At 45.7% G+C, this 128190-nt stretch overlaps 1 protein-coding gene across 1 annotated transcript; it reads right to left on the bottom strand.

The window, feature by feature from the left end:
- Positions 1–36779: 36779 nt before the first annotated feature.
- Positions 36780–104837, bottom strand: ACP2 (acid phosphatase 2, lysosomal). Its single transcript, XM_063944638.1, has 11 exons — positions 104590–104837; positions 75578–75673; positions 57918–58004; positions 56813–56965; positions 56635–56733; positions 55488–55577; positions 53706–53838; positions 52709–52794; positions 50380–50486; positions 44132–44307; positions 36780–41237 (listed from the first exon to the last, which is right to left on the bottom strand). Exons 1-11 carry the CDS (start codon positions 104698–104700, stop codon positions 41101–41103), a joined length of 1275 nt encoding a protein of 424 aa, XP_063800708.1. The 5' UTR covers positions 104701–104837; the 3' UTR covers positions 36780–41100.
- Between the last annotated feature and the right edge of the window lie 23353 nt (positions 104838–128190).

Here is a 128190-nt window from a genome sequence, read left to right as displayed (position 1 = left end):
CAGCCAGGTCAAGTGAGTCTTAAGGTGCTCATACACCTAAAGATTTATCTTCCAATTTGGCTGGTTGGAACGAAAATCTGGTAATGGATGGGAGCAAATGACAGTTGACCATTTGAAATGATCAACTATAATTTGTTCCCATCCATGTCATTTTCTCTCATCCATTACCAGATTTTCGTTCCAACCAGCCAGATTGGAAGATAAATCTTTTGGTGTATGGGCAGCTTTAGTCTGAAGATCCAGACCCTGGGCCCAGCATACCTATAAAAAGGGGGTGTCATGCCTTTTTTAATATATTGTTAATGCGTTCCTCATCTAACTTTTTTTTTTTAACATGTTAAATCTTCTTTTTCAACAGATTTTTTTTGGTACTGTATATGCTTAGCACAAGTTTTAATGGGAGGCATTTAATATATGCTGTCTGTCGGGATCCCGGCACTCACCATACCGACACCGGAATCCCGACAGCCGGCATACCGACAACTATTCTCCCTCTTGGGGTGTCCACGACACCCATGGAGGGAGAATAAATAGTGCGTCAAGCGCAGCAAGGGCACATGGGGCTCTTTAGCGCTCACCCCGCTGCCTGCATGCCGGCGGTCGGGATCCCGGCGCCGGGGCCCCAAGCGCCGGCATAACATACTACACCTGTTTTAATATTGTTTATATATTATGTTCATCATATGCTGTGTTGACTTTGTTGTGAGATTTCACATACATATACTGATTATATGTTAATGTGTCTAGCTTTTATATTAGCCAGTAATTATAAAATATTGTCACTTTTTTTTTAAATCCAAGAATATAATTTGCAAAAGTTGACTACTAATTAAAGGATTATTTTTTCCTGCAATGTATAAGGATAAATCTAGCTCTACAAATGCCTTCAAATCTGATCCATCTATCATTACATTAAAAAAAAAAAACAACAACAGGAAAAGTTGCTTCAGAAAGGCACATGTTTTTCGTCTATGACATACAATATCTGTTTTAAGAGTAGATGAAGTCATTAAAATGTATTGCCTGTTATTTCTGCCATACAAATGTTGTATAACTTAATACAGGACAGAATTGAACCTTCAACAAGATCCATAGCAATACTGGGCTTTACTAAATTATTAGTTGTGTTACAATTTTTAGCCTCCGGTTAATTTCAATTTCAAACAACAGTAGCAGTGGATACATTTACCCAGGCTATATTTTCCAGAAAGTACTAAAAGCAATCCTTGAACACACTAAGGGACATTTACTAAGCAGTGATAAGAGTGAAGAAGTGAGCCAGTGGAGAAGTTGCCCATGGCAACCAATCAGCACTGAAGTAACATCTATAATTTGCATACTATAAAATGATACAGAGCTGCTGATTGGTTGATGGGGCAACTTCTCCACTTGCTCACTTCTCCGCTCTTATCACTGCTTAGTAAATGTCCCCCCAAAAGTTAAACACAAACTGTTATTAGTCAATGAACATGCAAGTCATTTGTGATGTTAATGGCTGTATACTGAACATTTCAGCAGCTTTGTCTGGGTCTACACATGACTCATATATTTTTTTTATTTTATTTTTTCAAAAATATGTTTATTGTTGATTCTGAAGCATAATACACAAAAAGTTCAGTTTTACCTTTTTTTAAAGAATAGTATGTCAATACAAAACAATGTTGAAGATATCACCTTGAAATTCCACATGTTGTGCTTGTGAACAATCAGCATATAGTTAAATAACCAGTAACGCTAAAAGGGCATTAAAAGTGAGACACCCCACCATATGGCAATATTAAATTGGTGGGATATTGTCCACCAACCTTGCAAATTCCATGACGTTGTGGAGAAGCATTTAGTAAGTAAATGTTCAGTTTGGACACGAAGTATTAAAACGTAGCTTTCCCAAAGCGAAAAAAAAAATTCTACTTGAGATTCATTGGCTAAGGACACCTGAATCCAGTCTATTCTAAATAGATAAAATAATTTGTCTTTAAATAATAAAAAATGGTGTTTCCGTCTGATTCCACATTTGTAGAAGAGCCTTTTTAGCTGCTGAGCTCAATATGAGTAATAATTTGCTACAACCTTGGGATGTCACAGAAGGTAGAATTTGTGAATACGTTGGATGTGTGCTAGAGGTAGAAGTACATGCCTCTGTGAGGAGAAAACGAGGAGGACGAATGTACTGTAGTTTCTTCTCATATGCTTTTATTAACGAAAAGACATGTAAGAGCAAATATTTAAAGAACAAAGATGAAGAATTCCAAAAGATTAGGATGTAGAATATACGTGGGCAGAGTTATTGAAAGAGTCCGTATAATTAATGATTGTCTGATATGGCTAGTGAATACTGAAAGAGTTTGTACGTAGGATAGTTAATTATCATGACTGAAGAACACTGAAGGAGTTTTGCAGAATGGATGATTATTAGATGTGGCTGAAGAACACTGAAGGGGTTTTGCAGAATGGATGATTATTAGACGTGGCAGAAGAGGACTGCAGGACTGCTGGGATATGCTCTATGGATAGGATTCCAGGAGACACTGTCCTAAGTGGCAGGCTGTGACCCGCGGGACCAGGGTAACCACTAGCAGTTGTGCAGCAAACGATAGCTGAGGTGACAATTCCGGCGAGCTGTAAATCCAAGGGAAACTGAAAGGCACACAGGTGGACCTGTGGGAGCGCAGAGCTAAGAAATCTGTACTGGGACAGAAACATAAAGCACTGGCAAGGTTTGAAACTGAGAGCTCAGCTTGTGATTGGCTGGAAGAGACCAGAGACCAAATCCTATTGGCATGCTATGAATTGGTCTCCAACATGGCGGTCCCCAGTACTGTAGACACGCCAGAGAAGGAGCTCTTGCTCGGGTAGCCTCCCTGCACAGTGCTCCAGAACATTGGATCTTACACAGGCTTCCTCCCTGCACAGTGCTCCAGTGGCAGCAGGCGGCACAGTCACCAGCTCCCTCTCAGCTGCAGCTCACCAGTGGCCCTCACAGACCTAGCCATCTGACAGAGAGCCCCCAGAGACCGTCAGCGGAGGTGAGTCCCCGGCAGAGCCGGATTAAGGGGGGAGCCCAGGGTACACATTACCCTGGGCCCCCCAAATTTAAGGGCCCCCATGCCTGCCGTGAAGCACTGGCAGTTTTGCATGTTTTTTTTTTTTTTTTATGAAGTTCAGCAAACTGTGTTTCAGAGACGGAGACAGCTTGTCTCCGTCTCTGCACCCTGCGGGACCACCCACAGGCACTACAGAGCTGCCGAGAACTCTCCTCACAGAGAGCTCTGATCAGCAGAGCTCTCTGTACTGGACACATGACTCACAGTGGGAGGAGCTGCTCAGCATGTGCAGCAGCAGCAGCTCCTGTGCTTAACTAACTCCGTCAGAATCTCCTTCTCTTCTCTTAATTGGTTAGTGGTGTGTGTGTGTGTGTGTGTGTGTGTGTGTGTGTGTGTGTGTGTGTGTGTGTGTGTGTGTGTGTGTGTGTGTGTGTGTGTTCTGTAGATATGCTGTTTGTTTGTTTGTAGGTATGTAATGTGTGTGTGTGTGTGTGTGTGTGTGTGTGTGTGTGTGTGTGTGTAGGTGTGTATGCATGCCGATTGAGTGTGTGTGTGTGTGTGTGTGTGTGTGTGTATGTACTGTATGTATGCTATGTGTGTTTATGTAGGTATGGTGTGTGTGTTTGTAGGTGTGTGTGTGTGTGTGTGTATGCATGCTGATTGTGTGTGTGTGTGTGTGTGTGTGTGTGTGTGTGTGTGTTTGTGTGTGTGTATATATACTGTATGCATGCTGTGTGTGTGTGTGTGTGTGTGTGTGTGTGTGTGTGTGTGTGTGTGTGTGTACTGTATGTGTGTGGATGTTTTGTGTGGATGTATGCTGTGTGGATGTAGGTATACTGTGTGTGTATGTTAACAGTTTTCTTCTTGTAGTACTATAGGGTTTAGGATTAGTTGATATACTTCATTTTGTGACAGGCAGATTATACAATCCTGTACTGTTGTAACCATCAGCTTGCCTATCCCTACACGCAAGCAGATCATGCCCCCACATCATACTATCACCACCTACTGTGTGACAGGTTTGCGGTGACCCTGTGCCTCGCAGACTAGCCACAACGTCCAATCCTCTGAGTCTAGCTGAGCACTACAGTGTGATATTGTTTTTCTACAATGTATACATACGCTAATTTTCTATTGAATAATATGTGCTATATGCTGTTACTGCCTCTACCAGCTTTCTGATTATACTTTTATCTATCCTATATATATATATATATATATATATATATATATACAGTGGCGGTTCTTGCCACGGGCAAGCGGTACTTTTGCCCGGAGCGCCGCCTTCCGAAGGGCGCCGGCGCCATCCGGAGGGCGCCACACCAGGGCAAGATCCGCCACTGTGCCCCCCGCAGTGCCCTGCTGTGCCCCCCCGCTTTGAAGGGAACCAGACGCGTAGCGTCTAGTTTCCCTTCATTGAGAGGACCTTAGTTGTGCGGTGCGCGATGACGTCATCGCGCACCGCACAGCAAAGGTCCTCTCCATGAAGGGAAACTAGACGCTACGGTCTAGTTTCCCTTCGTGTAGAGGACCTTTGCTGTGCGATGCGCGATGATGTCATCGCGCACCGCACAGCATAGTGGCACAGACACTAGGGGTCATAATTGACCTCTAGTGACTATGCTGTTCTATGGGAGAGACGTAATAACGTCTCTCCCATAGATCGAAGAGAAGAGAGAGGGGAGAAGAGCGGTGCCGCCGGCGGAGGGGGTCTGGATTAGGAACGGGGATGGTAAGTATTCTTTTTATTTATTTATTTATTTTCTTGCAGCGTCGTGACCACGCCCCCAATTGAAGCCACGCCCCCATATTTTGCCCGGGGCGCCACAGGTCTTAGAACCGGCCCTGTATATATATATATATATATATATATATACAGTCCATGTATTCCGGCTCTCCACCGAGGGAATTGCTGCACCGGGTGCCCTCGTAATAAATTCCATACACAACCAGCAAACGTAGCACTCCTGGTGACTTGTTAAATGAATCTCTCAGATGGGCAGTTTAGTAAAACAACGTTTCAATGCCGTTTTATTATTAAGGCATTTTCCTCAGGTTTTAAGTACATACAGAGCAGTCTTACCTTTAAAGGCTGCTAATCACCCTGTGAACCTGCCGTGTGTAGCCGGCGGGACGCCGCCCGCCCCGTCGGGCGCAGCTGTGGTGACGTCACCCTACGTCACTTCCCACATTAGTGCTCCCCATCACCATGACAACGTATACAAGACAGGCGGATTGCTATGGACATAAGCAAATGGAAATGCAGCAAACAAATGCGGGCAACATGAATTAATACTACCAGCATTCATCTATAAGTACAGTATATAATTGTGGATGGTAGATAATGCCATTATGCCTGCAATTAAACCCGGAACAGCACCTATACATAAATCATGGTGTTTATGATAATAAATTCCTATACAGAGAGAAACAATAATGTGTATCACCCATAAGTACTAGGGACATGTCGAAACAGCATACTTAATCAAAGTATGATGAGCAATAATATCACATAGGACTCAAAGGATGTAAATGTGGGCCCTCAATCTGGTGGCCCTACACTGTCCTCCTGTGTACCCCCAGAATAATACAAGTAGAACTATTGTACAGTAGCAAATGGCAGAAACACTCGTGGATTTGCAGGTAACAGCAGTTACAATCACATAAGGACAGATAATATTACCGGTAAGGTCAAACTACACTAGTGGACAATCAGACTAAGATTAATATACTGCTTATAGAAAACAGTTAAGCCCCTGGGACTCGTTGAGTCCCCTTGGGTGGACAGTACCCAGGCGGTAGACCCATCGTGCTTCCAGCCTTAGGAGTTTACCTCCCCGATCGCCACCCCTAATAGAGGCCGGTATGTGGTCGATCATGCGATATTTCAGCGTGATTAATGGATGTCTACTGAGGGCGAAGTGCCTTGCTACAGGCTGTTCGCTCGATCCCTTGGCAATAGCTAATTTGATTGCACAGGGGCATATAAGCTGGTATATGACAAATTTGGAGGAACATGTAAGCGTGTGATAGATATACATAGTCTTGCCAGATTGGGGTGTTGAAACGTGTCACCGGGTATCATAAACTGGCACGTAGTGCAAGTACAACGGATATATCCCTTTTTGTTGAACATGGGTTGGGGAGATGCATATTGGGAGACATCTGCTTTGACTAGGATGTCTCTGAGATTTTTATTACGTTTATAGCAAGACATCAATTTGGTATTTTGTAATCCCAATTCAGGATCACCCTGAATGATGGGCCACAGTTTTTTGGAGATCTGGTTGATCACTGTGCTGGCAGCGTGGTATTGAACCACCCAAGGAATCATCGAACTTCCTACATTGTGGATTTTAGAAGGGCCGACAGTGTCTCCCGCTCAACCCTCAATACCTTTTCTTTAGCAGCTGTAAGTAGATGCATAGGATAGCCCCGTTTGGCAAACTGCTCTATAATCTTGTCCATCTGAGCATTCGCTATGACAGGGTCAGAGGTAATCCGTCTGACTCTGAGAAGCTGGGAGAATGGCAACCCCCTCTTAAGTGGCTGAGGGTGAAAGATCTTATAATGCAACACATTGTTCTTATCAGTGGCCTTAGAATAGAGTGAGGTTGTTATCATACCCTGCTGGAGAGAAATGTGGACATCTAGATAGTTGATGGCGTGATCACTAATGGTATACGTAAGTTTAATGGGGTCCTGTCTTGAATACGTAGTCATGGTGATGGGGAGCACTAATGTGGGAAGTGACGTAGGGTGACGTCACCACAGCTGCGCCCGACGGGGCGGGCGGCGTCCCGCCGGCTAAACACGGCAGGTTCACAGGGTGATTAGCAGCCTTTAAAGGTAAGACTGCTCTGTATGTACTTAAAACCTGAGGAAAATGCCTTAATAATAAAACGGCATTGAAACGTTGTTTTACTAAACTGCCCATCTGAGAGATTAATTTAACAAGTCACCAGGAGTGCTACGTTTGCTGGTTGTGTATATATATATATATATATATATACGCACATACATGTAAGGAACATCCCCTTCCTATATACACTATATTTAGTCCTCTGGGGCCCCCCTTGTCTAAAGTATCCCGGGCCCCCTGAAGCCTTAATTCGGCCCTGGTCCCCGGTCCATTACACGGGATATCCGCCTACCCTAAGGTAGGATACCTAAAATGGCCCATTCCGGAGTAAAAGGTAAATAGTTGACTAAATTATCAAGTGCATATTTGTAAACCCGAAGCCAAAAGGGTCTGACTCTTACATGACTCATATTTAAGCAATTCATCAGTGTATAAAGATTTTGAAGAAATCAAAAGTACTGGTAATTGTTTGTTAGGGATGTTATGTTTTTACATTTCTTTTTCATCCACTAGAGGTCACTGGAGTACTCTTGGGATATGGACGGCTTCCACAGGAACAAGGCACTGAATAAATTAATTTTGAAACTACTCCTCCCCTCTATATCCCAGAGTACCTCAGTGTTTTTTCTGTGCTCGACGTAGAAACAAGGCTTTTGGAGCTTATCCACATTCATTTGGAATTTTTTCTAATTTTTTATTTTTCAACAATTTCCACATCCCTTCCCCCCTTCCAATAGGCGTGGGTCCGGGATAGTGGAAGCTGCTACTAGCAGCTGTGGGTGTCGGGCCTCTCTAAAAAGAGCTCCCTCACGACCACGTGCAGGACTGCCTGCAGGAAAGGCTGGACGGAGCTTAAAAGAAGAAGCCCCAGGGGCGTGGCTTGACTGAAGAAGAGGGCAGACGTGTCTCTGCTGGCCTCCTCTCTCCAGTGTCCTTTACCCACATATTTACAGTGCTCACCCCCGTAGTACTCTCTCTGGAGGCTCCCCTTCCCCACCTGTAGGTCTCCTCAGCCCGGCTGTGTCCGCCGAGGAGCAGTTTTTACTGCTCCCGCAGGTTGCGGCCTATACACTCCCGGAAGCCGAGGACTCGCGTACTCCCGGCGCCCGCGATTCGAGCTCCACAGCGGGGACGCGGCGCGGACCCCACACAAGCGCTCCCGACCACCCAGAAGCCTTCCCCTGACCCCCGGGGTGGACACCCCCTGGGGCAGCAGGTCGGGGAGACGCTTGGCAGCGGGGGACAGCGGTGGGCCTGCAGCCCGGGGAGACACGGCGGCCATCTTCATTCTTGCTGGAGGAGCTGGTCCTAAGGTAGAAGTGTGCCTGTATACCTGTGGGGGTCTCTGATTAGGGCTGCACCAGGACTGGTGGCCCTTTGGCACTGTTCTCCCCCTGTTCTTATTCTGGGGCCCCTGTTGAGGAATTTGTGCATTTGCTTCAGTGGGGAGAAATAGCCTTTTACTCAGCACCATTATCTTCTACTATAACTGCCCCATCTAGTGGCCTCTGGGTGTAATAGCATACATTTCTCATACACACTGTATATACTGTATATACACACTGTATATACACACTGCTGAATATACAATACATATTGCTCTGCAGACTTCATATGACCGCAGATATCCCGGCACCCACCGAGAAGATCGGCCCGATGTCCCCATGGTTGAATGACCTCGATACTCTAATGTGACCGCTCTGAGATACCTCCGCCTGCACCCGAATGCTCCTATGACATGATATGACAACTCAACCTTTCTGTTGATCCTTCCTCGATTGATATTCTAGACACCTCTTGCCTCCAGTTCATCTACCTTTATCGTTCAGCGTTGTAATGCCTCCCAAGAAATATAAGGCCGCTAAAACTGTTTCCCAGGTGGAGTTCTTTAAACCCTCGCCTCAGGCCACTAAAGCAAAGGATGCACGGGGTGGCGCCTCTAAGCCTGCTGTCCCTGTGCCCTCACCACTTAGAGATGCACCCGCCCCTGCCACTGCACGCGCCAGCTCCATTGACGACAATGCCTCGCTTACGGTGGGCACTATGAAGCATCTCTTAACACAATTTAAGGATGAAGTCGCGGCAGAATTTAGAGCGACTATGAAGGAATGCCAGAGATCTATTGACGTGATTGGTGGCCGCACCGATCACCTAGAAACAAAAATGGGTGAAGTGGTGTCGTCGCATGAACTGCTCCAAAATGAGGTCACGGCGCTCAGGGACAAACTCTCGGATATAGAGGACACATCGAGACGTAATAACATAAAGCTACGTGGTGTCCCGGAAGCTGTCGCTAATAGCGCTTTAAACGATTTTGCAGTTGACCTCTTCAGCAAACTCCTTCCTTCGTACCGCTCAGTGGACTTTCTAATCGACCGTATCCACAGGCTCCCTAAAGCCAGGAATTCTCCTGACGGTGTTCCCCGTGATGTCCTTATGAGGTTATATTATTTCCACGTGAAGAAGGCAATCTTGAAAGCTGCTAGACCCTCGGATGCTGAGTCGGAGGCTTTGGGCTCGCTTCGGATATTTGGAGACTTGTCCCCTGCTACTTTGGCGAAACAGCGCTCTCTTTACCCCATCACATCAGTGCTACGTACAGAGAACATTCTATACAGATGGGGATTTCCTACGAAGTTGCTTATTTCTCGAGAAGGTTCTACTGTTGTCATAACGAACGTCAAGGAGGGTAAAAAGATCCTAGCATCATGGAACTCTGCAAGCTCTTCTACGCAAACCTCTCCCGAGCGGGGCCTTCAGCGGGACTGGGCCTCATCGGCTGCAGAACTTTGAGTATTGTCTGATTTGCTACACTTGCATTGATTTTGGGTGGTATTCATGTGACCGTCGGTCAGCTGACCGACAGTCACATGACCTCATCCACGAGCCCGACGGCTCACTTTCCCGATGGTCGGCATGCCGACCAATAGGGACTATTTCCACTCGTGGGTGTCTACGACACCCATAGAGTGGGAATAGAACCCGTGGCGACCGCAGGTCGCCACCGAGCCCGCAGCGTGGCGAGCGCAGCGTGGCGAGCGCAGCAAGCCCGCAAGGGGCTTGCTGCACTCGCCCCTCCCCGCCGGGATCCCGGCGTCGGTAAGCTGACCGGCGGTCAGGAGACCGCCGGTCAGCCATACTACACCCATTGATTTCATGTTTTTCTAGTCGGTTTGTCATGTCGTATTTCCTACGCTGCACTAGTTCCTTGGCGATTGTTTGCTGAGGGTGTTTATGTGATATTTGAGTGCTGTTAGATTGTTTTTCAGTGTTGCCTCCTCACCGCCGGTTAACTGTTTACTGTCTGTCTCTGCTGCCCCGACTGCCGCCCACATTTCCCTGTTGGCTGGGAATTCTTCCTGAGTTCCCTTTAATCCCGGTGGCTGTCGGGTGACCAGAGATGAGGTGCGGAGGAACTACATTTAGTTTAATTTTGGTTCGGGTGCGGGTGGATTGACCACTACCCCCCACAGTTTTACTCTGAGTCGCCATGGTTAGGCGTCCAAATGTGCCCCCTCGAGGGGTTAATGTTCTGTTTCCTCTTCCTGTTATCCTCCATCTTTTTTGTCCTTTCTTTCCCTTCTCCTCTCCTTTTGTCCGGAAATGTTACACACACTTTCTACTTGCCAGTTGGTTGTTGATAGCTATGCAATTCCCGATAGTTTTACAATATGGTTAACATTGTTTCTATAAATGCAAAGGGTCTTAATTCCCCACATAAGAGGAGATTAGCACTTAATTATTTCCATAAACTTAAAGCTCAAATCATAGCCGTTCAGGAGACTCATTTTACTAAATCTGCCCCTCCAAGGTTTACTAATGGGAGATTTCCCCATTGTTATTTGTCTAACGGGCCAGCAAAGAAGGCAGGGGTGGCAATCTTGATATCTCAGCATTGCACGTTCTCCCTCACTTCACAATACTGCGACCCTGAGAGGAAAATTCTAATTCTGGTTGGTACTCTCGAAAATAAAGAGGTGACATTACTTTCTTGCTATGCCCCTAACACCAAGCAACTAGCATTTTGCAGGAAACTCTGCGCTAAAGTGCAGCAATTGGCCAAGGGCGCTTTACTCTTAATGGGGGACTTTAACTTGACCCTGGACCCTTTAGTTGATAACTCTGGCAAGCGGCCCCCGCTCTCCGGTCAGCTCCATAGGAACGCAAAGGGCTTTAGCCAGCTACTGGCGGAATATGATCTTTTAGACCTCTGGCGCGTTAAGCACCCAATGGACAGAGATTACACATTTTATTCCCCAGTTCATGCATCTTATTCTAGAATAGATCTAGCATTAGCAGATAAGTGGACTCTACAGTCCATCCGTAAAATCTCCATTCTCCCCATGTCCTGGTCGGATCACTCCCCACTATTCATCGAATGGGATATAAATAGTAGAAAGGTTACCCCAGCCCCCTGGCGTTTAGGTAAACTCAGTCTTCTTCAGCCGGAGACCACGCAGGCGATCCAAACCACCTTGGATTATTATCTTTCTGAGAACTCTCCTCAGGAGACATCTATCTTCACATTCTGGTGCGCCCTCAAAGCAGTAACACGAGGGACAGCGATCCAAACAGCGGCTAAACTTAAAAGGGCATATCGTAAAAAATTTGAACAAGCTGAGCTTACAGTCGCTTCCTTGGAGAGTTCCCACAAGGCTCATCCACACGATAAAGCCCTTCTAAAGTCATTGAAGGAAGCAAGGGAGGCGGTAAATGTTTTTTATTTAGCGGAAGTCCAACGCAACCTACATAGACTGAACCAAAAATTTTATGTTTATGGTAACCGGGCTGGTAGACTACTGGCGAGGAAGCTGAGGGGTAGGAAAGCCAAAGAAAAAATTCATATAGTCTACTCAGACAGGGGTAAGAGAGTCTACGATCCTGACAAAATTGCAAATGTTTTTGCATCCTACTACTCTAAATTATACAACTTGAGGGGGGATTCTTCTACTTTTCAACCTACAGGCATAGATGTTCAGAACTTTCTGAGCAACTTTCCTCTCCCCTCGCTGTCGGCGGAGTCTTGTAGCTCTCTTAATGCACCTTGGACTTTAGCCAAAGTCGAAAAGGCTATTGACTCCCTTCCAGCGGATAAGGCCCCGGGACCCGATGGTTATCCTTCTGGTTTCTATAAGTCCTTTAAGGAGAGTTTGGCCGGTGCTCTTGTCGGTGTTTAATGAAGCCTCAGAGGCTGGTCACTTCCCCAAAGAGATGCTGGAAGCTCAAATCATCACCATTCCCAAACCGGGGAAAAACCCTACCTCAGTTCAAAATTTTAGACCAATTGCTTTATTAAATACTGATCTAAAAATTTATGCCAAATTAATTGCTAACCGTATCAGCCCCCTTCTCCCTTCTCTTATCAACCCTGATCAAGTGGGCTTCGTCTTAAACCGTCAGGCCCCGGATAATACGCGTAGGGTGATTAATGTTATTGAGTATTCTGCCTGTAGAGGAGAACCCCTCCTAGTTTTGTCTCTGGACGCCGAGAAAAGGCGTTCGATAGATTGAATTGGGATTTTATGAGATTAACTCTGGACAAATTTGGCTTCTCTGGGAGGATCTTAGACTCTATACTGGCTCTCTATTCCGCACCCAGTGCGCGGGTCTTTGTTAACGGATGCCTTTCTTCATCCTTCAATATTTCTAATGGCACTCGTCAGGGCTGCCCACTATCTCCCCTTATTTTTGCATTGGCGATAGAACCCTTGGCTGCTTGCATTAGATCCCGGGACTCGATTAGTGCCCCTGTTATAGGGGGAATTTCTCACAAAATTAGCTTGTTTGCGGATGATATTCTGCTACGTCTTTCTGACCCTGAGGCTTCCTTGCCAGCTCTTCATGACGTCCTTCAAGGCTACTCGGCTGTTTCTTTTTATAAATTAAATACTAATAAAACTGAAGACCTCCCACTCAATATATCTCCAACTGTGGTCTCTAGGTTGAAGGATTCGTACAAATATGCCTGGAAGTCCTGCTCCTTGAGATATCTAGGGATTAACTTAACCAGAGAAGATAATTTGATTGAGTGTAATTAAGCCCCGTTATTAAAAGCGTTTACGGAGCTGACTGGGGAGTGGATGTTACAGGAGGTGTCCTGGCTGGGTAGAATTGCTGCTGCCAAGATGGTCTTATTGCCGAAATTAATGTACCTGTTTCGCGCCATACCAAGGCCCCTTCCCAAACTCCTCTGTAATAGATTTAATCAGGTCCTGATCAGATATGTGTGGGGAGGCTCTAGACCGAAAATTGCTAAAAAAAAATCTTATTCTGCCCAAACTGTCTGGTGGGGTAGCTTTCCCAGATATAGAAAAGTACCATGCTGCATGTCTGATAAGTCAGTCTAGTGACTGGTTTGATACCTCGAGTCGGAAACCTTGGGTTATTCTGGAAGCTTCTTGTCTGGACGCTGTTTCTCTCCCTGAATTGTTTTGGTTACCACTGTCTGCTCCTCGAAGTAGCTCAGGATCCTGCAATTCTATTAAAACGACCCTAGATTCATGGCATAAACTAGTACTCTCTTCGGGAGAGATTAATTTACCTGCCCCCTGCCTGTCTTTAACTGCTCTTATGTCATTGATTCCTAATGTTTCACTAGGGGATTGGATTCGAAAAGGGCTCTCCACTGTGGGCGATTTATTTGTGGGAGACGTCTTGATGTGCTTCTCTCAATTGCAGGAGAGATTTGGGATTCGGACTCAAGACTTTTTCAAATATCTACAGGTGAGAAGTTGGTTACACTCCCTTACTCCCTCACATATCCACAAACCTTCTCTTCCGGCTTATATTAAAAGCCGATTGGAGACGTCCTCGCATAAATATGGGATTACGTGGTGGTATCAATTTCAATTGACAAATGGCACTCAGACAAAATTAAAAGCTCAGACTTTATGGGAAAGAGATTTGAATAGGTCCTTTGTTGATGCAGATTGGGATAGTATATTTAGATCTTGTTTTAAAATCTCCAAATGTGTTAACCACTCCGAAATGTTCTACAAGCTTATACAGAGGGCCTACTTCACCCCTGATAGACAACACAGAATCTGGCCTTCACAATCTAAAACATGTTGGAGGAAATGCGGCTCCACGGGGGATATCTTCCATATATTCTGGGCATGCCCTCATATACAACCACTTTGGAGAGAGGTGTTAAATATGGCTAGCATGGTGTTAGGGCTCAGCATCCCCCTGGACCCAGCTTTAGCGCTATTTCATTTATACGTGGATCGCCCCTCCGTAGGAGACCGCTACATCTTGGGGCATATCTTGATAGCCACTAAAGCAGCTATAGCACAATTGTGGAAATCTGAGAATATTCCTACCTTAGCGCTTATTCAAAATAAGATTCACAAACATTTCATCTTCGAAACAGCGGAGGCTAATTATTCTTACTCGGCTAACTCTATCCACTTGAAATGGTTAGGATGGTCCGATTATAGGAGTAGAGAAGGTAGGCTAACAGTTTATAGCTCTCCAATTGATATGTCTGTGCTTTGCCCTACCTAGATTGAACTTTACAAGAATGCTGTGATATCAGATAGTTTCTATGTATATTGTATTTTAGTCTTTATTGCTTTTTTTTTTTTCTCTTTCTCATGTCTTTTCTCAGTGTTTTCTCCTTTACATGTATCTGATCGCCTAATGTAGCCAATTGTATATTCATCCGACTGTGCGTTGATTGTACTTTGTATATGGTAACCATTCCGGTCTTCCCCTGTGTTTCCCTTATCTCTTTTTTCTGTTCCCCATTTCTGTGTGTAAACTCTTCAATAAAAATGTAATGTTTAAAAAAAAAAAAAAAGAAGCCCCGTCATAGCCCTCACCACAAGGAGTCCAGGTATGTTGGGTTGGGGCGGTCAGCTCACGCTGCCGCCCCGCTGTGTGGGGATACTGTGATGCAGGGGTGTTAGGAGAGCCGCCCGCTGCCGCTTACAGTCCCCGCCGCCGTTACCTAGTTACCGCTCACTGAGCCGCGCGGCCACCTTCGGAGGTTTTACATGCATAGGCCGCTTCACGGCTCTATGCAGTGCGCTCCCCGGCTCCCGCTACCGCCTCCCGGCCTCTTCTCAGCCCACATGTAAGCCCGGCTCCGTGTACAGAGAGCACGGGGGTGGGGGGGTGGGGGAGGCACATAGCAGGGAAGGCAGTAGTATGCCCTTAGCAGCAGCAGCGCTGCAGGTTTTTTTTCAGTAGGCTATTAAGACTTGTTTATATCAGGACATATATGTGCAGTTTAGGGGGATAATCTGCATTTTGTGTTATACTGGAAACTTGGCATATTTAACCATGCTTCCTGTTTTTTTTTTTTCCCCCTGTCTGTTTCCAGAGTTCCTGTACTACATCTCTACTTCACTAAAGGGGGTGTTAGGGGGGAATTTGGGATCAGGTTTTCATATTGCTGGCGTGCACTGCACTTAGCCAAATATATATATATATATATATATATATAAGAACCTTAGTGCTATTTACATGCGGCTACATGGTCTTCAGTACACACGTTTGTGCGCTTTTACAAGTTTGATACGTTTGCGGCATCAGCATCTAGCTTTGGCCGCCTAGTGTTACAGGTGCCAAACAGCTCTCCCGCCCACGGGGGAAACTTTGGTACGTCCCAAAAGTACTCCAGTGACCCCTAGTGGATGAAAAAGAAAATAGGATTTTGGTACTTACCAGGTAAATCCTTTTCTTTGAATCCATAGGGGGCACTGGACGCCCACCCAGAGCAGTTTTACCTGGTTTGGGGTAAGTTCAGTAGATCTTATGGTAACACATTCTCACCGACTGGTTCAAATTATCAAGTTCTAATTGGTTATGGTGTCAACTGTTTAGATGTCAGTAATGTTGGGTCAACTTTATTGTTGTCTGTTATGTTATATGTAATTCTCCATTGTCAACCTCTCTATAGCTCCTGTTCGGCTCAGTAAAAAACACTGAGGTACTCTGGGATATGGAGGAGAGGAGTAGTTTCAAAATTAATTTATTCAGTGCCTTGTTCCTGTGGAAGCCGTCCATATCCCAAGAGTACTCCAGTGCCCCCTATGGATTCAAAGAAAAGGATTTACCTGGTAAGTACCAAAATCCTATTTTTTTTTTATATTGCCACATGATGCTCTATTGAAAAAAAGAATTTGGCATTTTAAAAAGTGGATTTAGTTGCTTAGATAAATCAGGAGGTGCTCTTCAATATAGTGCCCAAAAGTCTGTCAGATTTTCGTAGTATGTTGCATAATATATGCATAGCACCAAAAAATATAAATGGATGTTACAAACAAAATTTATCCTGAACCTGATGTTTACTCATGCAAGAGGATTAATTTTTTTGACTAATGAAATTAGAAATAAATGAATTCATTAATTTTGTAAGAGTTAATTGAAAACATCCTTTTTTATTGTGAAATACTGTTTTATTTTAAGTAATATGACCACTTTTTTTAAATTATTTTCATATATCTTTATATGCATAAAATGTTTTGCAGTATCTACTAAAAATGCATTTATTAAAAAAAAAAAAGAATATTGCTATCTTAAAGATGTGACATTCATTTGTTTTTATGATCATTCTTATTTTAATTCTGCCATACATAAATAAAGTTCATTTTACATTCAAACTGTTATGTTCTAAGTATTCCTAAAATAAAGAAACTCGGTAAAGAAATTCTGATACAATTTTATTTTTGGTATAATAATTTTTTATTGTGACATTGTCAAAGAATCACATAAGAAAACAGAACATCATACAACAGTGTAGACATCTGTAAGACTTTTAAACAGAGGTTATACGGTTATAACAAAAAAGTAAATGTCAACAACATTTTTTTACTTTTTGTGCGAAGAGCAGACAGAAGTAAGTATATAGGTAAGAAAAGGCCAGGGATGAAGGAAAGGAATGGGGAAAGGGATAAGGGAAGACTTAGAGGAGACAGTGACGTCACAAGGGGGGGGGGGGGGGAGGGGGTGCGGCCTGCTCCCGGTTGTCACCCGCCGAGAGGTGACACCAAAATGCCGGCTCCTGCACAGTGACAGGAGACGAGTGCTGCACTGTTATATTATGTGCAGCACTCGGCTCCTGCCACTGTGTAGGAGCCAGCACTGCTGAGACAGCAGTCCCCGGGAGTCAGCCCTCACCTCACCTCCCACACGCCCCAAGTGACAAAAAAAAACTGGTGTCGGGATGCAAAGCCCTGCCCCTACCCGCAAACCCCTGCCCCTTTTAGGTCCTTCAATGGACTAAAAACAGGTGCCACCCGTGAAGCCCCGTCCCTCTAATTGATCTCCGCCCATTCCGCAAAGCCCCACCCCCTTTTCCCCGCCGCCGCATCAGGTGTTAAGGAGGTGAGTGACGCCTCTGAGAGGAGATACATACTATTAAGCACCAGAGTCATATGTCTTCAGCAGCAAAGAAGACACCAAAGCATCTTCTGTGCAGGGTATGACAGATTTGGAGAGCACAACAAAGAATGTCAATACGGGTGTGTGAATTGTGCATAGCAATAAAAATCAAACAAACACAACATCACATCGTAAATGCATACATGGCATATATATATATATATATATATATATATATTAAAAAATATAGTAGTGTAATTAGCGCTGCTACCTGTTATACAAGTCTAATGTGTATTAACAATGTACAATAAATAAATCAGTACATTAACAAATCACTTCTTCAATTAAGATGGCTGCTGAAAAAAGTCCTCTAGATATGGACCCTATTTCAAAGTCCAAGTGCAAAAATGAAAAGTGTGGTAGTACCCAGCGCCTTCAGTGATACAGATTCTCCTAGTGTGGATGGTAAATCAATATGCGTATATTGATTTACCATCCACACTAGGAGAATCTGTATCACTGAAGGCGCTGGGTCCTTCCACTTTTTTATATGTATATATATATATATATATATATATATATATATATATATATATATATATGCAGACCGAATTGAGGCGGCACTCAGAGACTTAATAAATTGGTGAAGCAGGCATCCGAGCAGGGATGCTGTTTTTAATTGTGTTACGTTTCGGGGACGTATCCCCTTCCTCAGACAATAGTACAGTGCATCAAACAAATATATATACACAATGTGTAATTAGTGCAACTTACCCCCCTTCCCCCGCTCACAGCAGCGTGCATCGCGGTCCACCGGACTTCCCCGCTCGGCACATCCGGTTTCTGCGTCACCACAGTGCAGGAAGTGACGTACGTGGGCCGGCCGGTTGCCACGACGACGCGCCGCAAGCTGTGATACACAAATGTAAACAGATGTATAACATCTACATGTTACATACGTATAATGCATTTTTAAGAACAAAACATTGTGATGACAACTAAAACATGACATACATGCAAAACGCTAATACTAGCTCGAGTATGCCTCTCACATAAATAAATTATTAAACAAAGTGATAAAAAACATACATTATACTCCTATAGTGCCTGCACTGTATAATAGGAGCCTTTGACCTGTACTGTGAGTTTTATTTAAGAATTATTTTTGCTTAACAATTTAAATGTTGAATATTAAAAATTAAATATTAAATATTACAAGGACTTACACACGATTGCTGTTAAAGCTACCCTAGTTTTCACATTTTTTACTGGAGGATCATGAGTCACCAGACATGGATAAATCTCCTAAACATATCGTGTTGTTAACCATGACGGTCTATCGTTTTTTCAAAACATACTGCTTCAGCTAATAGGAGAGGCAGAGGCGCATACACACATAGACGCCCACAACGTGTCCATTTTTCAAGTACTTTTGCAAGTGAAAACGATGACCCTAGTGACAACAAAACGGGAAGCAGACATGGAACCCCTTTAGGGGTGGACACCCGGGCAGGTCCCACTGCTCGGGGCCGAGGTACACGAGACGTGGAGGCCAAACGCGGCGGCAGAACAGTGGGAAGACCGCCCAAAAACAGGAGAACTTAATCTTCAACCTGTCCTCATATGCACTTAGTATCCCGGAACAACAATTGCTGAATAAAGGTTTATCCTTTATACCTACGAACCATCCTGATAAATTCAAATGGAAGGTCGACACCTTTAAGCTTTCACGGTCATTAAAAATCAAAGAACATTTCTCCAAACAAATGGATTCCACATCTACCTTGTCTTTACCTCCCAGACTGGCAAAACTGGGAACACGATCAAAGTTTGATCCACAATCTACAAACGCTACCCTAAAAACTTTTCACCGTTTGATGGAAAATTCAATCAACACACCGGTGAGTTTGACCAGACACAATTTGTCCAGAGAAGAATCTTTTGCCTTGAGAGAACTACAAAACAAGCGGGACATAATCATAAGGGCAGCTGATAAGGGGGGGTCCATAGTGATTCAAGATACTACAGCCTATAGTGAGGAGTGTGAAAGATTACTAAGCGATACAACCACCTACAGAGCTTTGGATCACGATCCCACCACAACATTTAAACAGAAATTGGACGCCATATTGAAGCATGCTGTGAGTGAAGGATTTATCTCGCAAACAGTATGTGATAAACTAACTACCAAATGGCCAGGGGTGCCGTTGCTGTACACCTTACCGAAGATACATAAGGACGCACAGAGGCCCCCGGGGAGACCAATCATCTCTGCCCGAGAGTCTCTGTGTGAACCTGTTGCTATATATCTAGATTATTATCTGCAACCGTGTGTACAGGATATTTTCACATATCTCAAGGATTCTGGGATGCTGCTTGACAAATTGGCTGTGTTAGAACAGGTTCCCAGTGATGCGACGTTGGTCACCTTGGATGTCGCCAGCTTGTACACTTGCATTCCGCATCAAGCGGGACTGGCGGCAGTGGCACGTCTGATCACTGGCAACAAGCTATATGAAGGTCCTGACATTGACTTCTTTATAGAATTATTGGCATTTACTTTGGAGCATAATTTCTTTTTGTTCAATGGGTGTTTTTTTATACAACTGACTGGCTGCTCGATGGGCTCACCGGTAGCCCCATCCTTCGCCAATTGTTACATGTGGGAGGTTGAGAGGTGTTTGTTTTTTGAAAATACTGAAACGTCAGGGGCCATGTCTTTATATTACAGGTATATAGATGATCTCCTAATTATTTGGAATAAGGACCTAGCGTCGTTGATAGAGATCATTGATAAACAAAACCAGTCCAGTAGCCCCATTAAACTCACCCTCACGGCTAGCAAAAGTGAGGTTTGTTACCTCGATGTGCTTATCCAATTAAAGGATGGCAAGATAACCACCTCATTATACAAAAAACCCACTGACAGGAATACAATCCTTCATGCTGACAGTTTCCATCCCAAGTCCATTATACGCAGTCTGCCATATTCACAATTCATTAGGGTCTGTAGAAATAATTCTGACGTGGTCATGAGAGATTTACAATTAGGAGAAATGATTAACAACTTTTGTGACAGAGGTTATGCTAAAGCTGAATTATACAAGGCATGTGAGAAAGCTAAAGCTAATGTAGCCCAGAAATTAAAGAAGAAACACATAGACACAACTAGAGCTGTGACACCCTGGGTCAATGAATACAATACCAGCAGTCCTGTGACCGCAAAACGCGCAAAAGACCTATGGCAAATGGTCACTTCAGATCCGGATTTGAAATGCTTTCAAAATCACAGGCTAATGCCTTGCTACTCTCGCAGTAGAAACATCAAAGATATGGTGGTAAAGACCGATGTAACTGGCTTTTGTCAACCCAGGGCACAGAGCAATTTTCTAAGTAGAAAAAATGGGTGTTTCAAATACCTAGGGTGTACAACTTGCTCTTATATGCTCATTGGCGATACTATCCCGCACCCACAAACCGGCAAGCGATTTAAAATCAGGTGGCCACTTACATGCACCACAAGGTTCGTCATTTACGTCATAGTATGCCCTTGTGGGCTGTATTATGTCGGTAAAACAGAATGCCAGCTCAAAGTGAGACTGACACAACACAGGTCCACTATACGGGCGGCATTAATAGCTGGCATGAGTGACCAGCCTGTTGCCCGCCACTTTGTTCTTCAGCGACATAATCTAGCTAGCCTCAGATATAAGGCAATAGACCATGTCCCAGCCTCTTTAAGAGGAGGTGATAGGGGCAAAAAATTGCTCCAATTGGAATCCAAATGGATTTTTAAATTAGATTGTATGTCACCAAGGGGCCTTAATGAATCCTTAGGACTTATCAACTTTTTATAAGGGTTTTGAGGGGGGCCAGCTAATATCCACTGTGTTGAAAAAACGATAGACCGTCATGGTTAACAACACGATATGTTTAGGAGATTTATCCATGTCTGGTGACTCATGATCCTCCAGTAAAAAATGTGAAAACTAGGGTAGCTTTAACAGCAATCGTGTGTAAGTCCTTGTAATATTTAATATTTAATTTTTAATATTCAACATTTAAATTGTTAAGCAAAAATAATTCTTAAATAAAACTCACAGTACAGGTCAAAGGCTCCTATTATACAGTGCAGGCACTATAGGAGTATAATGTATGTTTTTTATCACTTTGTTTAATAATTTATTTATGTGAGAGGCATACTCGAGCTAGTATTAGCGTTTTGCATGTATGTCATGTTTTAGTTGTCATCACAATGTTTTGTTCTTAAAAATGCATTATACGTATGTAACATGTAGATGTTATACATCTGTTTACATTTGTGTATCACAGCTTGCGGCGCGTCGTCGTGGCAACCGGCCGGCCCACGTACGTCACTTCCTGCACTGTGGTGACGCAGAAACCGGATGTGCCGAGCGGGGAAGTCCGGTGGACCGCGATGCACGCTGCTGTGAGCGGGGGAAGGGGGGTAAGTTGCACTAATTACACATTGTGTATATATATTTGTTTGATGCACTGTACTATTGTCTGAGGAAGGGGATACGTCCCCGAAACGTAACACAATTAAAAACAGCATCCCTGCTCGGATGCCTGCTTCACCAATTTATTAAGTCTCTGAGTGCCGCCTCAATTCGGTCTGCATGTTTAGTGGGCTGGTCCCACAGGGAAGGCACCTCAGCAGGTTTTGGTATTCTGGAGTGCCGGAGCCGAGCTTCTGTATATATATATATATATATATATATATGTTAATTTAGAAGTGGTAAATGAGCCAACTCCACCTGGGTAATCTGACGTAATAGGAACCAAGTAGTGGATTCAAACATCTTCACAATATGCGACTGAGTCATATCAGACAGGGTCACAATATATGGATCCCATTTCTTATAAAACAGTTGAACCCCCTGATCGAGATCAAAAAAGGTATCCCTACGATCATAATAAAGTAAGTCCTGGAGAATAGCTTTAAGATCACTTAACAAGGTTGCAGTCTTATCTAACCATTTGCGAAGAATAGTCTTCTTTGCACTGTAACTATTAGGGTCAGGAGGGGAAGAAGGTCCATTATGTTAGAGTCAGTTTCCAGCAGGCAAAGTTGGCAAACAACAATGGAATGGGGTAGAATGTTAAATAGAAGTTGAAAGACTGGGTAATAAATTGTAAAATCTTATTCCAGAATCGATGGATCTTGGGGTAAGTCCACATGTTATGAATAAAAGCAGCGCGCGAGGAATTACATTTCGGGCAATGGCCACTTTCCTCTTTAAATTTGTGACACATAGGCCCTGTTAATACATTTATAATGTACCTCTTGTAACATAGAGGAGCCTACAGTTTTTAATATTTTGGTAATTGGCGCAATAATAATTTGAAGATCGGTGAGCTCAGGAATATCTCTGGCCCAATTTAAATATTTAGAATCCCACAATTTGCTCAGATCCCTTGTTAGTAAGTCCTGGTATAAAAGCCGGATCCGATATATGTTTGTGCGTAGACAGTGGAGAAGAGAATCAAGTTAATTTGTAGTAATGGAATTTAAAGCAAATGAGGAAGGTGGTTTAGAGGAAGCGTAGTGTCGTAACTGCACATACATATAAAATTGTGAGTTGGAAAGGTGAAAATTTTCACATAATTGTTGGAAGGAGAGTATATGGCCACAGGGGTCGAAGACATCGCATATAGCTCTGATCCCCTTATATGCCCAGTCTGAAAATTGTCGATTATGTAGTGATGGTAGGAATTCTGGGTTTCCCCAGATAGGGATATAGGGTGAGGTGGTGTAGTCTCTACCTAATCTCTTATTAATTGTTAACAAGCTGAGTAAGTATCTTTAAAGAAAGGATGGTTTCTTATATGAGGAGGGATAAGTTTTCTGCGAAGATGTAGTGAGGCTGCCGGGACGTAGGGCGAAAATAAGGCTTTATCAAAAGTGGTATTTGTAAAATGGTTATGATTTAGCAACCAGTGATATAACAAAAGAACGCTGCATATGAGAATGCTTGAATGTCAGGTTGGGCCATGCCACGAGGGCTTTTGGTTGGACAAAACGGAGTCGGGCGATCTTAGTTTTTTTCCGATTGCCATATAAATTTTATAAATGCCTTAGTGCATATTGCAATATCTGCTTTGGACATGGCAATTGGGAGCATTTGTATACAATAGGAGAGCTTAGGGAATACCACACTTTTAATCAATGCAATCCTGCCCAAAAGTGAGAGAGGTAGATGCGTCCAATTTTACAGTGGAATTAAGATAGATCGAATAATTGGGGAAAAGTTTAGGTCATATAGGTGTTGAATCTTAGCGGGAATATGTATTCCTAAGTATTTTAAGGAGTTGTGGGAGACACGAAATTGTGATACCGTAGGTAAAGAGAAGAGGGCATTGCAAGACTGAGACAACAAAAGAATTTTGGATTTCTGGATATTAATTCGGTATCCCACAAACGAACTAAATAATGTAATGAAATCTATAATGGCAGGGATGCACATAGCTGGGTCTGAGATGAATATCATCATATCGTCTGCAAAAGGTGAGTTTTAATTCTAAGGAGCCCAGCGTAATACCAGTAAATGCAGCGAAATGACCTAGAGCCACAGTTAATGGCTTTAATGCCAGCGCAAATAGCAGCGGGGATAGTGGACAGCCCTGTCTAGTTCCACGTTGTATAATAAATGGAGAGGACAAAAAGCCATTTGCAAGGATTTGTGAGGATGGTGAGGTGTACAGTGCGCGGATTAAGTCTATATATAAAGGAGGGAAACCGAACTTCCAAAAAGTGTCATAGAGGTGGTCCCAGGTCACCAGGTCAAAAGCTTTTTCAGGATCTAGTGACCCTACTGTCGTTTCTTCAGATGGATCTACCAAAAGCATTGGGTGTCACTGCTGAACTGGCTACATTTGAAATAGAAAGGGCGCATTGCCTTGGTCCTGTTCGTGACGGTCTGGAGTCTAGACTGCAAGCGATGATCTTTCGTTGCCTTAACTTTTATCAGAAAATGATTCTGTGGTCAGCAGTCCGTCAAATTGGTGGGATAAAATGGCGTGACTTCACCATGTTGATGTTCCAGGACTACTCTACTGAGGTTGTGTGCTACGGCACTTGCAGAAACGTTGAGATTTTGCAGAGTGTGAAGGGGGTGCTAAGAAGATTTCCGCATCCCACAGTGCACAAGACCACATAATATATAGCATTGTTAAGGCAGATATATAGGAAGGTAAAACGAGATGTAATGATGTTGAGCAACAGGAAGTCCGCAAAGTTGAGGCCTCACATACACACCAATCACATAGTTATTCCAAAACCATTAGAGTGAGAGAGCAAGCAAAGTCAAAGTAGAGTATACGAGGCACAGCTGGAGGTCTGTGCGGTGACACTAGGAGATTGGCCGATGAAGGACTGACCAGCAGGAACTCCGCGGAGTCAGGCGATGATGCCAGAAGATATGAAACGCCAAGCGTCGCCAACTTGGGGTACAAGATGTTAGTCACCTTTGCGGCAAAGGAAATAGACGTCTGAGACCCTGACCACAGTGGGGGGCAAGGGAGTTGGTGGTGGAACTCAGTGGCCTGTGGAGAGATAATGAGGACAGGCAGCGTTGTCTGGCTACATGTATTTTGATGCCGGCGTACAGCAGCTGTAATTAGTAAGGAGAGCCAAATAAAGCAGTGGTCGGTTGTGGGAGCTTCAGGGAGGGAGCAGTATTCGCAATGATTCAGGCAATGTGTATCTGAGTCTCCAGGGATCAGACACTGTCTCTAGCATCCGCAGGGCACAGGTGACACAAGGGACCTGGGTCAACTCAGTACAGAATTGCCGCAGTCTTTTTTGGTGCAGGTTTAAAACATCCAGAACAGTCACCATGCAAATATGCAGAGGGGGGAAGCAGCTATAAATGTAGAAGCAAGCAGACTCCCCAGGGGCCGCAGAAGCAAGATACAGTCAGCATGTATCACCTCTGCCTCCTATCCAGGCAGCCCCGCTGAGTTAAAAGGGGAAGTTCAAGTATTTAGAACAGGAGGTCTCCGGCAGCACATCTCTCTCTTACAGGTATCAGGCCACGCCCCCCAGTTTTTTTTTTTTAAATGTAATTTAAACATATATTTGCTACAGTTAACAATTATCTATATGTAATAATGTAGGATAATAATCATGTCATGGATACTTTACTCACTGTCATTTATGGGACTTCTATCATACTTATCGACTTTTTGTCTGCTCTCTCCAGGAGAGAGCAGCCAGGTCGGATCAGCAGGGGGCGGGGAAGGGTAGTGACGAGAAGAGTGGGCGGAGCATAGGCAGAACGGGGAGAGCGGAGGCGGGGTGTGGCTAATGTGTTGCGTCATTTAAGCCATGCCCCCTGCTGTATAATGCCACTATTAACGGCATTATACTGCAGGGGGCGTGGCTATGATGACGCAATTCAACAAGAATTGAGTCATCGACTGCCCGGACGCCCACTTTACTCATTAAGTGGGCGACCGGGCAGGGGGGAGCGCAGAAATCGGGAGACTTGCCTGCTTTTCTGGGGGTCGGGAGGGTCACCCGATTTTCGGGAGTCTCCCGGCCATTCCGGGAGAGTAGGCAAGTATGCTTCTATACTATCATATTCTATAATATTTTGGTGATGTGGTTATGCAGAATGAGAAAGGTAATGGTAATGAACCATTTCAACAACAACACTTACTGTTTTTACATTTCTTTAGAGTTTTTTTTATCATGATCACATTCCCCACATAACACAAGTTAAACACAATACAACCAAATGCACAATTACAAATGCATGCACAAATACTCCAAATTGTTGACCTTAAAGAACAACTCCTTTTCGGTTCCTCCACAGATAATATGTCACATAGTTTACTGTATGTACCTTTTCAGATTATTTAGGTATAGCAGATCCAGGCTAATAGTGGATGAAAACAATAATAAATAAATGTGTTTTATATATGCGCTTGCTGGGAGCTACTCTTCAAGTACAAAATCATTGCCGCTGTGCGATGCTTTTGTACTTGTGCGGCAGGGTGGGGCCTGACATGCGGAGCGGACTAGCCCTGTTCTGGGCGTCCGCCCGTATGTCAGGGAAGCTGATCGTAGATGTGCTAAATTTACCACATCTACGATCAGGTCTGAATTAGACCCAAAACCCTTTTCTTTGCATTTTATAACAGGTGGGTAAAGAATGTTATTTGACTGGACCAGTTCCGCACGTTTTCGTGGTGAGGCAGTTCCTGAAACTTATAACATGTACTAGTTAAAAGCCTGTCAAAATGACAGACACAGGGGCTGGATGATATGAAGAGGACGGTTGCTACTGACGCAGGAGCTGCCGGGTTTCTAGAAGTCCTGCTGCTGGGAGCCGGGGTTCTGTCATGGGTGTGTGTGTGTCAGGGATGTGCGGTGAGGTAAATGACTCAGGAGGCACTGGCTAGTACCAGAGACAGATTTACAAGCAATATATGAGCCCAAGAGTACATGTGGGCGTAATATACAGGTGCAGCAGTATATACCCTTGGCCACTTGTGGCTTCCAGCGCACATAACAGAGGTGAGGAGCAGACCAGTGGCGGATCTAGACTTAACTTTTAGGGGGGGTGCGGTTTAAGGATTATAACTATTCCCCTAATCATAGCTCCTCCCACTTAGAAATGCCCCTCCCGTTCACTTCTAAAATTTCCTGTTGTTGCCAGTACTAATAAAATGTTGCCAGTTAGTGGAGAGAACCCTGCGCACTGGTAATACAGACTGGCGAATCACCGTTCCTGCATGCATCTGCACATTCAAAGATCACACATGCACAATCATGCAGCCCAGATTTGGGCTACCAGTCCGCTTTCAGAGAGAAAAAAGTTAAATAAATTTATTTTAGCAGGAAAAAATGCTTTATATAAATACTAATTTCTTTTAATAGATCCTGTGATGGCATAAGTAATAGGACAACAATGGTACACATTATAGCACACGGTATGTTCCGAAATTCACATTATAGCACAAGGTATGAGCCAAAATGCACATTATAGCACACAGAATGAGCCGAAATTCACATTATAGCACACGGTATGAGCCAAAAATACACATTATAGCACACAGAATGAGCCAAAATTCACATTATAGCACATGGTATGAGCCAAAATTCACATTATGCCACACAGAATGAGCCAAAATTCATATTATAGCACAGGGAATGAGTCAAATGTCACATTATAGCACACGGTATGAGCCGAAATTCACATTATGCCACATGGAATGAGCCGAAATTCACATTATAGCACACAGTATGATCCGAAATTCACATTATAGCACACGGTATGAGCCAAATTTCACATTATAGCACACTGTATGAGCCGAAATTCACATTATGCCACATGGAACAGGAAAAGTGACAGTAGGGACATAGGGACAGGGAGAATATGAGCCGAAATTCACATTATGCCACATGGAATGAGCCGAAATTCATAGTATAGCACATGGTATGAGCCAAAATGAACATTATAGCACAAGGTATAAGCCAAAATTTCACATTATAGCACACAGAATGAGACGAAATTCACATTATAGCACACAGAATGAGACGAAATTCACATTGTAGCACACGGTATGAGCCAAATTTCACATTATAGCACACGGTATGAGCCGAAATTCACATTATGCCACACAGAATGAGCCGAAATTCACATTATAGCACACGGAATGAGCCAAATTTCACATTATAGCACACGGTATGAGCCGAAATTCACATTATGCCACATAGAATGAGCCGAAAGACCCATTATAGCACACGGTATGAGCCGAAATTCACATTACAGCACACAGAATGAGCCGAAATTCACATTATAGCACACGGAATGAGCCAAATTTCACATTATAGCACACGGTATGAGCCGAAATTCACATTATGCCACATGGAATGAGACGAAATTCACATTATACCACATGGAACAGGGAAAGTGACAGTAGGGACATAGGGACAGGGAGAGTGACAGAGTGAGGAACAGCAAGGGCATACAGTAGGGATTAGGGAAAGAGAAAAGCAGCAGGGTAAGATTACCTATTTAGCAGCGGCGGTGCTGAGGATGCTGTGGCCTGCTGTGCGATAGATAAGGAGGCTGTGGTTGGCATGGTGCGGAGGAAACAGAGGTGCAGAGAAGGACTGAGGGCGAAGGTGGGACACAGTTATTAAAGTTACAAATTCAGCCCGTGAGCACAAGGAGTTGATTGTGTTCTTTCTGCAGTTGTGAATGGGATTATCACCGTGCCCGATCCTCCCCTGCTGTGAAAATTGAGCCTGCCCCTGAGCAACGTCCTCAAATGCCTACTGCGCATGACAGTGTTTGTCATTGCACAGAGGCATGATGACACTGAGCCTGAGGAGGAGCGGAAAAGGCCAGGGAAGGGTAGCCGGGCGCGGAGAAGACAGTGAGTGACACACTGCTTGCCCTGGCCCCCCGCACCTTGCAAGTTGCTTTCAGACTCTCAGCTGCAGCGGCGGGGGAATGCCGGCGCCGAGATGGATGGTCAGAATGTATGGTGGTTACCCGGCCGTACAGTACTTCCGCCCGTTGCGGGTGGGAGAAAAGCAAAATTGGATGTGATTTCACTGCAAACTTATTCAGTAAAAGTACTTGTAGCTTACCCTGCATCTATATTTTCATGTAATGAGTGCCCTTCCCCGGACCTGCAGCCTGCGCGGCTCATACAGCTCATCTTCTATTCATTTATTTCAAATGTTTTTGTGTTTGTTTATTTATATTCCTGTTGTTTCATCAGGCAGAAGTACTGTACGGCCGGATGTGCTGACTGGCTGTGACCCGGCCCGGGGCGCCGGCTGTCCATCCCAGCGCTGGTATGTGTAGGGAGGACGGTCGCCCCTAATCGCCCCCCACAAAATCCGCCACTGGAGCACACTTGGCTTTTATAATATAGCATTGACATTTAAGTTGCTGAAGGAGAGTGATACCTCTCTGGGGAAATGCACTCTCCCTATTTCTGTAACCTAACAGCAAATGCAGTGAATTTGCACATGGGTCGGGTCTATTAATCTCTGTTGTATTGATGGCTATTTTTTGTAAACAAAATAAACATTATTAACTAACGGTATGCACAAAGCCAGGCTGGTGGAACCAACAGTCATGGACAGTGCTGTGTGAGTGCCTCAACAAGTACATTTTTGGCTAGGACAATCAATCATTGGTATTCTCTTGATGTTCTCTAGAAAGTTGAACATTTGGTTGTAAATATCTTTTGATATTTTCTATTTTATTTTCCAAGCTGATTGAAGAAGCAAACTTTAGGGGTAATTCAGACCTGATCGCTAGAATATGTTTTTTGCATCCCTGCGATCAGGTATTCGCTGCCTACAGGGGGAGGGTATGGTGTGTGTGCAGGTGTGCGATCGCATGTGTAGCAGAACTGCACAAACATCAGTTTGTGCAGTTTCTGCTCAGCCCAGGACTTACTCAGCCGCTGCGATGATCAGGGCCGGAGCCGACGTCAGAAATCCTCCCACAAAACGCCGGGTCCCTCTGCGTTTTTTTCTGGACACTACCTAGAAACGGTCAGTTGCCACCCACAAATGCCCTCTTCCTGTCAATATCCTTGCGATCACCGGTGCATTCATACTTTTCGCACCATCCCGGCGCTGATCGTCAATCCCCGTTGCTGCTGTCCGTCGCGACTGCGCATTGTGGTGCATACACATGTGCAGTTGAGACTTGATCGCAGCCTGTGAGAAAACGCACAGCAGCGATCAGGTTTGAATTGACCCATTTGTTTTAATACCTACAAAACTTTTAAAGAGCCTGCAAATAATTTTAAAGATGAAACACATTTTTAGAAATGATTTCCTAACTATCGAAAATGTTAGGAGCTTTATTTAAATAATTACTTAGAAATGCCCTTATACACTGCACTACATCACTACACTACATACCCCTACACACTGCATTACATCACTACCCTAAACTAAATGCCCCTATATACTGTACTACACTACAAACCATATATGCTACACTACGTCACTACACTACATCCCCCATCTGGGAGGCAAAGTGAAGGTTGATACTGCTATTTGGGAGAGGTATGGGTCATTAGGTCGACCACTATTGGTCAACATGCAGTAGGTCGACATGGTCAATAGGTTGACATGAGTTTTTTTACTGTTTTTGGTGACGTTTTCTTCGTAAAGTGATGGGGAACCCCAGTTAGTGCACAGTGTCCCCTCGCATGGCTCGTTTTGCTCGCCATGCTTCGGACAAGGTGCCTCGCTGCGCTCGGCACAAGTTACTGTTCCCAATTGTACTCCACGTGGATAGTAAAGTATGAAAAAGTAAAAAATACAAAAAACAATAGTTGTCGACCTAATGACCCATCCCATTTGGGAGCACAGTAGTAGTAATAACACACTTTTCTGTCAAACGAAAAGTGACAGTGCCACTCCCAGTCTCCACCCACACCCGGCCTCCAACACGCCACAACGCCGCCCATAACACACCCGCAACACTCCCTGATTTACGCCCATTTTTTATATGAATCACTGGAAATCAATTTTTTTTTATTAGTCATAGGGCGATCACAAAAGTCTCTTACAAGACATGTATTTTGTCAGATAAGATTCATAGGTTTGAAAAAAAGCCACAGCATGTCACCCAGCACAGCTATTAAAAAAAAAATGGATGAAAAAGGTATTACACAGTGTTAAATCCTGGTAGTTATTGCGGCATTGATAAAACGTGATTTTAATACCTTCCGGTAAATCCCTTTCTCGTAGTCCATAAGGGATACTGGGGTTCACTTAGTATGATGGGGTATAGATGGGGTCCAAAGGAGCTGGTGCACTTTAAATTTCTTCAACTGGGTGTGCTGGCTCCTCCCCTCTATGCCCCCTCCTACAGCCAGTATAGGTAAAACTGTTCCCAAAGGAGAATGGACATACTTGAGAGAAGGAACATAACAACGAGTGGTGAGATTCATACACCAGCCCACCAATAACATAAAATGACCAGCAATGGCTGGTAACAAACAGTAACAGCTGAACAGGTAAACTTTTTGCTAAGAAAAAACCTGCAGACAAGTCAACGCACTGAGGCGGGCGCCCAGTATCCCTTATGGACTACGAGAAAGGTATTTACCGGTAGGAATCAAAATCCAGTTTTCTTTAACATCCATAAGTGATACTGGGGTTCACATAGTACGATGGGGTTGCCCCAAAGCTTCAAGAATGGGTGGGAATGTTCGGAGATGTCTGCAGCACTGCCTGCCCAAACTGGGTATCCTCTTTGGCCAGGGTATCAAACTTGTAAAACTTCACAAAGGTGTTCTTCCCCAACCAGGTAGCAATCTCGGCATAGTTGCAAGGCCGAGACTCCATGGGCAGCCGCCCAGGAAGACCCCACTGATCTGGTAGAGTGGGCCTTCAGAGACTGCAGAACAGGTAAGGCTGCCGACACATAGGCCTGTTGGATAGTCAACTACAGCCAATGAGCAATGGACTACTTTGAAGCAGGACAACCCGTTTTCTGCGCATCATACAGCATGAATAAGGAATCAGTCTTTCGTATCCGAGCCGTCCTTTTCACATAAAACTTCAAGGCTCGCACAGCATCCAATGAATCTGGAGGAGCAGAAATGCCAGCACTAGAGCGGACAACAATTGATTGATTCAGGTGGAACGCAGAGACAATCTTCGTCAGGAACTTCTGCCTAGTCCTGAATTCCGCTCTGTCCTCATAAAAGATCAAGTATGGACTACACGAGAGGGCCCCCAATTCTGAGACATGCCTAGCAGAAGCCAGGGCCAGTAACATCACTGTCTTCCATGTGAGGTACTTTTCCTCTACCGTCATCAGAGGTTCAAACCAGGACAACTGTAGAAATTCCAACACCATATTCAAATCCCAAGGTGCCGTGGGCGGCACAAACGGAGGTTGTATGTGAAGTACCCCTTGCAAAAAGGTCTAAACTTCTGGAAACATTGCCAATTTCTTCTGAAAGAAGATTGAGAGAGCTGAAATCTGTCCCTAATGGAACCCAGGTGTAAGCCCTTATCCACATCCGCCTGCAGGAAATGTAAGAAACGTCCCAAGTGGAATTCAGCACGTGGGTACGTGCGTTCCTAGCACCAACAAACATATCTTCTCCAGATATGATGATAGTGTTTTGAAATCAAAGGTTTTCTGGCCTAAACCATGGTTGCAATAATCTTCTTGGAAAGGCCCTTGTGAGCTAGTATTTTTCGCTCAACTTCCAAGCCGTCAAACAAAGTCGCTGTAAGTCCAGGTAGACGAACAGTCCTTGTTGCAGAAGATCTTTTCTCATTGGCAGATGCCAAGGGTCCAGAAGATCCACGTACCTCCAAGGCCAATCAAAATTGCCTGGACTCCCTGATTTGCTTGAGTACCCTTGGGAGCAATGGAATCGGAGGAAACCGGTAGACCAGATTGAGGATCCACCCGTGTTGTGACAGAAGCTGAATAGTGCAGTCTATATTGAGCAATAGAAGCTCCTTGGATCTCGCCTTTATCAAGAGATCGTCCAGGTAAGGGACAACATTGACCCCCTGGACTCGGAGCCGGAACATCATTTCTGCCATTACCTTCGTGATGACCCTTGGAGCCGTGGACAGGCCAAAGGGTAGCGCCTCTAACTGACAGTGATCGTTCAGCAGGGCAAACCGCAGGTAAGCCTGCTGCAGGACCACCGACCTGAGAGGTTGTTGGTACCGCAGGGCAGTGCGCCTTGGCGAACGCAATCGCAGTACCCCGTACACCCCTAACATAAGCCTGAAGGTGGGAAGAGTGGTGAGTAGACCACTAGGGGGGTCCCCCGGCTCTTGGTGCGGCGCAATCGCAGGGGCAGCATACGGGACCCTCCCTGGGGGGACCCGCTATAGCCCCCGTGTACACTGGCAGCGGTGGTGAAAACTAGTATTCATGTGATGTTTTACACTTATTAGGAGGCTTTGCCAGTATAAAAATATCTACATAGCTTTGGCGGCATTACAGGGGGCGGAGCTTGCGTAGAGCGGGACCAGTGTCATTTTGTCGCTTTACTTACAGCTGCAGCAGCAAGGACACACAGCTCCTCCAGGATACACAGGTAACTGGTACATGGGTGTAAAACAGGGGGAGAGCTGCTATTGTACACAAATCTAGTGTCCTAAAGAGGACAAGTGATCCGGTTTCTACTGTGATATATATATATATATATAGCCTACAGATTTACTGAGTATGACAGGCTTGGGTGTGCTGTCCCTCTCTCACTCGGAGTCTCCTTCTCACATACAGTAAGGGCAGGCTTGCTATTGTCCCGTGTGTGTGTTTACTGTAAACATGGTCAAACACCAATTGTGCAGTATATGTCACACATATTCTCTCCCTATACAACTGGTTCCCTATCATGTGAACAATGCAGTCAGTCTTCACAAGTTAGCGAGGAGACTGGGGGGGGGGGGGACAGGAGCCATCCTGGCTCGGTGCCATAAAAACTATGATGGCAGATATGTCATCACGATTCACTGCAAATACTCAGAAGACAACAGCTGCAGCAGGCTGTCCGAGACCTGGCAGATGATAAACAAACCCCCCCCCCCTCCCTAGTTCAGCGACACTTAAACGTGGGCTGCCTGATTTACTCTCAGAATCTGAGGAAGAAATACAGGAGGAGGGGGAGGAATTAGAACCTAATACAGAGGATTCCACTTCTGCCCAGGGTATTAAGCCCCTCATTCTTGCTATCAGGGATGTATTAAAAATCCCTTTGGAAGATGCGGCAGTACCGCACTCGTTTTCCTAGCACTGAAAAAGCACAGTGTCACTTTCCCCGATTCTCCGGAATTAGATGACATATTTAAGCAAGCCTGGAAAAATACTGATAAAAAATATCAGGTTACAAAAAGGTTTTTACAAACTTTCCCATTTACACCTGAAGGTAGGAAAAATTGGGAAGTACCCCCAGCCGTAGACATATCAGTCTCCCACCTTTCAAAAAAGGTGGTACTTCCAGCTCCTGGCTCCTTTACACTAAAGGATCCTGGGGATAGGAAGAGAGAGACTACACTAAAGTCTATTTACACAGCGGCTGGCGTATCACAAAGACCTGTGCTTGCGGGTTGTTGGATGACACACGCCATCCATACATGGGCGTCTCAACTTCAAGAGGGCCTTGCGGGGGATATGCCCCTGGTCACTACGGTGACCCTCTTAAAACACACGCGTCCTGTGTGATTCACGCAAAGAAATCAGCGCAATTAATGCTAAGACTACTGCCATGGCAGGGTCAGCACGTACAGCTTTGTGGCTGCGTCAGTGGATAGCGGACGCAGATTCCAAGCACAGTGTGGAGTCTCTTCCTTTCTCAGGGGAGTGGCTATTTGGGGTTCAGTTGGATACGTGGATTTCTAAGGTTACTGCAGGAAAATCCACGTCTCTCCTCTCTGGGGCCCCGCCGGCTAGGCGTTCCTACCCGGCGCCCTCTACCCAGTCCTTTCGGACTACAAAGTTTAGATCAAGAGCCAGAGATGCCTCCAATGCAGCGAGCGGCACCAGAGGTCAGACAAGAAAACCAGCCACCGCAGGTTCTCAGGAACAGAGCACCAGTTCAGCTTCCACTAAGGCCTCAGCATGATGGTACCTCCCCACCCTGAGGGGATCTCGAGGTGGGAGCTCAACTGCGTCACTTCAGCCACATCTGGGAAGGCTCCTGCCAGGATACCTGGGTAAGGGACCACATTTCTCATGGCTACAAGCTGGAGTTCGACAGCGCTCCTCCCCAGCGATTTTTCAAATCAAACTTATCCGTTTTGGAGGATACACGAGTTACACTACAATAGGCCATCCTAAAGTTGGTCCAGTCCCAAGTCATTGTTCCTGTGCCACTACAACAACAACAGGGAAAGGGTTACTACTCCAACCTGGTTGTGGTACCGAAACCGGACGGTTCGCTAAGGCCCATTTTGAATCTAAAATCCTTGAACCCATATCTAAAAGGTTTTCAAGTTCAAGATGGAATCCTTGCGAGCAGTGATTGCGGGTCTGGAAGAATGGGAGTTCATGGTCTCGCTGGATATAAAGCAAGCTTATCTCCAGTTGTTAGACTGACGGCCCAAGCTCTCTTACTGAAAATATCGATAATTGTTAATATGTATTTAAAACCATCATTGTATTTCGTGAGGTCTATGAGCGAGACCAGATCACATCGCCATTGCTGATTTATAGCCGATACGCAAATCATGTTTCTTTTATAGGTTTTTCGCGCCGGTTAATGCAACGTATAGGCATCGTGATCTTGAAGCCATTTTTTTTATTTCCGCTTTAAACTTTCCTTTATTAGCCTTATAATATTTATCAATGCCGCAATAACTACCAGGATTTAACACTGTGTAATACCTTTTTTTCCATCCATTTTTTTCGAATAGCTGTGCTGCGTGATATACTGTGGCTTTTTTTCAGACCTATGAGTCTTCTCTGACAAAACACAGGTCTTGTAAGAGACTTTTGTGATCGCCCTATGACTAATGAAAAAAACTGATATCAAATGATGACGTTTATATTCAATTTATATAAAAAATTGTTATGGGCCGGTTTGTGGCGTGTTGGAGGCGGGGTGTGGGTCGAGACTGGGCATGGCACCCGTCACTTTTCGTTTGACAGAAAAGTGTGCTATTACTACTCACAGTGCCAATAATCAAAGTCTGTCTTTAAACTCACCACAAAGCTGCTGTGATTCCCTGTGTCCAGGGATAGTGATAATCGGTGAGAATTGGAGGTTGTAAAGCTCTAAGTTTCCACTGCCAGGTGGATGGCTGGCATAGGTAGCCTTTGATTTCTGTAATGTCAGTGACTGCACCTGTTAACAAGCAGATGCCTGGGGCAACGTGTCCTCTCAATGGTGTGTAGCCGGCAGTTTGTTATCAGTCGGTGCCGGGCAGGCAGATGGGAGCGTAGGCTGCTGGATGACACCATGCCGGCAGCCTGCTTCTATAGCTTGTACGGTGCACTACATGCTAGTCAAGGCACTGCATGGCAAACAGGAGAGTCCAAGACAGTAACCAGCATAGGATAGGTCCCAGGGACTAGAGCTCCCCCACACAGCATGAGAGCCAGCAGCGGGCAGACAGGTGGGTCAGAGACAATGCCCCAGGTGCCTTCTGCTGTGTCATCCGAGCAGCGCAGCACTGATGGTACCTGCTCATCTGTATCCCCTCTGCGCCCCCTCAAATACTGTGCCTGGGGCACATGCCCCATTAGCCCCTCCCTAGTTGCGGTCCTGGAATAGGATTGTGTACTGGATTAATTTGGAGTTTGTGCTTCATGATATTCAGTACTATGTTCAATTGAAATGATTGCAGAATACTCAGTCCAATATGTGAAGAATAGGAGCTTAGTCCATAACTGGATCAAATGATGTCCATATTAGGTGGCAAAAGTCAAGTGTCATAAATTAAAAGGGTATCGAAGACCCCATTTACAGCATATGGATAGGAGAGAGAAAATACACTGCGATGTCACCAGTAATCAACAACAAAGCCTAAAGTAACGAGGAGACACATTGAAGAGCTTTAAAATGGTTCTATTTTTATTTGATAAAAGTCCTATTCATCTCATTTGATGACATTTAACACAGATTTAGAAACATGAAAAAAAAATACATTAAAAAAAATGTTAAAATTATTGTGCAAAATAAAGTGTATAATAATCAACGGCTATAAAATCCTGTAGGCAAGAGGTAAAAAAAACTGCAATGGCTACTGGATATCAAGGTAGATCATTTGGTAACGGTATGAGAGTGCCCTGCGGCAGTCATAATGGATTACAGTGGCCATCCTTTGTTCACATGACCACTATGTAACATAGGGGGTCATTCCGAGTTGATCGCTCGCTAGCAGTTTTTAGCAGCCGTGCAAATGCTAAGCCGCTGCCCTCTGGGAGTGTATCTTAGCTTAGCAGAAGTACGAACGAATGCATCGCAGAACGGCTACAAAAAAATATTGTGCAGTTTCTGAGTAGCTTCAGACCTACTCAGCGCTTGCGATCACTTCAGACCATTCAGTTCCTGTTTTAATGTCACAAACACGCCCTGCGTTCGCCCAGCCACGCCTGCATTTTTTCGAGCACTCCCTGAAAACGGCCAGTTGACACCCAGAAACGCCCACTTCATGTCAATCACTCTGCGGCGGGCATTGCGACTGAAAAGCTTCGCTAGCCCTTGTGTGAAAATACATTGGCCGTTGTGAAAGTACGTTGCGCACTGTGTCGCATACGCATGCGCAGAAGTGCCGGTCTTTCACGTAATCGCTGTGCAGCGAACATTTTCAGCTAGCGATCAACTCGGAATGACCTCATGATTTCTTAGGCTGGGTACACATCAGGACAATGTGTTCCCGGCCGATCCAACATCCACAAGGACACTGCTTCGTGCCATGTGTACACAATGCATGATGCAGCGGTACTATGCCTTGGCAACGTACACAGTGTCTTCTGGTTGGCCGTGCATGATGCAGCGGTACTATGCCTTGGCAACGTACACAGTGTCTTCTGGTTGGCCGTGCAGAACAGCCAACCAGAATATATCATGTATGGCCTGAAGGAGCGTGCAATTGGCCATACACACTGTACGATCCGGCCGATAGGTCATTACTATTTGCCGGAAACTACACATCGTGCAGAGATCATTCAGGTGTGTACCCAGCCTTAGACACAGTAGTAGCTTGTTAAAAGATCTGTATTATACAAACAGTCACAGTAAGAAGAGGTGGAGAATACGGATAAATCTCATAATAGCGATCCCATCACCAACATACAGAGGAGGAAGCCAGTGAGAGCTAAACCAATATCTCACAGATTCCTCGGTCTGCCCACATAGTGGCAGCATTCACCAAGTGTAGTTGACTAATATACTTCCATTCGTGCTTAAAAATGAAGCATGACTCATTAAAACATGTACATACATATCTAGTTAGGAGCAAGGGTGTAGCTACCATAGGTGCAGGCAGTGCAGCTGCTATGGGGCCCAGAGCTAAGAGGGGCCCACCGTCCCTGTCAAAGTTACATGTGTTATATACATTTTTTGCCATTGGGTGGTACGTAGGGGTCCTTTCAAACTTTTTCCTTGGGGCCTGCAATATATCTAGGTATGCCCCAGGACCTGCTCATTGTAATGTGGTATAAAATGAACTGGAGGGCATTATAATGTTATATAATATGAACCGGGGCACTGTAATGAGGCACAGTATGAACGGGAAGCACTATATATCATAATGTGAATTGGGGGTACTGTGCGGCATAATGTGTACTGGCAGCTCTGAAATGTGACATAGGCTGAACTTAAGCACTACTGCGATTCATAAAAGAAACTAGGGCACTACTATGGGGCATAACATTAAATAAGGCTCAACTATGGTTCAGAAAATGAACTAGGGCACTATTATACGGCATAAAATGAACAACTGCTGCAGAGAAGTGTCTCTCTAGAAGCACTGGGATGGGTGCCCCAACTAAATGTTACTATGGGACCCACAAAGTTCTGGCTACGCCCCTGGTTAGGAGTTCCGTATTGCTTACACGGAGGGTGCGTTCATACAGACGGCGTGTTTGTCTTGAGATTGTGCAGAGTCTGTGCTATTTTATGACAGATCTAATCTGTAACCTGCTCTGGATATTCACATTATTTGGAGAAAAAAAAGCTGCGTTTCAAGATTCAAAGCAGAAACAAACCCCCAAAAAATCTCTGTACCCGGGAGATGAATCATTCTGAAGTCATGGAAAAAAAGTGGTTATATCAATCTGCCTAATGCAGTCTTCATTTTCACTGTCACGTTCCAGAAGATGCCTATACAGTTTGTTACTCTTAACAATGGTGTCAGTGATACTTTAGCAGGACCCCACACTCCTTATATAAAAGATACATTAATCCCTAGGATTTAACCACCTCCCCAATGATAGCAACCTTGTTTAATCGCATCTTCAAGATTTTTAAAAACAAATATATACATACAGTAGCAACATATTTGTTAATCGGTCTCAGTAGGGATGTTAGTGCGTACTGCAGAAAAAAACTAAACAGAACAGAAATTGATACATATGATAAAGTAAATTGTCCACCTCTAGATGGCTTGTACATTCATCCAAATAAATGTTTACAAAATACGGTTTCAAAACTTAATCTGCATTCATTCTGTGCTTTTCAGCAATGCACTTATATCAACAGGCAGCGATTTTATTTCCGCAGAGGATTTAAAACAAAAAACACTATGTATACAACAGTACCTGATATTGAGTGGTGTTGTGTTTCATAGCAAGGAAAAGAAACTGATATAAATGCTTGGCTGAAAAACCCAGAGGGATACAAGGAATGCCCAATCCTATAAACGGAAGTTTATTCATCCACAATAGGTGTAAAACCAAAATGGTTGGGTTTTCATGGTTGTATAAATGTCTTTGCTAGTGGGCATTTTGTAATTATGTATCTCGTTTGTAATTAATTTACTGGTTTGTTTTACATATGTACAGAGTAACTTACTGTACGTTTCATTCCACTTGTACAGCGCTGCGGAAACCTTGGGGCTTGCAGCTACCAGTAAATTATAACCACTGGCTATAAAATATCTTATTTGTCATGAAAAGGGAGAAACGCATTTAATTTATGTGGATGCATTTTACCATTTCTAGAATAATATTTCTTCCTACAGCTCCATAACAAAACTTTGGGCTTGAGATGACTAAAAGATTATAGGAGGAGATGTATCAAACCCTTGAGAGAGATAAAGTGGGGAAGTTGGCCATTGTAACCAATCAGCTACTAGCTACCATTTATCTAGCACAGTCTATAAAATGAAAGCTACAAGCTGATTGGTTATTATGTGCAACACATTTCTCCAATAATGAGGAGTACCGCAGCCGGGGGGTAGTGATGTGTCTAACAACGGTCTCCCCTGCCGTTCTGCTTAGTGATGTCATGAGGTGATACGAATAGAAGTCGCACCAGTTACTGTTACATAGTAAATGGGAGCAGGTGTGGGATTATGGTGCTGCCAGTGAGGGCCTTTAAATAATGGCTGCAGGCAAAAGACTGCACCACGCTAGAGTGGTAAGTTAGACATTTGTACCAAATATACGGGATGTACTTACAGTATGTGACCGGCAGTCACAATACCGACCACTACATAACAACGCTTGCCTCCACCGCAGGCATTCTGCGGCCGGGATCCTGGTGTTGGGATGCTGACCGCCGCAATCCCGGCCCCAACCCAAATATACAGCTAGACATACAGTACTGTTTAAGTTAAAGAGATTCTAAAACATTGATAGTCCAGTAGAAATAGCCATGTCCTGGCCTGTGACTTTTTCCCTATTACGCTGAAGCACCCCCCCTACAGCTTAGAGATGGAGGTACAGCAGTCATGCTAGGGCATCTTGCAGGAGAGTGATGTGTGCGATTCTCTTCTGCATATAATGGAACAGTCATAAGTGTCCGTTTCACACTGGAGGCCAGCACTGACTTGATCAGCAATACTGCGACTACACTTGCGTAGTCCCGGTGACAAGGCAGATGTCACACTTACCAGGGGACAGTTGCCCACTTCTCCTTTAAATCATCACATAAAACAATTGGACTGATACTGTGGACTATAGTGTCTATTTTACGTACATTTACCGGTTTAAGATTTTATTTCTATGTCCATTAAATCTTTTGCATTGGTTTGTTCCCACCATCATTCTTCACCCGAAGACTAAAATGAATGTCTTTTTTGATCCAGAACTTAAAAAAATAAAATCTTGCTTCAAAATTCCCTTTGTAGGCACCTGCTGGGTGTCATCCATCCTGGTAGACAGACGGCAAGGCCACAGGTGTTGGGGGGGGGGAGAGTGGAGGCAACTAGCTCTGCTCCTCCCCTACGTTGGAGACGTGCTGGTATCCGATTGGTTGAGACTTCTGCCGGAAAAGGACTGTGAGCAGCAGGACAACGATGAGGAAGAGGATACACCCACAGGCGACCAGGCCGATGATGACCTCTGTGTGACCAGAACGAGAGTTTACAGTTAGTGACTTGGCAATTTCATATGTCCCTCAACGTTAAAGCCACAGTATATGTCCCACAGGGCAACAGCTGACAGAGTGAAAGGAAATGCAGTAAAATAGTGCAATAAATCAAGATGGACTCTGCAATTATAAAGGTCTTTATGTAATGTTCTATAAAAGTGGAGTGACATATAATCAAATATTTAAAGGACAACTTGCCGCCATCTGAAACGCTTCCATGTAGCATTACAGCTACCTATAGCTATGAGCTAGTCACTCTGTTATCTCACAGTGCAGAAAGAGACGGCGTCTGCTCCGGCCTATGGCATAAAGGAGCTCATTCAGAGACGGGCGCAGATCGATGCATCCGCAGCAAGATCTGTGTCCATCTCCTCACGTGCTGGGGGCCGCCCAGCACAGGGAAAGACTGCCCAGTATGTGTGGCGCCGCCTCGCTATGCGTCTGCAATTTAATTGCGGACGCATCGATTTGAGGTTGACCCCTGGCTGCGCTGGCAGGTGGTCCGGCAACATTTTTTTGCGGAGCTGTAATGTCACACGCAGCCGCCCTGAAAAATCTTCCGACATGCCCCCTTTTGGCCCACCATGCCCGCAAAATGCTAAGAGACTGCCCCCTGAACGCCCGCCGCTGTCAATCACCTTGCCTTACGGCCGCAATATGTTTTTCGACTGTAGGAGGAGTAACTGGGGGAAACTTACAAGGAATAATACAAAATCCAATCACATAGTGCCCTGTTTGGAATTGAGCCTATGGACCCAGCACTGTTAGTCAGCAATGTTAACCACTGTGCCAACCAAAAAGTTATTTTGCAGTGAAATATCCCTTTAGGATGTCAGCTTTAAATAAGTAAGTGTGCTATAATGGTGTGTAATATGTAAACAAATATAAATTCATTATATAAATATATAAAATAAATAAAATGTAAATAAATATTAAATATATATTTACATATACACACCATTATAGCACACTTACAGAACACTCCATATTACAATCCCTGTGGAAGGCCTATCAGGCTGATACACATTGGAGAACTGTACCCACTGCACAAAGCATTAAGGATTGCACCATCCACACCTGAAACCGGTTGCAGTGTAATACTGACAGCCGCTCCACTCTGTTGGCATACATGAGTCTTCCCTCTATGCCAACAGAGCGGAGCGGCTGTCAGTATTACACTGCAACCTGGAGATGGCGTGATCATCAACCGTCTCTGTGGACACTAGCCGGTGTGTAGGCTTACACACCAGTAATACCAGGACACCCCAGAGTCAAGAAAGACCACCCCCTTAAGACTCCTCTGCGGTAGCCAGAGTCGAGCGGCCGGCAGCGGTGCACTGGCATCAGAAGACAGGGAGACCTCATGTGACCGCTGCATCCCGGTAGTCCTCCATCTGCACTATCAAAGGAATAAGAAGATAGGAACACCAAGGGATACTTACACCTACACCCCTACCTACGGGCGTCGGAAGGATACGTTTTTGTGTACCTGAGAGGAACGGCGTCCCGAACCCTAAGAACACAAATCCCCCACCGCTTTGAACTAATTCATAAGAAGACTCACCATGCTCCTTTGTATAAGAACTTCCATTGTACTTATCAGGACATAAGGGGGGTACACATAGAGAGATCAGTGCTTAAAATTCTAAGCAATCTGACTAGACTGCTTAGAACTTAAGCACGGATCTCTCAGTGTGTACCCCTCACAGCGATAGCTATGCGCGGTCCCGCACGTCGCTACGCCGGTGCTAGATGTGCCTGTCTAGTAGATGTGTAGATGTGCCTGTCTAGTAGATGTGTAGATGTGCCTGTCTAGTAGATGTGCACAGTCTAGTAGATTGCTCATTTCACCGCAGGGTGAAATGAGCGGCCCCCCCGTCCACCCCCTCGCTCAGCACACATCGCGCTGTGCTGAGCGGGGGGGGGGGGGGGGGAAGAGATGTTTGCTGAGCGGGAGGAGAGATTGGGGCTGAGCTGGGGGCTGAGCGGCCTGTGATAGATCACCCAGCACACATCTCCCTGTGTGTACAGGGCTTTACACATTTCCAGCCTATGCATGCCAACCCCATTATCATCTCATTATCCGCTTTTAAGCAGTATCTTATCTGCATTTATGAAAGAATGTACCAGTTATACCAATTATTGCTAAAATATATATATATATATACACACACACACACACACACACACACACACACACACACACATACATATACATACTGTGTCTAAACAGTTTTTTTGCAAATCCACCATCTGAGCACTGTGACTCCAACCAATAAATTAATTTAAGCCTACAGTAAAAGCACTTGATTCCACAAAGCGCTGACCATCGTCAATGGTAAAGTTGGTAATTTTCTGTATTATAAATCACAGGGAACTTGGGTAACCTTAAGGTCAAGCTGCTACCATCCAATCCTCTTATTGTATTTGAAGCGCTAGCCTACTCCCTATCCTTCAAATGCCATCTACATGACCATAGTACACTGCGATCCCCAAAACACAAACTCAGCTTTTGTGACTAACTCACTCATAATTGCTTTAAGTTGTGCATGCAGGCTCCAATGCATGGCTCCAATGCATGTACAGTTTGTTAAAAATTGCTAGATCTGAATCAGGCCCTTAAACTCCATTTTTTTGCCTGCACGTTTATATAAGAGTGCAAATTGCTGGTGCTGTGGCATTTAAACGTCGTCAACGGCACTGCATCTCGCATTCCTCGTCCGCCCGGCCAAATCCCAATGGGACTGCAAGCAGTTTTAGGTGAGTTTGGGCTGCTGTAAAGGGCAGCTCCTGACGCGCAGATATCTAGAAAGGAGACTTGGCATAGGCTTCTTGCTCCATCATTAGTTAATGCGAGATCTCTCACCCGTGTCCCTGCTTGGGCTGGAGATCTGACATTCCTTCTCCCAGTCTTCAGCCACAACCTCTTGCAGCAAGCTCTGAAACCTCTCCAGGGGGCAGCTATGCACACAGCCCGGGACGGTCAGAGGGAAAGGTGGGTGTGCACTCTCATTTCTAAAATACATCTCCACTGTGAAGTTTCTGGTAGGGTAAGAAAACAAACCAAACACAATTAATGATGATCAGAGCAATACAAAGGGGGAGAGAATGTGGATACCTGATACCAGAGCAATGGGTGAAAAAAAAACAGGTTATGAGATATGAAAAAATAGGATTTTAATTACCTACCGGAAAATCCTTTTCTCGTAGTCCGTAGAGGATGCTGGGGTCCACATTAGTACCATGGGGTATAGACGGGTCCACTAAGAGCCACTGGCACTTTAAGAGTTTGAGAGTGTGGGCTGGCTCTTCCCTCTATGCCCCTCCTACCAGACTCAGTCTAGAACCTGTGCCCGAGGAGATGGACAACTTTGAGAGAAGGATTTTACACAGATAGTGGCGAGGTTCACACCAGCTCACACATACAAGGCAAACCAAGCTGACCAGCTTGAAACATCAGCAACGGCTGAACAATATTACTTAACCAAGTAACAAAACAGTACTTAACCAAGAACAAAAGTAGTACTGAACCAATAAATCACTGCAGGATAACGAAGCGCTGGGCGGGCGCCCAGCATCCTCTACGGACTACAAGAAAAGGATTTACCGGTAGAAAATTAAAATCCTATTTTGTCTTATGTCCTAGAGGATGCTGGGGTCCACATTAGTATCATGGGGATGTACCAAAGCTCGAGGGAGAGCGCGGAGGCTCCTGCAGAACCGATTGACCAAACTTTAGGTCTTCAGAGACCAAAGTATCGAACTTGTAGAACTTAGCAAACGTGTTCGACCCTGACCAAGTAGCTGCTCGGCAACGCTGTAAAGCCGAGACACCCCAGGCAGCCGCCCAGGAAGAACCCACCTTAGGAGTAGAGTGAGCCTTAACAGATTTTGGACACGGCAATCCTGCCGTAGAATACGCATGCTGGATAGTGAACCTGATCCAGCGAGATATCGTCTGCTTAGAAGGAGGACACCCAAGTTTCTTGGGATCATACAGGACAAACAGAGAGTCCGATTTTCTGTAACGAGCAGTCCTCTTCACATAGATTTTCAGAGCCCTTACAACATCTAAGGACTTTGATGGAATTGAGGAGTCAGTAGCAACTGGCACCACAAAAGGTTGGTTGATATGAATAGCCAACACAACCTTCGGAAGGAACTGCTGACGTGTCCGGAGTTCAGCTCTACCTTCAACTCCGACACACGTCTAGCAGAAAACAAAGTGACAGCCTTCCACGTGAGAAACTTGACCTCAACCTCCTATAGAGGCTCAAACCAATCCGTTTGGAGGAACTGCAACACCACGTTAAGATCCCAGGGCGCTGTAGGCGGCACAAAGGGAGGCTGGATGTGCAGAACCCCCTTCAAAAAAGTCTGAACCTCAGGGAGGGCAGCCAATTGTTTCTGGAAGAAAATGGATAAGGCAGAAATCTGGACCATTACGGATCCCAACCTCAGGTCCATATCCACACCTGCCTGCAGGAAGAGGAGAAACCGTCCCAGTTGAAACTCCACCGTAGGAAACTTCTTGGATTCGCACCTAGATACATTCTTTTTCCAAATGTGATGGTAATGTTTAGACGTTACTCCTTTCCTAGCCTGTTATCAGGGTAGGAATGACTTTGTTCAGAATGCCCTTCCGAGCTAAGATCCGGCGTTCAACCTTCATACCGTCAAACGTAGCTGCGGTAAGTCTTGATAACGAACGGCCCCTGTTGCAACAGGTCCTCCCGAAGAGACCTCGGATCTTCCAGCAGTAGATCCAGAAGAACCGCGTACCAAGCCCTTCTTGGCCAGTCCGGAGCAATGAGGATTGCCTGAACTCTTTTTCTCCTTATGAGTTTTAGAACTCTTGGAAGTGGAAGTGGAGGAAACAAGTACACCGACTGGAACACCCACAGAGACACCAGGGCGTCCACTGCCACGGCTTGCGGGTCCCCCGACCTGAAACAATACCTCCGAAGCTTCTTGTTGAGACGGGAGGCCATCATGTCTATTTGAAGTACACCACAAAAATCTGTCACCTCCGTGAACACCTCCGGATCGAGGCCCCACTCTCCGGGATGGAGATAGTGTATGCTGAGGAAGTCCGCTTCCCAGTTGTCTACACCTGGAATGAAGATTGCTGACCGCGCCAATGCATGTTTTTATGCCCAGAGGATGACATTGCAGCTCTGCTCTTCATTCCGCCCTGTCGGTTTATGTAGGCCACCATAGTTACATTGTCCAACTGCACTTGAATGGCTCGATCTCGCAGAAGATGGGCCGCTTGGAGAAGACAGTTGTAGACGGCACTTACTTCCAGAATGTTTATTGGAAGGCTGGATTCCAGGCTTGACCACCTTCCTTGGAAGGTTTTCACCTGAGTGACTGCACCCCAGCCCTGGAGACTTGCATCCGTGGTTAGAAAGATCCAGTCCTGAATCCCTAACCTGCGGCCCTCCAGAAGGTGAGGTATTTGCAGCCACCAGAGGAGTGAAATCCTTGCTTTTGGCGACAGACGTATTCTCTGGTGCATGTGTAGATGAGATCCCGAACACTTGTCCAGGAGATCCAGTTGGAAGGGCAGAGCATGAAACCTTCCGTACTGTAGAGCCTCGTAAGAGGCAACCATCTTTCCCAGAAGGCGAATGCACTGATGAACCGATACACGGGCTGGCTTCAGGACATCCTGGACCATTGTTTGAATCACCAATGCTTTCTCCTCTGGCAGAAACACCCTCTGCACTTCCGTGTTAAGGATCATTCCCAGAAAGACAATCTCCTTGTCGGCTACAAATGTGATTTTGGAAGGTTCAGGATCCAACCGTGTTCCCTGAGCAGACGAGTCGTGAGAACAATGGACTGCACCAACGTCTCCCTGGACGATGCCTTTATCAGCAGATCGTCCAGATATGGGATTATGTTCACCCCCTGTCTGCGGAGGAGAATCATCATCTCTGCCATCACCTTGGTGCTGAAATTGATAGTGACTGTCTAACAGTGCAAATCTGAGATAAGCCTGGTGCGGCAGCCAAATCGGAATGTGGAGGTACGTATCCTTGATATCCAGGGATACCAGAAACTCTCCCTCCTCCAGACCTGAGATCACTGCCCTGAGACTCCATTTTGAATTTGAACACCTTCAGATAAGGATTCAGCGATTTCAAGTTCAAAATTGGTCTGACCGAACCATCCGGTTTCGGTACCACAAAAAGGTTTGAATAATAACCCTTGTTTTGCATATGAGGTGGAACTGGAACAATGACCTGTGACTTTTCCAATTTTAGAATGGCTTCCTGTAGGATAGACCTGTCTGTCAGGTAGGCTGGCAAGCCTGATTTGAAGAATCGGTGAGGCGGGTTCACATTTTATCCTATCCTCCTCAGGGAAGGGAAACGCAACCAGAACCCTTTTTGGGATCTGGAATTTTTTCTCCAGGTTTTCCCAGGATTTTTCAAATATAGCGTTTAATTCTTTAGACGCAGGGAAGGTTAGTGAGGCTTTCTTATTGTCAGTGAAGCCTCCTCAACCTGCTCAGGTGGCGTGTCAGTAATGTGTAACACATCTCTAATGGCCTCAATCAGGAGCTGCACACCCTAGCAAGGGATGCCGCCCCCCTCAGCACATCCCCATCACCGTCTGCAGCATCAGAGTCGGTATCCATGTCATCTTGCATAATGTGGGCAAGTGCACGTTTCTGTGGGAACATACTAGGGAATTTTGCAGGAATAGGAACAGAACCTGACCAAACTGCCATAGACTTCTTCAACACATGAGTTTCAGTGTCAGTATTAGCTACCCTAGTAGAGATCTGAGATCATTCCTTTGATAGAGGATAACCACTCAGGCTCAACAATCTGAGACAAAGCATTGCATTCCTTTGTACATGGAATGAATTCCTCCTGAGAGGAAACCTCTTCTGCAGCATATGACATAGAGTCCCTAGACATGGCTATGGGAGATAGTAAACACACACACACACACACAGGGAAATGTCACACACAGTTTCCCCCCCAAGTATGCCACAGAGAGAGACACAGAGATTGGACCCAACCCACACACAGCGATTTCTGAGGTAGAACTAATAAAACTACCAGCGCTGTGTACCTTAATACACTACACAGACTTTACACAGCCTCCCCCTCACCCTTCTACAACCCCCTGGTACCGCACACAATAGCTGGAGTTGCTTGGAGGGACAGCTCTCCCTGTCAGCATCTGTATACAGGAACTGCGGGCAGGAAAATGGCGCTGAACGCTGCTGGGTCCGCTCTGAGGAGAAGCCCCGCCCCCCGAACATGGCGCTGCTTCCCGCTCTTCTTTTTATTATACTGGCCTGAGGATGTCTGCTGGCAGTGATCCGGGGACCCTGACAGGCTTGCTGGCCAGTGTAGGGTGTAGGCGCTGGCTCAGGGCGCCCCTCACAGCGCCACACTATGTACCGCTGAGACCGGAGCGCAGTTAGTACTGCACTCCCTACCCTGTTGCCGCCATCTTCACACCGGCCGGCTCCCCGCTTGCCAGGGGGGGCGGTGACTCACTCGCCACCTAAATCTTCTGGCTCTGTAAGGGGGTGGCGGCATGCTGCGGGAGTGAGCGGTCGCCTGGAGTGGCTAACGATCAGCACCCTCAGGAGCTCAGTGTCCTGTCAGCGGAGATAGTGGTTCAGACCCCTCAGGGCGGACACTACTCCCCCCCCCTTAGTCCCACGAAGCAGGGAGGCTGTTGCCAGCAGCCTCCCTGTGCCTAAACTAACTCTTAGAAAAAAAATAAAACTAAAGAAGCTCTAGGAGCTCCCCTAGCTGTGACCGGCTCCTCCAGGCACATTTTCTAAACTGAGTCTGGTAGGAGGGGCATAGAGGGAGGAGCCAGCCCACACTCTCAAACTCTTAAAGTGCCAGTGGCTCCTAGTGGACCCGTCTACCCCATGGTACTAATGTGGATCCCAGCATCCTCTAGGACGTAAGAGAAATGGAGGCCATATATACATATATACAGCGCATCCGAATCATGGGTTCTAGGGCCTAATGCAGGTTGGATCGCAGTAAGCGATCCAACTGCAAATTCTGAGACAAAGATGCATGCGCAGCGCCCGTTCTGTGCATGTGGCCCCATTTTCTGCGGGAAGGGTGGGGGTGGGGCGCAGAAAATGCGATCGCTTCTGCCTGTAAATGAGGTTGCGGGGGGAGGGCAACGCTCTGTTTACAGGGAAGAGACGGAGTATTGCTGGGGCGGCGCGAACGGGGAGCGGAGGCAGACAAATGGGGGCATGTCAGGGGCGTGACCATGGCGGCTGCGTATTGTCACACGTAGCCACCGCGATCAGGAAGATGGCCGGGGGGCCTCCTGCCAGCGCAGCTTAGCTGGAGGCTTCTTTAGTTTCTGCTAACAAGCAGAAATTGCGTAGCTTTCGCAATTTCTGCTTGTTCAATGGGGGAAGGCTCTGGTCAGCATGCTGGGTGGCCTTGCGTAGCGACGGGCTGCCCCCAGCATGCGATCCAAAGGCAGAATTTGCAATCCTTACTGAATTAGGCCCCTAATATCTTGGTTTGCACCACTGAATCTGGATGGCCCACCAAGCGCCTTTTAAGGCTTACACATACCCTCTGCTATCAGGAGACATCTCAGCAGCCTAATAGTGCTGGCGATTCTGAGGAGGTGCAGTATAGGACAAAACCTGAAGACACTGGGCCCCATTCAGTGGTGGACACAGTAGGCTAGTGGATTAGATTTTTGTGGTGGCGGCACGTTAGGCGCAGTCCTTCCCTGACACAGCCGTCACTGTTAGCAACCCTCCCCCAATCACACCCTAAGATATTGCATTAATCTCCATGCAACTGAAATATGATTTCCCCAGAAACCATTGAGATGCAAGCGCAGATGTTTTACAAGCACTCAGTGTTTTATTATTGTCCCCCTCTCAATCAGGCCCTAAATCAGAGCTAGTGCAAGACTAAGGTGATTTCTGGGGTACAGTAGTTTGAAATTATTTATCAAACCCTCTTTTCTCCACCAGTGTTACCCCCCCCACCCAATTAGACAGGTAACAGCACTTGTCAGGGTGAATCACAGACAGGATATAAACAGAACAGGAGCAGATAGGTTACATAGATGAGACTATAGTCATACCCTGGACTCTCCTCATACAGCTCGAACATATGGCAAGACGCATAAGGGGCCTGTACTCCATTGTAGACATCAAGAGCCATCTGTAGTGCACCCAGTGTGGTATCATGCTACGGAGTAAATGAAAAGTTTACGAAAGTCTTTATATGTATGTTATCTATGTATGTTATCTATATATATACACACATATATACATACACACACTATTATATATATATATATATATATATATATATATATATATATATATTAATTGTTACATTACAACCTGTAATTAAAAAAAAAAATTAAATCTGAATTTTATGTGATGGATCTGCACAAAATTATCTAAGTTGGTGAAGTGAAATGAGAAAAATTTATATAAAAAATAATTTTTAGAAATAAAAATGTGAAAATTGGCATGTGGATATGTATTCACCCCCTTTGCTATGAAGCCCCTCAAAAGTTCTGGTGCAACCAATTACCTTCAGAAGTCACATAATTAGTGAAGTGAAGTCCACCTGTGTGCAATCTAAGTGTCACATGATCTGTCAGTATAAACACACCTTTTCTGAAAGGCCCCAGAGGAGGGAGTTTAATGTGATTTTAAGACTCCGCCTATTTTATATATACTGTATATACACATACACACACACACACACACACACATACACATATACATACAAACCCATAGGTTGAGTATCCCTTATCCAAAATGCTTGGGACCAGAAGTATTTTGGATATCGGATTTTTCCGTATTTTGGAATAATTGCATACCATAATGAGATATCATGGCGATGGGACTGAAGTCTAAGCACAGAATACATTTGTTTCATATACACCTTATACACACAGCCTGAAGGTCATTTAATACAATATTTTTAATAACTTTGTGTATTAAACAAAGTTTGTGTACATTGAGCCACCAGAAAACAAAGGTTTCACTATTCCACTCTCACTCAAAAAAGTCCGTATTTCGGAATATTCCGTATTTCGGAATATTTGGATATGGGATACTCAACCTGTATATATAAATAACATTGACCAGCTCCCAAAATTATTACCTTACAACTACAGACAATACCTACAGAAGGTTGATTGAACAAGCTAAAGAGAAAAAGATTGGACTGTGAGATACAAGATTACCAGAGATACATTGCCTTAGGGCAGGGGTGGGGAACCTTTGGCCCTCCAGCTGTTGCTGAACTACATACCTCCCAACATGACCCTCTCCAGGAGGGACAGAATGCTGTGTTCCTGGACTTCCCTCTTAATGTATGATTACCATCACCTGCGCTGAAACACCTTTCTTATCCATTAACCTGTTCAAAACAGGTGTAGTATGGCTGACCGCCGGTGTCCTGACCGCAGGTCAGTTTACCGACGCCGGGATCCCGGTAGCATACCGACGCTGGGATCCCGGCGGGGAGGGGCGAGTGCAGCAAGCCCCTTGCGGGCTCGGTGGCGACCTGCGGTCGCCACGGGTTCTATTCCCACTCTATGGGTGTCATGGACACCCACGAGTGGAAATAGTCCCTGTTGGTCGGCATGCCGACCATTGGGATACTGAGCCGGCGAGATGGTGGAGGAGGTCATGTGACTGTCGGTCAGCAGACCGGCGGTCACATGAATACCACCCGTTCAAAACAGGTGCCGTCAATCATAAATTAAGAGAACAGTCCAGGAGCAGAGAATTTTGTCCCTCCTGGAGAGGGTCATGTTGGGAGGTATGGAACTACACATACCAGCATGCCTTTCTACAGTTTTGCTATTTGGCCTTGCTAAAACTGTTGCAAGGCATGCTGGGATGTGTAGTTCAACAACAGCTGGAGGGCCGCAGGTTCTCCAACCCTGCCTTAGGGCAATCTCATTATTGGGGGTGAAATCCGTTCACAAAAATGTCCCCCAGGAGCAACCACGCCCACTCTCCCTTGTGCATGGATATGAACGATCCACGTATAGGCCACCGACTGGTGACATCAGATAGGTTGGCTACGCGTGCCTTCTCCTCTGCTGTCACAGATTTAATGACTCAGCACTACAAGTGTAGGTGCTGATAGTAATGTTCTGCCATCTTATACGCTCCCTGCACCTTCATCACTAATGCTTCACGTTTAGTGCTGGTCTTTGTGCACCACACTAATATTAAAGTTGACATTTTTATGTTATAAAGTACAGATGCTGAGTGTGTATAAAGGTTGATTTTGTCTGATTTCTCTTTCAAAATCTGGTAACCTTATAACATGTACAGGGTCATGGACACAGAGGTGAAATGTACATTGTGTAGACTTGTAAATAGTAAACTAGCCCCACATGCAGAACAAGGCCAATAAGCCAATATGTGGTCACTTACTGCGGAGTATGCAATGAACTTGAGGCCATTTGACGAGTTCTGTGCAGCTGCTGTTAGGTTATTCAGGATTTGAGCCACCAAAAGACCTGCACAAGAGGAAGAGAACTACTGATCAATGTGTCATGCTCTATCTCCTCCTCCCAACCCATCCCGATGTTCTAGGAGTAGTTCAGACTCTCCCTCTTCTACAGATTAACAGATTACCCAGCCAGGATTCCCAGACACAAATGCTGGCAGTGGTAACCCACCCCTGCAGTAGCCTAACCCTAAGCCACCCCTTCAGTAGCCTAAACCCTAACCCAACCCTCCAGCAGCCTACCCTAACTGTGCCACTCCTACTGGTGCCTAACCCTCCCCCTAGTACCTAACCATAACTCCAGTACTTACCTTTGGGATCCTGACCATTGGGATGCCGCTGTTGGCATTCTGACCATCCAAAATATCAACTGCCGGGATCCTGCCCACAACCCCTCCCTCCACACTGTCTATGGCTCGACACCTCTGACTATTGAACGCTACGACCCCACTCTAATGCTATCTCTTCTCATGAATGACGTGCGGCATCTTCTAACCATAAATGGGAGGTGACTAAGTGATTTTATGGTTCTTCATCCCTTTACGAACCCGTTTGATGTCCATAACCTTTCTTTTGGAACTCAGATTTTTACAAATTCTACCTGTTCTTCTCGCCAGCTTCTGACTCCCTCCCAGGGACAGTATACCTGGTTTCCCAGCCTTTAAGCCTTGGCCTTTACAGTTAATGCTTACACACCATCTTGGCCAAGTACTCTTCTGTTTCTTCTCCCCTTAATATTTGTATACAACCTACTGTAGGTTGACTTTCAATATACATATGGTCTCTATCCATACATAGATCTATAATCCATAACACCCTGGGCGATCCCCTAAACCTTCACTTTTGGGCCCCATGGCTGAAAACTTTTGCAAAATGGCCTTAGACACTTGTGGACGTTTCCAGACAGGTTGATCATCTCACCTCCCTGCAGACGTGCCTTCTCCTTCTGCTCAGTGATCCCAAAAAGAAACCTGAAGCCAAAATTTTTTAAATTTCTCAGTCGTTCTACAACGTCAGGTGTCGCCCAGGAGGGTAGGCTCAGGTTATGTTTTGACTAGGGCAAAAGAACAAATATTGTCAATCTTATCAAATTATATGATTAGTGCGTTATACTATATTATATATGCAGACATCACCGAGGCATGTTCAGCCCACACCTTGGTGCCTTTAAAGTGTCTAAGTGACCGATACACTGTAGAAAGTTTTGCGCCTTGCTGAATTTCTACTACTATCGGTTATGTACCCAGGAGTAAAAACAGGGGTGTCGTTTTGTGGAACGAAAGAATGTACCGTCATTTTAAGGGGGTAGGGTATCTGCACAAATTTTGGGAGGTATTCTCAATACGAGAGGTGTGCAGTAAGTTTCCGAATGTGCAGTGCATAGGTAGAGTAGACACAATCTGTCTGGTTGTGAACTGTAATCTCTGACTAAGGGGGTGATTCAGACCTGTTCACTGGGCGGTTAACTTTGCTGTCATGCGTTCATATAGTCACTACCCAAGTGTGCGATTGCATATGTACGCCGAGCTACAAAAATCCACTGTATGCAGTCTGTGCGCAGCCCAGGACATACTCCTACAGTGTAATGAGAACAGGCTGATCGGGACCGGAGCGGACGTCAGACATCCTCCCACAAAACACTTGGGAACGCCTGCGTTTTTCCAGACACTCCCAATAAATGCTCAGTTACCACACACAAACGGCCTCTTCCTGTCAATCACCTTGCGAGCGCCTGTGCAAATGAAATTTGCGCACCATCCTGTCGCTGACCAGCGATGCTAGATGTTGTCCGACCCGCGTGCGCATTGCAGTGCATACGCATGCACAGTTATTACCTGATCGCCTGCTGTGTGAAAACGCACAGCAGCGATCAGATCGGAATCGAGCCCTAAAGTTCTTGTGAAATGGCCAGTGGACCCCAGTTGGAGGTGCGCCACCACAGAACTTCAAACGTCAGCGCAGCGAGGCCAAGCTGATAGTGACTGTTTTTGTGGCCAAGACTGGTCATGTAGCCACCGGACCACTTGTGCACTATCACCGAGGACTGGTACGCCAACCAATGCCTGCCGCAAGTGCTGAAAGTCGTTTCCAGGCGCCTGTATATTCCCGAGTATACAGCAGTCAAAGTGCCTTGTAGGTATCATATCAGAATTAAACCCAGCGCGGAGCCTATTTTGGCACTTTTTGGGCCTGGTCACATTCCAAAATCAATATCAGTAATTATATTTTGCTTTTTCCAAAGACATAAAATGGGTAGGAATAATGTGCTAGCTCAAGGCATACATTATGAAAAAATAGATAATCTACCCCATCACGTGAGGGGACTCCTGTGCTTGATGCCAGAATGAAAGAGATCAGGGCATTAGAACCTCTCATCTCTGGGCTTCTTAAGACTTATCCAATAGGGTGTTATTGCCTGATGATCCCCAGAAAGGAACTACTAAGGGAGCATAGTGTTTGAATAACGGGCCTCCCTCTTCCAAATGAGGGTGCTGGAGTGTGTAGGTGCCAAGTTGCGGAGATCAGGCTTGATATTTTCTAGGGATCACAAGACAATCCCCGGATGACTGTAATATCTCCAGGTGCCGAGCACCTGTAGGATCACATGTCCTATAGTTTCAGAGATATTCTGGTAGAGCGCGATGTCATGACGGTAATGTAACAAATGACCCCCAGAATTGCGTCTGGTCTCCAACTACTGACCTCACAGAAGAGAATGTCGGAAATGGACCACACAGATTCCAAAGAGCAGTCTGAAAGTCCGGTTTCATTCGCTACCATACGAAGGAAGTCCTATAGAAGAACAAGGAGTGTGAGACAGACATGTAGATCTACTAATATGTTACTTGCTTCTTTTCTGTAATGGGCTCAGACATTACAAGCTTTATCTTGTTTTGATTCTACAATTGTCATGATATTGTATATTATATTTCCTATACCTAACTGCTCACTAAGGAGCCAGCTCTCAGTCGTGCGCAAAGGGGCTGTAGCCGTAGAAGCCCGATTTATTACCTTATACCAATGTATCTGTTCAACAAATGTGGGGGTTTGTGCATGTGTACTTCTGCCCATTAAATTCATGCCAGCCGTCACAATTAGCACCATTAGTATCTGTATAAGCTCTATGCTGGGTGTAAGAGATCCTTTAGAAACAGGTTTCCCTTCCCCGTATGCACGACTCTTAAGGCGCATACACACTGGGCGATGGTAGCGATATAATCGACCATCGATATTACCGATGGTCGATATTTTCACTAATGATTTATAGCCTACACACTGGACGATACTGATGGCCAATTTGGATGATAGGAGAGTACAGCCATCGATATCGTCCAAATTGACTGGCATGTTTTAACGTGAATGATTGTGGGCACGCGCATCGTTCATCATTGTAGCATACACACTGAAAGATATGAACGATTTATCGTTCACATCTTACAAGGTATCGCCCAGTGTGTAGGCCCCTGTAGGGAGCTTTAGGTTGTGAATTCGCTTAGCTACTGCCCAGTTCACGCCCCAAAGCTCCCTTTATACGGAAAGACAGGTCCGTCCAGCTCAGAACAGGACTGGCATAGGCAAAGTCTCTTCTGCACCTGCGCTGTATGCAAAGACTCGCCAATTGCTTCTGTGAGGAGAAATCCATGCTACTCAAAGCCAGCCTCTAACTCATTTATGACAGAGGCTTGATATCTGTATTTGTATTGATAAGGGAGGTGAAAGGGGCTTACTGTTGACTTATAACCTGGAAAACCTGAAGAATCAACAAAATAAACTTTATTTAAAAAGAACAGAGAGTGAGATTTATAGTTGTTGTATTGACTTGGACAATTGTGTTACTCGGTTTTCTCACCTTATTGTCTTTGGTCGTCTTGACATATTCCGGAGATTGCCGAGTCTCCTCCTGCAGCTTGAGGTATTTTGGACAAGGAAGTACTGGAAACTTCAGGAGCTGAGATACAATCACACATGAAATAAGTGTCAGTGGCCTCCAGCTTCTCACAAACAGTCACATGCACACCGTCCCTCACCCGCTCCTCTGCGTCTGGCACAGTATGCACTGGGATTGGCTGCCATGTGATGTTTGGCTGGAAGACCTGGGATCCCGCTGGTGGGTATAGACCCGCCAAATTCGCCTCGGCACTCATCAGGGTGCGGTCCACATCTGTGCTCCTTACGTAGATCTAATCAAGAGCAAACAAAAAAAAGAGGCCATGATGCTGTGCGCTGAGGTTGTGCTTTCATAAAAGAGAGAAGATCCTAACACAGGTTCTCAAACGCAGTCCTCAGGACCCCACACAGTTCATGGTTTCCAGGTCACCTGTGGATTTTTAAAATGTGACAATTGGTGATACACAGTGCACCTGCCGGGTAACCTGGAAAACGTGAACCGTGTGGGGTCCTGAGGACAGAGTTTGAGAACCACTGGGACACTAGAAGGATTGCTGTACGCAGACTTGCAAAGTAATTTACAAAAACAAAAGAGCTGCATTTGGTTATATGAATCCACTATATAACCCCGACTGTGTTCAAAATGGAGACAGGTACATAATGTAAACACCTAATTTTAAGCCTAACAGTAATATTTCTATTGCTGACATTTTATTGTGTTGACAAGCAGAGTGTTGACATTTTTGACATTCGACAATACGGTGTTGTCACAATTGTGGCTGTGGACATCACGATTATTTCCCGTCCAGTTTTATACTCATATCCCCCATATTTTAGACTGTTCCCAACAATATACCAAATAGAGGTGTCCCTCCCCTAGAACTGCCCACCTCACTAGAAGCAGGGGCATTGGACAGAGAAACTACCCAAGGCAACTGGATGGAGTCACCTATTTGGTGAGTACAAAGTGCACATGTGCTTCATCGTCAACATGTGCAACAACTGTAAGGCTACATGCACAAATAGTGACGGTAAGGACCAGGTACCAGAGGGCTATTCAGACGCGAGTGTATGAATGTCACAACGTCGTGTTATCCATTTGTCCTGCACCATGGAACATTTCAGCCCTCTGATGTCACTGACTCCTAGCAACTTGTAAAGACGTCAGATGCAGATTATAATATAATAGTATAAAGCTTACAGATATGGAGTACGATTATGTTGAAGCCTAAAGGGAAAACGTACCTCATGCCTATCATATGACTCATTAAGGAATCCTTTGTAACGGTCACGCAGCGCTTGTCCCAGATCCCAGTGCTGCTTCATCCCAATCTAAACAGAGAGAACATTCAGACTCAGACTCTGTGCATCAATTAGGATGTTGATTACAGAACAAAGCAAACCAAATATCATGTACAAAGCAAGTACAGAGGCAAATATATAGCTAGTTACATGATAATATGATGAATGGGCGTATGTTTTCTTTCAGCGACTAGGGAATTACAGGTCCTTGAACCCTGCTCAGCCTTCATTGACGTTAAAGAAATAAAAGCAGATTCTGCAGTAACATTGGTGGCCAGAAGGTGGAGATATAGTGCTCTCTCACTCGACCATAACACTAGAGATGGATTACCTATAAGGCAACTGAGGTGGTTGCCCAGGGCCCCCCTTCACATTGGGGTACCCCCACACATAGCTACATCACCAGCGTGGGGGGCACTGTTGTATAATGAGAACTGGGGTTTCTGTGTGGCATAATGTGAACTGGTGGCAATACAGTGTGGTTGACATTTGTGGTGCTGGGAGAATTTACATATTATACTTATTAATAACATTGCCAGCATATCTTACCAAAAACATTTTTGTGGGGTTATCCTGGCGCCCCCACAAACATGAATCTGGCCCTCCCCAACATCCTTATGCTGGGTATACACTGGTAGATATATTGGCCAATCAGTTGGTTGTCCAATATATCTTTTGCTGATCTACAGGTGTGTACAAGCAATATGTCTGTGAAAGACGTTCACATATATTCTCCCTCTGAGACGGAACCATAGATTCATTTGAAGAACAAGAGAAGGTATTTTCTATTACATGGAAGTTGGTGCTCTACACAATACAATTATTAGGTAAACGTACCAGGCAGAGACCCAAGTTGTGCCCTGTGCACAATAACATGAATAGTGCAGTCAGGGAACACTCCCCTTCTACACGCTCGAGAAACCATAGCCCTTAATTGGAAACCGCCAGCATTGCCAAGCGGTGCACAATGAGGAAAGGTGGTTATACAATACCTAACACATAACAAATGACATTACATAAAAGAGGTTGCCCTGCAAGATATGGAAAACCTAGGGGTAGATTTACCAAAGCTTCTACAGATGAAAAGGGAGATGTTGCCCATAGCAACAAATCATATTCTAACATGAGAAATGATAGCTAGAATCTGAGTGGTTGCTATGGGCAACGCCACAGCTTTTCATTTTTAGAAGCTTTAGTAAATCTACTCCCTAGAGCAGCTTGACTTCTGAACCTTCATACAGTGTGATATCCAGGGCTGTGGGTGGAGTCGGTAGAAATATTCAGACTCCAGCTTCAAAATAAAAACTTAAAATCTATATATTAATTCTCCAAAGCTTTTCCTCAATCAACCATGTTAGCACATAGCACCCAAGCGTGATTACTGTAATATGCACAGGACACAGTAACAAGAGAGAGAGAGAGAGAAAAAACAGAAGAAGAGACAAAAGAGGGGGAGAGAGAAAAAAATAAAATAAAAATAAAATAGGTCTGAGAGACCTGGGTATAAAAAGTTGTGGGGGTTTTAACACCAGTAATTGTATTAGCAAATGTACTATGATTCATCATTACCCATTTTCAAAGACACTTGCCTCGTACACTCTGATGCGTCTCTGAACACATGAGCCTGATCATCAGCGGCGGCTCCTACCTCTAAGGAGGAGGGAGTCTGCCACGGGCCAGGTCCCATGGAGAGGAGAGAACCGCTGCTGCCGCTGACCGGGTCCCGAGGAGGGGAGAAAGCCGCTGCTACAGCGGGCTGGGTCCCGGGGAAAGGAGAGAGACGCTGCTGCCTGCTGGATCCCAGGTCCACACATGTACAGTCAAGCAGCAGCTTGACTGCGCATGTGCAAACCCCCCGGTTTCTAAGGACATTGTATCGGCTGCAGTCCATAAAAGCCTGAGTTTGCGCATGTGCAGTCAAAGCCACCGCTTGACAGCGCATGTGCTGATCAATACCAGGCAATCGCAGCCAGGTCTGCCAGTCCTGGAGGGAGGAGACACCTCCCAAAGGGACTGCCTATACTGAGGTTGACTGGCAGATAGGACTTCTAATAGAAGTCATCACTGTTAGTCACTGTGTAGCCAGTGCAGTCACAGACTGCAAATGGCTCACTCCCTGTAGTAGCAAATTTTACTGGGTAGGGGGGGCTGCAGTTCTGCAGCCCATAGGTAAAACTCGCCACTGCTGATCATTATCTTGCACAGCAAAGAACGCTAAACAGCAGGAGGAGAAAGCCAATAACGTGATGTTAATAATACTACTAAAGAACAGAGAAAGTACACCAGTATTTGTTCTCTATTCTGAAAGCAATAAAGTTTTGGTCACAAACAGAAAAAAAATAGCTCCTAATTTGTTATTGTTAATATATTCATTTGCAATTTGTGAAGGAATTGGACAGTAGTAAAAGAGGGGTCAGAGGTGAAGGTTCAGCTTACTGACTCCACATCCCTAGTGATAGCAATATAACATAATTTGGTTTTCACATTCAGCATAGGACCATCTGTGTGTGCTGATGGTAATCTTGTAGAAGGATACAGCTGCAGGTGTCTTATTTTGTCATTAATTTTTAATTAATTTATTACACATTCATCCCTGTAGTATATTTTATTTTATAGTGCCTTTAATATACATGTATATAGGACCACATTCAATTAGATGGTGTAATTTACCGTGCCGGGAACAAGTGAATATAACCAAGTGAATGGAGTTTGGCAGGGATTACGTATAATATAGGAGAGCTATCATTATTTTTTTAGTACATTCTAGAAAATGATTGGTAGAATCTAGTTGCTAAGGGAAACATTCCACTTTTCCTTTTTAGAAGTATCTGCTTATTGCAGCAAAATTGGGACATTTACAGCCATCACGGATTGTAATGAGATATTATATAAAATATTATATATATATATATATATATATATATATATATATATATATATATATATATATATATATATATATATATATATATATATATATATATATATATATATAAGAAAAGAAAGGACCGGCACTCCTCCTCCCGGACTTAATGCTTGGGTGCCCTCCCAAGTAAATTTGGATAAAAGGTAACAAAGCAGGCGGCACTCCAAGACTGTTGTAGATTCAAGTGTTTTGTGTGTAATACACTTGAATCTACAACAGTCTTGGAGTGCCGCCTGCTTTGTTACCTTTTATCCAAATTTACTTGGGAGGGCACCCAAGCATTAAGTCCGGGAGGAGGAGTGCCGGTCCTTTCTTTTCTTCTATGGCATTTGGTGATATTGGCAGCTTGGCTCTCAATACCCCATCCCGGGTCAGGGCACCCTCAAATAGACATTAAAGCATACCTTTGCTTGATGAGTAATTCCTCTGGCCAGGAGTGAGCATCATTTGCACAGCAGCACAGCACTTTTTTGCACCAGCACTTTGCACCAGCACTTTTGCACTAAGGACTTATGGAGTCGGTGGTTATGGATGATTCCCCGGGCTGCAGAGGGATGTACTCCACGCTGGGAGAGTCCTTTAGCTACACGGATGATGACGCGGAGCGGCTCCGGTTCAAAGAACAACTGGACCCCCATGGCACCGCTGGTGGTATTGAGGACTTATACCATCAGCTTCTCAAATTAAAACGAAAAGAAATAGATTTCCTACTGCATGGGATCTCTTTGTCGGAATATCACAGACAAAAAATGATCCCCCGGGGCTTTCGTGTCAGGAACGTTCCCACAATAGGCAGACACAGCCCGGACTTTTGCAGAAAATGGGTAGGGATCTTAAATAAATGCAGTTTAGATCTCATGCTACTTGTTGTGGAAGAAGCAGGCAAGGAGCTTAGTGGGACACGAGACAAGATACAGGCCATGGAGACCGTGCATAAATCAGTGTTACAGAGTGATACAAACAAGGAATGGCTTACCAAGTTGCAGCATCAGATAGACCGATACAAGGGAGATCTGGTTAAATTCAAGAGGAATAAACAGCATACGGTGAAGGAGGACTACGATACCAATCTGGTATACCGATGGCTGATGGGAGAGAATACACCAGCTTCGGGCGCATACAATCGCAGAAGCAGACACAGCTGGCGTAAGAGAAGAGAAATGCAACAGAGTACAGCCGGCACCTCTAACAGTGACAGCGAATTCGGCCCCTGTGATTCCGAGGGACCCGTGCGGGAACCTAGTATCCCTTTAGGGACCCCAACAGCACCTCAAGCAGAAAAAGGACGAAGAGGCAGGCCACCCGTAGGGGCGGCCAATGCACGCGGAACCAGAGGCACTTCGGCAAACAAGAAACGTTGATATATAACCTTTCCAAAAGAACACTATCTGAAGCTGAACAGGGTGTTTTGGAAAAGGGCCTTTCATTTGTTCCCACTAGCACCTTTAATGACTTCAGATGGCACATTGAGTTACACCACTATGCACGTAAACTCAGACGCCAGGAGTTCTTTCAAAACTCACCAGGAAATGAACCTTCACCGTCTAGCTTGGATCATTTACATAAAAACTTCTTGAATAAACGGGCAGCATCCACCTTTGACCCCACGTCCACCAATGCTTCCATTAAAGCTTTTACCAGGTTACTGGACGATTCTGTTCACAAATATAATAATGCAGGGGCCACTGTCCCCATACATTATAATTTATCCAAAGCGGAAAAAGCAGCACTAAAGCAATTGAGTAACTATAGGGACATAGTCATCCGTCACGCGGACAAGGGGGGAGGGGTGGTGGTTCTGGACCTGGACTATTATGTGGAAGAGATACAGAGCCAATTGGCAGATACTGAGGTATATGAGGAGCTGTCCCGCGATCCTACTCTTGAATACCAGAAAGCACTGAAGAGCACTTTGGATACAGCTAAAGAAAATGGGAAATTAACCACTAAACTGCACAAGGCACTTTTTCAGGAACACCCTTTAGTGCCGGTATTCTTCACGGTTCCCAAACTACATAAAAATCAACAAGCTCCACCAGGTAGACCTATCATTGCTGCCAGAGAATCAATTTTCCAGCCTGTATCAGTTTTCCTGGACAGTATACTGCAACCTCTGGTCTTAAAGCACAAGCACTTTATAAAAGATACCACAAGTTTCCTCAACCGACTAAGGGGGATACAACAGATACCGAAGGGTACCCTCATGTGTGTGGTAGATGTAGTTAGTCTCTACACAAACATCCCACATGAGGCAGGACTATCGGCGATGGAGTCATTTTTGAAAAACGAAGACATGAAAACGTTAGACATCCCGCTATTCATGGATCTCCTCCGGATGACCTTGGAAAAGAACTATTTTCTGTTCAACGGCAGATTCTACCGTCAGAAGACGGGGTGTGCGATGGGGAGCAATGTTTCCCCATCGTTTGCCAACGTCTTTATGTTCGAGGAGGAAGACAAGGTGTTTTTTCAGGATGAGACAATCTCTCAACATGTGTTGTTTTTTTCGCGTTACATAGATGACCTGTTCCTACTGTGGACAGGGGGCGTGGAAAGATTTGAACAACTAATGCACACCACTAACTCCAGACCATCAGGGGTTAAAATAAGATTTTACTTACCGATAAATCTATTTCTCGTAGTCCGTAGTGGATGCTGGGACTCCGTAAGGACCATGGGGAATAGCGGCTCCGCAGGAGACAGGGCACAAAATAAAAGCTTGAGATATCAGGTGGTGTGCACTGGCTCCTCCCCCTATGACCCTCCTCCAAGCCAGTTAGGATACTGTGCCCGGACGAGCGTACATAATAAGGAAGGATATTGAATCCCGGGTAAGACTCATACCAGCCACACCAATCACACCGTACAACTCGTGATCTGAACCCAGTTAACAGTATGATAAATTTAAAGGAGCCTCTGAAAAGATGGCTCAACAATAATAACCCGAATTTTTTGTAACAATAACTATATACAAGTATTGCAGACAATCCGCACTAGGGATGGGCGCCCAGCATCCACTACTGACTACGAGAAATAGATTTATCGGTAAGTAAAATCTTATTTTCTCTAACGTCCTAAGTGGATGCTGGGACTCCGTAAGGACCATGGGGATTATACCAAAGCTCCCAAACGGGCGGGAGAGTGCGGATGACTCTGCAGCACCGAATGAGAGAACTCCAGGTCCTCCTCAGCCAGGGTATCAAATTTGTAGAATTTAGCAAACGTGTTTGCCCCTGACCAAGTAGCTGCTCGGCAAAGTTGTAAAGCCGAGACCCCTCGGGCAGCCGCCCAAGATGAGCCCACTTTCCTTGTGGAATGGGCTTTTACAGATTTTGGCTGTGGCAATCCTGCCACGGAATGTGCAAGCTGAATTGTACTACAAATCCAACGAGCAATCGTCTGCTTTGAAGCAGGAGCACCCAGCTTGTTGGGTGCATACAGGATAAACAGCGAGTCAGTTTTCCTGACTCCAGCCGTCCTGGAAACATATATTTTCAAGGCCCTGACAACGTCCAGCAACTTAGAGTCCTCTAAGTCCCTAGTAGCCGCAGGTACCACAATAGGTTGGTTCATGTGAAATGCAGAAACCACCTTAGGTAGAAATTGAGGACGAGTCCTCAATTCCGCCCTGTCAGAATGAAAATTTAGGTAAGGGCTTTTACATGATAAAGCCGCCAATTCTGACACACGCCTAGCTGAAGCCAAGGCCAACAGCATCGACACCTTCCACGTGAGATATTTTAAATCTACCGTAGACAATGGTTCAAACCAGTGTGATTTTAGAAATCTCAACACAACATTGAGATCCCAAGGTGCCACTGGAGGCACAAAAGGAGGCTGTATGTGCAGCACCCCTTTCACAAATGTCTGAACTTCAGGTACTGAAGCCAGTTCTTTCTGGAAGAATATCGACAGGGCCGAAATTTGAACCTTAATGGACCCTAATTTTAGGCCCATAGACAGTCCTGTTTGCAGGAAATGCAAGAAACGACCCAGTTGAAATTCCTGTGTAGGGGCCTTCTTGGCCTCACACCACGCAACATATTTACGCCAAATGCGGTGATAATGTTTTGCGGTTACTTCCTTTCTGGCTTTTACCAGAGTAGGGATGACTTCTTCTGGAATGCCCTTGTCCTTCAGGATCCGGCGTTCAACCGCCATGCCGTCAAACGCAGCCGCGGTAAGTCTTGGAACAGACAAGGCCCCTGCAGTAGCAGGTCCTGTCTTAGAGGTAGAGGCCACGGTTCGTCCGTGAGCATCTCTTGAAGTTCCGGGTACCAAGACCTTCTTGGCCAATCCGGAACCACGAGTATAGTTCTTACTCCTCTCCTTCTTATGATTCTCAATACTTTCGGTATGAGGGGCAGAGGAGGGAATACATACACTGACTGGTACACCCACGGCGTTACCAGAGCGTCCACTGCTATTGCCTGAGGGTCCCTTGACCTGGCGCAATATCTGTCCAGTTTTTTGTTTAGACGTGACGCCATCATGTCCACCTTTGGTCTTTCCCAACGGTTTACAATTTGGTGGAAGACTTCTGGGTGAAGTCCCCACTCTCCCGGGTGAAGGTCGTGTCTGCTGAGGAAGTCTGCTTCCCAGTTGTCCACTCCCGGAATGAACACTGCTGACAGTGCTATCACATGATTTTCCGCCCAGCGAAGAATCCTTGCAGTTTCTGCCATTGCCCTCCTGCTTCTCGTGCCGCCCTGTCTGTTTATGTGGGCGACTGACGTGATGTTGTCCGACTGGATCAACACCGCCTGACCCTGAAGCAGAGGTTTTGCTTGAATTAAGGCATTGTAAATGGCCCTTAGTTCTAGTATGTTTATATGAAGAGATGTTTCCATGCTTGACCACAAGCCCTGGAAATTCCTTCCCTGTGTGACTGCTCCCCAGCCTCTCAGGCTGGCATCCGTGGTTACCAGGATCCAATCCTGAATGCCAAATCTGCGGCCCTCTAGTAGATGAGCCCTCTGAAGCCACCACAGGAGAGACACCCTTGTCCTTGGCGACAGGGTTATCCGTTGATGCATCTGAAGATGCGATCCGGACCATTTTCCCAGTAGATCCCACTGAAAAGTTCTTGCATGGAATCTTCCGAATGGAATCGCTTCGTAAGAAGCCACCATTTTTCCCAGGACCCTTGTGCACTGATGCACTGAGACCTGTCCTGGTTTTAGGAGGTTCCTGACTAGCTCGGATAACTCCCTGGCCTTCTCCTCCGGGAGAAACACCTTCTTCTGGACTGTGTCCAGAATCATTCCTAAGAACAGTAGACGTGTCGTTGGAATCAGCTGCGATTTTGGAATATTTAGAATCCATCCGTGCTGACTTAGCACTACCTGAGATAGTGCCACTCCGACTTCTAACTGTTCCTTGGTTCTTGCCCTTATCAGGAGATCGTCCAAGTAAGGGATAATTAAGATGCCTTTTCTTCGTAGAAGAATCATCATTTCGGCCATTACCTTGGTAAAGACCCGAGGCGCCGTGGACAATCCAAACGGCAGCGTCTGAAACTGATAATGACAGTTTTGTACTACAAACCTGAGGTACCCTTGGTGAGAAGGATATATTGGGACGTGGAGATAAGCATCCTTGATGTCCAGCGACACCATATAGTCCCCCTCTTCCAGGTTCGCTATCACCGCTCTGAGTGACTCCATCTTGAAATTGAACCTTTTTATGTAAGTGTTCAAAGATTTTAGATTTAATATTGGTCTCACCGAGCCGTCCGGCTTCGGTACCACAAATAGTGTGGAATAATACCCCTTCCCCTGTTGTAAGAGGGGTACCTTGATTATCACCTGCTGGGAGTACAGCTTGTGAATGGCTTCCAGAACTGCCTCCCTGTCGGAGGGAGACTTTGGTAAAGCAGACTTCAGGAACCGATGAGGAGGAAACGCCTCGAATTCCAGTTTGTACCCCTGTGATACTACCTGTAGAATCCAGGGATCCACTTGCGAGTGAGCCCACTGCGCGTTGAAATACTTGAGACGGGCCCCCACCGTGTCTGAGTCTGCTTGTAAAGCCCCAGCGTCATGCTGAAGACTTGGCAGAAGCAGGGGAGGGCTTCTGCTCCTGGGAAGCGGCTGCATGGTGCTGCCTTTTTCCTCTTCCTCTGCCCTTGGGCAGAAAAGAGTGACCTTTTGCTCGCTTGTACTTATGGGAACGAAAGGACTGAGTTTGAAAAGACTGTGTCTTTTTCTGTTGATGTGAAGTAACCTGGGGTAAAAAGGTGGATTTTCCAGCCGTTGCCGTGGCCACCAGGTCTGTTAGACCAGCCCCAAATAACTCCTCCCCCTTATACGGCAATACTTCCATGTGCCGTTTGGAATCTGCGTCCCCTGACCACTGTCTGGTCCATAATGCTCTTCTGGCAGAGATGGGCATTGCGCTTACTCTTGATGCCAGGGTACAAATATCCCTCTGCGCATCACGCATATATAGCAATGCATCCTTTAAATGTTCTATAGTTAACAGAATATTGTCCCTATCCAGGGTGTCAATATTCTCAGTCAGGGAATCCGCCCATGCGACTCCAGCACTGCACATCCAGGCTGATGCGATTGCTGGTCGCAGTATAACACCAGTATGTGTGTATATACTTTTCAGGATATTTTCCAGCCTCCTATCAGCTGGTTCTTTGAGGGTGGCCGTATCAGGGGACGGTAACGCTACTTGTTTAGATAAACGTGTGAGCGCCTTATCTACCCTAGGGGGTGTTTCCCACCGTGCCCTAACCTCTGGCGGGAAAGGGTATAGTGCTAATAACTTATTAGAAATTAGCTGTTTTTTATCGGGGGAAACCCACGCTTTATCACACACCTCATTTATTTCCTCAGACTCAGGAAAAACTATTGGCAGTTTTTTCACACCCCACATAATACCCGCCTTTGAGGTATTTGTAGTGTCAGAAAGGTTCAATGCCTCTTTCATTGCCGTGATCATGTAACGTGTGGCCCTACTGGACATTACGTTTGTCTCGTCACCGTCGACACTAGATTCAGTATCTGTATCTGGATCCGTGTCGACCCACTGAGGTAGCGGCCGTTTTAGGGCCCCTGAGGGTGTCTGAGACGCCTGAACAGGCACTAATTGATTTGCCGGCTTTCTCATGTCGTCAACAGTTTTTTGTAAATTGCTGACATTATCACTTAATTGCTTAAACACAATCATCCAGTCAGGTGTCGACTCCCTAGGGGGTGACATCACTAACACAGGCAACTGCTCCGCCTCCACCTCATTTTCCTCCTCATACATGTCGACACACGCGTACCGACACACAGCACACACACCGGGAATGCTCTGATAGAGGACAGGACCCTACTTAGCCCTTTGGAGAGACAGAGGGAGAGTCTGCCAGCACACACCCAGCGCTATATATATACACAGGGATAACCTTATATAAGTGTTAATCCCTTATAGCTGCTGTTAATCTAGTTATTTGCTGCCAAAATGCCCCCCCTTCTCTTTTTTACCCTGAATCAGATGCAGTACTGCAGGGGAGAATCAGGGAGCCGTCCTTCCAGCGGAGCTGTGAGGGAATAATGGCGCCAGTGTGCTGAGGAGATAGGCCCCGCCCCTTCACGACGTCCTTAACTCCCGCTTTTTTGTGTAAAATGGCAGGGGAAAAAATACATCCATATAGCCCTGGAGCTATATGTGATGTATTCCTTTTGCCAGCTAAGGTATATGTGTGTTATATTGCGTCTCAGGGCGCTCCCCCCCAGCGCCCTGCACCCTCAGTGACCGGAGTGTGAAGTGTGCTGAGAGCAATGGCGCACAGCTGCGGTGCTGTGCGCTACCTTAGTCTTGAAGACAGGATGTCTTCTGCCGCCGCTTTCACCGGACCTTCGTCTCTTCTGGCTCTGTAAGGGGGACGGCGGCGCGGCTCCGGTGACCCATCCAGGCTGAACCTGTGATCGTCCCTCTGGAGCTAACGTCCAGTAGCCTAAGAAGCCCAATCCACTCTGCACTCAGGTGAGTTCGCTTCTTCTCCCCTTAGTCCCACGATGCAGTGAGCCTGTTGCCAGCAGGACTCACTGAAAATAAAAAGACCTAACTAAACTTTTATTCTAAGCAGCTCTGGAGAGCTACCTAGTTTGCACCCTTCTCGGCCAGGCACAAAAATCTAACTGGCTTGGAGGAGGGTCATAGGGGGAGGAGCCAGTGCACACCACCTGATATCTCAAGCTTTTATTTTGTGCCCTGTCTCCTGCGGAGCCGCTATTCCCCATGGTCCTTACGGAGTCCCAGCATCCACTTAGGACGTTAGAGAAATACACCTATCAGACCAGTATCAATTCAACACATTACTTGGATGTGCAGATTACAATTGAAGATGGGACTTTACACACAGGAGTATATACCAAACCCACAGACAGGAATACCCTGTTGAGGGCTAACAGTCATCATCCTAAAGCCCTCAAAATGGGCCTTCCACGCTCACAGATGATAAGGGTTTCGCGTCTGATTAGCGACCGTGACAAGTTGGAGAGGGAATTGGACAAGTTGATCATGAAATTTACAGAGCGAGGGTATGACCGCCCACTATTGATCAAACAGAAACAGGAAGTAATGCAGTTATCTAGGGAATCTCTCTTGTATCCCAGTGACCGTCCAAAGAAGTCAGTCATACCTTTTATCTCCAGGTTTAACACCACCAGTCCGGTCGTACAGAGGGCATCGAGAGCTTTATGGCCCATTATAGCTTCTGACCAATCACTACCAACTTTCAGGGGGACACGGCCAATGATGTGCTTTTCAAAGGGGCAAAAGCATCAAGGATGCGATAGTCCATTCTGACATCACTGGGTTCCAGGACATGAGACATCAAAAACAGACCCCTGGAATGTTCCTGGGCAGACCACCTGGATGTTATAAGTGCATCAAGTGTACTACCTGCGAAAATATGATTACAGGTTCCAACTTCACCAACCCTCAGCGGGAGAAGACCTACAGGATTAATTTTGTACTTACCTGTACTACGACCCATATAGTGTATCTTATAAAATGCCCTTGCGGACTCAACTATGTGGGCAAATCAATCAGAACGCTAAGAGAGAGGATGGCTCTCCATCGCTCGGCCATCAAGCAGGCTCTGGCGGGTAAGGAGTCAGAGCAACCGGTAGCAAGGCACTTTGCGGCAGCCCATCACACCATGAATGATCTGCGACATATGATCATCGATCATGTCCCCAAACACATTAGAGGAGGGGACAGAGATGGTAGCCTCTTACGTTTAGAGACCAAATGGATTTTCGAGTTAAACTCCACCAGCCCTCATGGACTGAACGAAAAACTGAGCTGGAACATCTTCAAATAAGACATCAGATGTCTAGAATAATTGACTCTAATATACAGTGCCAATACATTCGATAGTAGTACAGAATAAGATAATTTTGAGTATAGTATGTCGCACTTTAATTAATAATTGTTTCTCCTTGCTTTGATGAAGGTAGTACCTGAGGGTTTCCATTCAATACTAGCCAGGACATTATCCAGTTGGGAACAGGATAGACTTCCATCACCGATGTTTATAACATTAGTTACTGATGCTTATAACATCGGTCTCTACTTTTCGGTTGTCTACGTGTAACACACTGGGTATTCCTTAATAAAGGGTCTGATCCCAGAGGGCAGACAGGGGTCTTTATGCCACCCTCTCCAATTTTTTAAGTACTCCTTATTTTTCTGTTTATATGCACCATCTCAGTGCGGGTGCTCCTGCAGATACCACCTTGATCTAACCTATTGCATTTGTATATTTCTTTAATTTTAGTGGTTTTATTTCTTTAGTTTGGTGCAGGGTTCTGTAATGTTAACATTATGGCACTATTTGTTTTCTTTTACCAGCGCCGCAGCCCGGCCGCTTCCAGCGTCGGGTAACCTGGACAACGACGTATGCACGGAGGCGCACTGTGCATGACGTCATCATTCAGAGACGGACGGAGCGACGCACTGCAAACGGCCGGGCGGGCGTGAACGGGACACCTGGCGGGCTTTCTTCTCCTACATAAGGTATGAATTTTATCACATTTGTTTATTGTTCACCTTGACAAAGGGGCGCTTGGACCCCGAAACGTCAGGATTATGTTTTGTGTGTAATACACTTGAATCTACAACAGTCTTGGAGTGCCGCCTGCTTTGTTACCTTATATATATATATATATATATATATATATATATATATATATATATATATATATATACACACACACACACACACACACACACACACACACACACACACAGCCCAGCTCCTTATGCTGAGCATACACGTTAAAATTATCTTGCTGATCTGCCCAATATCAGTGGATTGGCCAGATAATTGCAGCTTGTATGTGGGCGACCGATCCAGTAATACCATCAGTCAGGCATGCCGGATCGCCTAGCATGTCCATTCGATTCAATATTTTTAAAAGTGTCACGTCGCCCACATCAGACAGTGTATGCCCTACCACGGCCAACCAACGGACATTCCCCTCTTCCTTCACATGGGAAGGAACGGGGAAAATGTCTCCTCCCCGAGGGTGGAGCACCGATATTATGTGACATACACTGTGAGAGATCACACATGGGAAGGAACGGGGAAATTTATCCTCCCCGGTGGTGGAGCGCCGATATCTCAGCCAGTACACTGTGCGAGATCACACAGTGTAGGTCCTGGATATCGGCAGATAAAATGCCTATCAGTCTGACAGGCTTTTTATCTGCCTGCGTATTCCGGCATTAGCCATCTACCGGTGATGAGCAGATATCGTGTATCAAGTATACTGTGGTTATTCTTAATTAGCTTTAAGGTGGTTATACCTTAAAGCTCATCAATACCCCAGTCACATTAGACAAATAACCCGGTATCGACCAGGTATTTTTCCGGGTCCACGCGGGTCGCTGTGCAGTGTGAACAGGTCACTGCCGAATTCCCGGGTCGCCTGACCCGCTAATTCAACTCGGGTTATAAGAAGGATTATTCCTGGGTTATTACTGGGTCAGGCACAGTGTAAACAGGTTACCCGGGTCAATGAGACCCGGTACCCGTTCACAGCATAGGGAGAGGCGGCGCGGAGATGATCTCATCTCAAGCGCCGCCTCTGCGTCCCGCCTATCTATGCTGGCACCATCCCCGCCCCCTATGGCAACCCAACCCAGTATCTTCCTCAAACCCGCAGAAATATTAACACAATTAATTTTCAAGAACTTTCCACTTCACTCCAACAACTGCTTTCCCCTATTTCTGCATTCACCTCTCCTGAGATGGCTGTATCACACCTGAACAAGACTCTAGAACTAGCCCTTGATGAAGTGGCTCCAGCTACCTATCACACTCCACGTAGGCCTAGATGTCAACCACGGCACTACAAATTAACAAGACAACTACATAAACCTCACATGAAAACTTGAACGCCAGTGGCATAAATCTTGTATTTCAAGTGACTTCCTCACATATAAAACTGTCTACCACTCTTATAGAATTGCCCTGGACACTGCCAAACATATTTCTAAACTCTTATCTCTGCCCAAGCCTCTAGTCCCAAACGACTCTTTAATACATTTAAATCACTTCTGAATCCTCCCTCACCTACCCCACCAGCCACTATCAAGGCACAGGATCTTGATTCCTACTTCAAGGAGAAGATTGATAAGATCCGAGATGAAATGGTATGCTCTTCGGCAGCCGGTGACCTGCTCCGTTCTTTACCTGAACCCTCTGGCACTCTCTCTTCATTTAATCCCACAAATGAAGATGAAGTATCATCACTCTTCTCATCCTGCTTCTCTACTACCTCTCCTCTTGATCCTTTACCTTCACAAATAAGTAAAGCTCTGTCTCTGGTGCTCATCCCAACCTTAACTAACATCTGTAATCTCTCTCTCTCTACTGGTATTTTTCCTTCACTCTTCAAGCATGCAGTGATTACTCCCATTTAAAAAAAACTAAGGGGGTAATTCCAAGTTGACCGCAGCAGGAAATTTTTTAGCAGTTGGGCAAAACCATGTGCACTGCAGGGGGGGGGGGGGGGCATATATAACATGTGCAGAGCGAGTTAGATTTGGGTGGGTTATTTTGTTTCTGTGCAGGGTAAATACTGGCTGCTTTATTTTTACACTGCAATTTAGATTGCAGATTGAACTCACCACACCCAAATCTAACTCTCTCTGCACATGTTATATCTGCCCCCCCTGCAGTGCACATGGTTTTGCCCAGCTGCTAAAAAATTTCCTGCTGCGATCAACTTGGAATTACCCCCTAAATTCTGACCCTAATGCTCTCTCAAACTACCGCCCTATCTCTCAGCTCCCTTGTCTCTCTAAGCTACTTGAGAGACTTGCCTACACTCGACTCACACACTTTCTTAACTCATACACTTTATTGGACCCACTTCAGTCAGGCTTCCGTTCCCAACACTCCACAGAGACAGCACTGACTAAAGTGGTTAATGATTTGGTCACTACAAAGTCTAAAGGCCATTACTCACTACTTATTCTTCTAGATCTGCTGCATTTGACACTGTAGACCACTCTCTTCTCATACAGACACTACAATCCCTAGGTCTTAAAGACACAGCCATTTCTTGGTTGCTATCCTATCTAATCGCTCCTTCAGTGTTCGCTTCTTTGAATCTACCTCCTCTTCGCTAGCTCTTTCAGTTGGAGTACCGCAAGGCTCAGTCTTGGGTCGTCTGCTTTTCTCTATCTATACCTCATCTCTTGGTAAACTAATCAGCTCTTTTGGATTTCAGTATCATCTGTACGCAGATGGTACTCAAATCTACCTATCCTCCCCTGACTTGTCCCTATCTGTACTGGACCGTGTCACTGAATGCCTTTCTGCCATTTCATCCTGGATGACATCTCGTCACCTCAAACTTAATATTTCAAAGACAGAATGAATTATATTTCCACCGGCCAATAGTAGGTACCAACCTGATATCTCTATCACTGTTGAAAACTCAACTATCTACCCTACCCCACAAGCTCGCTGCCTAGGTGTCATCCTTGACTCTGATCTGTCCTTTGTTCCCCACATTCAATCTGTCTCAAGATCATGTTACATGCATCTAAAAAAACATATCCAAAATACGACCATACCTTACACAAGACATTGCTAAAACTCTAATCCACGCTCTCATTATCTCCCGTATTGATTATTGCAATAGTCTCCTAACTGGTCTTCCCAAAACGAGACTTTCACCACTACAATCCATTCTGAATGCAGCGGCAAGGCTAATCTTCCTCGCTAGACGTTTATCATCTGCAGATCCACTCTGTCAGTCCCTCCATTAGTTACCTGTACTCTACCGCATTCAATATAAAATACTTTTACTCACACACAAGGCCATTAACCACACTACACCAACGTACATCACTTCGCTTATCACAAAATATCTCCCAACCCGACCTCTTCGCTCTTCACAAGACCTGCGTCTCTCATCCACACTCATTACTCGCTCCCACTCACGATTGCAGGACTTTCATCGGGCTGCACCCACTCTGTGGAATGCCCTACCACACACAATAAGACTTTCCTCTAGTCTCCAAACCTTCAAGCGTTCCCTGAAAACTCACCTCTTTAGGCAAGAGTATCAAATTCCAGAACCGTCCACATAACTTTCATAAACCTTCCTATCAAATTGCATCCACTTGCCCACCAAGAACCTTTGCAATCTGGCGGACAACTATGCAATAAATAGCACCTTTCCTTGTGTATCCATGCCTACTTCCCTATAGATTATAAGCTTGCGAGCAGGGCCTTCCTACCTCTATGACTGTTTGTTATCATCCAGTTTGTTATATCATTATTGTTTCCAATTGTAAAGTGCAACGGAATTTGCTGCGCTATATAAGAAACTGTTAATAAATAAATAAATATTGCCGGTCAGGGAGCCAGTCTGAAAGGGTCCAATGCTGGGTCGCACCCGGGAAAGACCCGTTTCCTATTCCCAGCATTTGCAATCTGAACGGGGTATAAGTCTCTTAGGAGCAGATGTAGTAACATGTAGAAGGCATAAGGAAGTGATAAACCAGTGATAAGTGCAAGGTGATAAAGGCACCAGCCAATCAGCTCCAATATGTAAATTAACAGTTAGGATCTGATTTGCTGGTGCCTTTATCACCTTGCACTTATCACTGATTTATCACTTCCTTATGCCTTCTCCAGGTTAATACATCTGCTCCTTATTTCTGTATGTGTGAAATGGACTTTAGAAAAGCACACAGGATACCAAGGAGAGCATAATATGATACAGTATGGGTGATATTTTGGTTGTAGAAAGTTATCTTCAGGCTGAGGAATTTCATGTATTTTATTTGTCAAGCTGCGAGACCAGGTCTGAAACGAAACTTCATTATTTATTCATTTTTTGTCTTTATATGTTGAAGGTCATCTATTAATATCTCTATGTATATATCTAATACTGTGTCCACATACTTCTCCTAGCACGGTTTCTTGTGACTCAGCTGGAGGGCTATTTCTTTCTCAGGGCCGTAGCAGACATCTCACATTTAAGTAGATGGAAGAATTTGCTAATTGCAGGTTATGTAAATAAAGTTTCATTAATGACCACGTTTCCTGCACACGTAGGAGACAGACATTTTGCAAGCTGAACCAATAAAGCACCTGCGTGTATGGGACAGTTGAACCTTACTGCCGTGCATCAGTGATCAACCTCACCTGTGTAAGCTGCCCAAAGCCCTGAGGCCAGGCACTCTCTTGATGCACATCCTTTGGGTAAGCCCTCACCGGAGAGCGGTCGCCATGCCGATAAACCTGAAAGAAAGAATGATTTATTAAAGAATGGATAAACCTGGAAGAAAGAATGGCCCTGAGAGTACATTAAAGTCTCTACGGCAGTGTTTCCCAACCCCGGTCCTCAAGTCACACTAACAGTCCAGGTTTTAAGGATATTGTGAGGTACCAATTAAGCCACCCGTGCTCAAGCATAGCTATACTTACAACTTGGACTTAGTGTGCCTTGAGGACAGAGGTTGGGAAACACTGCTCTAAGGGAAGCCCTCAGGCCAGGCAGCATGCGATCACTTGCTGTAAAATGCCATTAGTTACTATTATAATTCTAAGGATAATAGGAGGAGGTAACAAAAAGTTCAAGGCAGGGATGCATGCCCAATACTTCTATACTTCTAGCACTATACAGAGCCAGCCCTAGGCATAGGCAAACTAGGCTATTGCCTAGGGCATTTGGAATGCCGCGGGCACACAAGCAGCTTCTGCTGATTAAAATGATATGCAGCATGCCTATATTTTGTTTGTGACTGTATCTGCATACAAAATGCTACATTACAGGGTATTCCTGGAAACCTCTGTAACATAGCAATTTGTATGCAGATACAGCCAGTCGCACACAGAATATAGGCATGCCGCATATCATTTTAATCAGCCGACGCTGCTTGTGCATCCTAACCATATAGCAATGCAAATAAGATGCATTTATTTTTGGCAAAAAAAAGGCATTTTCCGCTGCATAGCGTATTGAGGCAAGATGTATGAGGACACATCTGTATCCAAACAGAGACAGAGGTCACAGTATTAGCGGCCATGTGAGTGCTGTGTGCAGTTGGGTTGGTTGTGCAATAGTGTTCGACATATGTGTGTCATGTGTATAAATACATTAATAATGTGCGGCATATGTGTAAGGGACATCATGTGTGTAATTATGCGTAAAGGGAATTAATAAAGGTTGGCATAATGCATAAGGCGCATTATGTTTATCAGGACATTAATAAGGTGTGTCATATGTGTGAGGGCATTACTGTGTGGTATTATGTGTATAAAGGCATTACTAATGTGTGGCATTATGTGTATAAGGTGCTCTACTGTGTGGTGTAACATATAGAAAGGGCACTACTGTGTGGTCTAATGTGAATAAAGAGCAATTCAGTGTGATGTAATGTGAATAAGGGGCACTACTGTGAGGAGTAATGTATATAAGGTAAAGTGGTACTACTGTGTGAAGTAACGTGAATAAGGGACACTATTGCATGATTTAATGTGAATAAAGTTGCACTACTGTATGGCCTAATTTGAATTGGGGGTACTTTTGTGTGGACATGCCACTTCCCAGCAAGAACATGCCCCTTTTTGGGCTGCGCACTGAATGTGTGCACTGTTCCTATCTCCTATATATTTGCCTTAATCTGTGACTCTGTGCCCGTAACGCTGGGCGGAGTCACAGAGCTGGGCGGAGTCAACTGCATCTGCTGCAGGGAGCTACCCCATACCCAGCGCCAGCAGCAGTCAGGTGCAAGACCCTACCTTACAGTATAGGAGGTGAGGATGGCCACTAGCTGCCGGCTGCTGTGCCTGTCCTTCCCCCCCCCCCCAATCACCTGTGACAGCGGGCTGTGTGCTGTGCGGGTCCCGAAAAGGGGGCGGAGCTACGGCGTCATGAAGGGGAGGAGCTACACAGAATAGAGGGGCGGAGCTACACGGGACCAGACAGCTGAACAGTGGTGGAATCAGCATTGCAGTGACGGCCAGCCAGACTTGGTAAGTGGAGGGTGAGAGAGAAATGTGTGTGTATATAGTGTGTGTGTGTGTGTGTGTGTGTATATATGGTGGGGTGTGTGTGTTTGTATATATGTGTGAATTGTGTGTGTGAGGTATGTCTGTGTGTGCGCACTTTATGGACGCCACTGCTGGGGGGGCCATTACATGCAAGGACGCTACTAATATAGGGGGGGCATTACGTATAAGGATGCTACTAATATAGGGGGGGCATTACGTATAAGGACGCTACTACTATAGGGGGGGCATTACGTATAAGGACGCTACTAATATAGGGGGGACATTACGTATAAGGACGCTACTACTATAGGGGGGGCATTACGTATAAGGACGCTACTACTATAGGGGGGGCATTACGTATAAGGACGCTACTACTATAGGGGGGGGCATTACGTATAAGGACGCTACTACTATGGGGGGGCATTACGTAGAAGGACGCTACTACTATAGGGGGGCATTACGTATAAGGAGGCTACTAATACTGGGGGGCATTACATATAAGGACGCTACTACTGGGAGGGCATTACATGTAAGGATGCTACTACTACTGGGGGGGCATTATGTATAAGGACGGTACTACTACTGGGGGCACATTATGTATAAGGATGCTACTACTACAGGGGTGGCATTACGTATAAGGACGCTACTATTACTGTTGGGAGGCATTACATATAACTGCTACTACTACTGGGGGGCATTACGTATAAGGACGCTACTACTACGGGTGGGGCATTACGTATAAGGATGCTACTATTACTGTTGTGGGGCATTACATATAACTGCTACTACTACTGGGGGGCATTATGTATAAGGACACTACTACTATTGGGGGGGCATTATGTATAAGGACGCTACTACTACTGGGGGGCATTACGTATAAGGAAGCTACTACTACGGGTGGGGCATTACGTATAAGGATGCTACTATTACTGTTGGGGAGCATTACATATAACTGCTACTACTACTGGGGGGGCATTATGTATAAGGACACTACTACTATTGGGGGGGCATTACGTATATGGACGCTACTACTACGGGTGGGGCATTACGTAAAAGGACGCTACTACTACGGGTGGGGCATTACGTATAAGATGAATAAGATTGTGCTACATTGTGGCGTAATTTTAAATGGGGGTACTATTGTGTGGCCATGCCCCTTAGTTGTGAGACCACACCACTTTTCCCGATGCACAACAAAGGAATATGGGAGGGCGCAAAATTCATAGTTTGCAGGGGGGCGCCGAACACCCTAGCACCGGCACAGGCCACCAGTAGCAAAAGTACACCACGGCCACTGACACTATCTGCAGGGAGGGGAACAGCGCTGATATGGAGGGTACTTGCAGGCAGCGAGTCGCCGCCCGCAGCTCCTCTCCCACCTACACACCATACCTGCCGCCTGACACCCACACCCCAGGGAGAGGGCTCTAGCTCAGGCACCGCTAGATCAGCATCTGCAGCATACACACAAGGGCTGCCATGCTCAGCGGCAAGCGGTGCGGAGCATGTGCAGCGGGACACGCACTAATCAACATTGCTGCTGGGCCGGAGCTCCCTCCGTCTGCAGCCTAAGGACGCGCGCCGCACCTCTCCAGGGAAACACCATGCCTGCCCGCCCACAGGGCTCCGGACGCTTAACTATGCTCCGCGATCACAGCAGCTGACGCTGCCATGCAGGATGGAGGAATGACGCCCGTCAGACGGGGCGGACAGTGTGCGGCGGAACGGGGCCAGGAAGGAATGCTGACCACGACCCATTGCTGCTGGGTCTGAGCTCCCTCCCTCTGCAGTCACCATCTCACAGCAGCAGCCTGGAGGTTAGTGGCCACCACGACCCGCACATCCTTACCTCACACATACCTCACACATGACAGCAAAGGTACACACACTGTGACATCACACCTGTAGCCCACCCCTATATCTGCTAAGTACTCCCCGTCACTATGCCCTGTCACCCTCATCCTGCTCTCTAACTGCCTGTCTGTGTACTGGCCTTCACCCCTCTTACATCATCACCAACCCTCACTAACTACCACAGAGACTATGTGCACTGATATCTGCCCCTCCACCACCTGCAGCGCCCCTGGACCCCTCCCCATCCCCCGCACCTGCCCCTCCACCACCCGTGGCACCCCCACCCACTGCGCCTTCGGACCCCCTACCCCACCCGCAGTGTCTTCCAAACCCCTCCCCCATCTGCAGCAGCCCCTCCCCCATCCGCTGCACCCCCGGACCCATCCCCTGCACCACCACCCCTCCAGCAACCGCAACACTTTCGGTCCCACTACCCCACCCGCAGCACTCACCCCACCACCAACCACTCCACCTGCGGACCCCCTACACCACCTGCTCCTCCACCACCTACAGCCCCTCCCGATCCACCGCACCCTCACCCCCCTCCCTCCCTCCCCCACCCGCAGCGCCTCCAGGCAACACCTGCACCCTTCTCCACCAGCAGCGCCTCCGGAACCCCTCCCCCATCCGCAACAGCCCCTCCCCCGCCTCCCCCACCCCTCCCGCATCCCCTGACCCCCTCCCCATCCGCTGAACCCCCGCACTCACCCCTCCCCCATCCGCTGCACCCACTGACCCATCCCCTACACCCCCACCTCTCCAGCAACCGCAACACCTTCGGACCCACTACCCCACCACCCACTGCACCTCCGGACCTCCTACACCACCCGCTCCTCCACCACCTGCAGCCCCTCCCCATCCACCGCACCCCCACCCGCAGCGCCTCCAGGCCCCCTACCTCACCCGCAACACCTGCACCCTTCCACCCTGCAGCGCCTCCGGAACCCCTCCCTCATCCGCAACAGCCCCTCACCCGCCTCTCCCCCACCCACAGCACCTCACCTCTCCCACACTCCCGGACCACCTCCACCATCCGCTGCACCCCCCCCCCCCCCCCTATCCCACCCACGCACACACCCCTCCACCACCTGCAGCACCTCCAGACCCCCTCCCCCATCCACCGCAAATCCACACACCTGTCCCTCCACCACCCGTGGCACCCCCACCCACAGCGCCTACGGACCCCACACCTCAACACACACGGACCCTTTCTCCTCCGGACCCCTAACCCCATTCACTGCACCCCCCCCTCTCCCACCCGCAACGCCTCCACACCTCCTACCCACCCGCCACACCTTTTCCCACCCGCAGTACCTCTGGAACCCCTCCCCCATCCAGCCCAGCATCTGCCCCTCCCCCACCTGCCCCTCCCCCACACACAATGCCCCCCCAGCCCCCTCCCCCGGTACCCACCCGAGGCGCCTCCAGACCCCCTATGCCACCCGCCCCTCCACCACCTACATCACCTCCGGACCCCCTCCCCCATCCGCCACACCCCGCATCTGGCTCTCCCCCGCCCGCTGCACCTTTGGATCCCCTACCCCACCCACGCAGCAGGCCCTTCCCAATCCGCATCGCCTACACCATTCGCAACAGCACCGCACCCGCCACTTCCCCACCCACGTTACCCCCGCATCCACCCCTCCCCCACCCACCGCGCCCCCTCCATCCACTGCACACCCGCACCCACCCCTTCCCCATCTGCAGCGCCTTCGGAACCCCTCCTCCATCCGCAACAGCCCTGCAGCTGCCATCCCCCACCTGCGACACCCCTGCTCCTACCCCACCCACAGCGCCTTCATACCCCCTCCCCCATCCGCGGTCCCCACTCCCCAAACCCCTTCCTGTTGCAAGGGACTACGCCCCCTTCACCATCGGAAGGCCTTTCATTGTGCAATATTCAAACACTAACAAAACTAGGAATGTAGTGAATACTCCATATATTGAACCCCAGAAAGGCGTGCAGGGGTTAAAGGGGCGTAGCCCCTTCCGACGGTGTGAAGAGCGCCCGAAGGGCGCGATGAAGCACCTTGTTTAAAATATAGGCGGTAGGAACACCAAAATGAGGACTGCTATGGGTGAGGGATGATATTACTGGGAAAGGGGTGAGGGGGCAGCGGTGGAAGTAGCGGCAGTGCTACGGGGCACCAGCCAAAAACTTGCCTTGGGCATCATACTGGTTAGGGCTGGCTCTGGGACTATAGACATGAAACTAAATCAAATAATACTAGGAAAAGAACTAAGCACAGTTTATACAAATATAATCAAAAGTATATATCAATACATCTTGACATTATAAATCACTACTTGATGATATTCCTTGGCAACAAGACAACTTCCATAATATTAAATGATTATGGTGAGCCTTGTCAAAGCTCGGAGAGAGATAAAGTACCCACAGGGCCGGATCTAGCCCTTGTGGCGCCCTAAGCGAGAAAATAGGGGCATGGCTTCATAAAGGGGCGTGGTCAGTTATGCCCCCAGTAGTGTTGTTGTGCCCCCAGTAGAGTTGTGCCACCTAGTTTGTGCTCTCAGTACTGCCCCCAGTAGAGTTGTGCTGCTTACAAAAAAAAAAAGAATACTTACAATCCCCGCTCCTGATTTTCGACCGCTGCTGCCCTCCATGTCCGGCCGCCGACGCCGCTCCTTTGATCTATGGGAGAGACGTCATGAAGTCTCTCCCATAGCACCGCATAGACACTAAAGGTCAATCATGACCTCTAGTGTCTATGTGCCGCTCCCACAATGCAGTGTGTTGCGCGATTACTTCATCGCGCACAGCACAGTCAACACCGCACAGCACCGGGGGGCACCACCAGTAAAGGATCTTGCCATGGCAGCGTACGCCCTCCGGATGGCGGCGGCCCGGGCAAAAATCCTGTGTGCACGTAGCAAGATCCGCTACTGAGTACCCACCAATAAGATCCTGCCATTTTTCAAACACAGCCTTTAAAATTTGAAAGTTAATTGGCCGGTACTTTATCTCTCACCAAGATCTGATAAATCTCAACCATGACACAAAAATATCTTATATTTGAGAAAGTCACGTGGAGCGTGACGAAACCGGTTAGGACTCCTCAATTCTTTTTTACCTACTGGACTTCTACACTCTGTCTAACAAGCATTTTGCACGACAAAAACTTTCATCTATATTTATAGACTGATATTTGCCTTGCAGCGGCTTATATTCTCTGCACACCGCAGCTGACATCGAGGCCCGCCGAGCGGCATTGGTAACTTAGTCTCCATAGCGGCACCTTTATACCTCCAGCGGGTCTGGGACTCCAGGTCGTCAACAAAAAGGTCGACACACCTTAGGTCGACGCCAATTGGTCGACACACCTTAGGTCGACATGGACAAAAGGTCGACAGGAACAAGGCCGACATGAGTTTTTGATGTTTTTTTGGTGTCGTTTTCTCCGTAGAGTGACCGGGAACCACAATTAGTGCACCGCGTCCCCTCGCATGGCTCGCCATGCTTCGGGCATGGTGCCTTCTCTTTGCTCGGCACAGATTACCGTTCCAATCGTAGTCCACGTGGATCGTTAAGTATGAAAAGGTTCCAAAAAAGAAAAAAAAATTGTGAAAAACTCATGTCGACCTTTTGTCCATGTTGACCTTGTTCCTGTCGACATTTTGTCCATGTCGACCTAAGGTGTGCCGACCAATTGGCGTCGACCTAAGGTGTGTCGACCTTTTTGTTGTCGACCTGGAGTCCGGATACCACCTCCAGCAGCGTCTCCGTGTAGGACTCCGCCCGGTGCAAGCTTTGCACTCTCCCTCCCAGTGACAGCTACGTGGTGGGCAACTCAGGATAATCAAACCGAGGATGCTCGGTTAGAAACCAGCCCACGGGAGAGGTCATTTTGACTTTATCTGACATCTGAGTATTTCCACATAAAGGAGCTCCATTAATACATTCATGGGACTGCAGTTACCAGTCTAAAATTTATGAATTACTCCACATTCTAACAATTCATATCCAGGATACGAGTCTGTTTCCACTTGTTGGATACAAATGTTGCATATTGTTACCGCTCACATCACAAGTGCTTGTGTTATCTGATATCCAGTACAGGGTATTTTACTATTTTCCCTATAAGGTTTAATGTCCAGACTATATGTTTTATTGTATGTAATTTCCTTCATTGTCATAAAGAAAAATTTAATATAATTTATCTCAGCATACGTCAGCTTTTGTTCATGTTTCCAATTTCATGAGTTCTTTTTTGAATCTAGTTTCCTTCAATTAGGCAAATACACAGTGCCTACACAGCAGCGCACTGAAATTGGGGCATTTTTTATAGAAAAACTTATTACGAGGCGCTTTCAGCAGTTTTTGTTTGTTTTACACAAAAATATCTGCCTGTGTATTGTATACTAAAAAAAGGGGGTTTGGGGAAGGCCGCACAGGAACTAATTAGACAAAATATAACTACCTCAGAATTAACTTGACACTCTTGGGATATTGTTTCCCTTGATTGGTCAAATGTATACCTATAACCAGAATGGTATTATTGGTAACAACAAATTTTGACGGTCAGTGGTGCTCCCAAGGGTATAACAGCACGAATCATAAAGAAGACTACAGAGAAGACAAGATAACCCTGGTAGGGAGCACTCTTATCTGAGGTAACGAAATAATTTTTGTGTATTAATGAAACAATCTTAAAATTACAAATTTTATTAGATATGCCTTAAAAATTGAAATCTACATGATCCGTGTGAATTCACTAATAAATATGTGATCATGTGCGAAAATATATTGAAAAATATGGTCTTATCTAGATGACCTCAGTCAGAACAATTAGGTATATTCAAGTCCGTCTACGTAATAATTCCCTTACCACTGGTGTGTGGCTAAGTAAAGATATGTTAAAAATTAGACAGTGTGACCATCATCTTATCAATTGTATAGCCCATGTACAAATTCTCAGGGCAATAAATTTGAATCATAGGTCACTGATTGGTTATTTTTGGTTGGGTCACTTATACACCAGTATGAGGCCCAATTATCAAAGGAAAGTGTCTGTGAAGCCGTTTCTCAGAAATATAGTGGACATGGACATACCATCAGCCAGCCGTGTAACGGTGCCACCTGTGTGAAAAAATGATTAGTTTATGTTAGATCACACGCATGTACAAAATGAAGGGGTGTGAGGCACCGGTGCTTGAAAACAACGATCCAAAAAAGCCCTGGTTGCTCTATGTCAAAGGGTCATGTGTTAATCACTCAGAAAGAAATCAATTTACCTTTAATAAAGATTACAGTCGCTGCTGTGTAGAGGTGTGAGGTACATGTGCCTCCATTATCAGCAGTTGTCAACCATTCCACTTGCTGGCTTAAGGCAGGGGTGTGAGGTATCAGTGCTTAATGACAGCTATCCGGATAAACAGTTGCTCAGTATCAAACAGTCATGTAATGATCGCACCAAAGAAGTTATGCCTCAATTATCAACAGCTGGATACACCGATGTCTTGAGAGATAATTTTTCCTGAAAAAACTCACAGCATATCATTCCAACTCTCTTTGCCATAATTTCTTCTACATACATTCCAACAGTTTAAGCAGGAGAACTAGAAATGATTTGTCAGTGCTTAATGACAGCTATCTAAATAAACAGTTGCTTGATGTCAAACAGTCATATGATGATCGCACCAGAGAAATTGTGCCTCAATTATCAACAGCTGGATCCACCCATGTCTGAGAGATAATCTACTCCTAAGGAACTCACAGCGTACTCACTATCCAAAGATCATATAGTAATTATAAATATATAGCACACACAGAAAAACAGAAACCTTTTTTAGAATTGTTGATTACAATCGTGCTTTAACAGAGGTATGAGGCACATAAACCTCAATTTTTCAGCAGCTACCAAGCAGTTTCAGAATGCTGAATTCATAAAGTAGTAATTTCAAATGTTGATTACAATCGTGCTTTGACAGAGGTGTGAGGCATATATATCTCAATTTCTCAGCAACTACCAACCAGTTTCAAAATGCTGAGTTCATAACATAGTAATTTATTCTTTAAACACATAGAGGGTGTGTAAAAGTGGCCAAGATACAGGTAGACCCCCCTTCTGCTGTTCTCCCGTCTTGCCAACAGGTATAGGACGAGGAATGAGAGAGGGTAGGTGCGCCCAACTTGGCCAGAAGGAAGGAAGGAAGGAAGAGGAGGTATCAAGCAAGGAGACTATGGCAAGTACTCTCTGGTGCCTTGTAACAGGTAGTGCAGAGGTTTGAACCTGCACATAGGCCTCTAATGCGGTACACTCCCGAATGGTTGAATTTTTAAGAGAGATAAAGGAGAAGTTACCACTATTGGCTATTGCCGGTAATAAGACAAATTCATTTTTGTTGTGTATCCCTCCAACTCTCTTTGCCATATTATCTTCCTACATACACCCCAACAGTTTGAGCAAAAAGGATAGTAGAAATAATTACAGCCACTATTAGAGCTCACTGAATATCATAATCAGCTGTTCCCTCCTATGCATTTTCAGCTACTGCCAGCAACTTAGTAGCAGATTGTGATAGATGTTGATCCTATTTCAATTAAAATGATACAATGTCAAAAAATTACTGTTCTGAAGTGGCCCACTGAAAATAGCACTGGATCAATTTTTCATAGACTATTTATGTCCTCATGGCCATAACCCTAATATCATGGAATGAAACAGTAGTATTTTCAGCGTTGTAAAAGAAATCTATGGAGCCGTTAATAGGTGAACCGACCGCCACCTTGGCTGTAAAGTTACCACTCTTGGCACAAATTGCAGAGAGGAGAGGGAGATGCCGCCCCAGAGTCCCACATGTGAGCGTCCTTAATCACGGATAATCCCCGCCGCTCATCAACCGCACAGGGTCTCGTCTACCTGAGCCGCTCTGATCAGCGGCAACCAACTGCTCCCTCTGTTCCTACTGCCACAGTGCTGAGCCGCTGACGGACCAGTGGGTCACGTGTGCGTACCACGTGACTCACACACTTAGACGTGACGTACGTTTCACAAAGCTTGATCACAGGTAATTTGGTAGCCTGTGGTTTCATGCTTTTAAAGGGAATTGCTACCCGTTCACAGTCCTCCTTCATTATTAATCAATTCCAAATGCCGGGAGCAATTCTGTGTATATGTATATAGCGAGGTTACCAAATTAAGGGTCATAAATTTCCAAATATGATTAGAAGAGGAAAGTTTAATTAATAAATATACATTTTTTTTAATAGTAATAAATAAAAATAATAAAGATTGAAAATTAAGGAATCACTGTATAGGTGAACAAAGAATTCACACAGAATATATTGCGGTGAGTAACTACATAAGATCCCACATAGTAAAAAAAGGGAGAAGTAATGATATATAAAACATTCCAAGAGAGATAAACTTACAGTATAATTGAAAGATTCGAACACGGTTCCATAAGGAAACCTAATTATTAACCGGTCCTATTTTATTTTTTATATTTGTATTTTAGAATTATATATTGGGAAAACCAAGGGGGCAAAAAAATTAAGCTAATAGAATAAAGGTCAAATCAATAAAGTAAAATAAGAAGGTTATTACCAATAAAATTTATATATATATATATATATATATATATATATATATATATATATATATATATATATATATATATATATATATATATGGGGTAACTTCAAATGTGTACGTATATATATATGTGTACATATCTATACACCCCTGAACGATTACTCATGCCTTCACACCACAGAAAAATTAGTTGTGAACATTAAAGTGTTAAATGTGTGTCATATATTGACTACCCAGATGTAGGATGATTATATAATTGATGTGAAATAAAACTAAAACTAAATTTTAAAGGGTAAGCTGTGTGTATAATTCTATAAGGGAAGCAGTGGTTTATATTGCTACCATAATGGGTGGTATTGTGTGAAAGTGCCAAAAATATATTTGACCGCTATTGCAATAAAATAGGTGATGATGGTGAAAAATATACCAATTGAAATAGTGACAAACAGTGGTGATAAAAACCAAAAGGTGTAAATTATGAATAGCGTGACTATATTTGAAAAAATGGAAAAGGTGATTCCGTGCTCAATTAATGCATCAAAATGTGAAATGATGGGTAAACATAATAATGTGTGTGTGAAGGTCCCGAGTTGGAACTATGGTCTAACCTGGAATGTTTTCCTAGACAGAAAAACAAAAAAAAAAAAGGTTAAAAAAAGTATAGTGTCAAAATCACTTGAGAAGGAAGGCTCCAAAATTAATGTTCTCATTTAAACCCTCGGGGTTAAGAGCCCCGAGTTTGAAGGTCCATTCACATTCCCTTTGTAATAAGTTGTTAACGAGGTCGCCTCCTCTATTTCCTAACTTGACTTGTTCAAGACCGTAAATTTTAAAATTTTCCCAAGATCCATCATGTTCATAATGGAAATGACGTGCAACTGAGGTAAATTTTTTAAAATTTGCCAAATCCTTTGCGGCAATTTATGACCCTTAATTTGGTAACCTCGCTATATACATATACACAGAATTGCTCCCGGCATTTGGAATTGATTAATAATGAAGGAGGACTGAACGGGTAGCAATTCCCTTTAAAAGCATGAGACCACAGGCTACCAAATTACCTGTGATCAAGCTTTGTGAAACGTACGTCAGGTCTAAGTGTGTGAGTCACGTGGTGCGCACACGTGACCCACTGGTCCGTCAGCGGCTCAGCACTGTGGCAGTAGGAACAGAGGGAGCAGTTGGTTGCCGCTGATCAGAGCGGCTCAGGTAGACGAGACCCTGTGCGGTTGATGAGCGGCGGGGATTATCCGTGATTAAGGACGCTTACATGTGGGACTCTGGGGCGGCATCCCCCTCTCTCCGCAATTTGTTCCAAGAGTGGTAACTATACAGCCAAGGTGGCGGCCGGTGAACCTATTAACGGCTCCATAGATTTCTTCTACAACGCTGAAAATACTACTGTTTCATTCCATGATATTAGGGTTATGGCCATGAGGACATAAATCGTCTATGAAAAATTGATCCAGTGCTATTTTCAGTGGGCCACTTAAGAACAGTAATTTTTTGACATTGTATCATTTTAATTGAAATAGGATCAACATCAATCACAATCTGCTACTAAGTTGCTGGCAGTAGCTGAAAATTCATAGGAGGGAACAGCTGATTATGATATTCAGTGAGCTCTAATAGTGGCTGTAATTATTTCTACTATCCTTTTTGCTCAAACTGTTGGGGTTTATGTAGGAAGATAATATGGCAAAGCGAGTTGGAGGGATACACAACAAAAATGAATTTGTCTTATTACCGGCAATAGCCAATAGTGGTAACTTCTCCTTTATCTCTCTTAAAAATTCAACCATTCGGGAGTGTACCGCATTAGAGGCCTATGTGCAGGTTCAAACCTCTGCACTACCTGTTACAAGGCACCAGAGAGTACTTGCCATAGTCTCCTTGCTTGATACCTCCTCTTCCTTCCTTCTGGCCAAGTTGGGCGCACCTACCCTCTCTCATTCCTCGTCCTATACCTGTTGGCAAGACGGGAGAACAGCAGAAGGGTTCTCCCGTCTTGCCAACCTGTATCTTGGCCACTTTTACACACCCTCTATGTGTTTAAAGAATAAATTACTATGTTATGAACTCAGCATTTTGAAACTGGTTGGTAGTTGCTGAGAAATTGAGATATATATGCCTCACACCTCTGTCAAAGCACGATTGTAATCAACATTTGAAATTACTACTTTATGAATTCAGCATTCTGAAACTGCTTGGTAGCTGCTGAAAAATTGAGGTTTATGTGCCTCATACCTCTGTTAAAGCACGATTGTAATCAACAATTCTAAAAAAGGTTTCTGTTTTTCTGTGTGTGCTATATATTTATAACTACTATATGATCTTTGGATAGTGAGTACGCTGTGAGTTCCTTAGGAGTAGATTATCTCTCAGACATGGGTGGATCCAGCTGTTGATAATTGAGGCACAATTTCTCTGGTGCGATCATCATATGACTGTTTGACATCAAGCAACTGTTTATTTAGATAGCTGTCATTAAGCACTGACAAATCATTTCTAGTTCTCCTGCTTAAACTGTTGGAATGTATGTAGAAGAAATTATGGCATAGAGAGTTGGAATGATATGCTGTGAGTTTTTTCAGGAAAAATTATCTCTCAAGACATCGGTGTATCCAGCTGTTGATAATTGAGGCATAACTTCTTTGGTGCGATCATTACATGACTGTTTGATACTGAGCAACTGTTTATCCGGATAGCTGTCATTAAGCACTGATACCTCACACCCCTGCCTTAAGCCAGCAAGTGGAATGGTTGACAACTGCTGATAATGGAGGCACATGTACCTCACACCTCTACACAGCAGCGACTGTAATCTTTATTAAAGGTAAATTGATTTCTTTCTGAGTGATTAACACATGACCCTTTGACATAGAGCAACCAGGGCTTTTTTGGATCGTTGTTTTCAAGCACCGGTGCCTCACACCCCTTAATTTTGTACATGCGTGTGATCTAACATAAACTAATCATTTTTTCACACAGGTGGCACCATTACACGGCTGGCTGATGGTATGTCCATGTCCACTATATTTCTGAGAAACGGCTTCACAGACACTTTCCTTTGATAATTGGGCCTCATACTGGTGTATAAGTGACCCAACCAAAAATAACCAATCAGTGACCTATGATTCAAATTTATTGCCCTGAGAATTTGTACATGGGCTATACAATTGATAAGATGATGGTCACACTGTCTAATTTTTAACATATCTTTACTTAGCCACACACCAGTGGTAAGGGAATTATTACGTAGACGGACTTGAATATACCTAATTGTTCTGACTGAGGTCATCTAGATAAGACCATATTTTTCAATATATTTTCGCACATGATCACATATTTATTAGTGAATTCACACGGATCATGTAGATTTCAATTTTTAAGGCATATCTAATAAAATTTGTAATTTTAAGATTGTTTCATTAATACACAAAAATTATTTCGTTACCTCAGATAAGAGTGCTCCCTACCAGGGTTATCTTGTCTTCTCTGTAGTCTTCTTTATGATTTGTGTATTGTATACTGTAAGTATGCCTACCCTTATAAAACTATTCAATTCAGGTATGAGGCCTTTTATTTTGATTATTAGCTACTGATTGTGATATGTTCTGTCATCTTATGTACAGACCTTACTGCATTATGCTCTTGTCTTTTATTGTTCCATATTATTGCTTTTTTTTTTGTTTGTCATGTTTCGGATATTCTTAGGAACTATGTGCATTTTGTCTACTACATTAAAAAATAAATAGAATTTAAATAATGGAAAAAAAATAATTTTGTAACCCTTTAATACGAAAACACACAGAAGTATGGGTTTCCCAGAGGCATAACTGTAGAAATGCCAGTCCATGTAACCGTAATATACCAGTCAGCCCAGAGGAACAATGGCCCTCATTCCGAGTTGTTCGCTCGCTAGCTGCTTTTAGCAGCATTGCACACGCTAAGCCGCCGCCCTCTGGGAGTGTATCTTAGCATAGCAGAATTGCAAACTAAAGATTAGCAGAATTGCGAATAGAAATTTCTTAGCAGTTTCTGAGTAGCTCGAGACTTACTCCTACATTGCGATCAGTTCAGTCAGTTTCGTTCCTGGTTTGACGTCACAAACACGCCCAGCGTTCGCCCAGACACTCCCCCGTTTCTTCAGACACTCCCGCGTTTTTCCCAGAAACGCCAGCATTTTTTCGCACACTCCCAGAAAACGGACAGTTTCCGCCCAGAAACACCCACTTCCTGTCAATCACACTACGATCACCAGAACGATGAAAAATCCTCGTTATGCTGTGAGTAAAATACCTAACTTTTGTGTAAAATAACTAAGCGCATGCGCTCTGCGAATCTTGCACATGCACAGTAAGCGACTAATCGCAGTTTAGCGAAAATCGGCAACGAGCGAACAACTCGGAATGACCCCCAACATGCACCATTCGTACACACTGTCAGATTTCTCTTTTCTCTATCGTCCTAGTGGATGCTGGGGTTCCTGAAAGGACCAGGGGGAATAGCGGCTCCGTAGGAGACAGGGCACAAAAAGTAAAGCTTTAGGATCAGGTGGTGTGCACTGGCTCCTCCCCCTATGACCCTCCTCCAAGCCTCAGTTAGATTTTTGTGCCCGGCCGAGAAGGGTGCAATCTAGGTGGCTCTCCTAAAGAGCTGCTTAGAAAAGTTTAGCTTAGGTTTTTTATTTTACAGTGAGTCCTGCTGGCAACAGGATCACTGCAACGAGGGACTTAGGGGAGAAGAAGTGAACTCACCTGCGTGCAGGATGGATTGGCTTCTTTGGCTACTGGACATTAGCTCCAGAGGGACGATCACAGGTACAGCCTGGATGGTCACCGGAGCCTCGCCGCCGGCCCCCTTGCAGATGCTGAAACAAGAAGAAGGTCCAGAATCGGCGGCATGAAGACTCCTCAGTCTTCTTAAGGTAGCGCACAGCACTGCAGCTGTGCGCCATTTCCTCTCAGCACACTTCACACGGCAGTCACTGAGGGTGCAGGGCGCTGGAAGGGGGGCGCCCTGGGAGGCAATGAAAACCTATTTTTGGCTAAAAATACCTCACATATAGCCTCCGGGGGCTATATGGAGATATTTAACCCCTACCAGAATCCGTTAAGAGCGGGAGACGAGGCCGCCGAAAAAGGGGCGGGGCCTATCTCCTCAGCACACAGCGCCATTTTCCCTCACAGAAAGGCTGGAGGGAAGGCTCCCAGGCTCTCCCCTGCACTGCACTACAGAAACAGGGTTAAAACAGAGAGGGGGGGCACTAATTTGGCGTTAGAAATATATAAAAAAGATGCTATAAGGGAAAACACTTATATAAGGTTGTCCCTATATAATTATAGCGTTTTTGGTGTGTGCTGGCAAACTCTCCCTCTGTCTCTCCAAAGGGCTAGTAGGTCCTGTCCTCTATCAGAGCATTCCCTGTGTGTGTGCTGTGTGTCGGTACGTGTGTGTCGACATGTATGAGGACGATGTTGGTGAGGAGGCGGAGCAATTGCCTGTAATGGTGATGTCACTCTCTAGGGAGTCGACACCGGAATGGATGGCTTATTTAGGGAATTACGTGATAATGTCAACACGCGGCAAGGTCGGTTGACGACATGAGACGGCCGACAAACAATTAGTACCGGTCCAGACGTCTCAAAAACACCGTCAGGGGTTTTAAAACGCCCGTTTACTTTAGTCGGTCGACACAGACACAGACAGGGACACTGAATCCAGTGTCGACGGTGAATAAACAAACGTATTCCTTATTAGGGCCACACGTTAAGGGCAATGAAGGAGGTGTTACATATTTCTGATACTACAAGTACCACAAAAGAGGGTATTATGTGGGATGTGAAAAAACTACCGTAGTTTTTCCTGAATCAGATAAATTAAATGAAGTGTGTGATGATGCGTGGGTTCCCCCCGATAGAAAATATGGGCGGTATACCCTTTCCCGCCAGAAGTTAGGGCGCGTTGGGAAACACCCCTTAGGGTGGATAAGGCGCTCACACGCTTATCAGAACAAGTGGCGGTACCGTCTATAGATAGGGCCGTCCTCAAGGAGCCAGCTGACAGGAGGCTGGAAAATATCATAAAAATAAGAATTTACTTACCGATAATTCTATTTCTCGGAGTCCGTAGTGGATGCTGGGGTTCCTGAAAGGACCATGGGGAATAGCGGCTCCGCAGGAGACAGGGCACAAAAAGTAAAGCTTTAGGATCAGGTGGTGTGCACTGGCTCCTCCCCCTATGACCCTCCTCCAAGCCAGTTAGGTACTGTGCCCGGACGAGCGTACACAATAAGGGAGGAATTTTGAATCCCGGGTAAGACTCATACCAGCCACACCAATCACACCGTACAACTTGTGATCTAAACCCAGTTAACAGTATGATAACAGCGGAGCCTCTAAAAAGATGGCTCACAACAATAATAACCCGATTTTTGTAACTATGTACAAGTATTGCAGATAATCCGCACTTGGGATGGGCGCCCAGCATCCACTACGGACTCCGAGAAATAGAATTATCGGTAAGTAAATTCTTATTTTCTCTATCGTCCTAGTGGATGCTGGGGTTCCTGAAAGGACCATGGGGATTATACCAAAGCTCCCAAACGGGCGGGAGAGTGCGGATGACTCTGCAGCACCGAATGAGAGAACTCCAGGTCCTCTTTTGCCAGGATATCAAATTTGTAGAATTTTACAAACGTGTTCTCCCCTGACCACGTAGCTGCTCGGCAGAGTTGTAATGCCGAGACCTCTCGGGCAGCCGCCCAAGATGAGCCCACCTTCCTTGTGGAATGGGCCTTAACCGATTTAGACTGTGGCAGGCCTGCCTCAGAATGTGCAAGTTGAATTGTGTTACAAATCCAACGAGCAATCGCCTGCTTAGAAGCAGGCGCACCCAACTTGTCGGGTGCATACAGTATAAACAGCGAGTCAGATTTTCTGACTCCAGCTGTCCTGGAACATATTTTCAGGGCCCTGACAACTCCTAGCAACTTGGAGTCCTCCAAGTCCCTAGTAGGTGCAAGGCACCACAATAAGCTGGTTCAGGTGAAACACTGACACCACCTTAGGGAGAGAACTGGGGACGAGTCCGCAGCTCTGCCCTGTCCGAATGGACAAACAGATATGGGCTTTTTTGAGAAAAAACCACCAATTTGACACTCGCCTGGTCCAGGCCAGGGCCAAGAGCATGGTCACTTTTTATGTGAGATGCTTCAAATCCACATATTTGACTGGTTTTAAACCAATGTGATTTGAGGAATCCCAGAACTACGTTGAGATCCCACAGTGCCACTGGAGGCACAAAAAAGGGGTTTGTATATGCAATACTCCCTTGACAAACTTCTGGACTTCAGGAACTGAAACCAATTCTTTCTGGAAGAAAATTTACAGGGCCGAATTTGAACCTTAATGGACCCCAATTTGAGGCCCATAGACACTCCTGTTTGCAGGAAATGCAGGAAACGACCGAGTTGAAATTTCTTTGTGGGGCCTTCCTGGCCTCACACCACGCAACATATTTTCGCCACACGTGGTGATAATGTTGTGCGGTCACCTCCTTTCTGGCTTTGACCAGGGTAGGAATGACCTCTTCCGGAATGCCTTTTTTCCCTTAGGATCCGGCTTTCCATCGCCATGCCGACAAACGCAGCTGCGGTAAGTCTTGGAACAGACATGGTACTTGCTGAAGCAAGTCCCTTCTTAGCGGCAGAGGCCATAAGACCTCTGTAAGCATCTCTTGAAGTTCCGGGTACCAAGTCTTTCTTGGCCAATCCGGAGCCATGAGTATAGTTCTTACTCCTCTACGTCTTATAATTCTCAGCACCTTAGGTATGAGAAGCAGAGGAGGGAACACATACACCGACTGGTACACCCACGGTGTTACCAGAACGTCCACATCTATTGCCTGAGGGTCTCTTGACCTGGCGCAATACCTGTCCCGTTTTTTGTTCAGACGGGACGCCATCATGTCCACCTTTGGTATTTCCCAACGGTTTACAATCATGTGGAAAAAACTTCTCAATGAAGTTTCCACTCTCCCGGGTGGAGGTCGTGCTGAGGAAGTCTGCTTCCCAGTTTCCATTCCCGGGATGAAAAACTGCTGACAGTGTTATCACATGATTTTCCGCCCAGCGAAAAGTCCTTGCAGTTTCTGCCATTGCCCTCCTGCTTCTTGTGTCGCCCTGTCTGTTTACGTGGGCGACTGCCGTGATGTTTTTCCCACTGGATCAATACCGGCTGACCTTGAAGCAGAGGTCTTGCTAAGCTTAGAGCATTATAAATTTACCCTTAGCTCCAGTATATTTATGTGGAGAAAAGTCTCCATACTTGATCACACTCCCTGGAAATTTTTTCCTTGTGTGACTGCTCCCCAGCCTCTCAGGCTGGGCTCCGTGGTTACCAGCATCCAATCCTGAATGCCGAATCTGCTGCCCTCTAGAAGATGAGCACTCTATAACCACCACAGGAGAGACACCCTTGTCCTTGGATATTGGGTTATCCGCTGATGCATCTGAAGATGCGATCCGGACCATTTGTCCAGCAGATCCCACTGAAAAGTTCTTACGTGAAATCTGCCGAATGGAATTGCTTCGTAGGAAGCCACCATTTTTACCAGGACCCTTGTGCAATGATGCACTGTTTTTAGGAGGTTCCTGACTTGCTCGGATAACTCCCTGGCTTTCTCTTCCGGGAGAAACACCTTTTTCTGGACTGTGTCCAGAATCATCCCTAGGCACAGCAGACGTGTCGTCGGGATCAGCTGCGATTTTGGAATATTTAGAATCCACCCGTGCTGATTGTAGCAGTATCCGAGATAGTGCTACTCCGACCTCCAACTGTTCCCTGGACTATGCCCCTATCAGGAGATCGTCCAAGTAAGGGATAATTAAGACGCCTTTTCTTCGAAGAAGAATCATCAATTCGGCCATTACCTTGGTAAAGACCCCAGGGTGCCGTGGACAATCCAAACGGCAGCGTCTGAAACTGATAGTGACAGTTCTGCACCACGAACCTGAGGTACCCTTAGTGAGAAGGGCAAATTTGGGACATAGAGGTAAGCATCCCTGATGTCCCGGGACACTATATAGTCCCCTTATTCCTGGTTCGTTATCACTGCTCATGAGTGACTTCATCTTAATTTGAACCTTTGTAAGTGTTCAAAAAAAAATTTTTAGAATAAGTCTCACCTAGCCTTCTGGCTTCAGTACCACAATATAGTGTGGAATAATACCCCTTTTCTGTAGTAGGAGGGGTAATTTAATTATCACCTGCTGGGAATACAGCTTGTGAATTTTTTCCCATACTACCTCCTTGTCGGAGGGAGACTTGGTAAAGCAGACTTCAGGAGCCTGCGAAGGGGAAACGTCTCGACATTCCCATCTGTACCCCCGGGATACTACTTGTAGGATCCAGGGGTCCTGTACGGTCTCAGCGCCATGCTGAGAACTTGTCAGAAGCGGTGGAACGCTTCTGTTCCTGGGAATGGGCTGCCTGCTGCAGTCTTCTTCCCTTTCCTCTATCCCTGGGCAGATATGTTCTTATAGGGACGAGAGGACTGAGGCTGAAAAGACGGTGTCTTTTTCTGCAGAGATGTGACTTAGGGTAAAAAAACGGTGGATTTTCCAGCAGTTGCCGTGACCACCAGGTCCGATGGACCGACCCCAAACAAGTCCTCTTCCTGTATACGGCCATACTGTGCCGTTTGGAATCTGCATCACCTGACCACTGTCGTGTCCATAACATCTTCTGGCAGTTATGGACATCGCGTTTATTCATGATGCCAGAGTGCAAATATCCCTCTGTGCATCTCGCATATATAGAAATGCTCTATAGTCAATAAAATACTGTCCCTGTCAAGGGTATCAATATTTTTAGTCAGGGAATCCGACCAAGCCACCCTAGCTCTGCACATCCAGGCTGAGGCGATCGCTGGCCGCAGTATAACACCAGTATGTGTGTATATACTTTTTATTATATTTTCCAGCCTTGTCAGCTGGTCCTTGAGGACGGCCCTATCTATAGACGGTACCGCCACTTGTTTTGATAAGCGTGTGAGCGCCTTATCCACCTTAAAGGGTGTTTCCCAACGCGCCCTAACTTCTGGCGGGAAAGGGTATACCGCCCATAATTTTCTATCGGGGGGAACCCACGCATCATCACACACTTTATTTAATTTATCTGATTCAGGAAAAACTATGGTAGTTTTTTCACATCCCACATAATACCCTCTTTTGTGGTACTTGTAGTATCAGAAATACGTAACACCTCCTTCATTGCCTTTAACGTGTGGCCCTAATAAGGAATACGTTTGTTTATTCACCGTCGACACTGGATTCAGTGTCCCTGTCTGTGTCTGTGTCGACCGACTAAAGTAAACGGGCGTTTTAAAACCCTTGACGGTGTTTTTGAGACGTCTGGACCGTACTAATTGTTTGTCGGCCGTCTCATGTCGTCAACCGACCTTGCAGCGTGTTGACATTATCACGTAATTTCCTAAATAAGCCATCCATTCCGGTGTCGACTCCCTAGAGAGTGACATCACCATTACAGGCAATTGCTCCGCCTCCTCACCAACATCGTCCTCCTACCTGTCGACACACACGTACCGACACACAGCACACACACAGGGAATGCTCTGATAGAGGACAGGACCCACTAGCCCTTTGGAGAGACAGAGGGAGAGTTTGCCAGCACACACCAAAAACGCTATAATTATATAGGGACAACCTTATATAAGTGTTTTCCCTTATAGCATCTTAATATATATATAAGCATATCGCCAAATTAGTGCCCCCCCTCTCTGTTTTAACCCTGTTTCTGTAGTGCAGTGCAGGGGAGAGCCTGGGAGCCTTCCCTCCAGCCTTTCTGTGAGGGAAAATGGCGCTGTGTGCTGAGGAGATAGGCCCCGCCCCTTTTTCGGCGGCCTCGTCTCCCGCTCTTAACGGATTCTGGCAGGGGTTAAATATCTCCATATAGCCTCCGGAGGCTATATGTGAGGTATTTTTAGCCAAAATAGGTATTCATTTGCCTCCCAGGGCGCCCCCCTCCCAGCGCCCTGCACCCTCAGTGACTGCCGTGTGAAGTGTGCTGAGAGGAAAATGGCGCACAGCTGCAGTGCTGTGCGCTACCTTTAGAAGACTGAGGAGTCTTCTGCCGCCGATTCTGGACCTCTTCTTACTTCAGCATCTGCAAGGGGGCCGGCGGCAAGGCTCCGGTGACCATCCAGGCTGTACCTGTGATCGTCCCTCTGGAGCTGATGTCCAGTAGCCAAGAAGCCAATCCATCCTGCACGCAGGTGAGTTCACTTCTTCTCCCCTAAGTCCCTCGTTGCAGTGATCCTGTTGCCAGCAGGACTCACTGTAAAATAAAAAACCTAAGCTAAACTTTCCTAAGCAGCTCTTTAGGAGAGCCACCTAGATTGCACCCTTCTCGGCCGGGCACAAAAATCTAACTGGCTTGGAGGAGGGTCATAGGGGGAGGAGCCAGTGCACACCACCTGATCCTAAAGCTTTACTTTTTGTGCCCTGTCTCCTGCGGAGCCGCTATTCCCCATGGTCCTTTCAGGAACCCCAGCATCCACTAGGACGATAGAGAAAAGTATATACACACATACTGGTGTTATACTGCGACCAGCGATCGCCTCAGCCTGGATGTGCAGAGCTGGGGTGGCTTGGTCGGATTCCCTGACTAAAAATATTGATACCCTTGACAGGGACAGTATTTTATTGACTATAGAGCATTTAAAGGATGCATTTCTATATATGCGAGATGCACAGAGGGATATTTGCACTCTGGCATCAAGAGTAAGTGCGATGTCCATATCTGCCAGAAGATGTTTATGGACACGACAGTGGTCAGGTGATGCAGATTCCAAATGGCACAAAGGTGTATTGCCGTATAAAGGAAGAGGAGTTATTTGGGGTCGGTCCATCGGACCTGGTGGCCACGGCAACTGCTGGAAAATCCACCGTTTTTTACCCTAAGTCACATCTCTGCAGAAAAAGACACCGTCTTTTCAGCTTCAGTCCTTTCGTCCCTATAAGATCATATCTGCCCAGGGATAGAGGAAAGGGAAGAAGACTGCAGCAGGCAGCCCATTCCCAGGAACAGAAGCGTTCCACCGCTTCTGACAAGCTCTCAGCATGACGCTGAGACCGTACAGGACCCCTGGATCCTACAAGTAGTATCCCAGGGGTACAGATTGGAATGTCGAGACGTTTCCCCTGCGCAGGCTCCTGAAGTCTGCTTTACCAAGGTCTCCCTCCGACAAGGAGGCAGTATGGGAAACAATTCACGAGCTGTATTCCCAGCAGGTGATAATTAAATTACCCCTCCTACAACAAGAAAAGGGGTATTATTCCACACTATATTGTGGTACTGAAGCCAGAAGGCTAGGTGAGACCTATTCTAAATCTAAAAAAATTTGAACACTTACAAAGGTTCAAGTCAAGATGGAGTCACTCAGAGCAGTGATAACGAACCGGGAAGAAGGGGACTATATGGTGTCCCGAGACATCAGGGATGCTTACCTCCATGTCCCAAATTTGCCCTTATCACTAAGGGTACCTCAGGTTCGTGGTACAGAACTGTCACTATCAGTTTCAGACGCTGCCGTTTGGATTGTCCACGGCACCCCGGGTCTTTACCAAGGTAATGGCCGAAATGATGGTTCTTCTTCGAAGAAAAGGCGTCTTAATTATCCCTTACTTGGACGATCTCCTGATAAGGGCAAAGTCCAGGGAACAGTTGGAGGTCGGAGTAGCACTATCTCGGATACTGTTACAACAGCAGGGGTGGATTCTAAATATTCCAAAATCGCAGCTGATCCCGACAACAAGTCTCCTGTGCTTAGGGATGATTCTGGACACAGTCCAGAAAAAGGTGTTTCTCCCGGAAGAGAAAGCCAGGGAGTTATCCGAGCTAGTCAGGAACCTCCTAAAATCAGTGCATCATTGCACAAGGGCCATGGTAAAAAAATGGTGACTTCCTTCGAAGCAATTCCAGTCGGCAGATTTCATGCAAGAACTTTTCAGTGGGATCTGCTGGACAAATGGTCCGGATCGCATCTTCAGATGCATCAGCGGATAACCCTATATCCAAGGACAAGGGTGTCTCTCCTGTGGTGGTTACAGAGTGCTCATCTTCTAGAGGGCCGCAGATTCGGCATTCAGTTTTGGATGTTGGTGACCACGGAGGCCAGCCCGAGAGGCTGGGGAGCAGTCACACAAGGAAAAAATTTCCAGGGAGTGTGATCAAGTCTGGAGACTTTTCTCCACATAAATATAGCTAAGGGTAAATTTATAATGCTCTAAGCTTAGCAAGACCTCTGCTTCAAGGTCAGCCGGTATTGATCCAGTGGGATAAAACATTACGGCAGTCGCCCACGTAAATAGACAGGGCGGCACAAGAAGCAGGAGGGCAGTGGCAAAAACTGCAAGGACTTTTCGCTGGGCGGAAAATCATGTGATAGCACTGTCAGCAGTGTTTCATTCCGGGAATGGAAACTGGGAAGCAGACTTCCTCAGTAGGCACGACCTCCACCCGGCAGAGTGGGAACTTCATGGGGAAGTTTTCCACATGATTGTAAACCGTTGGGAATTACCAAAGGTGGACATGATGGCGTCCCGTCTGAACAAAAAACGGGACAGGTATTGCGCCAGGTTAAGAGACCCTCAGGCAATAGCTGTGGACGTTCTGGTAACACCGTGGGTGTACCAGTCGGTGTATGTGTTCCATCCTCTGCTTTTCATACCTAAGGTACTGAGAATTATAAGACGTAGAGGAGCAAGAACTATACTCATGGCTCCGGATTGGCCAAGAAGGACTTGGTACCCGGAACTTCAAGAGATGCTCACAGAGGACTTATGGCCTCTGCCGCTAAGAAGGGACTTGTTTCAGCAAGTACCATGTCTGTTCCAAGACTTACCGCAGCTGCGTTTGACGGCATGGCGGTGGAACGCCGGATCCTAAGGGAAAAGGCATTCAGGAAGAGGTCATTCCTACCCTGGTCAAAGCCAGAAAGGAGGTGACCGCACAACACTATCACCACATGTGGCGAAAATATGTTGCGTGGTGTGAGGCCAGGAAGGCCCCACGAAGAAATTTCAACTCGGTCGATTCCTGCATTTCCTGCAAACAGGAGTGTCTATGGGCCTCAAATTGGGGTCCATTAAGGTTCAAATTTCGGCCCTGTCGATTTTTCTTCCAGAAAGAATTGGCTTCAGTTCCTGAAGTCCAGAAGTTTGTCAAGGGAGTATTGCATATACAACCCCCTTTTGTGCCTCCAGTGGCACTGTGGGATCTCAACGTAGTTCTGGGATTCCTCAAAACACATTGGTTTAAAACCAGTCAAATCTGTGGATTTGAAGCATCTCACATGAAAAGTGAACATGCTCTTGGACCTGGCCTGGACCAGGCGAGTGTCAAATTGGTGGTTTTTTTCTCAAAAAAGCCCATATCTGTTTGTCCATTCGGACAGGGCAGAGCTGCGGACTCGTCCCCAGTTCTCTCCCTAAGGTGGTGTCAGTGTTTCACCTGAACCAGCTTATTGTGGTGTCTTGCGCCTACTAGGGACTTGGAGGACTCCAAGTTGCTAGATGTGGTCAGGGCCCTGAAAATATAGGTTCCAGGACGGCTGGAGTCAGGAAAACTGACTTGCTGTTATCCTGTATGCACCCAACAAACTGGGTGCTCTTGCTTCTAAGCAGACTTTTGCTAGTTGGATGTGTAATACAATTCAGCTTGCACATTCTGTGGCAGGCCTGCCAGAGCCAAAATATGTAAATGCCCATTCCACAAGGAAGGTGGGCTCATCTTGGGCGGCTGCCCGAGGGGTCTCGGCTTTACAACTTTGCCGAGCGGCTATTTAGTCAGGGGCAAACACGTTTGTAAAATCCTACAAATTTGATAACCTGGCTAAGGAGGACCTGGAGTTCTCTCATTCGGTGCTGCAGAGTCATCCGCACTCTCCCGCCCGTTTGGGAGCTTTGGTATAATCCCCATGGTCCTTTCAGGAACCCCAGCATCCACTAGGACGATAGAGAAAATAAGAATTTACTTACCGATAATTCTATTTCTCGGAGTCCGTAGTGGATGCTGGGCGCCCATCCCAAGTGCGGATTATCTGCAATACTTGTACATAGTTACAAAAATCGGGTTATTATTGTTGTGAGCCATCTTTCAGAGGCTCCGCTGTTATCATACTGTTAACTGGGTTCAGATCACAGGTTGTACAGTGTGATTGGTGTGGCTGGTATGAGTCTTACCCGGGATTCATAAATCCTTCCTTATTGTGTACGCTCGTCCGGGCACAGTATCCTAACTGAGGCTTGGAGGAGGGTCATAGGGGGAGGAGCCAGTGCACACCACCTGATCCTAAAGCTTTACTTTTTGTGCCCTGTCTCCTGCGGAGCCGCTATTCCCCCTGGTCCTTTCAGGAACCCCAGCATCCACTACGGACTCCGAGAAATAGAATTATCGGTAAGTAAATTCTTATTTTTATTGGGACGGTTATTCGGCTAGAGGAAGGTCACGATATGCGTGCTGCCGTTTTCGCGTTACATCGGCTGAGGGAGAAACAATGGGTTTACCCACACACTGCCTGATTGTTACACCTGGACATATGTTCAGATTATTGAGAAAGCACACACACTGGTCGGTATCAGGAGATTAAGGCCGAGATTGTTGGTCTTGACCGACCGACTGGATAATCATAGGTGCGTGTTAGTGGGCAAGATTTTTCACATTTATTGGCAAAACTCCAAAACGATCGTTCATACTATACAATAAACCAGGACGAACACCCGATTATTGGGAATTCGGCCCGATAATTGCATAGTGTGTTAGGTTAGAAAACAAGTGTATCCAGGATAACACTAATGCAATTAGTACCCCACTGGATATTGCCTGGGTATGCAGCAGACTTGAGGGTATGTATGACATAATAGCACACATAGGGTTCCATTAAAACTTTGCTATTGAGGCTCAGACATTGCTAATTACACCAGAATAAGTATCTATAATAAAACGGAGGAAGGAGTTCCTGGTCTCTAGCCTAGTAATTAATGGGTGGAATAATAGTTATGCAATGTGTTGATAGAATAAGCAAACATCAAAAGTTTTCAATTGTGTTTATATATGAGCCACTGCGGGTAATCGGGGAGACTCACAGACACACTGTGGCTTTAAATTACAATCTTAGAACAATATAAAGCAGATAATTGATCTGAAACTGGAACCATCGCTATTATTAGTTACAGACACTGAGCAAGGGTTTTCCTTAATTGGGGATTTGTCCTGTGAGTTTTACAGCCAATATCGGTCAATTTGTCCCAAAAATGCCGCATGTGTGACCCCGATATTGTGATGTCCGAGAAATGCAATTACAGCTGGCTCATTATCAGCCATATTGGTTTTCATTTAAAAGTACAACCTAGTTTGCTGAGTGTGTGCCAATAAGTTTGCATATATTGCGCAGACTTAATGGCGATTATTTCTGAATGCCAAAATGATCAGTCACTTCTACAATATAACATGAGATGGGGTATGGTCGTTAGGTCGACAGTCATTAAGTGGACCACTGAAGGTCGACATGTACTAGGTCGACAGGTCAAAAGGTCAACATGAGTTTTTCACTTTTTTTGGGGGGGGGGGGACTTTTTCATACTTGACGATCCACGTGCAGGCTTGGACTGGCCCACAGAGGTACAGGGGAAACCACCGGTGGGCCCCACTGCCTGGGGGCCCACCTCCTGCTCTAAGGATCAGGTTCCAGACTGTGCACTTGAATTATACATCATACATATGTTACCTTATACTGGACTATGGTGTATTTTCTACAGTGCATTGCTGTTATTAATCTGGTACATTATCATGCATGCAGCAGCTGAATTTACTGTATATATTTATGAAGGGCCCCAGACTTTGCACTCTATAATGGTTAGTCAAACCAAAGAGGTGGCAGGCCACACCCCCTCAGCAGACTAGCCACACCCCTAAACATAGGCCCCTACCATTGCATTCCCCCGGTGGGCCCTACATGCCTCAGTCCGACACTGTCCACGTGGACTACAATTGGGAACGGTAAACTGTGCCGAGCGCAGCGGTAGTGTAGCGAGGCACCTTGCCCGAAGCATGGCGAAAGGACATGTTGCACAAATTGGGGTACCCCGTCACTTTAAAAAGAAAACAACACGAAAAAAGTCCAAAAGCCCATGTCTACCTTTTGACCTGTCGACCTAATGACCATGTCGACCTTCCATGGTTGACAGAATGACTGTCGACCTAAGTTGAGTTGACCCAACGACCCATACCCCATGAGAGAGTGGAAGCAGAACACACATATTGCGCAGTTATCAGCACTTTCTACTGTTTCTTTTCAGGGCGCTCCTGCTTCACCCCTTATTTTTTTTTTTTTTTTTTCCAATAACCTTTTCTTATTTAGCTATTGTTAAAGACTACTCTGCACATGGGATTTAATATTTTCAAGGATGCTACTGGAGACCAATTGGGGAAAGCAGGAGCAGAACATTGTCACAATTAGAAATTATGGTTCCAGGAAAGCCAGTAAGTGCTGGCATAATGCTCCTGTCAGGAAACACTGTCAGACATATGAATGACCTAGCAGAAGCAGAAATAAATGGCAGAGACCCCTGTGTCTTTTATTGCATACTGCTGTATATGGCCCACTTCCGGGTTCTTATCCTGTAGTACAGGCAGCAGGTGACGTCACCCCGGAACCCCCACTCACCACAGTGACGAAGCGAAGCTGGCGAGCCTGTGCCAGGAGTACAGCTGCCAAGATCAGCCAGCACAGCAACAGCGGGGAGAAGAAGCCCAGGCCGGCGATCTTTACAGCCATCTCTCAGAAGAACGCCCGGCCTCGGAACTCCTCCAGCTGGGATGCACTTCCCAGGGGGAAGGCAACTACGGTGTCACACGGGCGGCATCATGTGCGTCATCAACGGGCGGCGCCGACTTCAGTTCCGGGAGTACAAAGATGTCCGCTAATCAGACCACGTGACTCAATTGAGTCGCTATGCTCTGTCCAGTCCATGTATAATTAATCTCTATGAATGGCAGTGGGCGTGTCTCCGTAGTGGTGTGCTTTCAGGAGTAATTATATATACACACACACACACACACACACACACACACACACACACACGACACTCACAGACTCTGTAAAAGTGCAAAGCAGCAAATTATGTAATAGAAGTTTCGGGGTATTACCCCCTTCATCAGGATAATATAGTGAACACAAATACATACATTTATATACACAATTATTAAGTATGTTCTCTCATACTCTCAATTTTAAGATAAGCGCTCTATTATTTTTATTATATATTTTTCTCTTACGTCCTAGAGGATGCTGGGGACTCCATAAGGACCATGGGGTATAGGCGGGCTCCGCAGGAGATAGGGCACCTAAAAAGAACTTTGACTATGGGTGTGCACTGGCTCCTCCCTCTATGCCCCTCCTCCAGACCTCAGTTAGATCTTGTGCCCAGAGGAGAATGGGTGCACTGCAGAGAGCTCTCCAGAGTTTTCTGTTTTAAAGAATTTTGTTAGTTTTTTTATTTTCAGAAAGTCCTGTTGGCAACAGGCTCCCTGCATCGTGGGACTGAGGAGAGAGAAACAGAGCTGGCTTGTCAAGTTGGGCACTGTTTCTAAGGCTACTGGACACCATTAGCTCCAGAGGGAGTCGGAACACAGGTCTCACCTGGGGTTCGTCCCGGAGCCGCGCCACCGTCCTCCTCACAGATGCCGAAGATAGAAGCCAGGTGAGTATGAGAAGGCAAGAAGACATCAGGCGGCAGAAGACATCATATCTTCATGAGGTAAGCGCGCAGCGGTAAGCTGCGCGCCATTGCTCTCAGTACTCACACACAAGCAGGTACTGAAGGGTACGGGGGGGGGGGGGCGCCCTGGGCAGCAATATCCCTCATTTTGTGGCAATATAAGCAGGATTAGGCTGTGGCACAGTAAATCCACAAATCCCCCGCCATTTTTTATATAAGTTTACTGGGACCGAAGCCCGCCGTCGGGTGGGCGGGGCTTGATCCTCAGCACTAACCAGCGCCATTTTCTCCACAGAAACTGCATGAGGAAAAGCTGGCTCCCTGATCTCTCCCCTGCTGAATCTTCACAGGCTGGAAGAAAGAGGAGGGGGGGCACTTTGGAACGCAGTGAGTGGGAATTAAGGCTATATATATAAAAAAACGCTATCTGGTATATATGTTCCAGTGTTTTTAAGCGCTGGTGTGTGCTGGCATACTCTCTGTCTCTCCTAAGGGCCTGGTTGGGGTTTTGTCCCCTTATAGGTTAATCCCTGTGTGTGTGGGGTGTCGGTACGTGTGTGTTGACATGTCTGAGGCGGAAGGCTTCTCCAAGGAGGCGGTGGAGCAAATGAGTGGTGTGTCCCCGTCGGTTGTGCCGACTCCGGATTGGATGGACATGTGGCATATGTTGAATGCAAGTGTGGCATCTTTACATAAAAGGCTTGATAAGGCTGAATTAGGGGGGACATCAGGGGGTCAATCCTCGGATTGGACCGACTCACAGGGCCCGTCGGGGTCTCAAAAGCGTCCCTTAACACAAGACACTACTACCGATACGGATTCTGATTCCAGTGTCGACTATGACGAAGTAAAATTGCACCCTAGGGTGACTAAAACCATTCAGTGTATGATTATGGCAATAAGGGATGTGTTACATATTGAGGATGAACCCTCGGTCCCCGACACAAGGGTACACATGTTTAAGGAAAAGAAACAGATTATTAATTTTCCCACATCTCATGAATTAAATGATTTCTTTGGAAAAGCTTGGGAGACTCTGGATAAGAGACCACAGATCCCCAAAAGAATTTATACGGCATACCCCTTCCCTAAGCAGGACAGGGAGATTTGGGAATCATCCCCCACTGTGGACAAGGCCCTGACGCGCTTGTCCAAGAAAGTGGCGCTACCGTCTCCTGACACAGTGGCCCTTAATGACCCTGCAGATCGCAGGCAAGAAACTACCTTAAAGTGTATTTATTCTCATACGGGGGCTGTGCTAAGACCGACAATTGCGTCGGCATGGGTGTGTAGCGCAATTGCAGCTTGGACAGATGAGCTGACAGATCAATTTGATAATATGGATAAGGATACTATATTCCTAACTCTAGCCATATTAAAGACGCAGTCTTATTTATGAGGGATGCTCAAAGGGACATTGGATTGCTGGCTTCTAGGGCCAATGCCATGTCTATCTCAGCGAGAAGATCCTTATGGACTCGCCAATGGACGGGTGATGCGGATTCCAAAAAACATATGGAAGTACTACCCTATAAGGGTGATGTATTGTTTGGGGATGGGCTGACGGACCTGGTTTCCACAGCTACAGCAGGTAAATCAAATTTTTTACCATATAGTCCCCAACAGCAAAAGAAAATAACACCCTATCAGATGCAGTCCTTTCAGTCGCACAAGTCCAAAAGAGGTCGGGGATCCTCTTTCCTCGTCAGAGGTAAGGGCAGAGGCAAAAGAGCACCTGCTTCGGCAGGTGCCCAGGAACAAAAGTCCTCCCCGGCTGCTCCAAAACCCACAGCATGACGCTGGGGCTCCCCTGAGGGAGTCCGCACCGGTGGGGGCACGTCTTCGACTTTTCAGTCAGGCCTGGGTCAGATCAGACCTGAATCCCTGGGTGTTGGAAATAGTTTCCCAGGGGTACAAACTGGAATTCGACGAGGTGCCCCCGCGCCGATTTTTCAAATCGGCCCTACCAGCTTCCACATCGGAAAGGGATGTAGTGTTAGCTGCAATTCAAACGCTGTGTATACAGCAAGTGATAATCAAGGTTCCCCTGCACCAGCAGGGAAGAGGTTACTACTCAACCCTATTTGTGGTCCCGAAACCAGACTGTTCGGTCAGACCTTTTTTGAATCTGAAATCCCTAAACCTGTACATAAAAAGATTCAAATTCAAAATGGAATCACTCAGAGCGATAATAGCCAACATGGAGGAGGGGGAGTTTATGGTGTCTCTGGACATAAAGGATGCGTACCTTCATGTCCCCATATATGCCCCCCATCAGGAATACCTGAGATTTGCTGTACAGGATTGTCATTACCAATTTCAGACGTTGCCGTTTGGACTTTCCACGGCCCCGAGGATTTTCACCAAGATAATGGCGGAAATGATGGTGGTCCTGCGCAAGCATGGAGTCACAATTATCCCATACTTGGACGATCTCCTGATAAAAGCGAGATCAAGGGAGAAATTGCTGAGCAGTGTGGCATTCTCTCTGAGAGTGCTCCAGCAACATGGTTGGATTCTAAATCTACCGAAGTCACAGTTGATTCCGACAACTCGACTACCGTTCCTAGGTATGATACTGTATACGGAACAAATGAAGGTCTTCCTCCCAATAGAAAAAGCCCAGGACATCCAGAACATGGTCAGAGACCTGCTAAAACCGAAAAGGGTGTCAGTTCACCAATGCACTCGAGTTCTGGGAAAAATGGTGGCGGCCTACGAGGCCATTCCCTTCGGAAGGTTCCATGCAAGGACTTTTCAATGGGACCTTCTGGACAAGTGGTCCGGGTCCCATCTGCACTTACATCGGAAAATAACTCTGTCCCCAGGGGCCAGAGTGTCTCTCCTGTGGTGGTTGCAAAGTGCTCACCTGCTGGAGGGTCGCCGGTTCGGGATTCAGGACTGGATCCTGGTTACCACGGACGCGAGCCTCCGAGGATGGGGAGCGGTCACACAGGGAAAAAACTTTCAGGGATTTTGGTCAGACCAGGAGTCCTGTCTACACATCAATGTGTTGGAACTCAGGGTCATTTACAACGGCCTTCGACAAGCGGAGAGTCTTCTTCGGAACCTACCGGTTCTGATTCAATCAGACAATGTCACAGCAGTGGCTCATGTGAACCGCCAAGGCGGGACAAGAAGCAGAGTCGCGATGGCGGAAACCACCAGGATTCTTCGCTGGGCGGAAAATCATGTAAGCGCTCTGTCGGCTGTCTTCATTCCGGGAGTGGACAACTGGGAAGCAGACTTCCTCAGCAGACACGATCTCCATCCAGGAGAGTGGGGACTTCATCAAGAAGTCTTTGCAGACATAACACGTCTTTGGGGAACTCCTCAAATAGACATGATGGCGTCACGCCTCAACAAAAAGCTTCGGAGGTATTGTGCCAGGTCTCGGGACCCTCAGGCAGTGGCAGTAGACGCTCTGATAACACCGTGGGTGTTCAAATCGGTCTACGTGTTTCCTCCTCTTCCTCTCATCACAAAAGTGTTGAGGATCATAAGGCAAAGAAGAGTACAGACGATACTCGTTGTCCCAGACTGGCCTCGAAGGGCCTGGTACTCAGATCTACAAGAGATGCTCACAGGAGATCCCTGGCCTCTTCCTCAGAGGGAAGACCTGTTGCAACAGGGGCCCTGTGTATTTTAGGACTTACCGCGGTTACGTTTGACGGCATGGCGGTTGAACGCCGAATCCTAGCGAAAAAGGGGATTCCGGAAGAGGTCATCCCTACTTTAATAAAGGCTAGGAAGGAGGTGACGGTTAAGCATTATCACCGTATCTGGCGAAAGTATGTGTCTTGGTGTGAGACCAAGAATGCACCTACGGAAGATTTTCATCTGGGTCGTTTTCTCCACTTCCTACAGACAGGAGTGGATATGGGCCTGAAATTAGGCTCTGTTAAGGTTCAGATTTCGGCCCTCTCGATTTTCTTTCAGAAGGAATTGGCTTCTCTTCCAGAAGTCCAGACGTTTGTAAAGGGAGTGCTACACATCCAGCCTCCTTTTGTGCCTCCAGTGGCACCGTGGGACCTCAACGTGGTGTTGCAGTTTCTAAAATCACACTGGTTTGAACCGCTTAACAAGGTTGAGTTGAAATTTCTTACTTGGAAGGTGGTCATGTTGTTGGCCTTGGCATCGGCAAGGCGAGTATCAGAATTGGCGGCTTTGTCACACAAAAGCCCTTACTTGATTTTTCATGTGGATCGAGCTGAATTGAGGCCACGTCCGCAATTTTTGCCTAAGGTGGTTTCTTCATTCCATGTGAATCAACCTATTATGGTGCCTGTGGCTACAAGTGAACTGGAGGATTCCAGATCCCTGGACGTAGTCAGAGCCTTAAAGATTTATGTAGCCAGGACGGCTAGAATTAGGAAAACAGAGGCCCTGTTTGTCCTGTATGTGGCCAATAAGATTGGCGCACCTGCTTCGAAGCAGACTATTGCTCGCTGGATCTGTAATACGATTCAGCAGGCTCACTCTACGGCTGGATTGCCGGTACCAAATTCGGTTAAGGCCCATTCCACTAGGAAGGTGGGCTCTTCTTGGGCGGCTGCCCGAGGCGTATCGGCATTACAACTTTGCCGAGCGGCGACTTGGTCGGGGTCAAACACTTTTGCTAAATTCTACAAGTTTGATACCCTGGCTGATGAGGACCTAGCGTTTGCTCAGTCGGTGCTGCAGAGTCATACGCACTCTCCCGCCCGATTGGATGCTTTGGTATAAACCACATGGTCCTTACGGAGTCCCCAGCATCCTTTAGGACCTAAGAGAAAATAAGATTTTAAACCTACCGGTAAATCTATTTCTCCTAGTCCGTAGAGGATGCTGGGCGCCCGTCCCAGTGCGGAAACTCTGCAAGACTTGTATATAGTTGTTGCTTACATAAGGGTTATGTTACAGTTGACATCGGTCTTGGACCGTTACTGTCGTTTGTTCATACTGTTAACTGGTTATGTATGTTCCAGGTTACATGGTATGATTGGTGTGGGCTGGTATGAATCTTGCCCTTGGATTGCTAAGTCCTGCCTTGTATTGTCCATCTCCTCTGGGCACAGTTCTCTAACTGAGGTCTGGAGGAGGGGCATAGAGGGAGGAGCCAGTGCACACCCATAGTCAAAGTTCTTTTTAGGTGCCCTATCTCCTGCGGAGCCCGTCTATACCCCATGGTCCTTACGGAGTCCCCAGCATCCTCTACGGACTAGGAGAAATAGATTTACCGGTAGGTTTAAAATCTTATTTTTAAAGACATTAATTTTATATGTGTTTTTTCGGATATATTTTTATCTATCTTTTCTCCATATGTACTTTCTCCATCTGGTCTGTTTTCTAGATGTATTGAAAGATAGTTTGTTTGTTTTTTTGTTTTGTTTTCTCATACGTCCTAGAGGATGCTGGGGACTCTGTAAGGACCATGGGGTATAGACGGGATCTGCAGGAGACATGGGCACACTATAAGACTTTGAATGGGTGTGAACTGGCTCCTCCCTCTATGCCCCTCCTCCAGACCTCAGTTAGACTTTGTGCCCAGGAGTGACTGGACACACACTAGGGGAGCTGTACAGAGTTTCTCTAAAGATTTTATTGTTAGGTTTTTTATTTTCAGGGAGACCTGCTGGCTACAGGCTCCCTGCATCGTGGGACTAAGGGGAGAGAAGTCAGATCTACTTCTTCTTAGTTAAGTGCTCTGCTTCTTAGGCTACTGGACACCATTAGCTCCAGAGGGTTCGATCACTTGGTGCGCCTAGCTGCTTGTTCCCGGAGCCGCGCCGTCACCCCCTCACAGAAGCCAGAAGAAAGAAGCCGGGTGAGTATGAGAAGAACAGAAGACATCAGACGGCAGAAGACTTCAGTAACGGAGGTAAGCACAGCGGTAGCGCTGCGCTCCATGCTACCACACACCAACGGTGCTCACAGGGTGCAGGGCGCAGGGTGGGAGCGCCCTGGGCAGCAGTTACTGAGTCTCTCTTTTTCACTGGCATGAAGTCATATTCGGGCCCCGGCACCCGGTACGTTACCCCCGCCAGTGTACAGCAGCGATCACGCTGCGCGCCATTGCTCCCACTCACACCAACGGTTACATGGGTGCAGGGGGGGGTGCTCTGGACAGCAATATATATATATATATTAGTTGAGAAGGTATATAGTGTGTAAAGGGGCTGAAGCGCTCCGAAAAGGGGGCGGGGCTTAGCCCTCACAGCAGTGTTCAGCGACATTTTTTCTCTGTCCCCGCCAAGAAAGTGTACAAACAAGGGGGGGCACAGATTTTTAGTGTTGTATTGAGGTATATATAGCACTATTTTTTAGAAAGTGGCATATAATCATTGTTGTGCATGTTTCTAGGTGTGTTCCCTGTCAGAATAACCACTATAGTCTACATGTGTCTACTCCAGGCATTCCCAACCACGGTCCTCAAGGCACACCAACAGTGCAGGTTTTAGTGATATCCAGGGTGCAGCACAGATGGTTAAATCAAAATAACTGAGCTACTAATTAAGTCACCTGTGCTGAAGCCTGGATATCACTAAAACCTGCACTGTTAGTGTACCTCGAGGACCGTGGTTGGGAATGCCTGGTCTACTCACACAGCTATGGGAATCACTGGGGGTCATTCCGAGTTGTTCGCTCGTTATTTTTTTGTCGCAACGGAGCGATTAGTCGCTAATGCGCATGCGCAATGTCCGCAGTGCGACTGCGCCAAGTAAATTTGCTATGCAGTTAGGTATTTTACTCACGGCATTACAAGGTTTTTTCTTCGTTCTGGTGATCGTAATGTGATTGACAGGAAGTGGGTGTTTCTGGGCGGAAACAGGCCGTTTTATGGGTGTGTGCGAAACAACGCTACCGTTTCTGGGAAAAACGCGGGAGTGGCTGGAGAAACGGAGGAGTGTCTGGGCGAACGCTGGCTGTGTTTGTGACGTCAAACCAGGAACGAAACTGACTGAACTGATCGCAGATGCCGAGTAAGTGTGGAGCTACTCAGAAACTGCTAAGAAGTGTCTATTCGCAATTCTGCTAATCTTTCGTTCGCAATTTTGATAAGCTAAGATTCACTCCCAGTAGGCGGCGGCTTAGCGTGTGCAAAGCTGCTAAAAGCAGCTTGCGAGCGAACAACTCGGAATGACCCCCACTGTCGGCATCGCCGATGCCTGTTGGTACTTGATGCAGTACATGCAGAGTCAACAGGTCGGTAGTTGTATGCTTGTCAAAAGTAAACAATGTATGGGAAACACAGTAGTATGTGGGTGACCCTGTCTGCACCAACTGCTATTACTGGGGGTAATTTAAAATGCCGGTATATATATATTTATATGTATATGTATGGTGTGGTTCCATGGGCCTGTAGCTCGTGCACAGACTCGGTAGTTTATGTGGGGGAGTGTTATTAAAATTATTTACGTATACTCCCCTCGGACCCCTCAGGGTCGCAAGAATGTTATTGCCTGGTTACTACTCCCTGCTGTCGACGACTACTGGGTTTTCTGTCGACCATAAGGTTTCCTGTTAGATCCACAATTGGGGCATTCAGTACATGGTCATACACATTCAGAACACATGAAGGTCACTAGGGACCCGACGGTTCCGGACATTCCGCTTATATGTATGTTTTATATATATATATATATATATATATATATATATATATACAGGTTGAGTATCCCATATCCAAATATTCCGAAATACGGAATATTCCGAAATACGGAATATTCCGAAATACGGAATTTTTGGAGTGAGAGTGAAATAGTGAAACCTTTGTTTTCTGATGGCTCAATGTACACAAACTTTGTTTAATACACAAAGTTATTAAAAATATTGTATTAAATGACCTTCAGGCTGTGTGTTTAAGGTGTATATGAAACATAAATGAACTCTGTGAATGTACACACACTTTGTTTAATGCACAAAGTTATTAAAAATATTGGCTAAAATTACATTCAGACTGTGTGTATAAGGTGTATATGAAACATTAATCTATTCTGTGATTAGACTTAGGTCCCATCGCGATGATATCTCATTATGGTATGCAATTATTCCAAAATACGGAAAAATCCGATATCCAAAATACTTCTGGTCCCAAGCATTTTGGATAAGGGATACTCAACCTGTATATATATATATATATATATATCAAACAATAAAATAACCAAATTGCGCTATTTGTAGAATCCCCGCCTTAGACCCAATAGTCTTTGGGGAGGAGCAGCTGCTAATCTCCAATACAAGTCCTCCTGCCAGAACCAGTAATTCAGCAAAAAAGAGATGGTTGTACGGAGAGCGCTCTATTGTGTAAACGGGTGGTCTTCTGTATGCCGAATGTCGGGATCCCGGCACACAGTATACCGGCGCCGGAATCCCGACACCCGGCATACCGACAACTATTCTCCCTCGTGGGGGTCCACGACCCCCCTGGAGGGAGAATAAAATAGCGTGGCGCGCGCAGCGTGCCACCGTGCCCGCAACGTGGCGAGCGCAGCGAGCCCGCAAGGGGATCCTTTGCGCTCGCCACACTGTCGGTATGCCGGCGGTCGGGCTCCCGGCGCCGGTATGCTGGTCGCCGGGAGCCCGAGCGCCGGCATACCGTACTACACCCGTGTAAACAGTCTCTTTGTGGTTCCTTCAAGGATACTCCTAAACGAATTTGACCACGGAGTGGTGATTCTGAAAAAGACCCTCTCACCAGATTCACCCAGTCAGCGATAACACTCGTTAATCCATAGCTTCCAATAAAATTTTGTCATTTTGTTTTTCTAAAATAGAAAACCTCTTATATCGATCTTAACAATCGTGGGGTATGATCTTAAATGGACTTGCTGTCCACCCCAGCCGGGGAGGAGCTCATATGACAGCCAGTCCGCCCACAATGGGTGATAAACATTGTGGGCAGACTGGCTGTCATAAGAGCTCCTCCCCGGCTGGGGTGGACAGCAAGTCCATTTAAGATCATACCCCACGATTGTTAAGATCGATGTAAGAGGTTTTCTATTTTAGAAAAAAAAAATTAATACATTTTATTGGAAGCTATGGATTAACGAGTGTTATCGCTGTCTGGGTGAATCTGGTGAGAGGGTCTTTTTCAGAATCACCACTCCATGGTCAAATTCGTTTAGGAGTATCCTTGAAGGAACCACAAAGAGACTGTTTACACAATAGAGCGCTCTCCGTACAACCATCTCTTTTATATATATATATATATATATATACCGTATATATATGATATGATATGTGTGTTTTTTGTGTATTGCATTATGTATATTTACATTATGTTTATAATGAAATGTTCCTTCTCATGTGCTGGTTGCTCTGTTGATAAAGCTCTAGGTCGGCTATGACGAATTGTTCTCAGATCCTCACAAGGAGGCTGAATGTTTATTCTTTTCCCGTCGTGGATAGAATACTGTGAAAGTCAACTCCTGGTCGACACGGGGACCTGTCACAAAGGTTCGTATACGGGAAGCTAAGTGATATTTTATTTCTGTGTTTTGAGCTTATTTGCATTACGTGCACATGAGGGAGTGTTTATATTCGGAAAGGCATCCGATAGAATTACCCTAAAGAGAGAGGGGATGTTCATTATGTTGGTGCTTCTCTATAACATTGCGGCAGGCTGCCGTGCGTATACAGGAGGTGTGGCCGGGGGAATGCTGAGGCTGACTCCGAGAGATGCTGGAGTTTCTACCTGGGACGGTGTACCGCTGTTGGGGATGCCTTAGTTCAGTCAATCTCGGCAGATACTGCTGGTAAATCTAACTTGAGTTAGTCTCCTTCACAACGGTTGGTGACGCATTCTTTTGTGGGATGCAGTCGTTTTAACCGGTTCAATACCGTTCTTTTTTCCTTTTCTGTGCAAGCAGTGGAAGGTGAAAAGGTAAGAGTTCTGCAGCCTTGTTAGGTTCGCAGAAGCGGATGTCATTTTCTGTTTCTACCACATCCATAACATGTCGCTGAGTTTATCTGGCTGGAGCCCACTCCGGTGGGAACTCGTCTACTACTTTTCAGTCAGTCCGGGAATAGACTAGGACCTGTGAGTTAATTATAGAATCCAAAGGGGGACAGGTGGGAACTCGTCTACTACTTTCAGTCAGTCCGGGAATAGACTAGGACCTGTGAGTTAATTATAGAATCCAAAGGGGGACATTCTGGCGTTACAGATGTTTCCCCTCACTGTTTTTCTAATAGATCTTGCCGTTTCCCCTCTGGAAGGGGAGGTAGTACGCAACGCCATACCAGAGGTGCGTCAGGTTCAGGGCTTTGTCCTGCTGTCCCTGTTTAAAAAAAAAAAATAGTAAGAGGTTTAAATGCGTTTTTCTCCGCATTCAGATTACCTAGGTGGATATCCAGGATTGTCTTTGCCATTTCACCGGACTGATGGCAGTGGGATAGTATTCTTTCGATAGTAAGAGCCATTGTTGTTCTGTATTGGGACACTCTCCTGATTAAGGTGAGGTCAAGACACAAGTGGTACAAATCGTTATTTTCTCTCTGACTGTTCTTCAACACAGGGGAGGGCTGTTATTCCCAACGACGCAGGCGTCGGAGGTGGGTATCAGAGTAGTTACGGAACGGTTGAAGTTCTGTGTGTTCCTGTGGAAAAAGGTCTGAGGATCCGGAGTCGGATCAGATTTGCAGTGACAATCCATCAATATGTTCCGTTGATGAAGAAGATCGGTGCGGCCTCAGAGGCCTTTTCGGTGAGCAGGTCAGATACCAGAGTGGTTTCTACGGGGCCAGTTGGAAATGTGGTCTGGGTCTCACCTGCGCATGCGCCGGAATATAATCCTAATGGCCAGGTTTTCGCTCCTGTGGTGTCGGCTCAGTTCTCACCTCCTAGAGGTACGAAGGTTCGGAATCCAGGATGAGATCCTGGTGTCCATGCATACAGATCTCTGAGACTGGGGAGCAGTCCTTCCAAGGGAAGTATTTCCAGAGGAAAAGGTCAAGCTGGGAAGCTTGTCTGCAATAAGCTTTCTTGAATTAAAAGCTATTTTCATCCCCAGCTTTTGAGATACACAGAGGTACCAGACAGGGATGCCCCCTGTCTCCCTTACTTTTTGCCATAGCGCTGGAACCTCTGGCGATAGCCTTACGACAATCTCCAGTGTTTAAAGGAATCAAAATAGGAGATATTGATCTCCGCCTGGCCCTTTTTGCGGATGACATGCTCTTGTTTGTCTCGGACCCAGTGAGCTCCATCCCGGAGATCCTGGGTCTGATTCAGGCATTTGGGAACAGGGCGGGATATAGGATTAATGTAGCCAAGTCAGAAATTTTACTCTTAGGCCCCACTACAAACATCATATCAGACTTTCTTTCATCCCTCTCTTTTAAAATTGTTCCCACAAAAATTACATACTTAGGGATCCAAATACCGGCGAATTTGTCTAGATTATATGAAGAAAATTACTCTCCTGGTCTTGCACGGGTGACAACACTTTTGGACAGTTGGAAATTACTTCCCTTATCATTATTGGGGAGGATAGCTGTATTACAAAGTATAGTCTTCCCCAAACTATTTTACCTTATGCAAATGCTCCCAGTTCGACTTAATAATCGAGACATTCAATACCTACGGAAAATTATGTCGAAATTCCTGTGGAAAGGGAAGAAATCATTCATTGCTCTAGACAAATTGATGGCTCCTAAATTGGCAGGTGGTTTCGGGGTCCCTGATTATGCGTCTTACTCAATGGCTTCCCTGTTTCGCTGCGCTGCTGACTGGCTGTTCGACAGGGAACTCTTCACTGACTCCGCATTGGACGAGGCCTTGTTTGCTCCCTATTCCCCGGGAGCTTTGCTACTTTGTGGACCCTTCCTGATCCCCTCCTCGATTCGCAATAACCCCCTTTTTCATGATATCTTCTATAACTGGCGCTCTCTACACAAAAAATTCAGGAGTAATCCAGAGATATCATCATGCATTTCACTATGGGGCAACCCTGCCTTTCCTCCATCACTCATTAACCCTAATTACCGACTCTGGAAAGAGAAGGGTCTCTCCAATTCCTCCAAGGTCTTTGATCCGGGAGGCTCTATACTGTCTTTCTCCTTCCTTCGAGAAAAGTTCAACCTACCCCACACTCACTTTTACATGTACCTCCAAACCAGGCATTATTTACACCACACAAATCTTAAACATGTCCACCCCCAGGACAATTCTTCTTTTTCTACTCCATTATTGCTCTCACTCGCTGCACACAAAGCTGGACCCACACGTATCAGACAGATATATAACATTCTGACCTCCAGATCAACAGAACATAGATGGAATAGATTACTTGATCAATGGCGTAAGGACATACCTAGTCTGACTTCCCATCAACAACTCAGTGATCACTATATCTCCTCCCTGAAAGCCTTAGCCTCCCCGTATTTACAGGAGGTCCATCTTCGCACCCTACAGAGGGCATACATATCCCCCATACAACATGCTCGATTTAACCCTACGGAATCCGGGGAATGCCCTAAATGTCATATCAGTGTAGCTTCGTTTTATCACATGTTTTGGGAGTGTGGTCTGATCCGCCGCTTCTGGCATAAAGTAATGGCCTTTATTAATCAGCTATTACATATCCATGCGGAAGCGACACCGCTGTCTTGCCTGTGTGCAAATTTCTCAGAATGGGACTTAGGACCAGGAAGACGGAAGATACAACCATTCCTAACCGTTCTAGTAACGGTATCTAAAAAAATGATCTTGACCCACTGGCTCTTGTCCACATCTCCGACTCTGACAGAGGTACACAGTAAACTTCTGCAGATCTTATACTACGACAGAAAATCGGCCCAAATCAACATTGAATCAGGGATTAAAACCTTTTATAAAAAATTGGGTCTTTATATTGATTCACGGGATCAGACCACACAGACTCAAATATTTAAGGTTTTCGAACACACAGAATGGTTCTTGCATAGGAAATTACTGGAAGACACCTTATCGTGACACTCCACACTAATATATATTGATACCTAAGGGACGAGATCCCCCTGCTGCCCATAATTATACTACTGCATCAATTACGATTCTTTTCACCATATATATATATAGATAGGACATCCCCATATCCCCAACCAGCCAACCTTATGTGTTATCCCCCTCTTCCCCACTCTCTTCTCTCTTTGGCACTCAATTGCTACTTCTCTTCTTTTTCTCTCTCCTCTGTTTAATATTATTTACATGCCAGGATACCGAATTCCAAAAGAATTGAATTTGATTATCGTGATTATTGTTATTTGCTAATCGGTTATCTGGTTATAGAGGTAATTATACCTTTCTCTATTATTCTGTTGATATAGCATAGATGGAGATCTCTGTTGTTTTGACTCCACAGGTTTGATGTATACGGCGGTACCACCAAAATACAATATCTCTAGATCAGAGTTGGTTCAATAATATTGAGACAAAATGCAGATTATGGTTTGTAATGAACAAGGCTATATTCTGCGGATCTGAACTGTTCTCCTTTTAACATAGCATAATGTATATGTAAATTTATTCTTCTCTTCATGTTCTCCATTGTTTGCTAATCCATTGTTTCTATTTTGAACTCATATTATGAAAAAACACCAATAAACAGATTTAAAAAAAAGCTATTTTCAATGAACATATGCTTCGTGATCTGCCCGTGTTAATTCTGTCGGGCGACTTGACAGCAGTGGTGTAAGTAAGCCGCTAGGGCAGAACAAGGAGCAAAGCGGCAATGGCAGATGCTGAAAAAGTTTTCCGCTGGGTGGAAAGACTGGTAACCGCTATATTAGCAGTCTTCGTTCCGAATGTGAACGACGGAGAAATAGATTCCTCTGCAGACGCGATCTCCATCCGGGAGAAATACGGTCGTCATCGAGAAGTTTTCACTGAAGCGACAAGTCTTGGAGGAGTGCCTCAATTGGACATGTTGGCGTCTCGCCTCAACGAGAGATCTCAGAGATATTGTTCCAGGTCAGAGGACACTCTAGCTATAGCAGTGGACGTCCTCCGGACACCTTGGGTGTTTTCAGTTGGTCTATGTGTCCCCTCCGTTTTCACTCTTCTGAGGGTGATAAACGTAAGAAGAACAAAGGTTCAGGTGATCCTCATTGTTCCGGTCTACATGAGGAGGGCTTGGTATCCAGTTCTTCAGGATTTTCTCATAGAAGATCCCTGGCCTCTTCCTCTACGTGAGGAACGGTTACAACAAGATCCGGGAGTGTATCAAAACTTACCGCGGTTGAACACCATATCCTAACCAGAATGGATATTCCCGGTGAAGTCGTTTCCACACTTCTTCGGGCTAGAAAAGAAGTAACGGCAAAGCCTTACCACCGTGTTTGGAGAAAATGTGTGTCTTGGTGTGAATCCAAGAAGGCTATTATGGAAGATTTCAGCTGGGTCGTTCTTCTCCATTCTTTGCAAGCAGGTGTGGGTGCAGGCCTAAAGTTAGGCTCCATTTCAGTGCGGTTTTGGCCTTATACATTTTCTTTCAAGAAAAGAATTGGCAACCTTTCCGGAAGTTCGGACCTTTGTGAGAGGAGTACTGCACATCCAACCTCCATTTGTGCTCCCATTGGCACCATGGGCCCTTGACGTGGTGTTGCATTTTCTTGTGTCAAGATGTTTGGAACCTTTATGAAAGGTTGTGTTAAAATTTCTCTCTTGGAGAGTGGTCATACTTTTGGCTTTGGCGTCCGCAAGGCGGATGTTAGAACTTGCGGCTGGGTCTCACAAGAGCCCCTGTTTGATCTTCCAGGTGGATAGCGCGGAATTGAGAACTCAGATAATAGTTCTGCCAAAAAAGTGGTTTTGGTGTTTCGCAGAAACCTGCCTATTTGATGCCTGTGGTTGCTTAAGCATTGGCTGATTCAAGGTCTCTCGATGTAGTCAGGGCTTTGGCTATTTACGTTGCCGATTTGGCTCAGATTGGGGAAACAGAGACTCTGTTTGTCCGGTATGCCCCAGCGTGATTGGGGCGCCTGCGTCTCTGCAGTCTGTTACACGCTGGATCTGTGATACGATTCGGCATGCTCGTTCTACGGCTGGATTGCAGTTACCGAAGTAGGTGGTGACCCATTCTACTAGGTAGATGGGCTATTCTAGGGTGGATGCCCGAGGAGTCTCGCCAGTTCAACTTTGCCGAGCGGATACTTGGTCGGGTTCAAACACCTTAGCTAAGCTGTACAAGTTTGATACCCTGGCTGATGGGGACCTCATGTTTGCTCAATCGGTGCTGCAGAGTCGTCCGCACTCTCCCGCCCGGTCTGGAGCTTTGGTATAAACCCCATGGTCCTTACGGAGTCCCCAGCATCCTCTAGGACAGGCTTGTCCAACCCGCGGCCCGCGGGCCGCATGCGGCCCAGGTCGGCTAGTAATGCGGCCCAGTGCAATTTTTTATTTTTTAAGAAATTCTGTTCTAAAGTTTTCTAAAGTTTCAAGTTTGGAGAGCCAGCAGCACTAGACGCGGCTCTCTGTGCTTCCGGGATGCGGGCGCAGGCACATCGCGCGTGTGACGTCATGACGTCGCACGTGCATGTGACATCACACGCGTGCACCCGGCTAGAGAGAGCACGGAGCTGGAGGCGGGAGTCTCTGGCGCCGGCGGCCGCGGCTAAACTAGCAAATCCTGGCTAAAAAAAGTAGGTGCGTGCTGTGGGCTGCTACCGGTACATGGTGTCCTTGCCAAACCCCCTTCCTTTCACTCCATACAAGACTGGGCAACACTTCAGGCTCTACGAGAGGACTTCCCCCTTCTGAAATAAAAGCATTCAGGCCATCAGCTGCAAGGCACAATTCTCTGTAAGGGAGTCCGGGCAGGAGAGGCTTACATTTCAAATGTAGTTTTTTTCTCTTTACAATAAGCACAAATCAGGACAAATCTTTATTGAATGTTTAAGAGTTTTTCTTATGTTAATGAACAAAAGACTCAGCTGGTTTCATTTCTATTAAGTAAACTTGTTACATTCATTGAGAAAATAGCAGTGGTCTCCCCTAGTGAAACAGTATACGTTGAAGGGAGAGAGGGGAAAAAAAAAAAAAAAATAGCAGTCCCGACTGGAATATAAATGTGTGTCCTCTTTTGCCCTTTCCAATCCCCTACTGCAGCCTCTCCTGTTGTTTCTCTGTGGTTTGTCCTATAAATAATGTGATTTTATTTGTTTTCAGCCTTTAACTGCGCATCTTCCTGCACAACCTGTCCCGTAAGGCCTGCCACCTACAGAATTGTATTTTAAAAGCCTCAAACATCACTGTATATTAAGTAGTGATGTGCACCGGAAATTTTTCGGGTTTTGTGTTTTGGTTTTGGATTCGGTTCCGGTGGCTGAGAAACAATGTCAAACATCTCACTAACTTCATTTCCAAGTAAGTTTAATATGTTAACTATGTTTTATATGTTTTTTTTGGATGATCAGGTATCGTTACTGTTATTTTATTTTATGTGCGGCCCAAACCAAATTTTCATCTTCTAATGTGGCCCAGGGAAGGTGAAAGGTTGGACACCCCTGCTCTAGGACGTATGAGAAAACAGGATTTTAATACCTACCGGTAAATCCTTTTCTCTTAGTCCGTAGAGGATGCTGGGCGCCCGTCCCAGTGCGTACTGTGTCTGCAGTTATTGGTTATGTTTGCACTCTTGTGGTGTTTCTTTTCTGTCAGGCTGTTGCTGACGTTGTGCATGCCATGGCGTGCGGTGTCTTATTATTGGTTGTGTTGACACACTGGTTGTGTTACATATTCTCTCAGCATGTGGCTATGTATTGTTCATGCCGTTGGCTGGTATTCTATTGAATACCACGTTCTGCGGTATGTTCGTGGTGTGTAAATTCTTTCCTCGAAATGTCCGTCTCCCTGGGCACAGTTTTCTAACTGAGGTCTGGAGGAGGGGCATAGAGGGAGGAGCCAGTGCACACCCATAGTCAAAGTTCTTTTTAGGTGCCCTATCTCCTGCGGAGCCCGTCTATACCCCATGGTCCTTACAAAGTCCCCAGCATCCTCTAGGACGTAAGAGAAAACAGCAATAATCTGAGGTTGGGATATAGGGAATACACAGAGGCATGGGCAGAAATTTGTGGGCCCCATAGCAACACATTGAAGGGGCCCCTGTCCCAGTGACTCTTGAGAGACACCTCTCCACAACAGTTATACATTTTATTCCCTAGTTCATTTTGTGAACCATAGTAGTTCCCTAGCTTACATTATGTCACATTGTAGGTCTGCCAGTAAAAATCATGCCACACAGTATCTCCAATTCACATTATGACATACAGTGACGTACTGTGTCCAGTTCTGGAGACCATATCTCCAGAAGGATATAAATACATTAGAGAGTGTACAAAGAAGGGCAACTAAAATGGTGCATGGCCTACAAAACTTACCCGGAAAGTCTAAAATATCTTAACATGTATAGTTTGGAGGAGAGAAGGGAAAAGGGGGACATGATAGAAACTTTCAAATATATCAAGGGTCTTAACAAAGTTCAGGAGGGAAACATTCTTCAAAGGAAGAGAAGTATTAGAACTCGAGGACATACACTGAGACTGGAGGAGGGGAGGTTCAGGGGAAATTTAAGGGAAAATGACTTCACAGAAAGGGTAGTGGATAAGTGGAATAGCCTCCCATCAGAGGTGGTAGAGGCTAAGACTGTAGAGCAATTTAAACATGCTTGGGATAGGCATATGAATATCCTTACAAAGAATTAAGGTTCAAAAAGGGTTGAGATTGCCTAAAGGATAAAAAAAAAAGGGCAGACTAGATGGGCCAAGTGGTTCTTATCTGCCGTCAAATTCTATGTTTCTATGTTCCCGGCCGAACTTGGACATTTTTTTAAAGCGGTAATCATGTACAAGAAAAAAACATGCTTTGTGAATGATGGCCGTTATAAAAAAAAAGGCAGAGTTCATCCGGGAAGCCGCACCTCCGGCAAAAACGGACTCCATTACATCCAGCCCACATTGTTCCCATTTCATATTATGCCACATTACTGTGACCCCTGTTCATACTGTGCCACATTAGAGTGCCCTCCAGTTTAAATTATGCCATAGTAGGGGTTACATACGTAATCCCAGCGGGCGGGATGCCGGCTGTCAATATCCCGACAGCAGCATCTTGCCCACCAGAATGCCGGCAGTGGGGCGACCTCTAAGAGTCTCCTTGCGGGCTCGCCATTCTGCGGGATCAGTGGCTCGCTCACCTTGCCACAGGATCTATTCTCACTCTATGGGTGTCTTGGACACAACCACGAGTTACAATAGCCCTGGTGCTGCCGGGATTCCGGCTTCCAGCATTGTCGGCTGTCGGGATTTCAGCGTCGGTATCCTGACCGCCGGCATTGTAACTGCATCCCCATGTCACAGTGTCCCAGTTCTTATTATGCCACACTATAGTTCTTATTATTATGTAACATTATAGTGTACTCCACGTTATAATGAGCAGATTAGATTATAATACGTTACAGTGCCCGGCACTTCATATTGTGCCACATTATAGTGGCCTCCAGTTCCAATGATGCCACATTACAGTGCCTCCCTGCCATTATAACATCCACTGCACACACCTCTCACTGAAAATGTAATGTCACACAATTCAGGCTGGGCAATGGATCAGACCCAATTGCTTAGCAGGCAAATCTGGGAAATTGGTCTGCAACTTTATAACCTGGGTCCGGGCCCCTATAAAGCCCCATACACACTAGACGAGAAAATAAAAGATATCGGTCAGAAGGGCCGACCTGAGTGCGCTCTTTCACAATCTCCTCCAGTGTGTACACTCAAGGTCATTAACTATGCGCGCTGCCACGCATCATTAACGACCTCCTCCCTCGTCTGAACATGTACAGAAGAGGGAGATCCTCGTTAACAACAGCCATGCTGCAGATGTAGCATGGCCGTAGTTCCCCCCCCGCCGCCGTCGCTCCCTTCCCCGCCGACATCGGTAAGTGTGTATGCACTTGCCGATGCCGGGTCCCCGCCACCGCCAATATCAGCGTCGGTGGGGATCGCCTAGTGTGTACTGGGCTTAAGTCACTGGGCCCCATAGCAATGGCCCCACTTGCACCCACTACAGTTACGCCCATGGTAATACATACATAAATGATATCACAGGTTTAGAGACACAACATTAGAGACAGATCATTATTTTATAGCTAACCTCAGGTACTAGTTGCTCAGAAACTTATAATCAGATGCAAACAAATATACATATACCATTACTGTAGCATGGGTAAGCATTGTTTCTTGTGTTGGGGGCTAAGCTGTGTAGTACTGCACAGCAAGCATTGGGGCAGATGTATTAACCTGGAGAAGGGATAAAGAAGTGATAAAGTAATGATAAGTACAATGTGATAAGATAGAGATGTGCACCGGAAATTTTTCGGGTTTTGTGTTTTGGTTTTGGATTCGGTTCCGCGGCCGTGTTTTGAATTCGGACGCGTTTTGGCAAAACCTCCCTGAAATTTTTTTGTCGGATTCGGGTGTTTTTTTTCAAAAACCCCTCAAAAACAGCTTAAATCATAGAATTTGGGGGTAATTTTGATCCTATGGTATTATTAACCTCAATAACCACAATGTCCACTCATTTCCAGTCTATTCTGAACACCTCACAATACTATTTTTAGTCCTAAAATTTGCACAGAGGTCGCTGAATGACTAAGCAAAGCGACCCAAGAGGGCGGCACAAACACCTGGCCCATCTAGGAGTGGCACTGCAGTGTCGGACAGGATTGCACTTCAAAAAATTGGCCCCAAACAGCACATGATGCAAAGAAAAGAGAAAAAGAGGTGCACTGTGGTTGCTGGACGGCTAAGCTAAGCGACACAAACACCTCAATATCACAGGAATTATTCATTCTAATCAGTGGTATTATTGGTCCAAATCACTGGAAGAAAATGACAAAATCACTGGAATTATTCGTTCTAATCAATGGTATTATTGGTCCAAATCACTGGAAGAAAATTACAAAATCACTGGAATTATTCATTCTATTCAATGGTATTATTGGTCCAAATCACTGGAAGAAAATAACAAAATCACTGGAATTATTCGTTCTAATCAATGGTATTATTGGTCCAAATCACTGGAAGAAAATGACAAAATCACTGGAATTATTCGTTTTAATCAATGGTATTATTGGTCCAAATCACTGGAAGAAAATGGAATGGATGGATACTTGCAGTGACACAGAGCTGCAAGATACAGCAATGGCCTACTGTACAACTATATACTGTTAGTCACTAAAATGCTGCACTGTAATACTAGAAGCTATAGAAAAGTATATATATTATTGTATATATCAGTACAGAGCGGTGTAACTGTGACACATGTGTACTGACAAGCAGTATAGAAGCTATAGAAAATAAGAAAAGTATATATATTATTGTATATATCAGTACAGACAGAGCGGTGTAACTGTGACCCATGTGTCCTGACAAGCAGTATAGAAGCTATAGAAAAGTATATATAATATTACTGTATATCAGTACAGATAGAGAGGTGTAACTGTGACACATGTGTCCTGACAAGCAGTATAGAAGCTATAGAAAAGTATATATATTGTATATATCAGTACAGAGCGGTGTAACTGTGACCCATGTGTCCTGACAAGCAGTATAGAAGCTATAGAAAAGTATATATATATATATATATATATATGAAACGAAATAGAGGAGATGGCGCCAAGGGAGTTATATCAACGCCCTACCTAAAAACGGACCCTTACAGTACTCTCCGGATAAATTACGTCAGATAACAAATACTAACATAAAAATTTATTAAAACAACATATAAACCCGACACAAATGTTCATAAGTATACAGAGTTGATACATTTACATTTGTCGCACAATTTGAACAATCAGTTTGTAGTGATGAGGAAAAAGCGCAGATATATCACTACGATTTCCTCCTTCTCCTTATTGTAGATTCGGAGGTAACATCAGATAATAGATAGATAAATAACCCAATGCGTTTCGTCTTGTTCCAAGACTTCATCAGGGGTAAAATCTCTTCATTTCAGAACATATTGTCAGCACATAAAAGGTCATTCAAAGATGTATGAACAACGTTTCAATATTTCAATGGGACTTGATTGATACAGCGAGGACCATACCTCATATATCATCAGCTTGAGTCTGACATTCAGATATTCGAATATGGGGAAGATTCATATGTGTATAGAATCTAACTGGTTCACAAGCATAAGGAACCTCATCGGTCAGCAGCTTGAACCTGACACTCAGAGACTCAGGAGTGAAGGCAATTCAAATGGGTATAATGTCTAACCAATTTAGAACACGTGGTAGACCCTCCAGTAGTACAGTGATGACAGCCAAGTCTCTGTATATGACAAGCAGTATAGAAGCTATAGAAAAGTATATATATATTGTATATATCAGTACAAAGTGGTGTAACTGTGACCCATGTGTCCTGACAAGCAGTATAGAAGCTATAGAAAAGTATATATATTACTGTATATTAGTACAAAGCAGTGTAACTGTGACACATGTGTCCTGACAAGCAGTATAGAAGCTATAGAAAAGTATATATATTATTGTATATATCAGTACAGAGCGGTGAAACTGTGACCCATGTGTGTCCTGACAAGCAGTATAGAAGCTATAGAAAAGTATATATATTATTGTATATATCAGTACAGAGCTGTGTAACTGTGACCCATGTGTCCTGACAAGCAGTATAGAAGCTATAGAAAAGTATATATATTATTGTATATATCAGTACAGAGCGGTGTAACTGTGACACGTGTGTCCTGACAAGCAGTATAGAGGCTATAGAAAAGTATATATATTACTGTATATCAGTACAGAGCAGTGTAACGGTGACACATGTGTCCTGACAAGCAGTATAGAAGCTATAGAAAAGTATATATATTATTGTATATATCAGTACAGAGCGGTGAAACTGTGACCCATGTGTGTCCTGACAAGCAGTATAGAAGCTGCACAGATTATTTGCAGCACACTGAGCACAGATATTTTCAGCACACTGAGCACAGATTCCGGAGCTTTTCAGGGAGAGAACGCAGCCACGTTCTCTCTGTTCAATCTCCAAAGCACGAGTGAAAATGGCGGCGACGCGCGGCTCCTTATATAGAATACGAATCTCGCGAGAATCTGACAGCGGGATGATGACGTTCGGGCGCGTTCTGGTTAACCGAGCAAGGCGGGAAGATCCGAGGCTGCCTCGGAACCGTGTAAAATAGGTGAAGTTCGGGGGGGTTGGGATCCCGAGGAACCGAACCCGCTCATCTCTAGTGATAACGCGCCAGCCAATCATTAAGGATTTGAAAAATGACAGGAGCTGATTGGCTGGTGCGGTATCACCTCCTACTTATCACTGCTTTTATCACTTCTCCAGGCTTACTACATCTGCCCCATTGTGTTATCAAACTGAGTAATATGTATTGATTGAAGGGTGAGTTTAATCAGAGTTTATTAAGAAGGACGATATTTTCTGTCCAGGTGTGGCATGCTCGGAATGTCGATATGGATATTATGCCAACATGGAATATGTCGACATAGAAATGCCAACATGGACATACTGTAGGCATTGTGCGCGTTGACAGGCAAAAT

Source organism: Pseudophryne corroboree, chromosome 11 (assembly GCF_028390025.1).
Source record: "Pseudophryne corroboree isolate aPseCor3 chromosome 11, aPseCor3.hap2, whole genome shotgun sequence".
Classification (NCBI taxonomy): Eukaryota; Metazoa; Chordata; class Amphibia; order Anura; family Myobatrachidae; genus Pseudophryne; species Pseudophryne corroboree.
The sequence above is the reverse complement of the archived record's forward strand: the minus strand, read 5'-3'. Positions and strand labels throughout refer to the sequence as shown.

Excerpts from the sequence above, each read along its gene's own strand:
- ACP2 (XM_063944638.1), bottom strand. The coding sequence starts at position 104,700 with ATGGCTGTAAAGATCGCCGGCCTGGGCTTCTTCTCCCCGCTGTTGCTG. Across the intron at positions 56,966-57,917 it reads AGTCATATGATAGGCATGAG|ATCTACGTAAGGAGCACAGA; the intron begins GTACGTTTTCCC and ends GCTCTTGATTAG. Across the intron at positions 50,487-52,708 it reads AGTTCATTGCATACTCCGCA|CATGATACCACACTGGGTGC; the intron begins GTAAGTGACCAC and ends TTTACTCCGTAG.